Genomic DNA, 114,233 nt, shown 5'->3' on the forward strand with positions numbered 1-114,233 from the left:
CCAAAACAGGAAGCAGCCAGCCACCCAGGGCTCTAGACACAGTCAGGTTACTGCTTGAGGCTTCTTATCGACTCTAGATCCTCCCAGCACCAACCTGAGCCTACCCTTCCTGTCTCTAGCCTGTGAGCTCCTGGGGGTCAAGAGCAGGGACTCCCACTCCCTTAATCCCACCTCCACACAGCAGGCCAAGCAGAGGCTCATCAGACGAATGGGCAGAACCTTTATTTCCTAACCCACTCCTTGGACCTCTGTCAGAAGGTAGATCAGAGGCACTGTAGGTAGAAGGCAATCCAGAACCCAGCAGAGACACCACACCTGTCACTCTTCATAGCAGTCCCTTTCCACAAGCCAGAGGGAAGTGGAAGCAGGACAGGGAGGCCCACTTCTGCAGACTTAAGTCTTGTTGGGGGTGTTGAGCAGTTACAGAGGCTTCTCAAAGAAGGCCCAGCCATCCTAGACATTCAGGCCTGGAGAACAGCTTGCCAGCAGGTCTTCAAAACCGGGTGTCTCGAGCCCTTCTTCGGGGTCGGGGGCCAGAGCTGGAGATAGGTGTGGGGCCCAAGCCAGGGGGTGCCCCCGGGGGCTGGTAGCCACACTCATTGGGGTCCAGTGGATCTCGGCTGAGCAGTACCCATACCGCAGGCACGTGGCGGCGTACCGTGAGGGGATCTAGGCCTGCGTCGGGTGAGGTTGGCACCCAGCTGTCCTCGGTCTGCAGGAAGCGCAGCTTGGTAAGCTGGTGCAGGCCTGGTACCCGCCGTTTGACAATCTCAGCACAGCTGACAGCCTTGCCTGCAGCCCGGCCAGAACCTGAGAACACCACATGCCGAGCACTGCCACCCTCCAACCGCCCCAGCGCCAGGCCCAGCAGGTTGCGGATTTTGCTGCCATCTCGGACCCGCATCTCCAGGGTATCAGGCGGTAGCTGGGGCATCGGGGAAGGTGCTGGGAGTTCCACAGAGCCAGCCTTCCGGTAGTGCTCCATCCGGCTGCTGTCGTGTCTGAATCTTGCTGCCCACTGCAGGGAAGTGTCAGAGGAATGCTAGGCAGGGTGCCCTGGGCCACCCCCCACCCCCCACCCCGGCTCTCTAGGACGTGGGCCCACTCCTCATCCCAGATTTCCCAGCAACAGGACCATATGCCCTCATCCCCAGGACAGGGGGCCACGCCTGCCTCACCCTGGGAGGGGGCTGTACCCCATTCCTCTGGACAGGGCCATAACCCTCCCCCGACCCCGGAGTCCCTGCGACAGGACCAAATTCCCCAAACGCTGGCCAAGCCCCCTCATCCCAAGCTCCCTAGCACTGGGAATGCACTTCCCTCATCAGGGGCTCCTGGGGACAGGGCCCGGGCCCTCACCCGAGACTCCCTGAGAGCAAGGCTGAGTGCTCCTCACCCTGGGCTCTCCAAGCGGTGACAGGGACAAGGCCCCTCACTTCGTGCCCCCAGAGGACAGGACCAAGCCCCTACGCCACAAGCTCGCCGACACAGAGCCAAGAGCCCTCATCCAAAAGCTCCTCAAAAACAGAAGTGACCCCCTCCCCCACTCCGGGACCCTTAGGACAGGGCCGAGCACCCCTCACCCGGAGAGTCCCAGGGTCGATCCCCCCAACCCAGGTCACTCAGACACCCAGGGGCTTGACGCCGAGGGCTGCTCGAGCTAACCCTGGCGTCGAGTTCGTCGGCGGCCGGGCTCGGCGGTCCCCACCGCCACGGGCCGCCCTCAGTGCCCGGCAGTCCGCAGCGGCCCAGCAGCCGACCTCCCCTCTCCTCCCCGTACCTCCAGGAGCCCCCACCCCACTGGGCTCCTGCTCTCACCACCGCATCCGAACACTCCTCAAGCTCGATCCGAAGCCAAGATGGCGTCTCCCGGGAGCGCGCCGAGGCCGCGAGGCCGCGCTCGCCGGACGGGGCGGGGCCTGAGGGGCGGGGACCCCGGCGCCTCCGCCCGCAAACCGAGAGGTGGGGGGACGCGGAGACTCGGAGCGCTCGGGCTGTCTCAGCTGTTCAGCCCCGGGCAAGGAGCACTCCTATTGGGGCGGAGAGAGCCCTGCGGAGGAGAGGAGCGGCCGTCGGAGGAGTCCCGCGTCCGAAGGATGCGGAGGATTTGGCCCTTAGAAGATGACAGGGAGGGCGTTACCCGTTGAGCACACCGAAGCAGCAAAGGCGGAGCAGCGGCTTTCACTTTGGACAAGAGCAAGAGGTGCCGTTTGAAGTGGCCGCTGCTGCGGGGGCGAGAGCCTTGGCCAGCGAGTTCTGAGCTTGGACCTCACCCCGGGGCGCTGGCGAACCACGGAGGTTTTTCATCAGGCGCAAGTCAAACCAGTTCGTGTGCACAGCGCACTGTGGCTGCAGCACAGGCGGGGGCGGGCCGCAACCGCTGGAGACTCCTGCCCGCAAAACCCCGGGGGCATGTCCACGGAGATTCGTACGTTGCTCCGCGTATAATAAGCGCTCAAATATTTGTTATAAATCATTTGTTGAAAGAATGAACCAGAGAAACAGCAGTGGGAATGGGGAAAAGTAGATTAAGTTGGAAGATACCAGGAGGTAGATTTGACGACTGTTCGGACGAAGAAGGAGGGAAGAGTCTAGGATGACTCCCAGTTTCAGACGTGCTGAATTTGAGATGCCAGTGAGACCCTGCTGGTGGGCTGGTGGGCTGGTGGGCAGGCCAGATGGAAAGGGGCCTGGAGCCACAGCAGTCCCTGAGACCACAAGGGGGCAGCAAACACTTGGTGGAGTGAGGGACCATCAGTTTCTCTGTTCTTTAACATGCTCTCCTTTCCAACCGTACCACCGCCCCCCACGGCCCACCCCCCAAAAGACCCCTGCATCCAAACCTCTTTTAGTCTCCCCTTCTCGGCTAATAGCACCAAGTAGGCTTCCAAGAGAGAAACTTAAAGGCTCCCCTCTGCATTGCACATGCTGCTCCCTTGGCTCTCAAAACCCTGCATGTCACCCTCCAGGGCTGCTTCCCACATTCCTTTTTCTTCTGTGCCCCCAAAGAACCCTGGTGCCACCTGTCCCTCCCCTTTTCCTTGACTGTCTCCTCAGCTAGCCTGTACAGGGTAGGAATCAGGTGGACCCTACCTGTGTCCTCCCCACCTGGTATGGCATCTGACATTTAGAGTGTACTTGGTAAATGCGGGATAAACGGATACATAAAGGAATGTTCCACTCACATCAAGCAAATGAGAGCATTCATCCTGAGAGCTTTACCTCTCCCGGAAAGCCAGACTAGGACGAGTATAGCTCTCAGTCCAACTAGGAGGAAGGCCAACAACTCTGGCCTATCAACCTCATCCCCACCACCATACCCATACAACATCGGGAAGCTAACACACACCTCCAGTGATCTGTACAGTTTATTGTCTTTGGAACAGGACACTGATGAGGGGAGGGGGTGCAAATAGCAAATCTCAAGTAGCCAGACCTCTGACCCCAGAGCCCGACCTGAGTGCAGACTGGTAGGCTGTGAATCCAATAAATACAGAGCTGCCTCTGCTCTGTCCTGTTACAAGGGCAGGTTGGCATAGGGCCTGGAGCCTGGCTGCCCTGGCCCACCCTAGGATGGGAAGCAGCCATCACTCCTCTGCTGGCTTCACTTGCTTGGCAGCCTCTAACTGGCAAAGTAGCTCATCCCACTGCACGAACTGCTTGGAGAGAAGCATTGTCTGGTCGCAGGTCAAGGTGAGAACGGGCATCTGAGAGAGGGAGTGGAGAGGTTTGCAACTGCCTAAAGTGTCGGGGAGCAGGGGGATAGGCAGGCTGGTTGGGATGGGATGAGAAACAGAGCGAGAAATGGAATAAAAGGACAGGGCTCCGGACAACACTCCTCAGGGGCCTGGCTGAGCAGAAAGGATACAGTCTTGTTGTATTCCTCTAGGAGAGCCTTGGACTCCTCAGTGATCTCCACACACTGGTCCTGTGGAGCCAAGGTGTGGCAGAGAAAGGAGTTGGACAAAGCCCCCGCTTCCCACTGCCCACCTCATCAGGGACCCTAGCTCCCCATAGAGCCTAGAAAAGGTAATGTTTAACCCCAGTGCCAAAAGGAGCAAATTTCTAAAGAGGCACTTTCAGGCTCCAGTGTGGGTAGTCTAACTGCAGTCCTAAGGCTGATAGAAGGGGGGGGGCGGCGGTGAACCACACACATAAGCAAATACTCCTGCTAGAATATGCCTCCTTCTCCCTGTCCCCTATTTCTGAACCCTCCTTGACCTTTACACTAGGGCCTGGGAATAGTGAAAAAACAGCTCTTCTACCATAGTTAAGGACACATCATCCCCAGGAATTCATGGGTACCTCCCAACATCAATCTGATACCTCCGGGTAGCCCTACTCTGGGAGGCAGGAGACCTGGATGTGACCGTAGGCAAATCACTTCCCTTCTGGAAGGCAGATGGAAGACAAAGGATAAACCCTAAATTCCCCCTGAAGCTGACATCAGGGAGGCCTGAGGCTGCTTCCCCAGGAGGCAGGGGTGGGGACTAGGAGCCTCATCACCTCTACTTTCCCCTCCAGGCCTCTCCCCTCCCATACCTGCTGCTGGATGTGGATCTGGGCCAAGCGCTGCAGGTGGGCGGCATGCTCAGGAACGGCTGTAAAACACAACGCACACTGCCTAGTGATGCTTGTGCCTTCCCCCGGGACTGCTCAATAGTCTATTAGGTCTTCGGTAGGATTAGAGTATTGAGTGGAGAAGCTAAACAAACGCCAGCTTCATCGACCACTGCTTCTGGACGTGGTGGTGGGACTCCCTGCCCACCTCAGTCTTACTCTAGGACCCAAAGGGGAGGGGAAGATGCAGGCCCCTGGAAGAAGACAAAACCCTGGGGTTCCCAGAGTTGCCCCATACACCCACCCCAGGGCTGTGAGCAGGGCCAAGTAAAGGAAGCTTTGATTATCATGGGATCTGTTCCTTTGCTCTCAGCCCAGCGGGACCAGGTCTGCCGGGCCTAGGGAACAGGGAGCCTGCAGGTGGACTGAGGATGAATGCCAGGTCCCTAAGCTGGCCACCTGGAATCCAACACCCAGAGCCTCAGCCACCATGCTGGGCCCACAGCTTAAGGGTGTCAGATGCTCAGCAGAAAGCTGATCAGGGGTAGGGAGGGGGAGCTGGGAAAAATACCTCTAGAGACAGACAAGATGGCTATCTGGATTCAATTAAAGTCACTGTCTGCTTGTCAAAACCCAGGCCTAGGGACTGCACTAGGCAGTGCGGCAGGAAGAATTCACACACATTGACACACCTGGCAGGAACTCTTACAGTAAAATCTGGGCTCTGCAGCACCCTGAAGGACAGATGCTGAGGGGTGGGGTAGAAGACAGAAGGAATCCCAGAGTTGGAGGTCGCTGGCCTTACATGAGTGTCCTTGGTGCCAAACTGCCTGACATTCTGAAGCTGAGCTCTCTGCCCTGGAAATTTTAATCCCAGTGCAGGTGTCTGGTACCCCCAGGGTGAGATAAAGACAAGGAGCAGAGCTAGCCTGAGCCCAGGGAAGTCCTGCCCATCCACCCACCTCCCCAAGTAGAGTAGTGGAGCTGCAGCCCCAGAGAGGTACCTTTGATATGAGTGCTGTCCAGCATGGGCACCAAAGCCTCCACCTGCTCCAGAAGCGCAACCTGGGAGAGGATAAACTGCTCCTCTGAGGCATAAACAGAAAAGGCAGTGGCAGTGAGGCGAGCCTGGGCACAGCCACTCCCATGCAAGGGGCCGATGAGATAGCTGAGCCTGGAGCTTGGGGCAGCTAGTCTGCCCACTGCCCCCTTCGCTATGTGCACATTCCCCCAATCTGCCTCCACCTCTCTTGGATGCCTCTGGTCTGACCTATCTTGAGCCCAAGGAGCCTCTAAGTTCCTCCAAATCCTACCTTTCTCCAAGTTTTAACTCTGAGGCCCCTTCCTCTAGCTTCCTATCAACAAACTCAGAGCCCCTCCTAGGCCACAGGAAACAAAGTACTTCAGACTTGGGTACCCACATGCAAGGGCTCCTGGGAAGGTCTGAAAGAGGAGACGTGGAAAACTACCAGGCAGGTTCTGCTCAGTGGATCTGAGAGGCACAGACAATTACAAGTTCCTGGAGAGCTGGGACACTAACAGGACAGTCCAGTGAGGAAAGCAGGACTGGAATGACCCTGTGCACAGGGGGTTTCAGTGGCTGCAGAGTGGGAAGGGCATTCAAGAAGGGAGGACTGTTATGTCAAACATTTGGAGGCAAGAATGCTTGTCAATTAGTCGAGGAAAAAGAATTCATTTGGATGAACTGGAGCAAAGGAGAGCACAGGAAACAGCTAGATGGGAGGGTAGATCTGGAAGTCTATAGAAGGCTTGGAATGGCATGCTAAGGAATTAGGAATTTATCCTAATAGGGAGAGAGACACACACACACTGAGGTTCCAAACTAAACAAAATGGCATGTTGGAAATGTGTTTTGGGAAGATGATACTGAACCACATGCAAGAAGGGGAAGACTAGGGTCAAGAAGAGGACTTAGGAGACTGCAACTATTCATGTACAAGGGGATGAACATTGAGGCAGTGGCAACAGGGAGGCATGGAGAGGCTGGATTTAAGAATCAGTGCAGGAGGGACCTCCCTGGTAGCGCAGTGGCTAAGGATCCGCTTGCCAACTCAGGAGACATGGGTTCGAGCCCTGGTCTGGGAGACTATGCCACAGAGCAACTAAGCCCGTGCGCCACAACTACTGAGCCTGCATACCACAACTATTGAAGCCCGTGCGCCTAGAGCCAATGCTCCGCAACAAGAGAAGCCACCGTAACTAGAGAAAGTGCACGTGCAGCAATGAAAACCCAACGCAGCCAAAAATAAATAAATTAATTAATTAAAGAAAATAATAATCGGAGCAGGAGAAGACCTCCTGAACTTGGTGTCTAAGCCACAGCAGTGGCTCAGGTATGTTCTGGTTCGCCATTGTATACCTCACACCTAGGATAGTCTGGATCACAGTAGATGATCACTTTTGAATGCATGAACAAACACAGGTGCTTGGCAAGCCATACCTCGTGGAGTGGCTAACTAACTGATAAGTAGACATTGCTAAGACAATAGTTCCTGCCTAGAATTCTGAAATCCCAGCGCTTTCTCACATGAAAGAAAGATGTTGAAACTCATGCCTATAACCTCACCTCTCCCAAATGCAATGCTCTCTGCCCCTACCCTTTCTTAGAAGCTCCTATGTCTACTGAGCAGAAGTAAGGAAGGTTCCGAAGGAAAATCTTAGAGGCAGGCCATAGATAGAACACCGGAGTAGCTTCCACTGTGGCAGGCACCATGGTCTGCAGCTGGCTCTGAAGTATACTGTACCCAGTGCCTACTAGAGGACCACAGGACCACCTCCAGCCTCAGTCCAGAACCAGGCCAGATTCCAGAAAGCAGCTTCCAGGGCTGTATCCAGGAGAGGGCGGGCAGGGAAGCTATCTCTGTGCCCAACTTCCCCCACAATCCACATCCCCAGATGCATATGCACATACTGTCCAGCACTACCTGCTAAGATGAACTGCAGCTTAGAGGCATCAGGTATGGCAATGCGGTCAATGTACTCAGGATCCAGGTATTTGATCAGGTCTTCAACTAGAAAAGTAGCAAGATGGAAAATGAAATAAGGTTGGGGAGTGGGGATCTGTCTTGTGAGGGATATTAGGGGAGGTGTCAGCCTTGGGGAGACCCTTGAGTGAGGAGCTGACACCCTCAGCGTCCACCAGGCCTCCACCAGGTCCCCTATCCCCACTTCCCTGTCTCTACCCTCTGATCACCTGCTGGCCAGCCTCAAACTTTAAAACCCTGGGGCCCTCAGCATTCCCACTGATCTATCCTCAAGGCTGGAAGGCACCTTGCCCCTCAGTGCCACCAAGACATGCCAGAGCTTTATCTGATTTCTAGTTCCTGAACAGGTTGCTAGCTCTGACATAATCAAAAAGGGCTGGTTGAGCCAAGACTGGGGCTCTCAGTGCCTGATTTCTTTCCTGCCTCTGAACCTTGCCTGTGGAAATTGCATACCCCTCGTCCCTCCTTCCCCCAGGGGACCTTTCAGGCAGCGCTCTTATCCCATAACTTAGGACATTGCCATGGGCTTGGGGTTTCACCACAAAATAGAAAGCACACCCCAATTCACCATTTCATCAGGGCAATGTCTTCACCTGCTATCCCCAAAGGGCAACTCCAGTGACCTACTAGGCTGAAGAGCCTGGGCAGGGAACCAGGAAGCACAGGCTTGGGAAGGAGAACAGGCAGACACCTCATGGAAGCACTTACTCTTTTTGTACAGAATCTTCACCCTCTCCCTCTTGCTGGCGATGTTCCCCAAAGCCACCTGCACCTTGACCAGGCCATCGGCCACCTATTGGGGGAGTGGAAGTTAATTCCATGATTTACCACTTGGCTCAAGTCTTGGAAGAGATAAAGAACCCTCATTCCCTCAGACTCCCAAACCTCCTTGTCCCAGCTATCGTCCCCTTCTCTAGTATTAAAAGAGATTCAACCCTACCTTCCGGGAATCCTCAGTGTGAAGGGGGAGATAATCATGTACTCCTTGGGGAGTTTCAAGTGTGACTGGGGAGGTGAACTACTTTAGAGTTTATGGGGCACTAGCATATACTATCTATTCCCTGATTCCTCCTTTTGGCTGAACCTACCTAGGCTTTAAGGGTAGAGGATGAGGAATTCCAATATTAAAGGGTTGAATAGAGGGAGAGGCTATGGAAGTGTATGATATCACACAGGTTTTAGGTTAGAGGGTAAGGAATGACAATATTCAAGGGTCAAATATAGGGGGAGGCAAAGAAGACTGCGTAGAAGCAGCCAGAGACGTAGGAGGAAAATCAGGAGGATTTGCGTCATAGATGTGAAAGGGAGAGAATGTTCTGAGAAGTCAGTTCTCACATGGGACACAATCTGTTAGTGACAACTAATTCCACAAGAAGTGTACAAACAGACATCATTACCTCTGAGGCACTCAACTCCAGGGTGTGCCTGACACTCCACCTTCAGTGAAAAGTCTTTCCATAGTTAAAGAGGGGATGGAAGGGAAACTGAGCTGCACAGTTGTCAAAATTCAGTCACTGGTGGGAAGGAGTGCCAGTCCATATCTGAACACTCAGTACCCAATCCCTTCCCCTCCTAATCCCGGCCCTCCCAGACCACACCTCTAACCCCCTGAAGCCTTCTTTAGCCACCTCCGGTCTGCCTCTTTTGGGGTCCTATGGACCTCTCTTTACACAATTCACTTAGCAATTACGCAGGGCTCCACAACGGCCCTTCCGGGCTTCAGCTCTTACTGAAACTCTGATTAGTCAGTTTCTCGAGTGTGTCAGGTCTCCCCAACTACCCCGCGAGGGCAAAGGCGGAGTCTCCACAGTGAGCCCACCTCAGACTCACAGTGCCCTTCGTGGGAATGGACTCCGAGGGCCCGATATGCTCCAGGAGGTCTCGAACCTTTGTTATTTCAAAGGTCGGGCTGCGGGCAACGGGACTCTGGAGCGGTAGCATCCATCCCGAGGACCAGGCCAGTAGACGGCTGTTGCTTTGCCCCAGAGAGGGACCACTGGACCCCAGATAGCTCACCTTCCGCGAGCCGCGAGACCCGCCCGGCCCGTACACCCAGCGCTCCAGCTCCTCCACACGGGCCTGTAGCCGCTGCACATCTGTCACAGCCGCCATAGCTCCCGCCGCTCCGCCTCAGCCAGGAACAGCCAGAGGGCGGGACGTCCGTCCAAGTAGAGAAGGCGGGCCAATCCGAGTGGACGGGCTCCCCTGAATACAGGAAGTGATGCCACGATTCAGCCCTTCGATGCCGGAAGCAGCAGGCAGGGCCGACGAAAGTTGTCAAAAGCTGTCTTGTAACCTAGGCGACGGCTACCCGTCAGGCCCTACCTTAACTTCCAGCCCCTGCTCGTCAAAACAAACTTTGCCTTTATTCCAGGGTACCAAATTCCAGGGTACCAAAGAGGTTTCCCTACCCCATTCTCCGAGGTTGCACATATAAATATATATACCCATTATTCTAAGATTGGTCCATTCCCATAGAATAGTAGGAAGCCCCGTGAGTCTTCCTAAGGTTCAAGTTGGAGTCTTCTAAGGTTCAAGCGATTACGTGTCGTGCCAAGGACACTCAACATTGTAGTGGCAGAATCGGGATTTGAACTCAGGCAGTCTGATTCATGAGACTGAGCTCTCCTACTCATGGCCTTTGCTATTCTGTCTTCTCTGAGAACCCCTGGCCCAACACAGCCTGTGCATACCACATAATTCCTCCCCGACCCACAGGCCCAAACAAGAAGGAAAGGAGGCACTGGAGAGGGAGGGACCACAGCTTTATTATCCAGATGTGACCTGAGGGACATCTTCACAACACCCCAACTCAACCCTTCACCTGGCTCCTGAAGAGAAGCAGGTCTGACTCGAAGAGGTGGAGTCCTAGAGATGATATTGACACAAGGGAGCACATGAGGAGATGATGGGGGTTACCGGGGGAAGAACTCTTTGGTAGATGCTGCTGGAGTTGGCCAGGGAGGAGATGCCCTCCTTTTGCAATGAGGTAGATGTAACATCAGAAGAAATCTCTTTGGCTTCAAGTCCACATGGCATGGTTGAAGGGGGGAGTGGCCATTCCCAGGTCCTAGAATGGGCACCTTGGAAGAATGGGTTGGAGGGGTGTCTCCTCCCCCCTCAGCAATGGGGTTGGGACTCTCAATTTCAGGTGTGAGCTCTCAGGGTGAGGCGCTGGAAGGGGGCCCCATCAGGGGTGGGGGTGCAGGGTTGGCTGGGCCCTGGGAAGCTGGCACGGGCTGGCAACGGGCAAAGAGGACGCCTGGCAAAGGGGTGAGGAGATGGTAGAGGGAAAACACAAGCAGAAAAAGGTGAGGCAAAGAAACAGAAGAGGGAAATAAAAAAGTCAGTGTCCTGATTGCTAGAACACCACACACAGAGCCCTGCCGTAACCAATGACGAAAAGCCCCTTGAGTCAGTTAGAGACTCCTGTGCCAATACAGATACCCTCCAACAACTAAACAAGAAATATTTACACTGATACATAGGCCCATGACAAGACATCCCATGGTATTCATGCCAGAGAGGCCATGCCTTGGATCCCATGCCAGACACCCCCTTTAATCCATGCCAGTGTAGCAATCCCCTGAACCCCATGTTACCCATGCAAGTTTGGATATCTCTGAACCTCATGCTAGTAGAAAAAGTCTAAAATCCCCATGCCAGTGTAAATACCCCTGACCTCATGCCAGTATAGACAGCCTGCAGTACCCATACCAGTGTAGACCACCCCGTTGATCTCTAGGGCCATGTTGATACTGCTGATACCACTGCCTGCCAGATTGAGAGGCCCATCCAACTGCTCTTCTGTCCAGGAGGGGGCAGGGGAGTCACATTTTGGGGAATCAGACTTCAGACTTACAAGCTCCCCCCTCCATCCCTATAGAGAGCCCCCATTCCAATTCCGCCCCACACCTGTAATCACAGAGTTGTCTACTGAGGGATCTATCTGCCCCACCTCCAATGCTATGGGGTGATGGGTCTGTCCTCCCTCATTGCACAGGCCCTAAGCCCTCTCAGCAACAAGCCCCTCCTCACCCCTCAAGGGAACCTTGCCACGGGGCAGGAAACTGGGGGGTGCGCCGTGTCGAGGTGGGTCCATGGGCCCCATCAGCACAGCCCTCTTCTCTGGGGGCTCCTCTGGTGCCACCTTCTCACGTGCAGGTCCAAAGCCTAGGCCCACAGGCAGTGCCAGTCGAGGGGTTGGAATTCTGCTCTCCTCTGAAAAAACAGGTCATTTAGCTCGCCTGACCCAACCAACCCTGTCTCTGCATCTGGTTCTCCCCACAGGCCTGGGACCAAGGGAGGTCATCCAAGCTCAAGCACCAAGTTCAATCTCCCCTCCCATCCAGTCTCCGAATAGAGGCTCTGAAGCTGGAGAGCCCCAAAAGGCCAATATATCTGACTAGGTCTGTCCCAGACAATTTGGGGGATTTCCTTGCTTTCGGTTGTTAAATAAGCCAGGAAAAACAGGAGGCATAAACCACATGCAAATAGGAGCCCTGGTGTTGAATGAAGCTGCTCTGGAAAAAGTACCTTTTCCTGAGCTTCAGGCCCACACCGCAGTAACCCATACCCCAGAGCTCCCAAGGCTTCATTGACCCCAAACATCAGGACCCCTAAACCTGAGCATGCACCAAACCTCAGTGCCCCGTCAGTCCTTACTGTCCCCATACTTCGATGCTCCCAGACCTCAGAGTTTCCACGTTTTAATGTTCCCTATATCTCAGCCTCCCCCTAGGTCTCAGAGACCCTCAAAGTTCAGCCGCTCTCCCCTCACACCTTTCTTAATGGGGCTCGGGCTCAGCTGCGCGCAGGCGTGCGCCGGCAGGCCGGAGGCGGAGCCCCGAGCAGTGCGGGGGCCGGGCGTGGGCGCGGGAGGGGCGGGCCCGGAACCCGAGGCGGGGCCAAGAGTGCCCCAAGGGGACTGCCCCGCCAAGCCGAAGAGTGGGGCGTTGGTGTAAGCTTGACGACGGCCTTCCCGCCGGTTGCTGTCGATGGCGGCCTGGAGCTCCCCCGGGGAGCTGAGCGCCCGCGTCTCGCACTCGTACGGGTACAGATACTTCATGTACCTAAGGGCGGACGGGGTGGGGTGGGAGGCTGGGCCCAGCTGATCAAGCCCCACCCCCGGACACGAACCCCCGGGGCCCTCCGCGCCCCGCGCCCCACCCCCGCTCCCGCGCCTTGCTCCCACCGCTCGCGCGCGCGCGCGCTTGGCCTCACTGGGTGCGTAGAGTGAAGGCGGCCGACGTGATGGTGGTGGGCAAGCTGAGGCCGCGCGTTACCTCCCGCCACACCTTGCGGTTGATGACTTCCACCAGACCGCCCTTGGCCGTCACCAGGCGAAACAGCGCGTACAGGTCCAGCACCTGCTTGGCCATGATAGGCACACGGTTCACTGGCGTCCCTGGTCGGGGGGTTGGCAGAGAGTCAGGACACTAAGACTGAGACCCTGTCTGCGGGCATCCTCAGGGACTCGAGGAGTCGGCTGCCTGGACCTGCCTGGGTGAGCCCCAGGTACAGGGCGGGACCGTCAAGAAAGGCGGGGAACAGGGAGGGATGGGGAGGTGGGATTGCAGGCAGAGCCCACAGAGCCCCCAAGGCCTCCATTGTAGCAGGAAGGGTGGGAGGCTAGACCAGGGGTTGGCAAACTTCTTCTGTAAAGGGCCAGATAGATGGTAAATGTTTTAGGATTTGCAGGCCAAACAGTCTGTCAGAACTAATCCACTCTGCAACTGCAGCCTGAAAGCAGCTATAGAGGATATTTAAAGGAATGAACGCGGCTCTGTTCCAATAAAACTTTATTTACAGACTCTGAAATTCGCATTTCACACGTCCAGAAATGTTATTCGTCTTTTAATTTTTTTCACTATTTAAAAATGTGAAAAACATTCTTTTCTCATGGGCTGTTAGATTTGGCCCGCAGGCTTTAGTTTGCCGACCTCTGGGGTAGACCATAGGAAGGACTTCCTGACTGTGCTGAAGAGCCAGACTCCCCTAAGCAGCGGCCCGGGGTGGCTGCCAGAGGCGGGAGGATGGTGGATGGGAGAAGAAGCAACCCCCGCCTCGGCTCGCCGACTCCGCAGTCCCCGCCGCCCCCGCCGGCCAGTCCTGACAAAGGGGCCTGTCTGCGCTGAGCGATGGGCCCCAGTTAATTCCTTACCGATCCCGTCCCCTTCCGCTGCCGCCTTTGGACCCGAACAATTAGCTGCGGCCTGATTAATGGGGGGAAATTATCGGTCCCGCGGGATCCCCTCCCCCCGCACAGGGAGCAGAGGAAGGCAGGGACCTGAGGGAGGCAGAGCTGGGAGGAAGGGGGCGCTAGGATCTGCTGAGACCACCCTACCGCACCCCCCAGTGGAGGGGAGACCAGGAGGAAGGGGCAGGGAGGGGACGTTGGGACCAGAATGACCCGGCCTTTCTGGGGAGCCAAAGGATCTGGAGCCCCACGGAGGGTTCCTGGTTAGGAAGGGACCCGAAAGGGGTTCTGGGCCTGCGGTGGGGGCCTGAGGGACTTTGGCCAGCAGCTGCACTAAGGGAGGGGGGCAGTGAAGCCAGTTAATTAGCAGCTTATCAGGCCGCACTCGTGGAGTGAGTTAATTAGCTTTGTAGAGAGAGATAATGAGTCAGTCTTCCGACCCATGAATCTGGGGAGAAGCCTAAGTGATGGACTGCCGCCCAGCCTGATCCCCTCCTGGACCCTTCTTGCATTCACTTCTGGCTCTGAGATTCCCGGAAAGGAATTCCTTCTCCTCCACAGCCCCTGCCTACCCCTTGAGAAGTCCTCCCTTCAGTCTAATTCCAGTCCTTCCTGATGCAGAACACCTTGGGTGTTTCCTGCCTGAAGCAAGGGGAAACTGAGGAGAGACAAGGCTGGAAGAGGACCAAGGCATTCCGATCCCACTCCCCCAATTCTGGGAACCCCCCCACCCCAGGCCAGCCTCCTACCAGTTCCCCCTCCCACCCTCCCAATTGATCCCACACTCATTAACCTGCCAGTGGGCTGGCCACTAATTAATCCCTGGGTGGAGAAGGGGGGCAGGGTCAGAGGTTAAAGACGCTATTGAGGGCCCAAAGGATACATGCTGCCAAGCCCAGGCCTCTGCAAAGAGGACCCAAACTGAGGACTAAACCCTGGGGTTTCCCTTCCTCAAGCCTGGTAAGTGGGGGTCCTTCCCTTACATCAACCCACTCACCCCTCTTCTGCATGAAGCTAAACAGGTCATCCAGAAATTCTTTCCTCTTGGGGTCTGCATCGAGCTCGTACAGCTGGGGAAAAACTGAGGTCATTTTCCAGCTCTGCTACCCAGCCCCCACCCCACCCCGGGACCCTTTGGACTCCAACCCCCAGATTACGGATCCCCAGCTGAAGGGGTAAGTAAGTTCTGAAATGTAGACTCCCTGAGAGAGCATTGGGTTCTCTCCCCTGGGGGCAGGTGTGGGCACTTTTTTTCCTGATACACAGAGACCCCTCTACTGGCCAGTGGTGCCCTGGGCAGCTCAAACCAACCATCTGGGGAGTAGGGGAAGAGAGAAAGCTACGGAGGCTTAGCCTGCCTTCCAGAGCCCCTGGGAGGAAGTCAGGCTGGCGCTGTGTTCCACATTGAGGAAACCGACAGATAGATCTGAGCCACTCATTCACTCATTCATACCTGCAAGGGCTTCTTGCTGTTCACATGTTTGTGTGCCAGGGGTGGGGATGAGGGGCAGAGATGCCTCTAACCCATCCCTCAGGCAGGGTGGATGCTCAGAAAAGCTCCTGGATGGAAACCTTGGGCCCCTCAGCCCACATATCTTCCAGGAACAGCTTCCTGCATTACAGAAGCTGCCCCACAGAGGCAATGGCCCTGAACCACCCAGGATCTGTAGGGTCAGAACTTGAAAGGTCCAGGGGTTATCCCACCTATTCTCAGTCACCTGGAGCTCTACTTCCAGTATCAGCTCTCAAATACCCCCCAGGAGGGACAATCCCTAAAGTAACAGAGTCTTTTACCCAGAGTGACAGTCCCTACATAACACCCATAGGTAACACTCCACCTGCCAATAAGAACTCTCAGAGCAAAAAAACACCCATGAGTAACAAACCCCAAAGATGCACCTTTAGATCTACACTCCCACAAGAACTGAGCCCTACGTCTTAAATGGATACCCACAAAAAACACACACAGTCTCCAAGTAATAATCCCCAGAATTACACCCAGGAGAAACAGTCGCTAGAGTCATATCTCCAGAGTAACAGAGCCCCGAGTAACACTATCAGTTTTACACTAACACCACAGAGTCTAAGCATAGATGAACACTTCTGGAAAATACCCAAAACCAACACCCTACGAGTAACACCACCAGAATAGCACACCTAGAATCTCAGCCCTGCATAACATCTTCTTAATGACAGCCTAGAGTAGTGCCTTCGAATAACATCCAGATGGGTTCCGCAGGGATGAAGAACCTCAAATTAAGGCCCTGTGAGTAAGGTCTTATCATTCCCAACTGTACAGGAGCCCTTTAATCACACTGCGGCTGTAGTGGCCATCACAGGCTGGGAACTGTCACCCATAGAACTCAGGCCGGGGAGAGGACATGGGTGGGGAGAATGTGACAAGGAAGAGATGAGGTGGGTATCAGCTTGCCAAAGGAGCGGCAACCTCCATTCCACTTCCAAGACAGAAGTAGACAGCCCAGGACACCCCCACTGGTCACTGGAATATGACCTTGTGACTTGATGTGTGAGAAGGTATGGTAGTGCTGGCACTGGGATCCCCAGATCCCCCTCCCTCAGAATCCTTGAAGGCTCCTGCACCCCTCCCACTTTCCCTTCCAGCTTCACCAAAAGCCTCCAGTCTGTCAGCCTCCATGTTTCTGGGCGTCTCCTGCACCTCACGGTGTGTGCCTACGCACTTCTTTCCATGTCTCAGCATGTCTGTCTCTCCCTCCCAGTCCCTGTCTAGCCTTCGGTCTTCCCACTGTCTCTCTCCAGGTCTCTATGTCTCTGTCTTTCCATCCTGCAGAGCGCAGTGGGGTGGGGGTGGGGGGCTACTGATCACCTTGCTCTGCTTTTGCCCAGAGAGTAGGAAGGGGGAGGGCCTGACACTGAGAGGGTCCTACCTGCTTGAACTGCTCCTCATAGGTCCACTCATGGGGATGAGGTCCAGGGGGCTGGCTGGAAGGTGAGCTGGTGCCCCGGGTCCCTGGGTGGCTCTCCTCGGCTGCCTCCTCTTCTGTGCCAGCTTCCTCTCCTTCCTCATCCTCTTGGGCATCCTCCTCTTCCTCAGCTCCAACCTCCCCCAAGCCCCCGTCAGGGGCCTGCAGGGTCCGGGATCCAGGAAAGGAAGGCCGCGGCGGTGGTGGTGGTGGGCGTGGAGGGGCCAAAGGCCCCACCCCCTGGGCCAGTCGGGCTGCCTGCTGTCTCTGCAGGGCCTCCATTACAGCTTCCAGGCGCAGTCCCCCCACTGGTGGGCCGGCTGGCACCAGGCGCTGCCCTGAGGAAAGGGCTGCCTGTGGAGGAGAGAATTATGCGTGTTGCACCCGCTCCCCCAAAGCCCCCAACACAAGGGGAGGTGGTTATGGATTCAGGGAAGTGCAGGGGGGCCATAAGGAAAAAGACAGAAAGACAGCTTTCTCAGAGGTGGACAGAGAGGTAAAAAGAGCAGGAGAGACAGAGACCAGACCCAAAGAGACAGAAACAGACGTTGACCGAGGACAGGTAGAGACTGAGCAGATCAAAGAGGGTGACAGGGACCAAGAAACAGAGAGAGATGGAGGAGAGAGAGATCCAACAGAGAGGGAGAGAGACAATGACAGGGAGATATGGGGATAGAAATGAGAGATGGCGAGAGACAAGAGACTGAGAGGGACCAAGGTGGAGGGTGACAGAAATATCAGACAGAGACAAGAATGGAGAGACAGAGACGGGGAGAGATGAGATTGATAGAGATATCCGGTAGAGAGACCGGGAAGGTAAGAGAGATAGAGGAGCAAGAGATATCAAAGACCTGAGTGACAAGCAGTCCAGGGAGACTGACAGACAGAGGCAGAGGGAGACAAATACTGAGGCCGGGGTTGAGAGAGAACAGGCAAAGACCGACGCAGCAGGAGACAGAAGAAAGAGATTAGAAATAGAGACCGGGCAAGACAGTAAATAGAGAGGGACAGAGACAGGGAAAACAGACGGAGAGACGGGGCAGAGACGCAGAGGACTAGAACCGAGGAGGAGAGGGAACAGAGGATGCCGGGGGTAGAGCCCGGGATGGGGACGGGGACGGGGACAGCAGCGTCTCCACGCCCGCTCTCTGGCTCCCCGCGGCCACACTCACCAGCCTGGCGCGGCCCGCTGCCCCCGGCGTCTCCACGGCGCTCCCTCCGCTCAGCCCGCCTGTCGGGCGGCCCCTGTCTCAGCTCGGTTCCCTGTGCGGGGCCCCTGCCGTGCGCTCCTGCAGTCGCGCGCTCCTCCGGCCGCGGGGCGCTCACTCGCTGCTCTGCCAGCTGCGGCCGCGGGGGCGGGACCCGCGAGGGGCAGGGCGGGCGGGGGCGCAGGGGGAGAGGCCCCGGTGGGCTCTGACGCTTCCAGCCCCCCAACAGGTGTCTCCCACCCTCCATACAGCCAGATTCGGGGGTGGGGGGGAGAGGGCGCTGGAGTGCTGCTGGGAATCGTGCAAAGGAGAGTGAGGAGTCCACCACCACCGAACTCCGGAGCAGGGCCCCTCCCAGCCTCACACGTCGGGGGAGGGGGGGTCCCCACACCCTTACTCAGTGCCCGGCATCCACATACAAACATTCGTGTTCACACACCAACACACCCTGTCACAAGTTCAAGGTACACAGCTGCCCTATCTCACATACTTGGTTACATAAATACTACAGCGCCAAAGGACTGGACAGGCTGTGATCTGAGGGAACTCACTCTGTGGGGTGCTGGGGTGAGACTGGAGGGCCTGGGCAGAACAGAAGCTTCTCCCCTGCCCTGCCCAGGTGCTGTCCCCAACTGCACGCACGCTGCAGTTTGCACAATACGTGCACATGGTGGTGAACTCACTTCTGCACCTGCACACTCAGAGGTCTCTGAGCTCATTCCACACCAGCAGCAGGGCACACATACCACCTGCAGGTACAAAGCCACACGGCTTTTAGCTCTTTTGACGTTCTATTATGGAAATTTTCAAACATATACCCAAGAAGAGTGAATAATATAATGAACCTCTGGCAATCCTCAGAATTTCAATAGTGATCAGCATTTTGCCCATCTTCACATACATCCTCCACCCATGTTTGCATGACTCCCCAATCTCTAGCTCCAGACACCTTTAGCCAACTGCTCCAGGCCCACCCTACTCCCAGTTATCCTCCAGATGCTGAGATGCTGTTCCTCAGCAGCCCTGGACCCCACTCCTCTTAAGCACCCTCATCCACTCCCCAGTTTCTTCCTGTGCGGAAGGGAATCGACCTACTAAAAGCATTGAGAGTCACCGGGAGGTGATGCCAAGTGTGTGAGTGAACAACACGCCTCTGTAGGAGTGATACCTGGCATAGGTGTGAAACTCTGCTGTGTCAAACTCAGCACCAGGGAGCACCACCTGACCTCATTCATACCCAGTGAGGCACACTGGTCTCAGGGCCAAGATTCCTCTAGGGGGCAGAAATTCAGAGGTAACTTGCCTCCTCCCCAACCCTCTCCCAATGAGTCTGCTCCTCTCAGACCCAGCTTGCCCTGGTCTGGACCACCAGCTCTTCTCACCAGGATCTTGTGGTGGGTGACAGCCCCCTGCTCTGTCTCCAGCCTCCACCCTTGTCCCCAGCCCAGCTCCCACTGTGGCACTAAGTCCACATTCTCTGTGGCCCATCTCTGGCCAGCCACACTGAGGCTCAGTCCTGCTCACACTCCAGTGCCCACCTGCTCAGATTTCAGGTCTGACAGCCAGTCAGATCACACTTCCATCAAGAGGCATTGGTGATCCAACCAACCTCAGATCCAATGCCCCTGCCCCCATAGCTTGGCGTGGTATAAGTTCTCCTGGGGCAGAGTCCAGCCCTCTCTGCTGCCATCCCTCTCCAAGGCAACTCCTGTGCTCAGCTTGCCTCCCCACTGCGCCCCCCCACCCAGCTTCCCTAGCTGCTCAGAAGAGAGAAAGTGCCTGGAGAGAGATGAAGGTAAGATTCCTGTTGGAAAGGTAGGAACTGGCTTGGGGACATTCCAGTTGAGGGTTTGGAGATTGCTTTGGAGGGGGTGGAGAGGGGCAAGGGACTTGGATGCTACTCCCAAAAGAAAAGAATCAATCAAGCATAGTAAATTCACCTTTGGGGTCTGAGCCAGGAGGGTACAACTGGGGAGGGCAAAGGGGAAGGAATAACCTGACTGGAACCTGGTTTCTCTCTCTCTCCATCTGTGAAGAGGAAAGGCTGTCTCAAACCCACACATAGCCCCCTCAGATCCTATACCTCACAGAGACAGACAGACTGACCTAGACATCCATTAATCCAACACATACTTACTGAGCACTTACTTTATGCAAGGCACTGTTGGACACAGGAGTAAATAAAACAAAGTCCTTATTATAATGGCATAATTCCAGTGGGGGAAATGTATATTGTGTCACATGGTGATAAGTAAAATGTAGAAAAATAAATCTGGGTTGGGGGGAATAGAAAGGGAAGGGTGCCATTAGTTACCTATTGCTGTGCAACAAATTACACTCAAACTTAGAAGCTTGAAAAAACATCTATGTTTTCACAATTCTGTGGATAGGGAATTCGAGAGTGGCTTAGCTGAGTGGTGGTGTCTTTCATGAGGTTGTAGTAAACATGTTGGCTAGGGCTGCAGTCATCTGAAGATTTGACTGGGACTGGAAGATCCACTTTGCTCGCATGCTCTGTTGGTAGGAGGCTGTTCTCCCTAGGTGGGCCTCTCCATGGGAGAGGACCTCATACCAGAGTGTCCTCCCAACATGGCAGTTGGTTTTCCCCGGAGAGAGTGACTAAAGAGGGAAGAGTGCTTTTTATGGCCTAGTTTTAGAAGTCTCACACCGTCACTTCTGCCATATATTAGTTGTTAAAAGTACATAACTAAGTCCAGCCTGCATTCAAGGGGAACGGAATTAGGCTTCACTTCTTAAAGGGAAGAGTATCAAAAATTGTATGGAGGTATTTCATTTTATTTATTTGGTTGTGCTGGGTCTTAGTTGCAGCAGGTGGGCTCCTTAGTTGCGGCTCGCTGGCTCCTTAGTTGCAGCATGTGAACTCTTAGTTGAAGCATGCATGTGGGATCTAGTTCCCTGACCAGGCATCGAACCTGGGCCCCCTGCATTGGGAGCTTGGAGTCTTAACCACCGCGCCACCAGGGATGTCCCCTGGAGGTATTTTAAAACCAACACAGAAGGGCTGATATTACCCAAATGTTAAGGGAAGGACTCGCTGAGCAGAAACTGAAGGAGGGGAGGAAGAGCCATGCAGTCAGGAGAACAGCAGGTGCAAATATCCTGAGGTGGAAGTGTGATGTGTCAGAAGAAAAGCAAAGAGGCCACTGGGCTAGAACACAATGGCCAAGGTGAACGGTTGGATGTTTGGCCAGAGGTAACATAGACCTTGGAGCAGGTTCTTGGAGGCAGTGAAAGGACTGAATGAGATGGGAAGCATTGCAAATGTCTGAGCAAAGACTGAAAGTCTGACTCTGGCTGTTGTGTGGAGAACCCTCCACAAGGGATGCAAGCATGAGGCTCAGTTAGGAGGCCTTTGCAGTAATCCAGGCAAGAGATGATGCTGGCTTGGACCAGGGTGATAGCAGTGGGCGTGGCAAGAAGTGGTTAGATTCTGAATATGTTTGAAGATAAACCAGACACGGTCTGTTGATGTCTTGAATGTAGAATGTGACAGAATGGGAGGTATCCAAGATGACTCCAAGGTGTTTTGGCCTAGGCAGCTGGGTAAATGGAGGTACCCTTAACTGAGGCAGTAAAGACTACAGAAGGTGCAGGATTGGGAGAGAAATCAGTTCGCATTGAACACTTTAAGTTTGAGATGCCAATTAGATGACCAAGTGGAGATGTCAAGTGGAGACGAAAGTGGTCAGATATCTGAATCGAGCTCAGAGGAGGTTTAGACTGAGACAAAATATTAGGCATAAGACACATAGATGGTCCTCAAGATCGAACCATGTTGTTGCAAATAGCAGGGTTTCCTTCTTTTTCATGGCTGAATAATATTCAATTGTAGATATATACCACATTTTCTTTATTCATTCATGCTTGAGGGCATTATGCTAAGTGAAATAATCAGATAAAGACAACTGCTGTATGTTCTCACTTATATGTGGAATCTAAAAACAAACAAACAGGGCTTCCCTGGTGGTGCAGTGGTTGAGAGTCCGCCTGCCAATGCAGGGGACACAGGTTCGTGCCCTGGTCCGGGAGGATCCCATATGCCGTGGAGCGGCTGGGCCCGTGAGCCATGGCCGCTGAGCCTGCGCATCTGGAGCCTGTGCTCCTGGACGGGAGAGGCCACCACAGTGAGAGGCCCGTGTACCACACACACACACAAAATAATAATAATAAAAATAAAAACAAACAAACAAAAAGACTCAAGTCACAGAAACAGAGAACAGATTGGTGGTTGCCAGAGGCCAGGGGTGAGGCAGGGCCAGGGGGAAAATGGGTGAAGGTGGTCAAAAGGTAAACTTCCAGTTTTAAGATAAATAAGTCCTGGGGATGTAATGTACAGCATAATGACTATAGTCAACAATACTATATTGTATATCTGAAAGTTGTTAAGAGAGCAGGTCTTGAAAGTGCTCATCACAGGAAAAAGCTTTGTAACTATGTGAGGTGATGGATGTTAACTAAACTTATTGTGGTAATCATTTCACAATATAGACATATATGAAATCATTATGTTGTATACCTTAAACTAATAAAATTTTACATGTCAATTGTATCTCAGTAAGACTAGTATATAGACATATAGATGGTATTTATCTATTTATTTATGGCCACACCGTGGGGATCTTAGTTCCCTGGCCAGGGATTGAACCTGGGCCCCAGCAGTGGAAGCATCCAGTCCTAACCATTAGACCTCCAGGGAATTCCCTAGATGGTATTTAAAGTCATGAAATGGTTGAGATCACCTCAGAGCAGTGTAAACCTGGGAAGTGAGAGGTTGAGGAAATGAGCCAGATCTAGCAAAGGAGGCAATGAAGGAAGAGAGTAGTGTCCTGTAAGCCACAGGAGTCTTTTAAGAGTAACTGTGTCAAATGAAAGTGAGAAGAAATAAACACTAGACTTGGCAACAGAGATGGGGAGGGGCCTGGGAGCCTAGTCCTATGTGAAAGGTAGGGATGACAAAGGGAGCTGAGGCATCCGTAACAGGTGGGGGCTCTAAGCCTAGAGGCAAAGCTGGGTTACAGGGTGGGAGAAATCCTGAGGCTTGGCTGTGCAACCTGTGATCAAACGGAGAGGCCCCAGACAGGACCTGTCATGGCCAACACTGTGGTGGTGGTAAGGTGTCAGGGTGGCCACCTTGCCTGGGCCTCACATTCATTCTGAGCCACATATTTAGACTTTTGATGTTGCTTCCAGATGGTTATACATGTAGTCTTTTATATTTTTACTCATTAGAATATCAAATTTTTAGAATGTACATTTTTTTATAATCATGTTCCTTCCATTTTTAATATAACAGAATCCTAAGAAGTGAGAGGCCTGGGCCTTGCTCATCTTCAGAACAGGGCCAGGAAGAGGGTGAGGCAAGTGCAGGACCCTTGGGAGTGTGTACTTCAGGCACCTCTCTGGCCTCATCCTAGCCCCAGTCCCCCACTACCTTAGACACCACCAGATAGTGTGCCTGCTCCCCAGCCCCGGGAGCCTCCACAGAAGTGGGGGGTCCTGGAAAAGGCAGACTGGAGAGAAAGAACTCCTGCTCTGGGTGGACGTGGACACGATACCCTGGAAACCTAGAAAAAAGGAGTTGGAGAGTGACTACGCCTTTCAGCCCAAAAGTGGCTGCACACTGCCACCCCGTGGTCATCCAGGGCAGGAGTCCCGGGACTGTGCCCAGAACAGCACTGGCAGAGACGAGACCAAGAGCAAGACACACACCACCTCACCCAGCCATTAATTCCTGAAATTGTGGTATTCAAACCTGGTGGAGAGAATCTTATTAAACATGCAGATCTCAAGGCCTCAACCCAGAACTGATCTCTGGGGATTGGGCACAATAATCTGTAGAGTCAACGAGCCTGCCAGGTGATTTCCTGGGAACACTAAAGTATACAGTAAAAAGCTGCTGTCAAACTGAATCACACAAGGGAGAGGCCTTCCTGAGGCCCCCAGGAGTTAGAGGTCCTCCTGCTGCTCAGACACGAAAAGAAATGAAACTGTTCAACAGGTCTTTATTGACAGACACAGATAGATGGACAGAGAATGCAGCAAAGGCAGTGTCTGGAAGCTGTAGTAAGTGTCTGTGTGTGTGCGTGCAGAAAAGGCTTTCTCTAGGCCAGCGGCAACCCCTTGGACCTGGGCCCACCTGTCTAGGTCCTCACCCCAGTACTGGGCCCTCAGCTGAGGCCAGCCTCCCCATTATACCCTGGAGGGAGGTATAACCTCAGCATTTGCCACATTCTTCTGGTTCTCCAGCTAACTTGGTTGCGAGGGTGGGGACAGGCCATGAGGGTACTTGCATAGCAGGGGAACAGAATGGGGTAAGGCATATGGTGAGGACAAGGAGATGAAGGGGAAGGGCATCACAGCTGCAGGTGAAGGGAGCCTCCACAGGCAGCTCCTCTTCTCCCTCATCCCCCCCAATGGCTGCTGGGTTGAAGGGTCAGACCCAGGCAGTTTGTAATAGCCACCCCCATCCCTAACTCCAGAGCCTGACTAGGGGCAGAGAAGCTCTGGAAAGGCCTGAGTTAGTGAGTCGAGCTTGTGGGATATGTGCTCGAACATGACTGGCCCCTTTGGTATACGTGGGGGTCCCTCTCTGCATGGGTGTGAATGCGTAATGCTGCCGTACACACAGGATTCAGTATCTGAATGTGTGTCCCATGTGTTCCCATGACTATGTTTGGTTGTATGCATGTGTGTCCCTGCTCATACACCAGGAACTCAGTATCTGCATGTTGTGAGTATGTCCATGTCTTTTCACGTGGGCTCCAGCAAGTGGATGTGTGCAGGCCTGCCCGCTCCTGTCCATCCACAGGTCCTCCTTCAGGCCTGGCTGGTCAGGCGTCCTGGCCAAAGAGGTAGGTGGTGAGTTCAAGCCGGAGGCCCCGGGCATAGGCTTGAAGAGTATAGAAGAGGGTGAGGAAGTCCTGGGTGCTGAAGATTGTGTCAGCCAGCGCGAAGGCCAGGGTAGATGGGATGACACCCCGGCCGTACTCCACCATCCACGTGTTTGGCCCCCACTCCACAGCCGTTGCCTCACCAGGCCCGTGCACCACTGTCTCCCCTGGGGGGACAGGGAACACCCACATGAAGAGCCTGGCCCTGCCCTCCCATTGCCACCACCTCCCTAGCCTGTGGGCTCTCTAGGGGTAGGGAATGGAGAGGGAGCTTCAGGAAAGGAAAAGCCTTACCTCACTGGCCTGGCTGCCCATCTGCAAGGGTACGAGGCTAAGGTGGCCACTCTTAAACTTTCCTGTGTGGCATCACCTGGCTCATGTCCTCTCTTGGGGGAAGCTTCACCTGGCCCTGCACCATTGTTTGGGAGTCATGGAGGTCTGCATTCCCAAGCCTAACTCATGTCAAGCAGAAGTTTAGCTAAACTTGGGCCTGTTAGATAGGGAGAGGTGAATATAAGACCTGCCAGGCTTTCTGAGAAATGTACCTGTTCAGTTACAATGTCGTAACTTGTAATATGCTTGTATATTCGTAACTTGTAATATGCTTGTTGTAACTTGTAATATGCTTGTAATATTCAACCTCAAACTTACTTAGAAGTCCAAATGTTTCATTATACGCAAGAGGGAAGACAACTGTCTGCCTTGTCTTTGGGGGCATGAGAGCATTTCTGATCTCCCCAACAACTGCTGGAATACTGGATCATTAAAATCAGACGTGGTTAACAGGGAGCTGTTATGTTTTGTTTCCATTTGACAGAGGAAGGCAACAGAGACCCTGAACCCTGCCTCAACCAACCACCTGGGGCTTAACTAGAGGGCAAAGGAACTAGGACGAGGGCCCTTCAACGCACCCCTTTTCCATGCCATGGCTCTTTCCTCCAACTATAGGCACCCAAGAATGAAGAGACCCACCTCTCTAACAGAGCCACCTTACCCACCTGGGTAGAAGACCTCGCTTTTGGTAGTGCCCTCTCTCCACTGGTGGAAGGTGCCAGAGATGATGGTATCCGAGATCTCAGCCCAATAGCGCCCTGAGAGACAATCAAATGGACACTGAATATCAGGGTATCCGCTCCACTCGACGGCCTGGCCGAACATCAGCAAGGAGGGCATGGGCCCTTGTACAGCCCCAGCCTCCCAGTCCGGCCCGCCGCCAGCACTGACCCGAGTGGCCGCTAGAGCCCAGGGCGGTGCCGAAGAGCAGCACGTACTCGGACAGGGAGGCGTGCAGAAGGCACATGGCGCCCATCCAGCCTCCCGCGTTCACGAACACCCACTGCAGCTCCTCGTCGGGCAGCACGTGGCCTGGGTGCAGGCGCCGCAGCTCCACGATCAGCCGAGAGAAGGCCAGCTCGTGGTCCAGCCCTGGCGGGGGCAGAGGAACAACCAAGTCAGGGCCAGCATCGGTCACGAACTGGGGAACGGTGCCCCCGGAACCTCCAGCTACGCCCGGCCCTCCCCAGCCCCCTACCCTCCACCTGCCGCCTCACCGGCGTATTGCCGAGCCAGCTGCGCGATCTCTTCATGCTGGAAGACGAAGCTCTGAGTGCCCAGCCAGTGCCAGACCACCTGGGCCAGCACAGCCGCGGCCGCCAGGAGCAGCGCGGCCCACGCCCACCGCCGGCCCACGGCCCACTGCATCCCAAAGGGCGGCCTGGCCCAGCGCAGCGCAGAGAGAGGTGGGGGCCTAAGGCTGTGACCCTCACTGCCTCCGTGTCTCTTGGCGCGCCGTCTACGACCCGTTCCCCCGCCACCGCCGTGGTACGGCTCGCCCTGGCCAATCGGAACTGCCAGGGCACCGGGGCACCGCCTCTCGGGTCGAACCATTATCTCTCGGAGAGCCGGGTGCGCCGAAGGGCGGGGCGGTGCCGCGCGCGTCAGGAAAAGGGGCGGGGCCAAGCTCTCCTAGCTGCAGGCGTTGGGGTATCTAGGCACGCTCTCGCCTAGCGCCGTTCTACTTGGGGTTGCGGGGGTGGCGGTGAGACCCAGAATGGACTGGCCCGCCTGGGCTCACTGACTGGTGAAGCAGGCAACCCGGAAGCAGGGCCTTCCGGACTTGTGATGGTTAAGGCCCGCCTTTGCTAGCACAGGAGGTGGGAAGGAGGCTCTTCTACTTGGGAACGTTACGGACGGCTTTTGGAGGCGGTGACACCTGAGCAGTGTCTTTAAGAGCGATGGGAAGGGCATTCCAGTGAACCAGTGAGACCTACTCCAAGAGCAAAGGCACCAAGGAGAGACAGCGTGGGGTCTTCCGGGGGCCAACAATTCATTCTTTATTCTGAAGTACAAAATATGAGAGGAGGGCCTTGTAAGCCAACTGAAGGTTATCGGCGGCGGCGGGGATTGTGGGGGGAGGGAGTGAAAAAGGAAGAGAAGCAGAAAAGAAACAGAAGAGAAAAGAGGCAGCATAGTGCTGTGATAAGAAAGACACTCTGGACAGGACTGACTGTGTTAAAAGCCTGGCTCCCGCCACCTACTGGTTGTGTGATCTTGGGCAAGTTACTTAAACTCTTTGTGACTCAGTTTTCTCATCTGTAAAATGGGATGAATAAAAGTACATACCTTTATTGTGATGAAGACTAAATGAGTTAATATTTACAAAGCAATTAGTGTCTGGCATGTGGTGTCATATGTGTTAGTTATATCAATAAAACATAAAGCAGAAGAGAACTGGAAGAGTGTAGCCTCACACGTGAGAGTAATGGAATGGTCAACACAGTCAAATATAATTGAGTGGTCCTATGAAAAGACTGGAAATGGTCATTGGGTTTCTCAGTATGGGCATGTAGCAGAGATTATGCTATACATTCACAAATCCATTCCTTTTGCTCTTGGGCAGCCAGTCTACTTTGTAGTTAGGTGAGGCCATGTGATTGTGTTCTGTCCAATGAAGTATAGGCAGAAATGACATATGCCATTTCCAGGTCTGGCTCGTAAAATCTGTGAAATTCTTGACACTCACTTTCTTGTCTTATCTAATATAGTTACATACAATTAAGTAGTGGAGAATTCCAAATGCTGCATGGGACAGAGCTCTCCCTCTCTCCCACAATGGACCATGGTACTAAGCCACTGAGTTTGGAGGTTGTTTGTTACAGCAGCTAAGATTATTTACGCCGACTACTACAGGGCAAAAAACATGTTATAGTGTACTGTGCGGGTAAGAGTAGAGGCTGGGAAGATGAACTAATTTTTGAGAAATTTGACCAAGAAGGGAATGATAAAAAAGGGATTATTTAGGGCTTCCCTGGTGGCGCAGTGGTTGAGAGTCCGCCTGCCGATGCAGGGGACACGGGTTCGTGCCCCGGTCCGGGAAGATCCCACATGCTGCGGAGCAGCTGGGCCCATAAGCCATGGCCGCTGAGCCTGCGCGTCCGGAGCCTGTGCTCTGCAACGGGAGAGGCCACAACAGTGAGAGGCCTGCGTACCGCAAAAAAAAAAAAAAAAAAAAAAAAAAAGAATGCCATTTGCGGCAATATGGATGGACCTAGAGATTATCATACTAAGTGAAGTAAGCACATAATGCTGGGACTTCCCTGGCGGTCCAGTGGTTAAGACTCCACGCTCCCAATGCAGGGGGCGCAGGTTGGAAACCTGGTCGGGGGATTAGGATCCCACTCGCCGCATAAAGTGGCCAAAAAAGAAAAAAGAAAAGAAAAAAAAAAAGCATTTACAAAAGTAAATAAGCAAATAGTTAAAAAAAAAAAGCTGATAATGCTTCCTGTTTTTCTCCATCTTGAATTCCCCTCAGGGCGCACCACAGTTGTGGGGGCAGCTGCAGCGCTGATGCTGTAGCAAAATTTGTTGTTTACTGAAATAGCAAGGCAACATTCCCTTTCCACAAAAAGTGTATCTTTTATCCCCCTTACATCCCTATTACACGTGCAGCCAGTGGGACATGTAATACTCTGGTTTCTTAGCTCCCTGCTCCCTGCCCCCTACCTAGTGGCCTCTTTAGATTCCAGTCTGAGGCCCCTGGGCAGAGATAAGGTAAATGACCTATGACCCAGTTTTTACATCTGAGCTCAGCAAAACACCTGGCTTGTCCTGGCCTGGTTTGGGGGAAGGGCCCTCACTGCTACTTCCCAGCTCCTAGCTCACTAGGTTTCTATCTTAAGGCTCACTGAGGGAGTTTCCTGGTGGCCTAGTGGTTAGGATTCTGGGTTCTCACTGCTATGACACAGGTTCAATCCCTGGTTGGGGAACTGAGATCCTGCACACGGCATGGCCAAAAAACAAACAAACAAACAAAAACTCACTGAAGTCTCAGAGGCATTTCAAAGTATCAGGAAGAGCTTGGAAACTTGGGTTGAAATCTCAGCTTGGCCACTTATCCTCTGGGTGATCTTGAGGCCTCGGTTCTCCACTGTGAAATGGGGAGGAGGTTCAGACAATATTTAGATGGCTCTATAAAGTGTCAGGGGAGGAATTAATTTGAAGTTTATCCTAGTGTTAGCCAACTGGTTTGTTCCAAGGAAAAGTTGGAGAAGGGACAGGGGTGTGCAAAGGAAACACCTCTGACCCCACCCAGATGGTGGTTGGAGCTACTGATAGTCCTGTCCTCCCCACATTTTCAGACTTCTTATAGCCCTCTTACCCTGACCACTTCTTGTGCTTTGTGTGTGTGTGTATATGAGAGAGAGAGAGAATATGATTACTTAGCCCTTTTTTCCCAAACCCGTTTCTGCTGCCTGGTGGGGCTAGGGCATGGTTACGGTGAGGTACCCACTCCTCCAGATAGTACCTGAAGCCAAGGTTTAGCTGAAGCAAATCAAGCCCCACAGCCCCTCACTCCCACCTCCTTGCCTTTCCTCTGCCAGAGCCACCAAGCAGGTGAGTGAGGTGACTGTGGATCCAGAGTTATGCCCTGACTTACCCTAGAATGTAAGCTCTGGGAGGGCTGAGTCTATGCCTGACTCGTGCACACAGGGACATCCCTTTGCGCCATGTGGAGCCTAGGGGCCTGGCACGTGGTGGTAGATAGTAAATATTTGCTGAATGACCAAATGAATGACTTTAAGAAAGCAAATAACTCTTGTAAGCATCCTGGAGCCGAGGGATCTGTGGTAAGCAGCTTTCACAGAGGTTCTTCCAGGGTAGTTAGTGGCTTTGGCCCTAGAGTGGGATCATCAAAGTCGCCCCCTGTAGCTGTAGGCAGTCCTGAACTCCGCCCCCAGGTGGCCGGGCCGGCCCTCAGACAGTCACGTGCTTGCGGCTGTCCAATCAGCGAGGGCGGGGCGAGGGTGGGGCGGAGCCGGGCCGACTAGGCGGTGGGGGCGAGGTGAGCAGGTAGAAGTTACCGAAGGTATCTCCACCCGGTGGCCTCCTGGCGCGCAGGGGAGCGTGTCCTGAGCAGCGCCGGCAGGCGTCGGAGGCGGACACCATGGCCACAACCTTCCGGGCGAGCGGTAACCGCAGGGCGGCCGGGACTCGCTGGGAAGCAAAGCTGAGCCCTCCCCTTCCTTAGGAAGTTGTCGTCCCTGCCCGCAGGTCGGCGCGCCCACCCGTCCAGGCACGCGCGGCGAAGGGACACGCCGGTGTTGGGGCTGCAGGCTGATTGGCGCTGGGAACGCCCAAGCTCTGGCCTTTAGCTCCTGAGTAGGGTGGGGACAACAGGGTGCATCCGAGCTTGGGCCTGCTGGTGGGTAAGACCCAGGGGAGAAAGGGGCATAGGGCTTTGTGACTGATCTTGACGGTTTGCCTCCAGAGCATCAGCATATCCGCTACAACCCGCTGCAAGATGAGTGGGTGCTGGTGTCAGCGCACCGCATGAAGCGGCCCTGGCAGGGGCAGGTAGAACCCCCGCTTCTGACGACAGTACCCCGCCATGACCCCCACAACCCTCTGTGTCCGGGGGCCACACGGGCCAATGGAGAGGTAAGTCTTTAGATCCTACATCTGCAGGCTGGGCCCGGGGGGAGTAGTTCCCCATCCATTGCCCTTAGAGCTTCTCTTCACCCTACAGGGGAGTGGATCCTAGCCCTTCGCCCCACAGGGGAGTGGACCTCTGAGTCATATCCCACCAAGTCTTTTTGACCTCAGAGTGGCCTTCTTCCCACCTTGTAGCCTTGAAGCCCATCAGATGACTGGTGGTATGGGCCAGCAAATGCTTCTAGCCCATCCTTGTCTGTAGGTGAATCCCCACTATGAAGGCACCTTCCTGTTTGACAATGACTTCCCAGCTCTGCAGCCTGATGCCCCTAGTCCAGGTAAGTTGGATCTAGCTGCTGTTGGGGAGAAAAGAGGCTGGACCTTGTTGGAGGACTTCTGTTGCAAAGAGTGATACTCCTTTATCTTAGGACCCAGTGATCACCCCCTTTTCCAAGCAGAGGCTGCTCGAGGAGTTTGGTAACTATGAATTTCCACTCTTACACCCTTCAACCCGAGGCCTGGACTGAGCACTGGGGTTGGGCCCTGCCCCCAGCTCAACGAGCCCTGTATCTCTGTCATCTCTCCCTCCTTTACCACCTAGTAAGGTTATGTGCTTCCACCCCTGGTCGGATGTGACACTGCCACTCATGTCAGTCCCTGAGATCCGAGCTGTCGTTGATGCATGGGCCTCAGTCACAGAGGAGCTGGGTGCCCAGTACCCTTGGGTGCAGGTCTGTGAGGTCGCCCCCTCCCCTAGATGGGCAGGGTGGGGGTGGTACAGTTTGGTTTTGGGAAGTGGCATTTTTATTTCCACAGGTTGTGTTTCGGAGGGGTTGACTTGCTGTGCTTTTGGCTATAAAGCTCCCTACCCCTACTTCATAGATCTTTGAAAACAAAGGAGCCATGATGGGTTGTTCCAACCCCCATCCCCACTGCCAGGTATGTGTGTCAGGGGCTTCAGTGGATATCTGGACTGAGTCCAAGACAGTGTGGGGTGGGGAACTGGAGTAAGGGAAAACAGAGGAAGTATGCTAGTGATGTGGAGGCTTGGAGGTGAGGGATACTGTCTGCTCTTCTCCTTCCCCTTGACAGGTGTGGGCCAGCAGTTTCCTGCCAGATGTTGCCCAGCGTGAGGAGCGATCTCAGCGGGCCTATCAGAGTCAGCACGGAGAGCCCCTGCTAATGGAGTACGGCCGCCAAGAGCTGCTCAGGAAGGTGGGAGAAAGCTGGATCTTGTGTCCCCAGGAAGCCCGTAACCTCACCCCAAAAAGGAGAGGTGTGTGAAGGAGGAGGGTAGAAGGGAAGTAGCAGAGAGACTTGCTAGGAGGACATAGCAGTAAGCTAAAGGAAAGGTGATGATGGCTTAGACTAGGGTGGTAGTGGTGGAGTGGTGAGAAACCATCGGTTTCTGGGTACGTCTTCTCTTCTCCTTCCCTTGCCTATTTGCTGACCCCCCTCACACCCACCTTGATGACCTCATCTCCATTTGGTCGGCCTAGGACCGTCTGGTCCTAACCAGTGAGCACTGGTTAGTGCTGGTCCCCTTCTGGGCAGTGTGGCCCTTCCAGACACTACTACTGCCCCGTCGGCATGTGCGGCGGCTGCCTGAGCTGACCCCGGCTGAGCGTGACGGTGAGTGTCCCAGGTGGGACCCTGGGGCCAGGCTTTGGATGGGGATGGTTCTGGTGGGGCCAGCATCTGGGCCCCAGACTGAGAGTCAGGCTCTGATTCCAGATCTAGCCTCCATCATGAAGAAGCTCTTGACCAAGTATGACAACCTATTTGAGACATCCTTTCCCTACTCCATGGGCTGGCACGGTGAGGCTTTTTGAGTACCCATATCTAACCCCAACACCATTTCTGGGCTCCTGGGTCCCAGCTTAGTGGACTGCAACTCCCAGCATGCCTTGGAACACTTGCTGGGGAAGTGTTCAGGGCAGGGATGCTGGGACTGAGAGTGGAGAAGTGAACGTGGTAAAACTATGTCTCCCAGTGGGCTTTCCAATGCCTTGTCTCCTCTCTGGCAGGGAATGCTGGAAGATGTAGTTTTCAGGTACCTGCTGTGGTCTGGGGGTAAGAGCTAGGCTGAAGAACTAAGAAAGGACCCTTCCCAACTATCTCTGCCTTCTTCCCACCAGGGGCTCCTATCGGATCAGAGGCTGGAGCCAACTGGGACCACTGGCAGCTACATGCTCATTATTATCCTCCACTCCTGCGCTCTGCCACAGTCCGGAAATTCATGGTTGGCTATGAAATGCTTGCCCAGGCCCAGAGGGACCTCACCCCTGAGCAGGTGTGGACTTGGAGCACCCTGGGTCCTTGGGTCCCCTTTTCCCTCCTATTTCCTCAAGGGATCCCAACAATCATGACCCTGAGAATCCCCACGACCTGGGTATTTCTAGGGACTCAGGAGCTGACTCCTTCATCCTCTGGCTATTCCAGTGGTCGTTCTCACCAGCCTCCCCACCCTGCATGCTCTCCCCCAGTGTCTAGCGTCTCCTAGCACTCACCATTCTGGGCAGCCCTTACCCTCTCTGATTATCCCCTTTCCCTCTTCCAGGCTGCAGAGAGACTAAGGGCGCTTCCTGAGGTTCATTACCGCCTGGGGCAGAAGGACAGGGAGACAGCAGCCATCGCCTGACCACACTGACCACAGGGCCTTCTGCCTGAGGGAACTAGGGCCTAGGGTTTGGGCAGATGTGGGATCAATAAAACTGTGCTTCTCAAACTTTAATCACATATTCTAACACCAGAGGAGTGTGAACTCTGATCCTTGGGGGTCTGGGGTTAAAGGCCGAAGGCGTAGCTCCAGCCACAACTTTTCTTTGCCAGCAGATGTGCAAAAACTTAAGGGCACGACCTCCCCACCTCTTTGCCCCAAATCTCTGAACAAAATTAATACTCAGTGTCATGTCTGGCTTTTACTCCTAGAGTAACAAAGGCATCCCAGTTTAAAATGGTTTTAGAAACCTTTGTTCTTGTCTTTGGCTGAGGCTTTGGGAAGGCCAGAGTCCCCTTTACTACCATCCCTAGGGTGTCAGCTCACCAAGCTTGGGACTGAAGGTTTGGTCGGAGTGGGTGAGCAGGATCCTTGTCCCATTGGTCAGTGGCTAGACCCTAGGCTCCTGGCCAGAACCCTGGCTTTGTGAGTGGCTGCAGCTTGGCTCTGCTCCAGCCCATAGAGGCTGAAGGGGCGGGTAGGGAACGTGTACGTGGCTTTGTGTCCTTGGCCTTTCCAGACTCCCACGTGCAGCGTGTATGCACGGGCTCTGTACACCTCTGTTGCCCCTGTGCCCCAATCATTGCACAGGACAGAAAACAGCTCTGGCAGGGAAGGGGTGCCAGAGTTAGGAGCCTCAGGGCCATGGTAGGAGGGGATGGTTTTTGGAGTGACCCTGGGTCTACCCCCTCCCCTCTGGAGCTGTTTCCCTGGCAAGACTGTAACTGTGGGAATAACAAGTCATACAACCCAGGAGACATGATGCCACCTAGGGTCCTCCAAACTTTTAGGTGAGGACCAGAGCTTGTGAGTAATGCGGGAATGGCCAGAACACTTTTTGTCTCCATTCTTCTCAAGGGAATTGAGTCTCTGGGAGGGGAAATCACACAAGGCTGGACAGTGATGATCTGACCCAGGAGAACCTTGGCTGCCTGCATTCCGGTCCAGGATTCTTTCTTCCTAGAGACCCTGGAGGGGAAGGGTCAACTTGGAGTGTTACCCTGGTTTGGAAGAAGCTCAGACAAATGTACACATTTCCCTTGAGCCCCCATTGGCTGGGGAGTGGAACCCTGGATGGGAGACATACACACACACACAAACACACATACCTGATCCTACACCTTTTATTTGCCTGCATTTTGGAATCACCTGGGGAGTTTTAAACAGTACTGATTTAATTGGAGTGTGCCTTGAGAGTTTTAAAACCACAGTGTCCAGCGACGTTTGAGACCCACTGCCTTACCACCAGTCCACCTCCTTATCTGGAGTCAGGGGCACCTTCAGCTTCTCTGGTCACCTGCCCAGTAGCTCCTAAGCCACTGAACTTGAGGCTTTGTTTGAGGACAGCTGGGGGGTGGACAGGGCGGGGCCTGAGAGCTCTGGTCCTGCTGTCCCAGGAGGAGAGGCTTTCAGGCCAGAACCCAGGAACCCGGCTCTAGACTCGGTCCCCGGCAGCCTCCTCAGTCCCGGACAGGACAGGAAGTGTCCGGCAGAGGTGGGTGTGGGGATGATTGGCAGTTGGAGGCTCCAATGGGTCGAGCCCCCCCTATTTCACCCCTCTCCTTCCATTGGTGCCTGGGCGGAGCCGCCCCACGGCGTGCCCCAGGGCGGCAGGGAGTAGAGGCCGGGGCGGAGGGTGAGGACGGAGGGCGCTGGCGGCGGAGGCCGCAGAAGGTGAGGCCTGATGGGGCCGCGGGTGAGCTCGAGGGAGCCTTGCCAGGAGAGGGCGGGGCCTGGGGGTGTGGGATTTGAAGGGCCCGGAGTGATTGACGGAATGTCAGTGCGTGCGTGCGTGTGTGTGTGTGTGTGTGTGTGTGTGTGTGTGTGTGTGTGAGAGAGAGAGAGAGAGAGAGAGAGAGAGACTGCAAGGCTGTGTGTGACGCTGTCAGTGTGCGAAACTTCGCAAGTGTCGCTTGGTGAAACTCAGCTAGTGTGACTGCGGGTGTCGCTGTGCTGAGGCTAAGTCTGCATGTGGCTGTGCCTGTATGGGATTATGTGTGTGTGTCAGTGTGCAGTTTGCGGGCAGAGACCGGGTCGTGCGTTTGTGTGTGTGTGAGAGGGCCTGTGACCACATCAGGGAATGTGTTTTGGGAAGGTCTCTGCGGAGTTTGAGACTGTGTCTGACAGCGTGAGAGTGGATGGCTGGGTTTGCGTGTGCCAGTGTGTGACTTCAGCATGGCAGAGGAGGAATGAGACTTGCACTCGGCGTGTGTCCTGTATCCTGTTAGACTGAGGAGAAGTGGAGCTGGGTTTGCATTTTGGGGACCCACTTCAGTAGCCAATGGGACTGACCTTTCTACTTAGTGGCCAGGGTAAGCAGACCATCCCCAGCACACTTGGCTCTCCCTCCTTCTTTTAGTGCTTGAGAATCCTTGTCACTGGTCCAGTGCTCCTTATTTTCTGTCTCCCTGTCTGACTCAGTTTCCTTATATTTCTTTTTCTCTCTCTACTAGTGTCTTCCTAGAGCTAGTGCTCTGTGTGTCTTCACACTTTCGTCTCCCCAGGTATCTCTGTGTGTCTGCTTTTTAGTCCTGCCTCTCATGTTCTCTGCATCTCTGTCTCTCTCTCTGTGCCCCTGTGCCTGACTCCCCTGTTCACCTTTGTCTCTTTGGCTACCTGGGGGCCTGAAATGGTGATGAGATGGGGGATCTGCCGTGCTAAGAGCTCCCTGGAAGAGGGGGCTTACACTATGATGAGGAGTTGCTTTTAGAGAGTGTTGTGACCTCCCCCATCCCAGGGCGGAGTGCTAAGTGTGTGTGTTTGGCTGTGCAAGGAAGAGGGAGATGTGTGTCTGTGTGTGTGTCTGGGTATGTGTAAATGTTTAAGTGTCTGAGCCTGGGTGAGGATGTCTGAGTGTATCGGTGTAACTGTGAGTGGCTGTGTCTGAGAGTGTGTGTCTGAGGGTAAGTGTGGGTCTTGTGTATCTGGCACCAAGGGACCAAAGGCATTTCCTGGTGCTGGGGCCTGAAGAGTAGCGGGGGAGGTGAGAAATGGCTGGAACGTCCAGGGGAGGGGGAAACTGGACTCTTTGGCTTTTCTTTATATCCCCCAACATGGGGCCCTCTTCCCCTTAAAATACAGACAGCTGTGCCCTAAGGAAATATTTGCTGGGGAGTGAAAAGAGTGGGAGCATGAGTATGTGTCTGCTTTTTGATTTGACTGTGTCCGCGCGTGTTCAAGGGCGTATCTTTGTTGACTGTGCCTGGGGGTCCACGCGTGAATGTGCCTGTGTTCTGCTGTGTGAAAACACAGGAACCTCTTGCTGACAGGGACACAGCAGCTCTCCTTTCCCTCTTGCTGTGCCTGGCTGTGCCTGGCTCTGCCTGTGGCTTCCTTTTCAGACTCGGGGGAGGCCTCCTCCCTTCCCAGGGCCTTGGGTGGGAGGGGGTGGGAGAGTAGGAGGGAGGAGAAAGGAGAGAGGAGGGGGCCTGGCTAGGGGCTGCCGAGCTCCATGGCCCAGAGGGGCGGGGGCAGGGAAGGGGAAGGAGGGGACGATTCTGGGGTCCCAGAACTGAGTAGAGCTGAGACGGGTGCTGTAGCTGGTGGGAGGAAGTCCTGGAGGCCATGGACAGTCAACCACTGGAATCATCGAGGTAGGGCAGGGCTGAGCAGGGTAAATGCGGCCGGGGGGCCGGGGTGAGCCACTAGACACACTCAGACAGACACACAGACACGTGGAGGTCGCTGCTCAGCTCCACCTGGGAGGGATTTGGGCTCTCCCTCTTCTGGAGCGCTCGCCCAGGGCCCTTTGCCCATCTGTGCCTTCTCCCACCCCCCTTCCCTCTTCCCCACTGCGTTCCTCATCCTGCTTTCTCCCATCCAGGATTCCCTCTCTCCTAGCACGTCCATCCCCCGTACACACATGGTTGGTTACCTTTTTGGCCTCTCTGAGATCCTGCTGCCCCAGCCCAGCCCTCACCTCGTTGAGCTCTCACTGCCTCCCACTCCTGATCTCTGAGCATCTCTTTGTCCTGTGGCCTCCACCCCAGCCTCCTGTTCCTGCAGCCTCCCAGCTTCTCTCAGCCTCCTCTCCTGTCCCGCCACCCTGTCTCCATCTTCTGGCTCCTCGCCCACCCCCAGCCTCTGGCAGCAGTCAGGGCATCTGGATCTGCTTAACTCCGCAGCCTCAGCCTGCACCCTAGCCCCATCCGGCCTCACAGGCTCAAGACCAGCAAGATTCCAGAGTCAGGCCCAGATGAGCGGCGCAGAGCAAGGAGCCAGGCCCAGGCGAGAAGAGGCTTGGCAGCCAGAGCAGGGCTAGGCCTCATGGCAGGGGTACAGGGTGGGCTCAGACCCACCATGACAGTCCCACCCCAGGGTGATGAGGGCTGCCTCAGGTCAGTCAGAGGCAACGACTATCCCTGGGCCAGGTGGGATGGACACGGAATTCCCAACAGCTGGATTGGAGGAGTTAATGGGAGTGACTGAGCCGGTGGCAACACTTGGTGCCAGGGGTGGGTGCCAAGGGTGGTGCAGGGGGCGGTGCTGGCACAGTCTGTCGCCTCCAGCTTTTGTTCTGGGCCTTAAGCCCACGACTGAGAAGGGGGGGTGTGAGGGTGTGTGTGCGTGCGTGTGTGTGTACTCACACACAGCGCTGGGCGTATGGTGGAAAGGGGACCTTACATCAGAGCCCCCAGTGATGTCTGATGTCCTTACCCCACTGGGCACCTGGTTTCCTCCTAGAAAGCCTCAGTCTGGAAGAGGGGGAGGCAGACTTTAGCCTCCCATCTTGGGAATGGGGCATCGCTGACCTTGCCTCTCTCCCCACAGATGAGCAGCAGCTGCTCAGGGCTGAGCAGGGTCCTGGTGGCCGTGGCTACAGCCCTGGTGTCTGCCTCCTGTCCCTGCCCCCAGGCCTGGGGCCCCCCAGGTGAGAAGAACTCTGCTCTATGACCCAACTCTGACCTGTGACTTGCCACCATCACCGTGGCCCCTCTCATGCCTAACCTGTCATCCTCCCAACCCCTGAAATCCAGTCTGGCAACATCTCTCTACCCTGCTCTCTGACCTCTGTCTCCAGATTATAACATGATGTTTTGACCCCATGACCCCACTCAGGTCTTAAAAGTCCACCCCTTATCCTGTCACTGTCACAAAGTGTGGGGTGGGGTGGGAGAGAGGGAAAGGAAGAGCCTCTGCTCAGAAGTGCCTTCAACAGGGGTCCAGTATGGGCAGCCTGGCAGGGCCATGACGCTGTGTTGCCCTGGAGTGACTGCTGGGTAAGTAAGTGCTCCACCAGCCTGCTGGGCTGACAGGACCCTTTCACGACTCATTTCTTGACCTTGCCCAGTCCTCACACCCCTCCCATCCTTGTCCCTGTATCTGTAATCCTCACCTCTTTGTCTGTCTTAACCCTCAAACCATCCTTATTCAACAGAACATTCAACCAACATGTATTGAGCACCAGCTAAGTGCCTGGTCTATTCTAGGCCCTGGGATGCAGCAGTGCACAAGCCAGGCAAGATGCCAGGTAGTAATACCTGCAGGGCAGAAAATCAAAAGAGAGTGAGGTGGAAGAGGGTAACCGAGTGACCACTTTCTATTGGTAATAAGGGAAGGCCTCTCGGAGGAGGTGACATTGAAGCTGATTTCTGAAGGTTGGGGTATAAGCAAGCATTCCTGACAGAGAGAACAGCTAGTGCAAAGCCCTGAGGTGGGAGTGAGCTCCACACTCTTGAACCAAAAGAGGCACAACCTGACTGGAGTGCAGTGGGGGAGGGGGAGACAGGAAGGTGACGAAGAAGGAAAGGAAGGCAAGGGCTAGATCACCAGGGGCTTTGTAAGCCAGCAAAAGGAGTTTGAGCTTTACTGCAAGCACTGAGAAGCCAATGGAGAGCTGTGACATGGTCGGACTCATAGTTTAAATCTTCCCTCTATCTGTCATCATCTCATCTCACCCCCAGGGCCCCGGTGTCCTGGTTTCGGGACGGGGAGACAAGGCTGCTCCAGGGACCTGACTCTGATCTAGGGCACGAACTGGTCCTGGCCCGGGCAGAAAGCACTGACGAGGGCACCTATATCTGCCGGACCCTGGATGGTGCACTTGGGGGCATGGTGACCCTGCAGCTGGGCTGTGAGTTGGGGAGGGAGTGTTGGTGGTAGCAGTGATGAGACATGGGGCTCCTGGGGGAATCCAGGCCCTGAGTAAGCCCTCTGGGATGGGTAGGGGCTGGGAACTTCTCGGTCTCCAGCTGCACCCTCTGCCTCTAGACCCCCCAGTCCGCCCTGTTGTCTCCTGCCAAGCAGCTGACTATGAGAACTTCTCCTGCACTTGGAGTCCCAGCCAGGTTAGCGGTTTACCCACCCGCTACCTCACCTCCTACAGGTGTGTGCATGATCGGTGTGTATACCTATATGTTTGGGTGTTTAGCAAAACGTGGGTATGGGAGGTAGGTAAGGAGGTCCTAAGGAAGGCCTGAGAGAGAAGGAGGACCCTCCTTTCCTTCCTGACCTCGGATGGCCTCCTCCCTGCCAGGAAGAAGACGGTACCAGGAGCCGATGGCCAAAGGTAGGACATGAGGGGGAAGCTGAGGGCTCTAGCTGGGTACCACAGTGAGCATTTCCAAAGCTCAAGACCACATCCTCTCTCCTAGGATGAGTCCATCCACAGGGCCCTGGCCATGCCCACAGGACCCCCCAGGGGCTGCCCGCTGTGTGGTCCATGGGGCAGAGTTCTGGAGCCAGTACCGGATCAATGTGACTGAAGTGAACCCCCTGGGGGCCAGCACACGCCTGCTGGATGTGAGCTTGCAGAGCATCTGTGAGTACCCACTCCTAGAGCTCTCCCTAAATCCCTACCACAGAGACCCCAAACGGACCCCAGAGTACAGGTACCCCCCAAATTCAGAACTCACCTCCCCTGAGCTCCCACATAGCTCCCTCCCAACATAGACCCATTTCGGCACACAGATGGCCCCCATGGAGACTAAGAACCCAGGGAGATCAGAGCCCAGGAGGCAGGCTTACATCAGCTTCTAGAGACTGCTGCCACTACCCCCTTCCCTACTAGTCCTTCCTGGCTGCCTAGCCCCAGTGCTGCCTCTCTGCTTCTAGGCCTTGTGCTGAAGGCACTTCTATCTCATGTCCTCCCTGCCCAGTGGAAGCCCTTGCTGGCCTCTCCTTCCTCTTGATCTGTGTGTGGAAGGGGGTCACCAAAGCGCTGGCTGGAATTTGGGCCAACTCATCTTCCTTGGATGGAAAGCAGAATCACTCTTTTTTTAAAAAATTTATTTATTTTATTTATTGATTTTTGGCTGCATTGGGTCTTCGTTGCTGCACGCGGGCTTTCTCTAGTTGTGGTGAGCGGGGGCTACTCTTCCATTGCGGTGCGTGGGCTTCTCATTGCGGTGGCTTCTCTTGTAGCGGAGCATGGGCTCTAGGCGCACGGGCTTCAGTAGTTGTGGCACATGGGCTCAGTAGTTATGGCTCGTGGGCTCTAGAGCGCAGGCTCAGTAGTTGTGCCACACGGGCTTAGTTGCTCCGTGGCATGTGGGATCTTCCCAGACCAGGGCTCGAACCCATGTCCCATGCACTGGCAGGCGGATTCTTAACCACTGAGCCACCAGGGAAGTCCCAGAATCACTCTTTAACTCACTCAACAAACATTTCAAAAATCCGTCCTCAGATCTTAGCTTACTTTATAATAGGGATGACAGATAGGTCCTGTGCCTAATGGATGATCAAGCTTAAGATTTCCCCAACCTCCTTGAAAGTACCTCCCCTCAGGGACCTTTAGGCACACACCCATCTTCCCTTGGGAGGTGGTGGGGAAGGGATGAGTACCTGTCTTGTGCCCTGAATTTGTGTCTCCACTGCCCCCAGTGCGCCCTGACCCACCCCAGGGGCTGCGGGTAGAGTCGGTACCTGGCTATCCTCGTCGCCTGCGTGCCAGCTGGACGTACCCTGCCTCCTGGCCCCGCCAGCCCCACTTCCTGCTCAAGTTCCGGCTGCAGTACCGTCCAGCACAGCATCCAGCCTGGTCCACGGTGAGGCCCTTGGAGTGCGTCCCAATCTGGGGCTGTGGGTCCTGTTTCTAGTTTCATGTTCCTGGGTGTTCTGCGTGACCAGATCTGGCAGGTAACTGACGCCCCGTGGCCTTCCCCTACAGCGTACTCTCCATGGGCCAGGCCTTGTGCTGGGTGCTGGGGTTGTAGCAGAGACTGAGGGACCGGGCCTCTGCCCTGCAGGGCTGTAACTGATCTCAGCCCATCTGTGGGAAGACAGCAGTGATTTTTTAAAAATAACTTTTCTAGGAAAAGGAGTGCCTTTCAGCCAGAGGCACAGCCACATACAAACACTCATATACTCAGATGTGGATAGAGGTGAAGTCCCACATCTGGAGATGGCAAAGATTGGCCAGCATCAGGCCTGGGGAGCCGCTGCCTCAGACGATAACCAATATTTATTGAACACCATCTGTCTGCCAGGCACTGTGCTACACATTTTACATGTATTATCTCATTTAGGTGTATTCACCTCTATTTTACAAATGAAGAAACTGAGGCACAGAGAGAGGTCCAAGGTCACTCACTAAGTGGTACAGCAAAGATTTGAACCCAGGCAGTCTGAAGTCACAGCCTGTCTACAAAACCACTGTGCACTTTTGTCTTCTGAACACTAGGTGTAGACCTGACACCACCAGCCACCCTATGTGAGGCCCAGACGGCTGCATCAGGCTGACAGGGACAGGACTGGGAGGAAGGGGTGCTCTTTGCAGACTGGCTCTGGGGGGCAGATAGGCTGAGTGCTTATAACCTGGATAACGTGCCGACGAACCATCTGCACTGACAGGTGGAACCGGCTGGATTGGAGGAGGTGATCACGGACGCTGTGGCTGGGCTGCCCCATGCCGTGCGGGTCAGTGCCCGGGACTTTCTGGACGCAGGCACCTGGAGCGCCTGGAGCCCCGAGGCCTGGGGTACTCCGAGCACCGGTGAGAGACAGAGCCTAGGGAAAGGGCAGAGGCCCCGCTGCCCAGCATCTATCGGCGGAACTGCAGGCGCTATGGGGCGGCGTGGCAATTGCGGCCCCAGGCTTCACCTGTAGCTGCCTGCAGCTCCGCCCTAGCTTAAACCTGCCCCAGATTAAACCCTGCCCCTCAGCCTCCGCCCTTCAGCCTCCACCCCTGCTTACATCCCCAGAAGCTGGCTCTGCCCTTTCAAGCTCCGCCTCCGAGGCGCCCCTGTGTCCAACCCTGGCCCTGGCCTCGCCTGGCGGGCCCTGGCCTCCGCCCCGACCCCGCATGGATAGTTCTCCTCAGGTCTCGTCTCCCCCCAGGACCCCTACCGAAGGAGATACCAGCTGGGGGCCAGCAACACGCGCAGCCAGAGGAAGAACCTCAGGCGGTTAGCCCTGCTCCCCCAAGACCGTCCCTCCTACCAGACCTGCGGCCACTTGGTGAGCTTGGGCAGATGGGCAAAGGTGGTAGAGGATGGGAAAGCCCCAGAGAGAAGTGGGCACCGAGTTTGGTCAGGCAGGCTTGCTCTCACAGCTGGCACGTGACCCTCCCCCTCAGACCACAGAGACGCCCTGGAGCAGGTGGCTATGCTGGCATCTTTGGGAATATTCTCTTTCTTGGGACTGGTGGCTGGGGCCCTGGCACTGGGGCTCTGGTAAGTGACTGCCATTGGCCTCTCATCCTCTGATCCCACACAGGGGCTCTGATACCCATAGACCACACCCGTTCCCACCCCTCATGACTTTGCACTGAACGTGTCTGATTCTGGAACCATTCCTCCTCCTTCTCCCACCCCCAGCTTCATGATTCTCACCCTTTCCTCTCTTGACCCTTTACTAACAAACCTTTTTGGAAGAGACTGAGATGCCCCACATTGTCAGGGAGACAGCTTCCTTTTTGTGCTCCAGGCTGAGGTTGAGACCATGTGAGAAGGATGGACCCCAAAAGTCTGGGTTCTTGGCCCCGATGATTCCGGTGGACAAGCTTCCAGGTGAGTATGACCTCTGGGAGGTTTGGACTTGGAGATGTGTGCCCTCATTTTGAGTGTCTGGATTAAGAGCCAGGTGCCTTAGTCATAAGGGTTTTGGGAATCAGAGTTGGGTCTCCTCATTCTTGTAACTTCTGGACTCAGGGATGGGCCTTTCATTCTTGAGTCCCGGGCTCAGAGTTGGGTCTCTTCTGTCTCTTGCAGGATACTGGGGCTCCTAGATGGATTCCCTCCTCATTTTCAGGGTATTAGGCTCAGAGCTGGATCCCCTGCCTTATTCTTGACGTGCCTGGGCCCAGAGCTAGGTCCACTCCCTCATCTTCAGGGTATTGGGGCTTACACAGAGGTGGGCTCCCCTATTCATTTTTGGAGTGTTGGGCTCAGAGCTGGGTCTCCTCCCTCATTCTCAGGGAATCTGGGACAAGATCCAGTCCTACTATCTCCCTTGATTTTCCTCCTTCTTCTAGGAGTCCCAAACCTGTAGAGGATCTTGGAAGGCTTCAGCTGATTCCACCTATAACTCTGTCTTGCTGGTGTGGATGGACAGACAGGTGGAACCCAGGCAGGACAGTAGATCCCCACGGAGTGGGGTTCTCAGCTGGAAATTCTGTTTGGAGCTCATTTCTATGAGACTCTGTGTTCCCAACTTGCCAGCTGAAAGGTGCCTGGACCTCTGGCTTCATCTCAGAGTTGGCAGCCCACCTGAGGAATGTGTGTAGATGTGTATGTCTGTGTCCATGTGTGTCCATGTGTATGTGAGGCAGGGAACATGTGTTCTCTGCATGTATGTATATAGGTACCTGGGGAGTGTGTGTGGGTCCTTGGCTCTCGGCCTTGCCCCTGGCGGGGGTTGTGAAGGTGTGAATAAAGAGAATGAGGAGGTTCTTCTGTTTATTGACATGTCTCACAGCTCCGGATTCGGGACTCACAGGAGAATACACAGAACTTGGAGACCACAGTCAGAGACTACTGGGCGATGCTGCTTTATTATTTTGGCTACTGGGGGCCCCGGCCCATTTTCCCTATCATCTCCAAACTCAGTTGGGCAGAGTCCCCTGGAGCCTCTTCCCTTGGTAGTCAAATCACAGAGTCAGGCTGCGGTTCTGGGGGTGGATGCAGAAGCTGCGTCGAGACAGGTGAAACCTGGGAAAGGAAAGGTCCAAAGCCATGGTCGTAGCTTGGAGATGAGGGTAAGGCCCAGGGGTTAGAGGCAAAGGCCAGATGAAAACCTGAGTTGGCATCAGAATTAGCAATTGGGGCGGGGTTGAGATCAACATCAGGGGTTGGGACTGAGGTCAGAGTCAGGGGTCAAATCAGGGGCAGAGTCAAAGCTCACACGAAGGCCTGGAGGTGACAGTCCCCATCAGCTTCCTGAAATTCCACTCGGATGACCTTCCTCAGTAGTTTGCTTGAGAGTGGCTGTCGGTAGAACTGAGTACAGCATGATGTAGTGTTGGGTGCCAGTGGCAATGCTAGGGGACAACAGGACCATGTGTTCAGAGGGCTTCTGACCCTAAGCTCCATCAGATAGCTGGAGGCTGGGCTTCCTGGGCCCCTTTCCCTCCATCCCATTCACCCAGACCCCTGGCCTTCTAGACCCCCAAACACTCACCTCCTCCAGGGTCTGGGCTTAGGAGCAACAATAGCAGCAGGAGGCTGCTGGTGGGTGAGGGCCCCTTCATGATGCTCAGCCTGGATACTTCCTTCTTTCTCTGCCTCCTTCCCTACCTTTTATCTGGGTGCCTTTTACCTGGGGCACCAGGTGAGTCAGCGGCAGGTGAAGATGTATTGCTCATCCTGTGACACTCCTGGGCCCTAATTACCAGAGACCCCTGTGCCACAGACCCCCTCCTCTTTTAGGACAGTAATTTCCCATGGGCTCCTAAATCCTGGGCAGAGAAGCTGGGGAGGGGGATTGTGCACGTGGGGACTGATGGTACAGTAACTGAGTAAGGGCGGCCAAGGATCCACAGTGGCATCCAATGATGGACATTAACACTCACATACTCATAGTTACACATTCACAGTCACACCTCAGTCACTCGATCAACCTCACATGGTCAGACAACCCCGGATGGAATCATACAGTCCCAGTTATACTCAAAGTTCCACTCCCACACGGTTGTGTTTTCACAATCGTCCAACCACACGGTCACACTAGCACACCCAAATTCTGATGGGGGAGTTGTGGGTGGGCTGGGAGCAGATGGCAGGCCAGCACCAACTTGCCTTCATTTCCCCCTGCCCGCTTCCTGCCCTAGCCTGCTTGTCTTATTAGGAAAAATTGATGGGAATGGCTCCCTAAAGCAGGCCCTTCTGACTGAGGAGGAGTCTTGCCTGGGCCGGTCACATTCAGACTGCGAAGCTGGGAGAAGGCCCTTTTTGGTGGTAATGGGTTGCCTTGGGGATACTGAGGTGTGGGTTGCTTTCCCCAGGAAGATGAGATAGGGAGGAAGGATGGGGTGGATATGGAGGGCAGGTGAGGGAAGATAAAAGTTCTTTGGTGCCAGGTTGCTGCTGTCCAACAGGTAAGAGACCCAAGAAATCTTACGTTCCTGTTTTTGCCTAGTCCTGTCCCAGACATGCCAGCCTCTTACCAGCAGGGACCTGGGGTTTCCAGTCCCTGGCTTATTGAGACATAAGATTCAAGAGCTCAGTTACCTCTCCTTTGTTCTATTCAAATGCCAGTTTCTCTCTATTGTGGGCCTGGAAGAAACCCCCCCCCCTCCCCAACCCCTACACCCTCTGCATCCCATCCTCTTGCTAAAGCCCCGACCTCCCTTTACCTTCCTGTCCCTTCTTTTTAAATCCCATATCCAGCCCTCACCGCCTCTTCCCCTAGCCACCCCCCTCCCCACCCAATGTAAAACTATTCCTTATCTTCCTCCTCCTGTCCTTTCCAGGAAGCTGGGGACAGCCTAGGGTGGGGGCAAGCTGCTAAGTTTAGTGCCCCTGGCACCCTGAAGAATTTCCCACTCCTGGTCTGGAGATTTGAACCCTCCTGTCCTGCTCTATATTTTAAACATAAACTGATCATCACCCAGTAATCCACCCCTTATCTGGTTGTTGCAGGGGTACCTTCTACAACCTTCTGCTCTGTCACCAGCTACCCTCTATGGGGCAGGCCTACTCTTGGGATGGGGACTCACACCTCCCTGGGCATCTTTCTGCTGCAGGGCGGCTGCAACAATCAGGAGCGACCCTAAGCTCGGAGAGTAGGGACTAATCCCCCTCCCAGGCTGAACGACTCGAGCTTCTCCCGCTCCTGTCCAGGGTAAGGCTTGGGGGCTCCTTCCCTGGAGCTTGTCTTGTGGATACTCAGGAAATCTGAGTATCCTGAGGGATTCTGAGGTGTAGGCCCAGGGCTGGACAGGGTACTCTTTTGTCAGGGTTCTCAATGTAGACATTGTGAGGAAATGCCTCAAGAGCCTGGGTCCATTCTTGAAGGTGGCCACAACCCAGAGGTCACTCATCTTGAATTTCTAGTACCAGAGGCCTTAGGGTCTCTCACCCACCATCCAGTCTGGACTTGTACCCCAGAGCTCGGGTGCACCCACTGAGGCACCATCATCTTGTCACAAATCTTCAGCTGGCTGGCTGTCACACACTTTGGAGTCTTTTCTGGACCAGTCAATCCAGAGGCCTGGGAAGGAAGAAACAAATTCTTCCAGGTATGCACCCATTTCTCCCCTTTGGCTTCTCCAAAGATAGGGCCAAGTCTCTCTTTTTTTTTGAGGTATGCGGGCCTCTCACTGTTGTGGCCTCTCCCGTGGCGGAGCACAGGCTCCGGACGTGCAGGCTCAGCGGCCATGGATCACGGGCCCAGCCGCTCTGTGGCATGTGGGATCTTCCTGGACCGGGGTATGAACCCGTGTCCCCTGCATCGGCAGGCAGACTCTCAACCACTGCGCCACCAGGGAAGCCCGGGCCAAGTCTTTTTCCCAGCTACAACCTGCTATGGCAGGGTCAGCACCAGGCTGGAAGTTAGCTCTGACCCCACCCACAAACTGGGCAGTCCCTTTAACTTAATTCTGTGGTGCCCTCCCTGGTGCTGGGGCCAGTCCCTAACTGAAAGCAGACCCACTAGGAGTCCCTGACCCTTCATCACTTCAGGAACTAGTGGGTTTCAGCCCAACTCGGTGACAAGACAGAAAGGAAAGGTAGGGAGCAGTGGCCCTTGGGTTCTCCTAGGGAGGTTACACTTCGGGGGGCTGATGCCAAGTATCTATGTACCTTTGTTTTTTTTTTTTGGCTGCGCTGTGCGGCATGCGGGATCTTAATTCCCCAACCAGGGATCGAACCCATGCCCCCTGAAGTGGGAGCATGGAGTCTTATCCACTGGACCATCAGGGAAGTCCCTGATGCCAAGTATCTTTAAACTTGGGATCCAACTGGAGGAGCCAGAAGCTGGGGTGTTAACTGTAGGAAAGACCTCCAACAGTTCTAAGTCATTCCCCTATGGCAGGCCGAGGGTAGCAGCTTCTAGGAATCTTTCCCTCCTCTCTACTTCCTACAACTATGGGCTTAAAATATTTTAGATCCACTCCCAGGAGAAGATTCTTCAGGCACCTGACAAAGTCCTGTCTAGGAGGAAGGTGGAAGCAGAGAGCTGGGATTGTGAGGATTTATGGATGTGGGGACAAGGCTGGGAGGAAGATAAAGCCAGGATTATTTAGCTCCCTCCATACAGACCACTCATAGAGATGAGTGTGTGTGTGGTGGGGTGGGGGGCTTAGGTGGTGGAAGGCAATCACTGGTAGTAAGGGGAGGCCTGACCCTGATGAGAGACCCTTAGGAATAATGGGAGCCTGGACACGGACGGACACCCTATCAGGGACAGAGGCCCTGTCAATACGGAAACAGCCGGCGTGGAGAGGGGCTCCCAGCCCGAATGGCGGCAGCGGCGGCAGAATCAGGAGGGCAGGACGGTGGCTTTGGTTTAAATCTTTAATGCACCAGCTGGCTGGGCAGTGGCAGCGGGGGTGCGGCGGGGGAGGCTGCGACCGGAGCGCTGGGGAGCAGTGCCCAGTCCACTTGACAGACAGCTCATTAGGCCCCGCAGAGGCTCCAGCTTCTGCTCCCGAGGGTGCGCTGAGCTGTGGGGCGACCCGACACAGGCATGAGGCGGGGCGGGGGCTCCCGGCTTCCCCGCGATCGGTTCTCCCGGACTGAGCCTCGTCCATGCCCCGGGCGGGTCCGCGGTATCGCAGGCCCCTCACCTCCGCTCCCTTCGCCACATGCGCAGCCAGGGGAAAAAGTAGAAACAGCCCCAGTAGATCCTGCAAAGAGAAGGCAGAGCCGGGCGGGGCGGGGCGGGGCTGACCCCACCGACTCCGCCCCTTGGACGCCTCGCCCCTCTCGTGGAAGGCTCCGCCCCGTCTTTTAGAGGCGGTTCCTCCAGCCCACGCCCCCTAAGAGGCCCCACCCCTCCCGCTTCTCCCGCCCCAGAAACCTCGCGCCCTCCCCGCCCCTCCCCCACCACCCCGGAGCGGCTAGGTTCCTCCTCCGCAGAACCCCGCCTCCACTCACTCCTCCTCAGCCTCCAGCGCCACCTCGTATCTCCTCAATCCCGACATGTCCTGGGTTCCGAACGTCTCCTGGGGAGCGGCATGATTGGATCAAGGATTCCCCAATCCCGGATCCCCTTCTCTGTCATTCTCTGGACCAGTCTGACTTGTTCTCGGGTAATATGAGACAGGTGCCCCCGGGAAGACTCAGTTGCCACATCGGGACAGGGTAGGATTGAAGATTTGGGAGGCACTAGACGTTAAGGGATTGGGAGGTCGGGCACCTCGGGGGCATGGGGCATTTAGGGGGTTAGAGCCAAAGGCCTTCGAGGTCATGGGGCTGGGATATTTGGGGCCCCGGGTGAGGATTTTCGGGGATTGGGGTCACCTGGAGGGGGGCTGAGGGGTCGACGCAGCCTAAACGCCCACCCTCCCTGGCTCCACCCCGGAAACAGGCCGGTACGTTACGTCACAAGGACACCGTCACGCACTAGGGGTGGGGCTTGCCTATTACCCGGAAGGGGCGGAGCCAGGGCATTTCTTCAGAGGAGGCATAGTCCAGAAGGTGGAGCCAGAGCCTATCAATAAAGGGGTGGAGTCAGGGCTTATTACTAAGAGGCAGGGCACGGACCCTCTTTTATAAGGGCGGAGTCAGATTTCGGAGCTCCACCTTGGGAAGACGGAGACCTCAGTACCAGGCAGCAAGAAAAGAGCTTTGGGACGCTTCCAGTACTCTTTTGCCATCCCCTCTCCTCTCTGTCTTCTTGGCTTCTGCTCTGACAATTGCCTTTCTTGTTTGCCCCATTCTATTTTTATGATTCTGGGCAGAGGAGGAATAGGGCTCCAGAGAGGGCCCAGTCTAGACAGGCCAGGCTATGGGAATACTTGTTGGCTGAGTGGCCTTGGCCAAGTCACTGCATAGTTAGAGGGTCACAACCCTTCCTCTCTGAGCTGAGACCTCCTTTCTTGCAATTTTTGTTCCTGCAGTCACTAATCAACAAATATTTATCGAGTGACTACTATGTGCTGGGTGATGTGCTTGGGCATGAGGATACAGCAGAGAAGACAGGCACAGATTCTGCCCTCAGAGAGCTTGTCATCTAGGTTGGAGGGGTGAGGGCAATCAAAAGAGACAATAAGATCACTACAATAGACGAAGCTGACTGGCTGGGGGCAGTAGAGGGTGCTTTGGTAAAGCCAAGAAAGAGCAATTAACCCGGTGTGGGAGGTTGGAAATAGCTGCCCTATTTGGTCTGGGGAGGGGGGAAGGGAGCCTTGTGGCTGGACGGTATGGGAGAGAATGACCAGAAATGAGTGAAGTAAAAGTTCCCTCAGGCTGAAGTGTGGAGAATAGATTCACCTATCCTCTTCCCACCATCCCACACGCTTTTCCCCTCATACCTATCTTCCCCTGCCTGGGCTACATACAGACAGGTGACAGACAGATCCATGGATGCCAGTGGGAAGCATTGCAGTCTGGGCATGGAGAAGCTGTGCTTCCACCGCACTCACCCTCACACTCACTCTCACAGTGACACTCCTGCCCTGCTGCAGCTGGGTCAAGTCTGGTGCACGGGAACAGGAGGCCTGGTCCCCAGGGCTTCAGTAATTCACATCCCTTCACTCAGATGCAGGGCTCTGTCTGTTGTATACTAAAGAATTTGGCTTTTGTCCCTGTTCCTGAGAGGGAGACTCTAAATCTTTGGAATATCTCAAGTAATACGCATGTCTTTGTTATCTATGAGCCCTTTGGGTCACACCTGAGTTGATGCTAAGAGATGAGGTGACTTGGGATGAGGCCTGGTCAGCAGAAAGACCAACCATATCATTGCAGAATTGGGGCTTTGAGCCAGTCCATCAGAGGAGATAGAGTCATGTTGCCAACAATTCATTCATGCCTATGTATGAAATCTCAGTAAAAACTCTGGACACCAAAGCTCATGGAACTTCCTGGTTGGTGAACACATTGATGTACTGGGAGGGTGACATGCCCTCTGTGTCTCCATGGGGAGAGAGCATGGGAGCTCTGCGCTGAGACTCTCCTTGTGTGTCTTTTTATTTGGATGTTCCTGATATATATACTTTATAAAAAACTAGTTGTCAGGGTTTCCCTGGTGGCCCAGTGGTTGAGAGTCCGCCTGCCGATGCAGGGGACACAGGTTCGTGCCCCGGTCCGGGAAAGTACCACATGCCGCGGAGCGGCTGGGCCCGTGAGCCATGGCTGCTGAGCCTGTGTGTCCGGAGCCTGCGCGTCCGGAGTCTGCGTGTCCGGAGCCTGTGCTCCACAACGGGAGAGGCCACGACAGTGAGAGGCCCACGTACAGCAAAAAAAAAAAAACAAACAAAAAAGTAGTTGTCAGTATAGCACTTCTGAGTTCTGTGAGTCATTCTAGTGAACTATTGGACCTGAGGGGGGTTTGAAGACCTCTGGACTTGTAGCTAGTTAGGCAGAAATGCAGGTGGCCTGGGGACCCCACTTGTGACTGGCATCTCAAGTGGGGGCAGGCTTGTTGGGACTGTGCCCTTAAACCTGTGAAGTCTAACACTAGCTCTGGGTTGTTAGTGTCTGAATTGAATTGCAGTACATGAGTTGGTAGCAGAATACCTTTCCACTGAGTGCACTCCCCACTGTCTCCATCTATCTAGAACATTTTTTCCCTTTCATAACTCCTCAGTAGTCTCCCTGTCCCCACTTCCCGCTCTTTGTCTTTAGCTCTGAGAACCTCAGCGCTCAACATTTTGGACAAGGGAAGGGGGTTGCATTGTCCCTGTTAGGGGAAGGTTTGCAGTGTCGTCCTCTTGAAGGCATTTGAACATCAGTTTTAAGGCTAGGGGTCAGAGCTTGGTTCAGGATTAGAGGTCAGAGCAAGGTGGAGGGGACCTCCCTCTTTCCCAGGTTTCTCCTTACTCCCACCTCTTCTCTGTGGTCCTAAGACTACTGGAGTGGGAAAGATGGGACCCAGCTGGTCCCCCAGATTCCCTGAGGACAATCACAGGTAGCAGGGTAAGGCTGGAGAAGATCTCCTCCCAGGTCTCCCTAGGCCTATCACAGTGACTACACATCCATCATCTGAGACCTACTCCTCTCTTCGACAAGCAGGGCTAAAGGGAAAGTTCTTTGGAAGCAGGTCCAGCTCCCATATCTCACATCTCAGGACTCTAGGACTTCACCCTCCTGGCCCAGCCAGTACTGTCCCTCTCCCCCATTATTTTCCTGTGCCCAAAACTGAGTCAGAGAATTATCGATAGCATGAGGGGAACCTGGCTTAAAACACCCCCTTCTGCCATGCCTTCCCTATCCTGGGAATTGAGAGGGGATTTCTGAGGAGAGGGGCTGGTTAGCTCACAGGGACACAAGGAAACTAGAGACGAGGGAGGGGAGCAAGTGTTTCCCCCACCTGATGAGAGGGACCCAAGAGACAGAGACCAGAGGAGGAGACCTCTCAGGAGACACCAATTGTGGAGCGCTATTCTGTTTCCCATTCCCAGCCCTAGAGCATATGATATGACAAACTTAACTGTGAGCCCTTTTTTGTCTGCCTTTTCTTTCCATCATCCATCCATTTATCAATTGATCGATCCGTCCATCCATGTGTCCATATGTCTCCCCATCTTTGTCTCTTCATCGGTCCATTCTCCCATCTTTCCTTTCATCTATCTTTTCACATCTTCTTCTTCATTTATTCATCTGTATGTTTAACCATTAGCTGTCTATTTAATGCATCCATTCATCTATTTATCAGTTATGGTAATAATGAACATTTGTTGATACTTAAGTGCCATGCACCATGCTAACTGCTCTAAAATCATTTTCTCATGACAAATCTATGAAGTAGAATGCTGTGAGTGATGCTTTTGTTCGTGCAGACACTTTTTTATACTCCTTTTCCTGGTTCCTTTAGGGAATTTCTCTCACTTCACGTGGTCTTGGTGGCTGCGTTCACCATAGTGATCTGATCAGAGTACTCCATTCCCTGGCCACTGTAATATATTGAAGAACTGAGTATGTGTCACAAGCACAGTTCAAAGCTTTTCATGAGCTTTGATGTTAGGAGAAAGAGGCCCTCTGTTTTGGATCACTCACTATACAAATGTGGACTTGAGGCTTCCAGTGGCCATATTTTCTGCTGCTAGAAGATCACCTGTCTATAACAGGAATGAGGCCTCCACATAAAAAGAATTAGAGAGAAGTCAAGTTAAAAGATGGAGATAACATCATTTGAATCCCTGGGTCCAACCAGTGCTGAAGTGGACCAAATCTTAATCTAGTTATGTGATATGACAAATTTAACTTTTTGCTTAAGCTACTTTAAGTTGGGTTTTTGTCATTTGCAATAGAAAGAGCCCTAGATAATGATCATTGTATTATTATCCCCATTTTACAGATGAGGAAACTAAGATCCAGAAAGATTAATTTACCCAATGTTTCATCGCTTATAAATGGCAGAACATTGGTACATATTTGGAGCAAAACTCTGATATACTACCCATATATGTCTGTCCATCTGTTGGCTTAATCCATCCATCTATCCATCCATCCCAGTTATTTATTTATCTGACCATCCTTCAATGCTAAGACACCAAAGGCAAGCAGACTTGCCAACTCCAATTTGAGGCTGGGTTTGGATCAGAGGTTAGCAAAATTTTTGTTAAAGGTTCAGCTAATAAATAAGGTTTTGTAGGCCATATTGTCTCTGTGGTCACTTCTTAGCTTTGCTGTTATAGCCCCAAAGCAGCCATAAACAATATGTAAATGAACAGGCATGGCTATATTCCAATAAAGTTTTATTTACAAAAACAGGCAGCAGGCTGGCTGGGCCATAGTTTGCCAATCACTGATCTGGATCAGTGGGGAAGACACATACGTTCTGTCATTGTTGGGAACATGAGTAGGGAATGGAAACTTATATTCCTTGCATTTGCCATTACTAATGTAGTGGAAACAACAGGGTTTTTATACTCAAAACTCTTGTATTTGAATCCGGTTTTAGAACCCTGGACAGTCGAGGGAACGGGATCTGTAAAATGGGAATAATATGTATCTTGTGAGGTAGTCCATGTGCCTGACTCACAGTGGGTGCATTCAGTGGTAGTTAGGTCCATCCCCTTTTCTCATTCATCACCTCCCATATATTACCAGCATCAGGAGGGCGTCCTGGGATGCAGTGAGGGTAGTTCAACCTGGCTTTCTGAGTTCAGGAGCCCAACTTCTAAGAATGCGCTTTCATACGAGTTATATAGATTAAGCTCTTGCAAACTCCAAATTTCTCTTTTTAGTAGCTCTACCCCAACTCTTCTCCATACTGTTCCACAACTGTAACCACTCCAGTGCCCAGCAAAACAAAAGGCTCTCTAGTCAACAGACCCCATTAGACTGAGAGGCAGTTTAGGTACCTTCTTTTATTAAGTCCACCATTCATGATATTACCCTGTTCCCCAGGTGGCTTTTTAACATATTTCTTCCAAACAAATACTCTTCTCTAGGAGGAAAGATTGTGTCCATGTGTGTCTTTGTGTCTGTGTGCCCATGACGGTTTGTGTGTAATTGTGTATGTGTGTCTATATGTCCCCTTGTGTCCGTACTGTGATTATATGCTTAAATGTCTGTGATGTGTCCTTGGTAGATGTGAGTGATTGGCACTGTGTTTGATTATATGCCTGTGTATGTGTGTGTGGGTATGGACGTATGTATGTGGGTAAGGGTGTCTCCACTTTTGTGTTTGTGTGTATATGTGCGTTCTGTTTAATCCATCCCATTGTGGCTCTCAACCTCACAAGGCCTGCAGGGGGCATCCAGTGCATAGGGAAAGGGGATGCGAGGCTCCTGGCCTGTGCTCCAACCTCATGGGGCCTGCAGAGGGCATCTAGTGTCTAGAAAAAAATGGGTTGTGTGGCCTGTGGAAGTGGAGCTCTGGTCTGAGGAGCCTGGGCTCTCTTATTCCAGAAAGGAGCTGGAAATGGGCAAGAAGCCTGATGACTCAGCTTCTGAAAGTCCCTGATCCTAGGAGGGGGTCTGCTTCACCCCGCAAATCCTTCTCCAAACCCTCTGTCCATATCCAGAGGGTCCCGGCCCAGCCTGCAGGGCAGAGCTTGTCCCTTTAGTCCAAGTGTGGGTAGGATATTGCACAGCACTTCCGGAGGTGACTGGACATCAGGATTGGGGAAAGTCTTGAGCAACAGTACACCCTCCTTCTCTGCCTCCTGCCCTCAGCAGCTTGAAGGACTGCCTCAGCCACTGCCAGGATTTCCTGAACATCCCCTCTCCTTCATTTTCTGCAGTTTGGGCCACTCTGGGCCCCAGGGTTTCTGGGCCTGGACTGAGCTTTCTCAGGAGACGTGCAGGAAACAAGGGCCTCTGAAACCAAGCAGAAGGTGACCTGTGTCGCTGGTGATGAGCCTGGGGGGTAGGGGGGCCAGAGGGAAGGCAAGGGAAGCTACATGTAACAGGGAGCTCTGCAGAGCCTTGAGGATGGGTGAGGCAGGAGGTAGGACATTCCAGGTGGAATGAACAGCAAGCACAGAGGTTCAGGAGGGACAGGGCTTTGTGATTAATCCTGATGTGTGTGAGGCAGCAGAAGGCAAGTGGTGTGAGAAGCTATGTATGTGGGGGTAATCCCTGGGGTACTTGGGATACCTCCTGGTGATGCCATGCTCAGTGGTCAAAGTTCATGGAAGACCCCTGTAACCTTAATCAGGCAGGACCACCAGGGACAAGTATTCCCTGGGCATGAAGGTTTGGGTCCCTTAGCAGGCATAGAATGTCAACCAGCTGAAGTGCCAGTTGGAGGTAAAGGGAATGAATCATAGAGGAAGTGTGGCAAACAGAATTTAAGATTCCTCCCTCATGGTGTGCATGTCCTGTATAATCTCCTTGCTTTGAGGGGATCACCTTGGCCTCTTGGCCTGTGAATATGATGGGATATCAATGATGTGGTTAGGTTATGCTCTATGGCAAAAATGAAGGGGCTTTGCAGATGTAATTAAGGACTCAAAATCAGTTGACTTTGAGTTAGTCAAAAGGGAGATTACCCTGGGTGGGCCTGACCTAATCAGGTGAGCCCTTTAAAAAAGTGTCTAGGGCTAAGAAATAAACAGCAGCAGCAGATGCTCTCATGTTGCCCTTGGAGAAGCAAACTGCCATGTTGTGAAGAGGGCCATGGAGCAGGGAGATGCAGGCAGCTCTAGGAACTCAGGGCTTCAGTCCTAAAACCACAACTGTCAACACCCAGTGAATTTGGAAGAGGACTCAGAGCCTGAGATGAGATGGCAGCCTGGCTGACACCTGAGATTAGCCTGGTGAGGCCCTGAGCAGAGGACCCAGTTAACCTGTACCCAGATTGTTGACCCACGGAAACTGTGAGATAATAAATTTGGGTTGTTCGAAGCTGCTGAATTTGTGGTGATTTGTTACACAGCAATAGAAAACTAATATAAGAAAGAAGTAATAAATTCTAGTTAAGCCCCAGGACTAGTTTCAGAACTACTGACTACAACTTTTATTCATATTTCCTTCCTGGCTCTGAAATGTCCCCATTTCTTTAACTGACTCCTCTTTTCTTTCATCCTCCTTTATTCCATTCTTGAATATAGGTTGTTGTGGTAATATTACTACTACTCACCAAGATTCTGGTTTGCTTCTCTTCCTGGCAGTTGCTCCCTTGAAGTTAGGCATGGAGGTATGACCCACTTTGGCCAATGAAATGCATGTGCCATTTGTGGATAGAAGCATTTAAGGAAGGGTTCCCCTTGCTGTCTTGCCAGGCTGGAGTCAGCACGGAAACATGTGTTGAGATGAAAGAACATGCCAAGAGATCAAAGCAGCCTGGAATGTTGAGCCACCACATGGAGTACAGCTGTGCTAGAGATTGCCTAGACTCACAGCAGGCTTGGTATGTGTGCAGCACAGAATTTTGTTGTGTTCAGCCACTCAGATTTAGGTGTCATTTGTTCTTGCAGCCTCACCCAACCTATCCTGACCAATCAGGTGTGCTGCTGGTGGTCACCAGGTGTTGTAGAATAGAGGGATGAGATTACCGCAAAACTAGAGGAGGAATGGATGTCATTCTGAGTTCTTGGATTTAGATTTGGCTTTTGCTATGGGCTGAACTGTGTCCCCTAGAATTCATATGTTGAAGCCCTAACCCTCAATGTGACTATATCTAGAGATAGGGTATTTAGGAAGTAATTTAGGTTAAATGAGATCATAAGGGTAGGGCTCTAGTCTTATAGGACTGTGGCCTTCAATGAAGAGGAAGGGAGAGAGAGATCTCTGCCATGTGAGGACCTAGTAAGAAGGTGGTCATCTACATGCCAGGAAGAGAGCTCTCAGTAGAAACCTACCATGCCGGCACCTTGATGTTGAACATCTAACCTCCAGAACTGTGAGAAAATAAATTTCTGTTGTTTAAGCCACTCAGTCCATGGTATTTTATTATGGCAGCCCAAGCAAAGACAGGTGTGGTGATTGCTAAGGCTCTGAAGAGTCTCTTTTTGGGGAGCAGTGAATCTTTTTGGTTGTATAAACAAAAGTGATCTTATGTTAGGTGACACCCTTAAAATGTTAAGTCTAGGGTTTGGTAAGAAGGACGCATGTTGATGTTGGACAGCCGTAGGGTGGATTATCAAGGTATTTATCTTTTTTTTCACTGCCCACAATCTTAACCCCTTTCTGTGTTTGAGGAATTTCTTATTATATTAGTCTTACTTACCAGTAGATGTTGCCTTCCATCGTAGAATCCCCAAAGGATTACATTCAGCTCCCTGAATCCCAAGAAAATATCTGTCTTGCTTACTATTGTACTGTCAGCACCCAGAACAGTGCCTGGCGTGAATAACTATTTCTGGGTTCCAGACAGTGATGTAGCGTCACTTTAAACACAAGGGTTTGCCAGGGCTGGGACTCTATGTCATGGCAGCCCTAAGACCATTGGGGACCCTGTGTTAACAGATGGTCTGACACTTAGGGCTGCCATGCCAAGAGGTGCCATTTACATAGACTACATGGAAAATGGTGTTCCTGGAGTGGTGCATCGCTGCTGTCCTGCCTGACGGGCTTGGGTATTCCTGACAGTGATAGGATTTCCCAAGAGGAATGGTGGCCTGATAGTGATGGGGGGACCTTGACATGAATGGGGCTCCTGTCAGCAGTGGGGACGCCAACAGGTGATGGGATGTCCTGCCAGGATTCCTGAATTGATGGAGAGCTTTACAGTGTTGGGTCCCTGGTAGGAAGGGGTGTCTTCCTCTTGGGGGAGGATCCTTGAAGTGATGGTCTGACAGGTATGAGGTCGGCAAGGTGATTGTGGTTTAGATGGTAATGGGTCCAGATTTCCAGTGAGTGCGATTCTGAGATCCAGAACTCTGGGGGGTGGTGGGTGGGGGGTGGGTCCTGTTGTCTGATAGGGCAGTGTCGAAGCTGCTGGGGTTACAGCCATCCTACTTCGGCCGGGTTGGAGCCCAGGGCAGCTCAGGTCTTATGCTTCCCCTCCGGAGCCATGGAAGACTCAAAGGTCCTAGGAATAGAAGTGGGCTAGGAGGTCTGACTCCCCCATCTACTCTGATCCTCAGAGGTTCCACCCCATGCTTGGCCCCTCAGGAGATGGAAGCAGCCCTCAGAAGTAGGTCCTTCAGGATCTGATCTGACGCTTGCAGTCCCCAGAAGCTCTGCCCTGCAGGGGCCCCAGCCAGGCTGGCTCAGAGGCCCCCTGAGAGGCCCACTCCTTCCAGAAGTCTCGCCCACAGACCCCTAGTCCTTCCCCTATCCCTGCCCTCCAGATCCCAACCCTGCCCTCCATTCCTCCTTTCCTTTCAACATTACCAGGTCCTGGCCTTTGCTCTTCCCCTGGGAATGGAGGTAAGAAGGTAGGCATAGTTGTAGGTTGAGCCCTTTCTCCACTGCTCCACTCCTGGAAAAACTGAGGGCTGAGCAGACCTTGAGAACCTGTGCCCACTTCCTCCCGGAGGCTCTGGGGAAGCAGGCTCCCCTTCTGCTGGAGAGGCCGGCCCAGGAGGCCTCCAAGGGGCATATCTGTGTCTGAGCTCAAGCACTGGGGTCCTGCCTGAGACCTTCAGCTTCTTCTCTTGTTTTTTTCCCAGCTCTTCCTAGGAAGCCAAGCCTTTCTACCTCATCTGGACATCCCAGCCCCCAGCCCTCAGCTTAAGTGCTACCCGTCAGGCAGACGGGCTGCAGTCTCAGCTTTGCCACTCACCAGCTGAGTGGACTTGGGAGATCACTCTACCTCTCTGTGCCTCCATTTCCTCATACATAGAATGGGACTAGTGATCCCCACCTCGCAGGGTTGTTTGAGGATGCAATGATAATGCACATAAAGGACTCAGCTTGGAGCCTGGCACATGGTCAGCACCTCAAAGGAACGGTTTTCCCTGTTCTCTGAGGGCCACTTCCTCAGACCTGCACCTGCTGTACTATTTCCCATTTTTATTTAGGAGGTGGATCAACTCAGAGAGGTGGTATGTGTGGTAGCTAAGAGTCAGATTCTGGAGCCCGTCTGCCCAGCCAGGACCCCCAGCTCTGCCACTTTACCGGCCATCCAGCCTGGGTAAGTTATTTAACCTCTGCACCTCAGTTTCCTCAGCTGCAACATAGGAATGATAATAGTGCTTAAAGCAGTGCCCAGCACCTAGTAAGCACTAGTGGTGATATAGCTAGTACTACAGAGCCAAGCCCTCCCACGTGGACAAAGCCTCAGGAGCCATCACGAAAGTTCTCTGACCAGAAAAGTGCCTGTTTCTTCTGACAGAGGGCCTCTTGGAGGAAACTCCCCACTTGGGAGTCCTGCTCCCTGGTGAAGCTCTTATTCCCAAGGTTTTCTGGCTGTTTCTGAGTTTCCCGGAGGCCGGAGAAGGGGGTATGTCGTGGAGGCTTGCCGAGAAATTGAACATGAGATGATGAAAATCTGATCAAAACCGTATGGAGCTGGCTCTGACCAAACACTTAGCCATGTAACTGAGACAGCCCCCATCCCGAGAACTGGATGTGCTCCAGGTGTGAGCGGTGGTGGGGTAATCGTGGGAAAGGGTCATGTTCAATTCCATTTTCTGTTACTCAGATGTGTACTAGGCCTTGTTCTGTGCCAGGCCCTGGGCAGAGCAATGTTGGCAGTTCCCTGGGAACTCTATCAGGGAGCCTTTTTTTTTTTTGGGCTGAGAGGCTTGTGTGATCTCAGTTCCCCAGCCAGGGATTGAGTTGGGGTCCCGGCAGTGAAAGCACCAAGTCCTAACCACTGGACCATCAGGGAATTCCCCCGTGGATAGGAAGCTTTTTGTCTGCCATAGGGGTGGACAAAAAGGCTGGAAGCTCTCTAAGTAGGGATGTCAGGTCCCTTTAGGGAGATGTTGGCTAATGGGACCACAGGACTTCAGGTAGGGAAGCGTCACTCAGCTGCCTGCCTTAGACCTGTAGCAAGTGCCGTGTGCCCGAGAGAGGAAGGTGTCTACTTAGAGGCAGGCAGCAAGGCCCCCATATCCTGGTTAGGGAGCTAGGAGTCCACCCCACCCCTCAGAGAGCGGGCAGCTTCATCATTGTCAGGTAGGCAGGCCCGTCAGAACTTGAAATAAAGACTCAACACTTGTCAGTGAATCATAGTGAAACAGGGCAGGTGTTGATTAGATGAAATCAGAGTGCTGAGAATGTTTAAGTGGATCAGGACAAGTCACAGGTTGCTGGGCTAAGCCCTCCTGTGTCTGGCAGGGAGGTAAGGGAAAAAGACCTAGTGTCTGGGAGGGTTGGTGGCTGGGGGTGGGAAAAACAGGGAAGGAGAAAGCTGGGAGGAAAGGCACTGGCTGGAGAAGAGGTGGGGAGGGCTCAGGCTTCTTCGAAATTCTTCACCCTCCAGGCCTTCAGGGTCCAGCAGGGGGCTGTTCCAGCCACTTCACCAGCACCTAGATTATTTTCTTTCTTCCTGAACCTCAGCTTCCCCTTTATTCCCAGAGGGTGGTCCCTGGGGCCCCGGGAAGTGAAGACTTTCCTTTCTTTCTATTTTTTAAATAAATTTATTTTTGGCTGCGTTGGGTCTTCTTTGCTGCGTGCGGGCTTTCTCTAGTTGCGGCGAGCGGGGGCTACTCTTCGTTGCGGTGCGAGGGCTTCTCATTGCGGTGGCTTTTCTTTGTTGAGGAGCAAGGGCTCTAGGTGTGCGGGCTTCAGTAGTGTGGCATGTGGACTCAGTAGTTGTGGCTCACGGGCTCTAGAGCGCAGGCTCAGTAGTTGTGGCACACAGGCTTAGTTGCTCCGTGGCATGTGGGATCTTCCCAGACCAGGGTTCAAACCCGTGTCCCCTGCATTGGCAGGCGGATTCTTAACCACTGCGCCACCAGGGAAGTCCGAGTGGGGACCTTTCTGAATGTGCATGACTTTGGGGAGACTGTGTGAATGCTGGGGAGGGTTAGCCTAAGATCCAAAGATTTAAGAATTAAGTCTTTGTTTGGAGGGGCTCTTAAAAGTGAAGCCCCCTATCCCCCACCTGACAGATGGGGGAAGTAAGGTCTTGGAGGGGGCAGTGAGGAAGGGACTTCCCCAGAGTTGCACAGTCAGGGGCAGAAACAGGATTGGGGGATTGGGGACCGGGCATTGAGCTCATGACCTGTTCCTGCATCCCTGCCCCCCCCCCCCCACCTGTGGCAGTGTCAGGGAGGTGGTGTCCAGGTGCCTCTCTCCTGGTAGCACCTCCTCAGTGCTCCCACCCTCACCTTCTCTACTCCATCTGTGTGTTTCTGCAAGTGTCCAGAGGGTGAGTTTGTCTCTGCCTCTGTGGCAGGCTGAACTTTGCTTGGTTTCACTGGGGACCTAGAAGGATTTGAGGGGATGTACCCCCTCCTCACACCTGTGTTTGTCCTCTGCCTGCTGCGGTGCAGGGCATAGGTCCAAAGAGTGTCCACAGCTGTGACCTCTGGAACTCCATGGTTCCATGACTTAATGGATGGATGAGTTGGTGGGGGGTGGGTGGATGGATGGGTGGAGGTCTAATGGATCAGAGACAGCTAGATGGATGGCTGCATGCATGCATGAATAGATGGGTAATTTCCCCCAGGTAGCGGAGCCAAATTTCCTGGCTATACCAGTTGTTCTTGCAAACTTTCCCCATTCCACCCACTCCTGTGACTCCAAGACCTGATTTATCTGAGGTTCTGGACACCTCGTCCTAGGAGCAGAGGTGAGGAAGAAGCTGCTATGCTCTCAGCTCAGTGAGGAGGGGCTGGCACAACCCCTCACTGCTGCTTCCCTTCCAAGTTTGCCCAAGCCTGCCCAGGCCTGCTTTTGTTACCAGATAAGGTATATGGTGTAGTGGTGGCCCCTGTTCCCAGGTGAGGATGCTCAGTCTGGGGTACTAGCTGTCATCCCAAGCCCAGGGGCACAGACTTGCTGCTCCCAGCTGGACAGGCCCTTAGGGGCCATAGTTGGGCAACCAGCCAGCTTGCCCAGAGGACTTCCCGGGCACGAGGAGTTCATTCCTCCCAGAGCAGTCTTGTGAGATGTTCCAAGAGTCGAGGGCTTTTGTCTCCCAGAGCTGAGACTCCTTCCCTGTGACTCCTCTGGTCTCAGTGTTGCCTTGGCCCTGGAGCCCATGTGGCTATGAGGTGGTGGGGGTCCCCCCATGCTGAATCTCCCCAGCTCTCTGGCTGTTCCTTTTTCCTTCCTCTCCCACTCTGACCTCTGGCTCCCAGGTCTGTCTGTCAGTATCCCTGAGAAGCATGGCTCCAGGATTGCCACGTGGACCCAGATGGGGCTGGACCTGGCCCAGAGTGACTGGGTGAGAGAAGAGGGCTGGACTGGAGGTCAGATTCTATATGGACAGATGGGCCCTCATCTCTGGCTGCTGACCCTTTTCTTACATATTTATCTGCTCTCAAGACAAATATTTATTGAGTGACTACCTTGTGCCAAGCCGTGTACTTCATACCAGGGAGACAGTGGAAACCAAAATAGACAAGATCCCTGTTCAGGAAGGCTGACAAACTAACAATTATAACTCAGCATCTTGAGTGCTGCAAGAGGAGAGGAGCAGAGGGCTCTGGGAGCTTGGGAGGGAGGGAGGCTGCCTAACCCAGTGTGCAGTCAGGGAAGGCTTCCTGGAGGAGGAGTCATCCAGACCCAGATGGGAAGCCAGGCAGGCAGAAGAGAGAGAAGAGTGTTCCAGACAGAGGGAATGGCTTGGGTGGATGGGTTCTTTCTCCCCAGGCAACAGAGTTGGGCCTCCTGGCCCTCCTCCAGCCATGAGAGCTGGTTCCCAACAACTCCCTTCCCCGCCCCCAGTGACACCAGATCCCTGAGACACCTGGATGCTTGAGCACCTGTCCTGGAGGGCAAAAACTCAGAGGCCTGAGAGAGTTTGGGTCATTCAGGGGACGGGCACAGGTTTAGTGTTGCTGAGCCGTGGAGTGTGATAGGGCTGTGAGGAGACGTGAGGTGGGGCCCTGATCATGGGAGCTGATCCTGAGAACACAGCATATTAGGTGGAGGTCGATGAGGACGTTGCTTGGGCTGCAGGGTGGAAACTAACCCGGCCATCCCACCTCCCCCTTCCTATCACAGTCCTCCTGGACAGACAGCAAACAGACAGCAGACAGACGGATTCGTGGGTACCAGCTGGGCTTTATTGGAAACACTGCAGTCTGGGCATGGAGAAGTTGTGCTTCCACCACACTCATCCACACTCACACTCACACTCCTGCCCCGCCCCAGCTGGGTCAGGTCTGGGGCAGGGGAGCAGGAGGCCTGGTCCTCCCTTCTGGTCCTTGGTTCCCCAGGGCTTCAGTGATTCACATTCTTTCCCTCAGACACAGGGCTCCCTCTGGGGCTATCATGGGCTACCTGCTGTAGCGCTTTCCCTGGGGGAGGAAGGAGAGGCAAAGTCATGGGCTGGGGTCTTGGACAGGGGCTTGCAGGGAGGAGGCAGGGCTGGGGAGGGCCAGGCTTGCCTTGGCTGAGTTCTTCCGCAGTCTCTGGATGATGCGGCCCACCCAGGGCTGGTCTGGGGGTGCACAGAGCTGGTGACCTCTCAGGGTGGTGAACCTGGAGACAGAGGTCAGAGGTCAGAGAAAATAGAGCCCTGGAACCCAGCTTCCTGGCAGACCCTTGTGTGAGGGGCAGCGGCTGGGGACCACACCTAGGAACCTGTTTCAGGGGCTTCCTTGCAGAGGTTGGGCTTGGCAAGGAGAAGAGCGATAAGAAGGTGGGGGTGGGTTTCCCCAGGGGCTGTTGGAGGAGGTGAGGTTAGTCAGGCTTGTCCCGCAACTCACACAACAGCAGACACACTGCAGCCGTTGTTGATGAGCAGGTAGCGATAGGCTCGCACCAGGAATCCAGGGATGGGGCGCCGGGCCACAGACAGGCAGCAGTCTTCAGCGTCGTTGGCATCTCCCAGAGCTGGGGTAGGATTAGTGTCAGGACACAGGGACACTGAGGAATGGAGGCCACAGCCCTCACTGGCATTAAGGATGCCTGTCTGTGTGTGGCGGCAGCTAGACCTGATTGATATTTGCTAAATATATTGAAGCACTTCTAAGCAGTTCGGCAAACGACCGCTGTCCTGAGCCCCACAAATGCCCTCCTGCTGATCACCCCAACTTCTTTCCCAAGTCCTTTCACCTTCCCCACAAATGAAGAGTTCACGCTGGTTACAGTGTCAGTTGGGGGAGGGATGTGGGGTAGGGAAGGGGGTGGGGTGGGTAACAGGAGGGTGGCATTAGCAGAACTTAGGAGTTGTTAAATTTTTTGACCCTTCTTAGACCAGTGTCTCCCATTCTCTCCACCTTAAGAAAGTATATACTGTTCTCTCCCGCCTGTGAAACTGAGGCAGCAGGAAATAGAGCCTGAAGAGAGGGGGGTAGTCATAGGCCCTGGATACACCAAGAGACAGATACACATGGGAATTCAGGGACCCAGGTACACCGCCACTCACAGGCACACACACGGGGCACAACCCAGGTTCACTGAAACATGCAATCCTAACTCACAGAGTCCCTCACGTCCAGCGTCAAGCAGTCTGAGCCCTAGACACCCCTGTTACTTGCCCCCCACCCGAAGCCTCCCCTTAGCCTTACCAGGGGAGGTCCAGAGAATCAGCAGGCTGAGGGCTAGTAGTGCAGCTGCATGGGATGCCATGGAGGATGAGCGGAGACTGACTGCCAGCAAGCTGTGAGCGTGAGTGAATCTGGGCAGAGTCTGTGTGAAGCCGAGGCCTGGCTGGGAGTGGGTGAGAGTGCCGAGAAGTGCGGTGTGTGAAGGGGTCTGGGAATGCGAGAGTGGATGAAGCTGGAGGAAGCTGTCCGTTCCACCCATTTATGGCCCGGAACTTTCACTTTCTCTGCTCAGAAATTCCCCTCCAAGTCCGTTCTGTGGATTCCCCTCTGCCCCCCTCTTTCTGACGGAAACTGACCCTGCCCTCCGTCTTTTCTTCTCTTCTGCTTTCCTTGGTTTCAGCTCTAAGAACCTAAGCAGCCTGCAGTCTGGCCAAGAGAAGGGGACCTTGTGCTGTCAGCTCCAGAGAGAGAGTCTTCACTATCACCTCCCTGGTGGCATTTGTGTCATCAGCCACAGGGCTGGCCTCTAGATGATGGTTGGGATGGAGGGGCCTAAGTGAGGAGCTGCGTGCCCTTCCCTAGGTTTATCCCTTATCCTCACTCTCTTCTCTGTGGTTCTTCTCTCTGGTGCTGGTGGTGATGAAGAAGACTCCCTGGTGCCCTCAGAACAACCATGGAGCCTGGGGTAGCCTCCCCAGGTCATTACAGTGCCTGCCCATCCATGGTCTGGGAACCAGTCTCTCCCTTGAGACAAGCAGAGTTGAGAAGGAATGTTCCTTGGAAGGAGGCCCACCACCTCTTCCCACATCTCAGACCTCTGGGATTCAACCTCCTGGCTCAGCAGCACTGTCCCTTTCTTGAGTTACCATTTTCATATGCCCAACACCTGGGTCAACAGAACAGCTGGAGGGAGCCTGGCCTGGCATAACTCCCTTCATCTTTCCCTTCCTCTGGATCCTGGAAACCAAGAGGGGATTTCTAAGGAGAGGGGGCTGGCCAGCTCATATTCACACAAATCCCCAAATTCCAAGGAATAGACAGATGGGGGTGGGGACAAGTGATTTCCCATCCTTATGAGAAAAACTGGAGATAGATCAGAAGTCCTCAGAAGAGAAATTAATATGTGGGACACCCATTCACCCATCCCTACCCAAGCTCTGAACCCTCTTTTGGATGGGAGAGTGTTTCACTCATAAGTTTCTGACTTATTTTTCTTTCCATCCATTAATAATAATAGTAGTAATAGTATTTCTGATTGTTAACTAGGTGCTAGACTTCATACCAAGGACTTGACCACTGTTACCTTGCTTAACTTTCCCCAAAAAACTAGGAAGTAGTTTTTTTTTTTTAATAGATTTGTTTATTTTTGGCTGCGTTGGGTCTTTGTTGCTGCGCGCGGGCTTCTCATTACGGAGGCTTCTCTTGTTGCGGAGCATAGGTGCGCGGGCTTCCGTACTTGTGGCTCGCGGGCTCTAGAGCACAGGTTCAGTAGTTGTGGCGCACGGGCTTAGTTGCTCCGCGGCATGTGGGATCTTCCCGGTCCAGGACTCAAACCCTTGTCCCCTGCATTGGCAGGCAGATTCTTAACCACCGCTCTACCAGGGAAGCCCTAGGAAGTAGTTTTTATTATTATCATATTATTATCTCTTTTAACACATAAGGAATGAGGCTCAGAGCACAAGGTCACAAAGGAAATAAGTGTCTTGAACTGAGGCATCTTTAAGATTTACACTCTTTCCTACCATCCCACACTGCCTGCCTGCCACTGATCACACAACAGCACAGGGGAGTGAGGCTCTACACATAGCATGCCTAGCTTGGGATTTAGATTACATTACTTGCTAGCTGTGTGACCATGTGCAAAGTATCTAGTTTCTGTGTCTTAGTGTCCTTATCTGTAAAAGAGGAATGGTAATAGCTTTTAATTCTTAGGATTAAATGAGGTAGTCTGAGCAAAACCCTTAGTTTAGAGGCTGGTACACAATGAACACTCAATATTAACCATTATTATTATTCTATCCTTTTATTCAGATGTCTGTCAGTGCATCTATCCCTCCATCTTTCCATGGATCCTTGTCTTTATGGTGGTTCTGATTATTCTCTGTTGCCCCACCCCCATCCATTCTCCACTCTTCTCTGCCCTGCTCTGTTCTCTAGAAGGGTGACCCTACAGACAGTATTACTCAGGATCCCTTATCCTTTAGCTTCTGTTTGGGCTTGGCCATGGGAGGCAGCAGCAGGAGATAAGTGGTAGGAGAGAGAGGTTGGGGTATTAATTCTCCAAATCCTTCGTCTTGCTATAGTTCTGACAGTGAATAATTTACTCTGTGGCAGTTGTTCTTAAAGAGTGGACTTTGGGGGCTTCCCTCGTGGTGCAGTGGTTAAGAATCCGCCTGCCAATGCAGGGAACATGGGTTTGAGCCCTGGTCCGGCAAGATCCCACATGCTGTGGAGCAACTAAGGCCGTACGCCACAACTACTGAGCCCGTGCTCTAGAGCCCACGAGCCACAACTACTGAGCCCACATGCCACAACTACTGAAGCCCGCGCACCTAGAGCCCGTGCTCTGCAACGAGAGAAGCCACCGCAATGAGAAGCCCATGTGCTGCAACGAAGAGTAGCCCCTGCACACTGCAACTAGAGAAAAACCTACGCGCAGCAACGAAGACCCAACGCAGCCAAAAAAAAAAAAAATTAATTAAAAAAAAAGAGTGGTCTTCGGACAGCAGCATCAGCATCACCTGGGAGCTTGTTAGAAATGTAAATTCTCAGGTCCTACTCCAGACCTACTGGAGCAATCCGTATTTAACACACCCTTGATGACTCTGATACATGCTGAAGTTTGAGAACCACTGATCTACAGTTAGCTTCTTTTGGGCTGCCTCCTCTCCGTGGGTTTATCTCTGAGGCTTCCAAAACACTGTTCCTTCCTCTGGCCCCTTCAGGCCTTGGTATGGTAATGGTTTCCCACTATTGCTGAACCCTGAGTGTCTCACTCTTCCTTGTTGGTTCCTTAATCTTGACCCCCACCTCTTAAATAGCCCCTTTATTAAAATCTTTCTGGTTAGACTTTTTTTGAGTGTGCCATCTGTTTCCTGCCAGGATCCTAACTGATACAGTAAATGGTACCAGAAGACATCCCAGGAAATAGATTTCCAAAATGGGATCCTGGGATTGCGTTGCTCATATATTTGCTGAGTGCACAAACCTCCTTGCGTGGGGAAAGAGGACACGAGTAAATCCAGAACATGAAGAAGCATCACCATCACTTAAGACTATCACTAAGTGAGGTGCAGTGTGGGATGCTGATGGAGGGAAAGACGTTAGGAGATAAAATGCCTCAGGTACTTAATTGCTATGGCCGCAAATGGTGATTTCAAAGGGTCATTACATATATGGTTGGGTGGGTTGCCTGTTTCTGATTGTGCTGGCACAATTCCATAAGAAAAAGAAAAGTTTAAGAACATGAAATTCTATAACTGATTCACTTTGTTATAAAGCAGAAACTAACACACCATTGTAAAGCAATTATACTCCAACAAAGATGTAAAAAAAAATAAAAATAAAAAACCAGTAAAGGTTAAAAAAAAAAAGAACGTGAAATTCTAATTCAAGTTATGGGTAGAGATTCAGACAACTTCTATGGAATTTTTTTAAATTGAAGTACAGTTGATTTACAATGTTGTGTTAGTTTCTGGTGTACGGCAAAGTGATTCAGTTACATGTATATCTATATATCTATTCTTTTTCAGATTCTTTTCCATTATAGGTTATTACAAGGTATTGAATATAGTTCCCTGTGCTCTACAGTAGGTCCTTATTGTTTATTTATTCTATACGTAGTAGTGTGTATCTGTTAATCCCAAGCTCCTGATTTATCCCTCTCCTCCTAATTTATCCCCCTTCACTATGGAATTCTTAAGTCATCTTTAATCTATGTGATCCATAGCCACGTGGCAGATATGGCTCAAGCCCCAAAAGTGGTTGTATGTGTGGTAGAGTTGCAACACCGGATAAATGCACAACCCCACCATATTCCTAATATTAGAATAAGCGCATTCTTGGGAAGGAGAAGGACTCTGAGACTTGGGATGGGGACATTTAGGCAGAGATGAACAAAGCTGAGAATTTTGGACCTTTTAATTCCCTTAAACCTTCCTTGCTGGCAGAAGAACACTCCTCCCCCTGCAAACCATGAATGATCCAGCCTTCCCATCCATTAAAAAATATTTGTAATAACTCCCTGGCAAAAGGCATGCAGGGGTCCTCTTCAGGATCCACCCTCACCACCCTTCATAGCCTCCAGGCCCATAGTGCGAGTTTGATTCTAACATAGCCTGGATGGGAATGTACAAGGTATGCTCCAAGAACAATAGCGTGTACACTGAAGGAGTTGTAAGAACTTGTCAACCGTATTGGGAGAATCTCGGGGACCAGTGTGGACAAATTTGTTGATATGTATGCCCTTATCCAGGATTTGGGTATTACTGTATTAGCTGAGCACCTGAGAATGGTGTTAATAATCTGTTGAGTTGGTTACTGGAAGCCTGGACTCAACAGTGGCCTATGATCAGTGAGGCTGGGGTGCTAGAACCTCACTGGCATATTGTAGAACAGTCTTCCTCAGAATTTGAGGTGCATATGATTCACTGGGAGGTCTTATTAAACTGCAGATTCTGATTAAGTAAGTCTGGGTGAAGTCCAAGATGTTGTGTTTCTAACAAACTTCTAAGTGATGCTGATGCTGCTGGTCCTCAGAATATACCTTGAGTAGCAAAACAGAGGAAAGAATGCAAAGGTTACAGAGATGGGAATGTTGGAGGCCCCTCTTATGTGCAACCACTAACTCTGAAGGGTCCAGGAAGATAATTCCTTCTCCAAGGCCATAAGAAAAGCACTGGTGATGAGAACACTAACTATGAAAAGCACTGTAGTGGTTTCTTTTTTTAAAAAATAAATTTATTATTTTTTTAAAATTTATTTTTGGCTGTGTTGGGTCTTCGTTGCTGCGTGTGGGCTTTCTCTAGTTGCGGCGAGTGGGGGCTGCTCTTCGTTGAGGTGCGGGAGCTTCTCGTTGCGGTGGCTTCTCTTGCTGTGGAGCACGAGCTCTAGGCACATGGGCTTCAGTAGTTGTGGCTCGCGAGCTCTAGAGCACAGGCTCAGTAGTTGTGGCGCATGGACTTAGTTGCTCCGGGGCATGTGGGATCTTCCCAGACCAGGGCTCGAACCCGTGTCCCCTGCATTGGCAGGTGGATTCTTAACCACTGCATCACCAGGGAAGCCCTGTAGTGGTTTCTTTAGTAGGCAGGAGATGAGGATGGGAGATGTTCTCTTGGGACTGGGCAATCTCATTTCAAGGAGAATAATGGAATCTTTGAGTGGTAGAGTCTAGATGCTCACCTTCTGAGCAATAAGATGAATGAAATTATTAAATAAGCTGCAGGGACAAGTGGTAATCATTGTGCTTTGCCCATAAGGATCTGTGGTGGTAGCTAATTGATCATAGTTTTCCTAGGAATGAAATAGATGGACAACTTACTGACCCATATAAGTGTAAAATGTCTAGGCCTGGTAGGGAGAAACTTGATTCAAATTGTATTGGGGATTTACAGTGTTTTACCCATTTCCTTGACTTAGATCAGTTCCCCAGACCTGAAGCCCCTTGATTGGATGGTGGGGGTGGGTGGGAAGGCTTGAGTCTTTTCACAGGTGGACTCTATAGATCTTTCTTCTAGTCAGTTGTCCTCAAAGTGTGGTCCCTGGACCAGCAGCATCAGCATCAGCTGAGAACTTGGCAGAAATGCAAATTCTTGGGCTCTGCCTCAACTCCATTGAATCAGAAACTCTGGGAGTGGCCTAGCAATCTGTATTTTAACAAGCCTTTCTGGTGATTTTGATGTATGCTAAAATTCGAGAATCGCTTCTCTAAGCCTTCCCTAGAGAGATCTGTAGCCGTTTGCCAGGGTGAATATGAATGGTGAACAGAAAATATTCAGATCTTTGGGGGATTATTAGATACTGTCTCATGTTAATACTAGTCTTGGGGACCCAAAACCCCATTGTGGTCCACTAGTCAGAGTAAGGTTTTATGGAGTTCAAGTGATAGAAGGATCTTGGTTCAGGTCCATCTCACAGTGAATCTGTAAGACCTATCCAGTGGTTATTTCTCTAGTTTCAGAATGTATAGTGGGAATAATTATACTTAGTAATTAGCAAGGTCTCCACACTGGTTCCTTGACCACGGAGTGAGGAAAATTATGGTAGGAAGGGCCAAGTGGAAGTCCTTTGAACTGTGCCTGCCCCACCATGTTCCCCCCTACAATAGTAAACTTAAAGCAATGCTTTGTTGCTAGAGGATGTGCATAGAATAGAGCACCTTCAAAGACTTAAAGATGCTTCAGCCCTTGGTACAGCATATTACAGCTAATAATCTAGCACGTGCCTTCTTTCTGTAGCTGTCACTTAAAGACCATTGAAATCCATTCGTTTTCAACTATAATGACAGAAATACACCTTCACTGTTTTACCTCAGGGATATTATCAGCTTTCCTGCTCTGATTATTGTAAGATAATCTGGATATCTCACAGAATATCGAAGCAGTCCTTTAAACTGATGACATTATGTTTACTGGCGCACAAGAAATAGCAGTCGCCCTAAATGCCTCAGTAAGACCTATGTATGTCAGAGGGAGAGAAAGAAATCTTCCAAAAATTCAGAATCCTGCAACATAGGTAAAATTTCTAGGCAATTAGAGGTAGGGAGAAGCTGAAAACCAGTGATCTGGGTAATGTTGTACATTTACCGTGAAGAGGCACAATGCTTAAAGAGCTGTTTGGATTTTGGAGGCAACATACATCATAGTTAGGTGTAGTACAGCAAAATATTTATTGGATATGGCATAAAGCTGACAGTTTTTTTTTTTTTTTTTTTTTGCAGTACACGGGCCTCTCACTGTTGTGGCTTCTCCCGTTGCGGAGCACAGGCTCTGGACGCGCAGGCTCAGCGGCCATGGCTCGCGGGACTAGCCGCTCCGCGGCATGTGGGATCTTCCCGGACCGGGGCACGAACCCGTGTCCCCTGCATCGGCAGGCGGACTCTCAACCACTGCGCCACCAGGGAAGCCCCAAGCTGACAGTTTTGAATGAGGCCCAGAGCAAGGAAGGGGTCTGCAGCAGGTCTAGGCTCTGGGGAAAAGTTGCCTGTCTACTTGGGCCTTATGACTCACAAATCCAGGGAATTTCAGATTGTCTGTGGCAGAGAAGGGTGCGACAGGAACCCCAGAAGGAGCATTACAGGAAAGACCCTTAGGGTGTTGGAGTAAGGACATACCTCTTCTGCTAACGATTATTTACTCTTTGAAAATCAGTCCTGATTTGCCACTGGGCCCTGGTTTAAAACTCAGACTATAGATCACCCAGTGACCACACAACCTAGGGTGTTATCTATAGCAAGTCATATAGTTGGATGTGCATGGCCAGCGTTCCACTTCAAAGGAACATTGTACATTTGAGACCAGGCCTTAGAAATTTCAGAAGGCATGAGTAAAAGCATGGGGAGGTGACTCAGATTCCTACTTTTATTGTTTTCTGCTTCTTCTTCTGATTATACTTACGCCTTCATGGAGAAGTTTTCTATAAACAGTTAACAGAGAGAGGAAGTGTATGGTCTTGATTTTCAGATGGGTCTCTAAGGTATGCTGGCATCAGTCAAAAGTAGACAGTTGCTTACATTCAGGTGTGGCCCTGAAAGACAGTGGTGAAGGGAAGTCCTCTCAGTGGGCAGAATTTCAGGCAGTACATTTAATGTCCACTTTGTCAGAAGGAGAGATGGCCTGAAGTTTGGAGCTATACAAAATCATGTGCAGTGGCTTCCCACAACAACCTTGCCCTCACCTCTGTAAATTGACCCTTCACTAAATTCTTTTCTATTAAGACTTTTGGGTCATGCCATTTGTTTCCCTCCAAGGTCTTATATGATACAAGAGTATAGTGCAGAGCTGGCATAAAGGTTTCACATAAATTTCAGTACTGTCTTCCTGGAATGCCTGTTGGGAAAGATCCTGAGAATCAGCAGCAAAGGGTGAAATAATGAACTAATAATAAACAAGGGATTTACACCACATTCATTCAATAAATATTTATTGAGGGCGTCCTATGTTCCAGACACTGTTCTTGGCACTGGGACACAACAACACGGGCCAGATAGTGTAGGGCTTTGTAGGCCATTGCAGAGTTTATGTTCTACTCTGAATGAGTTGGGGAAACTTTGGAGGGTTTTGAACAGTGACATGATCTGGCATGTGTTAAAGGCTCCCTGTGGCTGTTGGATGGAAGAGAGACAAAAGTGGTGCAAAAATGGAAGCCTGGAGACCAGCTTGGAGGCAATTGCAATAATCCAGGGAGGACATGAGGTTGCTGAGAGTTGGTGAGAAGTGGTCAGATTCTGGAGACATTTTCAATGTAGAGCCAGTGGGCTCTGCGGAGGGGTTCAGCATAGGATATGAGAGAAAGAAGAGAAAGAGAGACAGAGAAAATACTTCAATGTTTTTGGCTTGAGCAATGTGATTGTTGGAGTTATATTTACCAAGATGTGGACGACTGTAGAGGAGTGGGTTTGTGAGAAGGTCAGGAGCCTTGTTTTTTTTTAAAATTTTTATTGAAATATAGTTGATTTAGAATGCTGTGTTAGTCTCAGGTATACAGCAAAGTGATTCAGTTGTATATATACAGGGAACCGCTCGTCCGCTGGTCTTTTTTAGATTCTGTTCCGTTACAGGTTATTACAAGATATTGAGTATAGTTCCCTGTGCTATACAGGTTCTTGTTAGTTATCTATTTTATATATAGTAGCATGTATATTTTAATCCCAAACTCCTAATTTATCTCACCCTCCAGGAGCCTTGTTTTGACTTTTTAAGATGAAGCTGCATTTTGGACATATAAGTGGAGATGTTAAGTACGTAGTTGGTAGTATGAGTCTAGAGTTCAGGGGAGAGATTCTAGCTGAAGATAAAAATTTGGGAGCATATGGATGGTATTTAAAACCATAAGACAATGAGGTCATCAAGGGAGTGAGTGTAGATAGAAGGGGTCAAGTTCCAAGGCCTGGAGCTCCCTAACACTGACAGATCAGGGAGAAGAAGAGGAATCGGGGAAGGTGACAGCTGTCAGGTGTTCTGATGGTACCTTCTATCATGGCAAAAAGGGGGAGGGCATAGGCCCTATGGGTGGAAGGTTTAAGGCACCAACTCCCCAGCCATTGGTTTACATGATCCAGTGGTGGGGTGTTGGAGACCAGGGAGGTGGGTTTGAAACAGTTTCTGACCACACCCATAGAGCCCTCAGTGTGCTACCTGCTTTACCTAGTTCACCCTCTTCTCAGCCACGTGGCCTTCTTGGGGTTCCTGGTTCAGTGTGAGTTTTGGACAAATCTCCCAGCTCAGGGCAGTTCAGCTCTTCTTGGCACCACACTCTCCCAAGGAGCCCGCTCAGCCTTCATGCTCCCTGATCTGATCAAATCCATGCCGCAGGGGTGGGAGATCTTGGGTGGAGGGCATTTTAGCCTTCGAGGCAGGTAAGGCAGCAGCGAGGCCGGGAAAGTCAACCAAGGCCATGGTAGGAGTGGGAGTACCAGGGAGTAAACGGTTGTGGAGAGCATCTCGATTAGATGCTTAATAAATGTTTGTTGAATGGATGAATGTGAATATCAGGAGCTGTGTCCCTGGGGCTGAGCGTGACTGGTGTGCCCGTCGTCCGCGCGTGTGTGTGTGTGTGTGTGTGTGAGAGAGAGCGAGAGCTGTGGCTCTGTGTCCACGTCTGTGCCTGATGTGTCTCTTCTCCCAGGCCTGCAGAGGGCGCACCAGCCTGGGAAGGGAGGCTCTGGAGTGGGCGCCGCTCTGGCTGAGGGGGTGGGTGGGCGCTGGCGGGTGGGGGGTGCTCTAGCAAGGGCGGGATGCGGCCCTGACCCGGCGGGCTGCTCAGAGAGACTGAGAAGGGCGTTGGGCCCAAAGTCCGTGGGCCTGGCACGGCCTCTGGTGCTGTCCCCGCTCCAGGCCCCAGCTGGTCCCGAGGCCGAGGGTCCGGCCCCGGGTCCCAGCGCGCGGGTCCCGGCACACGGGCGGACCGTGCAGAAGGGGGACTCGGGTTGCGGGTGGGACCCGCAGCTCCAGGACCTGGGGTCGGCGTGGGCTCGGGAAGCCCCTGGGCGGCGATTACCCCGGGCCGAGCACAGCGGCTGTCCCGCCAAATCTCTGCCACTCGGGCCCCTGAATCCGCGGGTACTCGGCTGGGCAGGCTGGGACGCATGGGCGGCCGGAGGCCGGTGTTTTTCCGTGAGTATTTGTCTTCCCCACCCCAAGTATTCCCAATTTATCCTGAGGCCAGGGCGCCCAACGTGGAAGACAGGAAGCAATGTTTGTCTTATAGGCTGAAGGAAGTTCACATTACCTCCGGGACTTCCTTCGCAACATAAATAACCCGCACCCGATTGATTCCTTAAACCACGTAATTACGGTGCCAGCTCTAAGAAAGGTTTCTTTCAACCTTTAGGTTGAAACCATAGGCTTTCAAGGTTTATTGAAAGCCTAACTGTGTGCCCGGCGCGACGCTCGCTCGGTGCCGGAGGATGAAGTGCTTTCACCTGGACAGGGACGGAAAACGAGTTTGTCCTGCTCATCAGTGGACATGGGAAAATTCTAGACCCCTGGTCTAGCATGAGACACATTTGAGGACAAATAATAAAGGGGGAAAAAAATCCCAGAAAGATGAAGGAAATGAGAACAGTAGTGTTCAACCCACAAGCCTGTTTGCCTTTGGAGGACGGAGGACCGCGACGACGATGCTGCCTCCTAGTGGCGGAGTCGGGCAATGAGGCCAAGTGGAGTTTAACATCCCGTCCGCTGTGGGTATTCTGAACCGAAATTGGCGCTGGCTGCTCAGGTAATCACAGGTGGAGTTCGGTTATTCATTTAATATTAGATTGAAATTTATTATTAGCACAATCCAGGACTCTAAAACAAAAGTCTTCAAGAACATGGCATCAGAGTTTCCCTGGGGTGTTTTTGTTTGCCACCAACTGGGAAATGGATTTCTTGAAGAAAATGAAGTTTTCAGCTTCCTGACATAGCTAGCTAACACAATCTCTGTAGGGGAACTGCAGAAGAGCCACCGCTAGAAGAATACCAAATATAGGCATTAGAAAAAGGCTTGGCAATTTCAACACCCATAAAAGTGGTAATTCATTGATGGCAAAGGAAAGATACATTGATGATTTTTAACAAAATAGCATCACTTTGTCCCCAAATACAAGGATAAATAACACCTGGACATGCAAAGAAAAAGAACTTCACAAAAGAGGTCAGTTGAAGCTGAAGACATTTTCACAGGTAAATGATTAAAGCTAGGAAACAAATTAATTTTGAGCTTTCATAAATAGCAAGTATAGACCCAGTCCCCCTGACCTTCCTGTGCCATAAAGCTGGGCAGAAGATGCCAGATATGTCAGTGGTGCTGTGCTGGTAGCCCCATAGTACCCCATTTTTGAAGATGTCAAAAGAAAGATCCTGTCATTGGTGATCATGTCCCTCTAATGACTGATGAGTAAAGAATGAAATAGTGGCTAGCGAACATGTGGCCCAGGTACCATGGAGGGAGAGGAGTGTTAAGAAATCTGGTTGCTCAGTTTGGAATTAGTTTCCAGTTCATATGACTGAGGTTGTTAAGACATTTCTATTAGCTGTAATTCTGGGAGCTCTTACTAGCCCCATCCATCCTTTACATTTGTGTCAAAGAGGCCCTTAAAGGATTTACAAAGAAGGAGTGAGCCAGGGGAAGCAGAAAGCTTCAGACTTTGAGGCAACACTGACAAGAGGGAGCTGGCCCACCATTTCGTAATTGTGTGTGGGTGTGTTATCATTTCATGGAAGAGATAGTGCTGAAATCATTTGAAAACATGGTATTAGTAATTTTCTGAATGGCACTGAGGGTGACATTGTTAGAAGATAGTAATTACTGTTAAAGGAAATTCCAGGGGTTACAGTGAGTTTTCATGTTTGTTTGTTGATGGTTTTGTAAATTTGGGGGATGACTGATCTTTGGAATTTTTTTCTTTTCACATTTCTAGTAAAAGCCATTAATTGTCTTTCTGTTGAACACTGGCAGACTAGTATTCAGTAAAATATTTCTTTTTACTGTATGCATGAGCATCAATTTGGAAGTCCTCCAACTTTATAATTTCATTTTATGCTTTATACTTATTTTTACTGAAATATTTACTTATCTAAACAACAATCTTCTGGAAAGTTACTTTTATCTCCCCTCCCATTCGGGTCTTTGTGATTTGATGCCTTTACAAATGTATACACACACCAGAAACATTTACTTTATTTATTTTATTATTATTATTATTTTTTGGCTGCGCTGGGTCTTTGTTGTGGAGCGTGGCCTCTCTAGTTGTGGAGCGCGGGCTTAGTTGCCTTGTGGCATTTGGGATCTTAGTTCCCTGATCGATCCCACGTCCCCTGCATTGGAAAGCGGATTCTTAACCACTGGACCACCAGGGAAGTCCTTAGAAACACTTACTTTAGTTTTAGTTGGGGCTCAAGAAGGAGTGAAAATAAATTCCTGTGTTTAATTTGCCATCTTTACCCTGAACTCCTACTTGTCTTTGAATTCGGTGGTGTTGATCTTTCCCCCTGTGGTTTGTGTTTTATGGTTTTATGTTTAACAAGTTCTTTTTCTACCTCAAGGTTATAACCACCCTCACCTATATTGTCTTCTATAACATATATTTAAAACATTAGGTCTTTAATCCTATGATGAAGTGTTTGAAAAATACTGAGGCTATGATAATGGGAAGGTAGAGGTATTTTAAATAAAGGAAGAACAATTTGAATCTTTATGAAAAACAAAAAGCTCAGTGACAAAAGGAAAGTAAGCACAGTACGCTACTTTGCTCTGCAGTGAACAACATTTACATGGTCATCATAATGTAAATTCTGATCATCGTCTAAATATAGTGGTATAGCTATATTTAGAGGATAGGGTGACAGGAGAAGAGGGTTCGTAAGAGAGCTAAATCTCCACTTTTTATAATAGGAAGTCAATAGGTAACTTAAAAAAAATTTTAATTATTTGGTTGTGCCGGGTCTTAGTTGCAGCAGGTAGGCTCCTTAGTTGTGGCTCACCAGCTCCTTAGTTGTGGCATATGAACTCTTAGTTGCAGCATGCATGTGGGATCTAGTTCCCTAACCAGGGATCGAACCTGGGCCCTCTGCATTGGGAGCGTGGAGTCTTAACCATTGTACCACCAGGGAAGTCCCTCAGTTGATAACTTTAAAAATAGGTAAATGAAGAAACAGAGGTATGAACAAAGTATTTAGACATATGGCACTAAGTCCTAGAGGAAGTGGCTTAAAAGTTGCAGGAAATGGTTGTTCAGAATAAGCCTTTTGGTACTTTCTGATTTTTTTTAACCGTGAGTATGTATTATTTGATTTTTTTGAATTATGGATCATACAGAAAGAAGAAAGAACAGGACAGTATTGTCAAAGATGAAGGCAGAAAAGGAGAGTAGGGACTCATTCTCTGATAAGATAGATATTATATTGCATGCTAATCAGGGCAGGACTTGAGGCAAATACCAGTTATGCAGTGTGGCAGGATAATTTAGTGAAATATGAAGTTTTGTTTTGTTTTGCCTATGTTTTCCTTTTTTTCTCTTTTTGCTGATGATTTTCTTTTCTCTTTAGAGCAAGCGAGGGTTTTGGTAGGGCTGAGAGTAGTAGCACCCTGATATTAGAGTCCCTTCTGCCTTTGTAAAAGTCTAAAGCAAACCTGGGAAGAGGTTATACCTTGGAGGGACTGGGAAGAGGGAGGGTTTTGGAGAGAGTTCTTGAAGACTGTGGAGGGGATTGGTGTGTATGTCCAGCCAGTATGGGCAGTGGGCTTTAATCCTTGACTGGGATGAAGCAAGCAAGCCACCTGAGTAGATGGCTCTGGGGAGATGTCTGGGGAAGCTAGGTCCAAGCCTGGAGGCTCTCATAGCTGAGCTCCCATGGCTCAAATGTGGCACAGAGCTAAGAGTTTGAGAGTCCAGGACCTGGGGAGTCATACCTGCTGGGAACACAGGGGCCAAAGCATTCACTGGTGAGACTGATGTCCAATGATGGGATGATGTAGAGGGCATGTAGGAAGCCTCTCCTGTGCCTTGCTGTTTCTTTGACCTTTGCACAGCCCTTGGCAGATGGGACCCCAAGAATGCCAGCGCTCCGGTGCAGGGGCTTGGAGTAGGTTCATTGAAAGAACATTTTATTTTATTTTTTGGCCATGCCACGCGGCTTGCAGGATTTTAGTTCCCTGACCAGGGATTGAACCCCGGCCCTGGCAGTGGAAGTGCCGAGTCTTAACCCCTGGACTGCCAGGGAACTCCTGAAAGAACATTTTAAAGTACAGTAAATCTTGAACATCTGAGTTTGTAGACTAAGATCACACCTGCCGCATGATGATAGGTAGGGAGCATCCCCTGTCTTCACTGTACTCAGAAGGAGCAGAGAGCAAATATTTTAATGACTATAATAAGCGGTAAGTGCTGTGGCATGCTCAGGCCCCGGTGGAAGGAGAAGGTGGTGGCAACCACCTCTAGTTCCTTGCCCCTCTCCCAGGATCTGTTCCCTTCTTTCCCACGTGGCCTGGCCCCATCTAATGGTCCTCTCTCTCCTAGCCTAAGGGCGAAGCGGGGAATTGGAGGATCTCTGCTCTGGGGAGGGAGAGGTAGAGGAGAGTTAGACTGGAGCCTTCTTGGAGAGGAGACTAATTTACATCTGAGTTCTGGGGTTCCAAATTCCTGCCATTGGAGACTTATTCCTTGGCCTCAAGAGGTTAAAGGGGCTAAAGTGCCCCAGGCCCCACCTAGGGGAGAAAGGAGAAAAGGGAAGGGGAGGATGCTTTCCCAACTGGAAGGAAGCTGAGGGAGGAATAGAGAACTCAGGAATAAAGAGCGCATAGCCCCATCAAACAATAAGGAGAGGCCATAGACCCTGCTTCACCGGTCAGGGCGGAAGGGAGTCCTCTGGGGTCTTTGGGAGGAGATAGGGGCTCTCGAGGGCTCCCAGGGCTGGAACTCTGCGTAGGGCAGGTTTCAGTAGAACTTGTGTTCACCTGTGTTACAGGCAGGCCCAGGCTCCCGCCTCCCTCCAGTAGACCCCAAGGAAAGGGGAGGCAGTCCCCGGTGAAGCTGGGAGTGAAAGAATGCTGGGCGGAGTCAGGGAAGGGATCTCTTCAGGGTCTCAGAGGCCTATGCAGCTGTTGGGGACATGTGCCTGGGATCCACTGTCTCTTCATTGGCAGGGATTTCTCAGAGACCAGGGGCAGCCCAGGTCCCACCCTGCCTGTCAGCCTCCCTTTTATTGCCCACAGGTCTGGGCACCTGGGAAGCAAGGAAACTCTTGGGGTGGGTGAGGATATAGAATTTGCCAGCCTGAGCTCTTGGCCAGGACCCCAGAGTGTGTGACTCCACCCTGTGGTGACAGTGGCTTCTCTGTGGACAAAAACACACAGGAACAGATACTTGGGAGGAAGGCCAGAATGGCTGTTTATTCAGTTAGGTATAAATCATATTTACAAAGACGAGGTGGGTGCAGTGTGGAGCACGGTCAGGTCCAGGGCCCTGGGTGACCTTTCCTCAGAGGGGACAGTCCTGCTGCCACCTCTCACATTTCCTATGGGACTTTCCCTTCTCTGCCTCTCTAGGCCTGGCCTGATGTGGGCAGCTCAGCCGTGCAGGGTAGGGTGGGTATACAGAAGGGGTGGTTGAAGCTGGAGAAGGGGTGAGGGGAGGCCAGCATGGGGTGGCTGCTCTGGGCCCCCTGAGTCCTCCTTCTCTCCTAGCCCACCTCTTGTCCCTTGGGCTGGGGCTCCAAGCCCTGATGAGACTGGTGGGGACCTCCTGGGCTCCGGGCTCGTCACTGGGCTATGGCCCTTTTGGGGTCTCAGTCCTGGGAGGGCAGAAGAGGGCTTTGAGGGGATGATCAAGGCTCCCCTTCATCCCACCCCCCGTCCCTTTAGCTTCCTTACCTCTTACAGCCTTTGGAGCCCTTTCCCTTCTTGCCAGACTTGGTGGCCCTCTTGTCCTTCTTACAGTCCTGGGCTGGTTTCCATGGGGCTGCTGGCTTGTCCAGACGCTGCATCAGCTGCTGCACCCAGGCCTTTTTAGGGTCTGCACATAGCTCTGGCTGAGAGCGTTTCCGAGGTGAGAACCTAGGGTTCAGGGGTTAGCAAGCCTGTCTTAGTCTTGCCCATCATGCCTTCCCACTCAGCTGCCAGCCTGCACCCACCCCCTTGTACCCACTTACAGGATAGCTGGGAAGGGGCAACCCAGGCTTGGTTCCTGCTTCCGGTAGCTGCGGACAACGTGGGTGGGAATCTTCCTTAGGCTGTACCTGAGGCAACAGTCCTGTGCTCCTCCATCACTGCCTGCAGGTGGGGTTCACAGGGAGTGAGGGGCTGCTTGGAGGCTCCTACCCCGGCCTCTCCACCCCCTTGCCCCCATCCTAGGCAACTCCCTCCTTGATACCTTGGGTCTGGGGGATGCAGAAGGCCAGAACTAGGACAAGGATGCTCAGAATCAGCGACTGAGCCATGGCCACGGTAGAGCTCGGGCGAGGTGGAGAGCTCCAAACTGGGGGTCCGTGTGTGGACTGGGACTGGTGTGCTGCCTATTTATGCAGGCAGACACTTTCACTTCCCCCATCCCCAGCTACTCTGTCCAGGCAAGTATAGGGATCTCCCTCCTTTTCCTTCCTGAAAGACAGATCCTGTCCTGGCAACCAGCCTCACTAGTATGCGGAAATGAAAACTTCACACAGCCATTCAGTCCCCCAAGCTGCCTGAGTCTACCTCCTCAATATTAGTTGAATCTGAGAGGCTCTCCTTTTTTTTAAAAATTAAAATTTTTTTTAAATTTTAATTTTTTTGGGCTGTGCCTGGTGGCATGCGGGAATCTTAGTTTCCTGACCAGCGATCGAACCTTCGCCCCCTGCAGTGGAAGCGTGGATTCTTATTAACCACTGGACCACCAGGGAAGTCCCTGAAAGGTCCTCCTTCTATCCCCAGCCACTGTCTTGGTGCAGGCCTTACCACCTCTCCTCTGGAACACTGTGATTGCCTCCTTGTTTCACTCAGGCTCCACACTCTCCTGTTCCTTCAAGCGGGCTGAGGACTGTTCCTAAAATACAAATCTGACTAATGAATTGTAAGAGTTCTTTGTACATTCTGGATAATAGACCCTTATCAAATATATGATTTGCAAATATTTCCTCCCATTCTGTGGGTTGTCTTTTCACTCTCTTTTAAAATTTTCATTGGAGTACAGCTGCTTTACAATGTTGTGTTATTTGCTACTGTACAGCAAAATGAATCAGCTATACATATACATATATCCCCTCTTTTTTGGATTTCCTTCCCATTTAGGTCACCACAGTGCATTAAGTAGAGTTCCCTGTGCTATACAGTACATTCTCATTAGTTGTCTATTTTGTACATAGTATCAATAGTGTATATGTGTCAATCCCAGTCTCCCAATTCCTCCCACCCACCTCCCTTTGCACCTTGGTATCCATACATTTGTTCTCTACGTTTCTATCTCTATTTCTGCTTTGCAAATAAGATCATCTATACCATTTTTCTAGGTTCCACATATATGTGTTAATATATGATATTTGTTTTTCTCTTTCTGACTTACTTCACTCTGTATGACACTCTCTGGGTACATCCACGTCTCTACAAATGACCCAATTTTGTTCCTTTTTAGGGCTGAGTAATATTCCATTGTATATATGTACCACCTCTTCTTTATTCATTCCTCCGTTGATGGACATTTAGGTTGCTTCCATATCCTGGCTATTGTAAATAGTGCAATGAACATTTGGGTGCATGTGTCTTTTTGAATTACGGTTTTCTCAGGGTATATGCCCAGTAGTGGGATTGCTGGGTCATATGGTAGTTCTATTTTTAGTTTTTTAAGGAACCTCCATACTGTTTTCCATAGTGGTTGTATCAGTTTACATTCCCACCAACAGTACATGAGGATTCCCTTTCCTCCACACCCTCTCCAGCATTTATCGTTTGTAGATTTTTTGATGATGGCCATTCTGACTCGTGTGAGGTGATACCTCATTGCAGTTTTGATTTGCATTTCCCTAATAATTAGCGATGTTGAGCATCTTTTCATGTGTTTGTTGGCCATCTATGGCCATCTATGGTTTGTATGCCTTCTTTGGAGAAATGTCTATTTAGGTCTTCTGCCCATTTTTGGATTGGGCTGTTTGTTTTTTTGATATTGAGCTGCATGAGCTGCTTGTATATTTTGGAGATTAATCCTTTGTCGGTTGCTTCATTTGCAAATATTTTCTCCTATTCTGAGGGTTGTCTTTTCGTCTTGTTTATGGTTCCCTTTGCTGTGCAAAAGCTTTTAAGTTTCATTAGATCCCATTTGTTTATTTTTGTTTTTATTTTCATTACTCTGGGAGGTGGGTCAAAAAAAATCTTGCTGTGATTTATGTCAGAGTGTTCTGCCTATGTTTTCCTCTAAGAGTTTTTTAGTGTCTGGCCTTACATTTAGGTCTTGAATGCATTTTGAGTTTATTTTTGTGTGTGGTGTTAGGGAGTGTTCTAATTTCATTCTTTTACATGTAGCTGTCCAATTTCCCCAGCACCACTTAATTGAAGAGTCTGTCTTTTCTACATTGTATATTTTTGCCTCCCTTGTCATAGACTAGGTGACTATAGGTGTGTGGGTTTATCTCTGGGCTTTCTATCCTGTTCCATTGATCTGTATTTCTGATTTTGTGCCAGTACCATACTATCTTGATTACTATAGCTTTGTAGTATTGTCTGAAGTCAGGGAGCCTGATTCCTCCAGCTCCACCTTTTTACTCTCTTGATAGTGTCCTGTGATGCACAAAATTTTAAAATTCAGTTTATCTATTTTTCTTCGGTTGTCTGTGTTTTTAGTGTCATATTTAAGAAACCATTGCCAAATCCAAGGCCATGAAGATTTCCCCTTATGTTTTTTCCCCCAGCTTTACTGAGGTATAATTGACAAAATTGTATATATTTAAAATATACAATGTGATGATTTGATATATGTATACATTGTGAAATAATTACCACAATAAAGTTAATTAACACCTCCATCACTTTACATAGCTATATCTTTTCCTTTTTTTTTGTAGTGAGAATGCTTGATATCTACTTTCTTAGCAAATTTCAAGTACACAATACAGTATTATTAACTACAATCACCATGCTGTACGTTCGATCCTCAGAACTTAATCATTTTATAACTGAAAGTTTGTACCCTTTGATAGACATCTCCCCATTTTCCCCACCCCCAGCCCCTGGCAACCACCATTCTACTCTCTATTTCTATGTGTTTGGACCTTTTTTTTTATTCCACATGTAAGTGATACCATACAGTATTTGTGTTTCTCTGACTTATTTCACTTAGCATAATGCCCTCCAGGTTCATCCATGTTGTCACAAATGGCAGGGTTTCCTTCTTTTTCTTATGGCTGCATAATATTCTATAGTGTGTATATATATATATATCTCACATCTTCTTTATCCATTCATCTATTATATTAACAGACACTTAGGTTATTTCCATATCTTGGCTCTTGTGAATAATGATGCAAGGAACAAGGGAGTATATCACTTTGAGGTAGTGATTTCATTTCCTTTGGATATATGCCCAGAAGTGGGATTGCTGGATCATATGGTATTTCTTTTTTAATTTTTTGAGGAACTTCCATACTGTTTTCCATTATGGCTGTACAAATATACATTCTCACCAACAATGCAAAAGTGTTCCCAGTTTCTCCACACCTTTTCCAGCGTTTCTTATCCCTTATCTTTTTGATAATAGCTATCCTAACAGGTGTGATGTGATATCTCTGTGGTATTGATTTGCATTTCCCTGATGATTATTGATGTTGAGCATCTTTTCATGTACCCATTTGCTGTTTGAATGTCTTCTTTGGAAAACTATCTATTCAGGTCATTTTCCCAGTTTTTAGTCAGATTTTTTTGTTTGTTTTGCTATTGAGTTGTAGGAGTTCCTTATATATTTTAGGTATTAACCCCTTATCAGATATATGGTTTGTAAATATTTTCTCCTATTTCCTCTGTCCCTAGGTTGCCTTTTCTTTTTGTTGATTGTTTCTTTTGCTGTGTAGAAACTTGCTTATTTATTTATTTATTTTAAAGAGCCAAGTCTTTAATTTGTTCATTTCTTGCATTTGAAGTACTTCTTGATGACATCCTTGACCTGAGAATCTTTGCCATAGTCCTTAACCACCACACAACTGCAACCAGCCGCTTGACAGGGTTTTCCCTCTCTGTCAGTTTTACAGAGTCCTACCCACTCCCCTAGTTCCTTGCTGTCATCAACCTTAATTAGGTTGATTTGATGTTTAGCATGGGGGACCTCCACCAACTTGACTTATACAGGCTCATCACAGTTGGATGCAGGCACCCAAAGATGGGCTTGGCACTGGTCTAACACTTTGCAGCTTTGCAAATTCCATGTGCTAGGCCATTGCGGATGAGGGTGATCTTCAGCACCTCTTGCAAAACAGTATTAACGTCCATTGCACCTCCAGCACCAGTGCCTTCCTCGGCCATGGTGGTGGGTAATGGGTGGAACTGAATCTTGAATGTACCCCAACCTCCACCTCTGAGTTACTCAGCGGAGGCAGGGAAAGAGTATACAGAAGCTTTTTAGTTTGATGTACTCCTACTTGTTTATTTCTGCCTTTGTTATCATATCCAAAAATATCATTGCCAAGACTGATGCCAAGGAGATTTTCTTCTGTGTTTTCTTCTAGGAGTTTTATGGTTTCAGGTCTTACATTTAAGTTTTTAATTTGAATTTTTGTGAGTGGTGTACAGTAGGGGTCCAGTATCAATCTTGTACATGTAACTATCCATTTTTTTCCAACACCATTTTTTTTCTTAATTTATTTAATTTATTTAATTTTTGGCTGAGTTGGGTCTTCATTGCTGTGCATGGGCTTTGTCTAGTTGCAGTGAACAGGGGCTGCTCTTTGTTGCAGTGCACAGGCTTCTCATTGCAGTGGCTTCTCTTGTTGCAGAGCATGGGCTCTAGGCATGTGGGCTTTAGTAGGTGTGGCATGCAGGCTCAGTAGTTGTGGCTCACGGGCTTAGTTGCTCCACAGCATGTAGAATCTTCCTGGACCAGGGATTGAACCCGTGTCCCCTGCATTGGCAGGCGGATTCCTAACCACTGCGCCACCAGGGAAGCCCCAACACCACTTTTTGAAAAGACTATCCTTTCCCCATTTTGTGCTCTTGATCCCCTTTCAAAGATTGGTTGACCGTATATGCATGGGTTTATTTCTGGGCTCTGTAATCTATTCCACTGGTCTATGTGTCTGTTTTCATGCCAGTACCATACTGTTTTGATTACTGTAGCTTAGTAATATAGTTTGAAATCAGGAAGCATGATGCCTCCAGCTTGGTTTTTCTTTTTTTTTTAAACTAATTAATTAATTAATGTTTATTTTTGGCTGCATTGGGTCTTTGTTGCTGTGTTTGGGCTTTCTCTGGTTGTGGTGAGTGGGGGCTACTCTTTGTTGCAGTGTGTGGGCTTCTCATTGCAGTGGCTTCTCTTGTTGCAGAGCATGGGCTCTAGGCGTGTGGGCTTCGGTAGTGTGGCATGTGGGCTCTGTAGTTGTGGCACGCGAGCTTTAGAGCACAGGCTCAGTAGTTGTGGCGCATGGGCTTGGTTGCTCCGTGGCATGTGGGATCTTCCTGGGCCAGGGCTTGAACCCATGTCCCCTGCATTGGCCGGCTGATTCTTAACCACTGCGCCACCAGGGAAGCCCCTTGACTTTTCTTTCTCAAAATTACTCTGGCTATTTGTGGTTTTACATGAATTTTAGAATTTTTTCTGTTTCTATGAAAAAATGCAATTGGAATTTTGATAGTGATTGCATTGAATTTGTAGATCACTTTGGGTAGTTATGGACATTTTAGCAATATTAATATGCCAATCCAAGAGCACAGGATATCCTTCCAGTTATTTGTGTCTTCAATTTCTTTCATCAGTGTCTTATAGTTTTCAGTGTATAGGTCTTTCACCTCCTTGGTTAAATTTATTCCTAAGTATTTTATTGTTATTGATGCTGTTGTAAATCGGATTGTTTCTTAATTTGTTTCCAGATAGTTTGCTGTTAGTGTATAGAAATGCAACTGATTTTTGTATGTTGATTTTGTATTCTGCAAATTTACTGAATTTGTTTCTTAGTTCTAACAGTTTTTTGGTGAAGTGTTTGGGATTTTATGTACATATATAAGTTTTCTTGCCTAATTGCTCTGGCTAAGACTTCTAGTCCTAAGTCAAATAGAAGTGGTGATAATAAACACTCGTCTTTTGTTCTTAATCATATGAGAAAAGCTTTCAGCTTTTCACATTTGAGTATGATGTTAGCTGAAGGCTTGTCATACATGGCTTTTACTATGTTGAAGTGCGTTCCTTCTATACCCACTTTATTGAGAGTTTTTATCATAAATGGGTGTTAAAACTTGTCAAATGCTTTTTCTTCATCTATTGAGATGATCATATGATTTTTATTCTTCAATTTGTTAATGTGGTGTATCACATTGATTGATTTGTGGATGTTGAACCATCCTCATATCACTGGAATAAATCTCACTTGATCGCCATGTATGACTCTTTTAATCTGCTGTTGACTTTGGTTTGCTAGTATTTTGTTGAGACTTTTTACATCCATGTTCATCAGGGATATTGACCTGTACTTTTATTTTCTTGTAGTGTCCTTGTCTGGCTTTGGTATCAGGGTAATGCTGCCCTCATAAAATGAGTTAGGGAATGTTTCCTCCTCTTCAATTTTTTGGAAGAGTTTGAGAAGGATTGATGCTAATTCTTCTTTAAATGTTTGGAAGAAAAAAAATATTTGGTAGAATTCACTAGTGAAGTCATCTGGTCCTGGGTTTTTCTTTGTTGGGATGTTTTCATTACTGATTGAATCTCCTTACTTGTTATAGATCTATTTAGATTTTCTATTTATTCTTGAGTAAGTTTGGATAATTTTTGTGTTTCTGGACTTTATCCATTTCATCTAGATTACCCAATTTGTTGATGTACAGTTGTTCATAGTATCCTCTCATAACACTTTTCATGTCTATGAAATTGTAGTAATGCTCCCAGTTTCATTTCTGATTTTACTAATTTGAATCTTCTTTCTTTTTCCTTAGTCAGTCTAACCTCAATTGTGTCAGTTTTGTCGACCTTGTCAAAGAACCATCTTTTTGTTTTGTTTATTTTTCTCTATTTTTTGTAGTCTCCATTTCATTTGTCTCTGCTTTAATCTGTATTAGTTCCTTCTTTCTGCTATTTTTGGGTTTGGTTTTATTGACTTTTTCTAATCTCTTAAAGTGTACAGTTAGGTTATTGATTTGAAATCTTTTTATTTATTTATTTATTTATTTATTTGGCTGCATTGGGTCTTAGTTGTGGCACACAGGGTCTTTGCTGAGGCGTGCGGGATCTTTTTGTTGCGGCTTGGGCTCTTCATTGCAGTGCGCAGGCTTCTCTCTAGTTGTGGTGTGTGGGTTTTCTCTCTCTGGTTGTGGTGTGCAGGGCACGTGGGCTCTGTAGTTATGGCACTTGGGGTCCAGAGCATGTGGGCTCTGTGGTTTGTGGCACATGGACTCTCTCATTGAGGTGCACAAGCTCAGTAGTTGTGGCACATGGGCTTAGTTGCCCTGTGGCATGTGGGATCTTAGTTTCCTGACCAGGGATTGAACCCGTGTCCCCTGCATTGTAAGGTGGATTCTTTACCACTGGACCACCAGGGAAGTCCCTGAAATCTTTTTAAAATGTAAACATTTACAGCTATAAATTTTCCTGTTAGCACTGCTTTCACTGGATCTCAAAAGTTTTGGTATATTATGTTTTTGTTTTCATTTGTCTCAGAGTATTTTCTAATTTGCCTTGTGATTTCTTCTTTGATGCATTGTTTGAGTGTGTTGTTCAATTTCCATATATTTCTGAATTTTTCACTTTTCCTTTTGTTACTGATATCTAGTTTTATTCTATTGTGATCAGAAAAGATACTCTGTATGATTTCAGTCTTAAAATTTTATTTAGACTTGTTTTGTGGCCTATCATATCGTCTGTCCTAGAGAACGTTCCATGGGAACTTCAGAAGAATACGTATTCTCCTGTTGTTGGGCAGAGTGTTTTTGGTGTGTATATCTATTAGGTCTAATTCATTTATAGTGTTGCTCAAGTTCTCTTATTTCCTTCTTGATCTTCTGTCTGGTTAGTCTATCCATTATTGAAAGTGAGATATTAAATTCTAAAACTATTATTGTAGAACTGTCAACTCTCCTCTTTGATTCTGTCAATTTTTGCTTTATATATTATGAGGCTTGGCTGTCAGTTGTTTATAATTATTGTATCTTGCTGTATCAAACAGTTTATCAATATACAATGTCCTTTTGATCCCTTATAACCTTTTTTGACAAAAAGTGTATTTTGTCTGACAGTAATATAGCTACCACAGCTCTCTTTTTGTCACTAGTTGCATGGGATATTGTTTTCCATCCTTTTACTTTAAAGCTCTGTATTTGTATCTCAAGTTAGTCTCTTGTAGACAGCATATAGATGGATCATGCTTTTTTTTTATCCATTCTGATAATCTCTGCCTTTTAATTAGAGAGTTGAACTCATTTACTTTATTTTTTCATGTTGTTTATTTTTTCTTCCAGTTTCATTGAGATATAATTGACATACAGCACTGTATAAGTTTAAGGTGTACAGCATAATGATTTGACTTACATACATCATGAAACAATTACCACAAATAGTTTACTGGATACCCATCATCTCATATAGATACAAAATTAAAGAAATAGAAAAAAATTTTTTTCTTTGTGATGAGGACTCTTAGGATTTACTCTTAACAACTTTCATATACAACATATAGTAGTGTTATGCAGTTATGTGATGTACAACATAATTAATATAACTGAAATTTTGTACCTTTTGAATACCCTCATCCAATCCCCCCTTCCCACACCCCCACCTCTGGTAACCACAAATCCAGTCTCTTTTTCTATGAGTTTGTTTTTGAATTACAACTGACCTACAACACTATGTTAGTTCCTGGTGCAGGAACTATTTCTATACATTTCAAAATGATCACCACAATAAGTCTAGATACCATCTGTCACCATACAAAATATTACATAATTATTGATTATATTGACACTGTACATTTCATACTCGTGACTCATTTATTTAAATCACTTATAAGGAAGGATTTATTTCTGTCAATTAGCTATTTGTTTTCTGTATGTCTTATATGATTTTGTTCCTCATTTCCTCCATTACTGCCTTTCTTTGTATTCAGTTGATTTTTTTAGTGTACCATTTTGATTCCCTTCTTTTTCCTTTTCTGTATATTTTTAAGTTATTTTCTTAGTAGTTAGCTTGGAGATTGAAATTAACATCTTAAACTTATAATCTAGTTTGAATAATACCAACTTTGTTCCAATAGTACAAACAAATAGTACTCTGCTCCTATACATCTTAGTTCTACCTCCTTTATATAGTTATTGTCACAGATTACATCTTTATATATTGTGTACCCATTAACATCAATTTATAGTTATTATTTATGCCTTTTAATTCTCAAAGGAAAAAAAGAGGAGTTATAAACCAAAAATATAATATACTATCTTTTATATTTACCTATGTGGTTACCTTTGCCAGAGGTCTTTATTTTTTTGTATTGCTTCAAGTTACCATTTATTGTCCTGTCCTTTCATCCTGAAGGATTCCCTTTAGCATTTCTCATAGGCAATTCTACTGGTAATGAACTTCCTGTACTTTTGTTTATCTGGAAATGTCTTAATTTTTCCTTAATTTTTGAAGGATGGTTTTTCCAGATACAGAATTCTTGTTTGATAGTTTTTTCTTTCAAGATTTTAAATATATCATCCCACTGCTATCTGGCCTCCATAGTTTCAGAGAAGAAATCAACTGTTAATATTACTGAGAATACCTTGTATGTAGTGAGTCACTTCTCTCTTCTGCTTTCAAAATTTCAAGATTATCTTTGGGTTTCAACAAATTGACTATAATGTGTTTTGGTATGGATCTCTTTGAGTTTATTCTGCTTAGAATTTTTTGAACTTTGTGAGTATGTATATTCATGCCTTCATCAGATTTGGGATGTTTTCAGCCATTATTTCTTCAAAAAATTTTTTTATGCTCTGTTCTCTCTCTCATGGGACTCCTGTGGTGAGTATGTTAGATGATATCCCATAGGTCTCTCAGACTTTGTTCGTTTTTCTTTATCTTTTTATCCTGCTCCTCAGACTCAATAACTTTAATTGCCTTATCTTCAAGTATGCTGATTCTTTCTTCTGCCTTCTCAAATTTGTTGTTGAACTCCCTCAGTGAATTTTTTCACTTTGGTTATTGTATTTTTGGCTCTAGAATTTAGTTGTTTGCCCATGGTTTCCTTCAGCTCTTTGAGCATATTTAAGACAGTTAATTTAAAGTCTTCATCTAATATGTCCAATGTGTGGGCTTCCTTAGGAATGATTTTTGTCAAATTCTTTTTTTTCCTGTGAATGGGTCATACTTCCCTGTTTCTTTGTATGCTTTGTTAATTTTTTGTTGAGAACTATACATTCTGAGTATTAAAATGTGGTGTCTTTGGAAATCTGATTCTTCCACTCCTTAGGGGTTTCAGATATTTACTTGTTGAGGGCTGTAGCTGTCCATTTTGACTTTTCCAAATAAGTTTTGCCAAATGTATTCTTTGTTGTGTGTGGTCCCTGAGGTTTCTGTTCTCTTACTTCTGTGGTCAGCCAATGACCTGATAAAGATTTCTCTCCCCCTCTCCCACAAAAGAGTTATGTCCCCTTAAATATTCTGATATATGCCACTGTGGAAGCTACTGCAGCCCAAGAGGGCTAAAACCAAGGCAAGCTTCTGCACCTATCTCTCCGGGAACCCCCAGACCAACCGAAATGTAAAACCCCCAATATTTGGAGGACAAGGTTCTCTGCCACCAGCCAGCCACTCCGGGAATGTGGGCTGCCGTCCCTACAGCATTGACTAGTAGCTAGTTCATGCATGACGTTCTCTTATGAAAGATCAACATCCTCTGCCTTCATCAAGCACTCCCCTGATTGTTATGTGCTCAGTTAGGTTCCAGAATTCTGAAATAGGTGATTCCAATTGCTCTTTTCAGCTCAGTGGTTGCTTCGGTGGAGGGACTGACCCTAGAGCTTTCTAGTCTGACATTTTTCATGCTGTCATTTCTGTATTTAATTTCTAACATTTTAAATCTTTTATCCATTTGGAATTTTTAAACACTTATTTATTTATTTATTTTTGGCTTCATTGGGTCTTTGTTGCTGTGCAGGCTTTCTTTAGTTGCAGCAAGCAGGGGCTACTCTTTGTTGTGGTGCATGGGCTTCTCATTGTGGTGGCTTCTTTTGTTGCAGAGCATGGGCTCTAGGTACACAGGCTTCAATAGTTGTGGCACGCGGGCTAAGTAGTTGTGGCTCGTGGGCTTTAGAGTGCAGGCTCAGTTGTTGTGGCGCACAGGCTTAGTTGCTCTGCAGCATGTGGGATCTTCCTGGACCAGGGCTTGAACCTGTGTCCCCTGCATTGGCAGGTGGATTCTTAACCACTGTGCCACCAGGGAAGCCCTCCATTTGGAATTTATGCTGGAGTGTAGTGTGTGAGGATTATCAGGTCCTGACTTAGAATCTATGTTTAAAACCAGTGTAGAACCTCAGAGTTGTGATCACCAGGTTAGGACTGGAAAATCCATCTGGTTCCCAGAGTGCTAAACCCAGTGTGCCCCTCGCCACCAGGCTTACCCCAGCTTTATGGAAATACGAGACCATAGGGAGATACAGAGAGGAGAGATTGGGAGGGATGCAGTCAGGACAGCATGGGCCAGGTACAAGATAGTGATAGAAAGATTGTGCCCATAATAGGGGTGTTGCTGTTGGGGAAGGTTGGGATGCAGAGGGGATGGGGATTGGAGATGGGGATATTGTTGGGATGGGGATGAGGATGTGGTATGGGCCTTCCCAAGGCCCACAGAACAGAGGGGCTGGAACCTGAGTGAATTTGAAGAGAGATCATTGAGATCTTGAGTCTGCGGTTTTACAACAGGCTGAGACCTTAAGCAGGGCAGGGAGTGCCCCAGTTGGCAAGTTGGCTGGCATTCCTGGAACAGGACCGGGAAAAAACAAGGAGATAAGATTTCTTGCGTCTTTTACCTGGTCTTCTGGCAAATCCTGGCATGAGAAAGCTTTTAATTCCCATCTCTAAAATCTCCCCTTCCACACCTGCCCTACCTTTTGTGGAAGTGGCTAAGTAAGTAGTGAGCAGCCTATCTCTGAAGAGTTCCCAGAGAGGTGGGATAGCATGGACTTGGGGGGACATGTCTATGATTCCAGAGTCATATCATATTAGATTGTTTACACTGTTTCCAAACTTGGCTGCACTTCAGAATCACTCAGGGAGCTTATTAAAAATACAGAATTAGAGGCACCACCCCAGACCATCTTAAACAGAATCTCAGAATAGGGCCAAAGGATCTGTATTTTTTACCAAGCTGTATATATTTATCTGTATTTTTACCAAGCTGTCCAGGTACTTCCAAGAATTTGGTAGGGTGGGGCTGGGAGAGCCACCTGGGCCTATTTGGCTCCCCATCCCAAATTCCAGATGGGCTCAGAGCCAGTGGAAGGGAACAAAGGTGGTCTGGGGGAAGAGGAAGCTGGGATGATGTACCCCCAATCTTCCTGAGGGGAGGACTTTCTGCCCTGGCACAGCTTGTGGAATGAGGGAGAACATGACAGGGAAGAGTTGGGGACTAAGATGTTTCCTCTTCTAAAATCTTAGGTTCCCTTTCTCTCCCAGGACATACTGCCCCATTCCCCTTGTTTATGCCATCATGAGGGCCTCTTGTTTGTTAGATGGTGTCCACAGCCGCTTTAGGTCCCATCCTCAACTGCCTTTCCTCAATTTGGGAAGCTCTTCCTAGGATCTACCCTAAGTCCCTACCTCTGAACTTGACCCTGTAGTGGTAGACCGGCCTCAGGGAGATGTTCCATACTGGAGGCATTGGGACCTCCTTACTTGCTCCTGGGGCTTAGAACCTAAGTTAGGGGCCCTAAAGGAAGGGAAGGAAAGAGTGGGGACTTTGCCGGAGGTAGAAACCTGGCTGGACATAAAGTCAGGGCTGGAAATAGCTACTCTCAGAGCAGGAGGATGACAGGAAATCCCTGCCATACACTAGGGTGCAGGTGTCTGAGCCTATGGGGTGGAGGTGGGGGCATGAGAGGGAGGCACCAAGAGAACCTGGAAGGAAGTGGAGCTTAGATGTAGATGCAGCCCCCAGGAAAGGACCTGTGATGGTGAGAGGAGTTGTTATCCTTCTCCTTATCTGGGGCCCCAGGTCTGTCATCCAGCCATTCCTCTGCCCTCGGTTGCTGGCTTGGGCTCATCTCACCTCACAGTCCCACCCGAACCTTAAGTTTGCTGTAGGGGTCTGGAGCTTGCAGCCCTGAACCAAGCCCCTCTCTTGTCCTCAGGCCAGCCTGGATGTAGACGGTAAGGAAGGGGACGCAGAGACTCGGATGGCTACACATCTGACCTGTGAGTATCCACCTAAGTGTTCCAGTCTGTTGGGTGAAGGCTTTGGCTTGGTGTGAACGCTCGAGAGAGCCTAGGTAGTGTTTGACAAGCTCTGCGGTGGCCGAGGTACAGAGGACTGCTACACCAGAGGTCCTGGTGCCGAGGGTGAGAGGTGAGGGAGGTGCACGTGGCTCACTTCAGCTTTACGTCTGCTGATGAGTGCAGAGTGAACACACCCTAACGCCAGATTGAGACCCTGGAGCCTGGGAGAGGAGGTGTGCTAATCCACCCCTACTCACCCCCAGTGTCGGCAGACCCACTACCTCTTTAGGACGGGCACCTGGGCCTGGCTCCGGGGTGGAGGTCCTAGGTGCGGGTGTTGCAGGAGTCTGGAATTGCCCACATTGGGAAGAGGCCACATTGCCTTCAGCTCCAGGCCCCAGGCCCATTTGTGCCTGCCTGGTGGGGCTTTCAGGGCAATAGATGCTCCCAGCTTGGCAGGCAGGAGCCGGGGAGGGGTATGGCAGGAATTTCAGCTCAGAAGCTGGGCTAGAACAGGGCTTGGGGTGAGCTGGGCCCCTGTACGCTTGTATGTGTAACAAGGGTCAAAGGGCCTGGGTGCCTTGGTGCTCCTGGGTTCCCAGCTGAGCACTGAGCCCACCAGGGACCGGCTGCCCTGATGACTGTGCAGCTGTTACTGAGGAAGCTACTGCTTCCTGGACTGCAGATGACCCATTACCTTCAGAAGTGTGTGATATTTGTGTGCCCAGCATAGTTGTAGACATTACTCAATGTGTGGCTACCTAGGGACAGGGTTAGAGTTAGGACTATGCTTGGAACAGCACTGACATAGTGGTTACGGATTGGAGGTAGGTAGTGGTAAGCATAGGGCTGGAATCACGGTGATGTTAAAGTAGGATTTGGAATTGCGTTTATGGTTCCTGTTGATAAGAGCTAGTGCATCTTGTAGATCTCACCTATAGTAGCTGGAGAATCTGCTTATCTACATGGTGAGAATTGAAAGGGTCTATAAAAGTCTGCTTTCTTCTCCAGCACTCTGAAGTGTGGGTGGAGTAGGGGTGTCCTATCTGAGTTGATCTGGCACCATTTCCCTGTTAAAAAAGAAATGACAGGCCCAAAATGGAGTCACTTATGCTAAAAGGAAGACTTAATACCTGACCTTATTGAAGTTACAGCCTTCTCCAAGAATGTAATCCAAACTGATCGGTGTGGGAATTTCTGGTCCGCACCAGTGAGGTAATCCTTTCCATCCCCCAAAGGAAGATGAGGTAACCTGGCACATAGATCTCCTTCATCCCCTATAGATAGATTACCTAACCCTGAAATAATCTGTTTTTGTTTTTGACTTCCTTGTCATACTCTTAAAAACCTCTCTTTTTCTATAGCCTTTTAGAGCTCCCCTCTACTTGCTAAACGGGATGCTGCCCAATTCATGAACTGTTCAGTAAAGCTAACTCGATGTTTAGGAAAAAAAAGGGCTAGTGCATCTTCGATTAGGATTGTGTTAGGGTTGGAGTAGGGTACTGTTTGAGTTTAAAATTGGGATCAAAATGGGTCAAGGAGATAAATGTTGTGTTGGGGGTCAGTTTTAAGCTTCTGAGATGGTCTGGAGAGGGACTTAACCTTATGCGTATTGTGTGATATTGATCTGGTTTAGATGAGAGGTTTTGGTCATTTTCTGGCCTTCTGCACTTGAGAGTTATAAATGGCCCTATGATCCCTGAAGCTGCGATCGACTAGAGGGAAGTAGGCATCTAGCTCCTGGGGAGAGGGAACATCGCAGTTTTCTATCCTGAACTTACCTGGCCATGTAAACATCTTTTGGGTAATACCCAGCAGCATTACCTTTATGAGGTACAGTTATTCTGAGGGTCTCACTTGAAGGATTGGTTTTAGAGTTGTTTGTGAATGGGGCTGGAGCTGAGGTTAGGGTTAGGGTTGAAAGGCATGGACTGCAGTTGAAGTTTGGGGTAGAGCGACACATGTGGTCATGCCCTGTATCAAGGGCTCCTTCCTGACGAGTCAGGAGCTGGTTCTTCACAGTTTCCTGAGGGGGATTTTGACAGAGTAGGTCTGTCTGGTTTACTCTTCCTTTAGGTTCTGTTTCTGCTGCATCGGAGAGACTGAGGGTCAGGAGCCTGCGGTAAACTGGGGACACTCCTGGGGGTAGGGATGGGAGTGTAGGTGAAGGACGGGGCTGCTGAAGAGGGCAGGGGACTGACTTGCTGACCGTGGCGTTCCTTTAAAAGCACACAGCCAAGTTGTTGAGACCAGGGGTGTGTGCGTGGATCCAAGACTGTCCTTATTAAAGGACAGGCAATGGGACAGAAATTACAAACCAGAGTTTCGAGGTGAATAAACAGACCTAGCCTGAGGTGGCCTATTGGTTGTATTGGGGAGAAAGGCTGGGAAGGATGGATTGGGAATGCATTTGTGTTTTGGGCCTGCAAGATGGGCTGTGTCTGTCTGCATGTGTGTGGTGCCAGAGTCTGCTGGGGCCTGTCTGACTCAGGGTATTCATGAGTCTATGTAGGTGTGTTTCCTGAACATGTCTCTGGGTACTCTGAGTTAGCTTCTGAGTGGCATTGTTGACTTTATGTCCTCCTGTGTATGTGTCTGTGTGGCTAGGTGTCTGTGCGCATGTGTCTTTGACTGTGTGTGAGACTCTGCTCTGGCCTCTCACTTTCCCCTAACTCTCTCCCCTGATGCGCCCCAGCTGCCAGCACTATTTACTGCAAGAGATTGGCTTCCTTTCCCTTCCCACTCTCTGGATTCCCATGTGTCCGGCTGCCTGCCCAGGGCCCTGCCCCTGAGGCCTCTGTGTGGGGCTTGACCTTGGGAATGCTACACTCTGGAAAGCCCCCGATATGCTCTTTGCCCGGCTGTGGACCCAGAGAAGTTACAGTGGAGGAGGGGGACAAGGCGGGAAAGGGGGGCAATTGGCAGCATGCACCCCTCCTTCTGGAAACAGAGCTCTCCTTCAGGCCCCCTCTTTCCTCCCCACGCTCTCATCCAGATCAAGTATTCAGGGTCCTGGCCTCACTGTCTGTGCGCATGGGAATGGACAGTCCTCCACAAGCCCCGTTAGGCATCTGGTCCTCTGCGTCCCCCAGCACCTTACAGGCCTGCCAGTGCTCATTCCTCACATCCCCACACACCCTCACGGCTGTCCTCCCTTATTTCCTGTCCCTGCCGTAGACACAGGAACCACTCTTGTCCTTCATTCTGTGACAGCCCAGGCCTGTGCCGTGGAGCAGGTGGGGCAGCAGGTTTGGGTGAATGGTGAGGAGCAGAGGCTCAGCCCCTCTCACAGGTGCAGGAAGCAGCAGCGCCTTGGGGTTTACTCCTGTGCGCATCCTGTGGTTGTTGCCCTCCCTGCGTGGGCTGCAGTGAGGAGGTACAGTAACAAAGCAGCCACGGTCCCTATTTGCTGGGACTTGGTGTTTAACAAGAGAAGTGATTTTGTGGAGAAGCCATTCTCCCGCACTGCAGGCACTCGGTTGCCTGAAATGCTCTCTGTAGAATTCTGAAATGCTCTCTGTAGAATTCTGAAATGCTCTCTGCAGAGCCCAGGAGAAGGGCTCCAGAAGGTCAGAGCCATTCGCCACGACAGTATGGTATCTCAGAGGGCAGAGGCGAGCTCCAAAGTTCCCAAGCAAGCATTGCTATATCCCTAGCATCTACCAGCAATTCTGGAGCAGTGAATACCTGATTTTGTGCCCTGCTGTGAGAGTTTTCATTCTGATTTTACTTCTTGAGCCAAGGGGGAGCTGGAAGGTGGGGCTTGTGCTAGGGTTATAGGATGGGATGAGCAAGGCTTCATCCTTCTACAACATCCTGCATGAATCATAGGCTCTGACTCTGTCTTCTCTCAGCTCTTGATTTTGCTGAGAACTGAGAATCCTGAAGGTCTTGGTTCCAGCTCATCTCTGTGCCCCTAGCCCTTTGTTGCAAAACTTGGTCAGCAGCATAAGCCAATGCCGGCACGTGGTAGGTGGGATACATGGGAAGGACCCGCTCCACCTAAGCCAGGATGTGTGCACATTAACCTCAGCTTCCCACGTGATGCTGCTGTGACCCTTCTGAGTCAATTCCCTTCATTCCGGGCCTCCCTCTCCTCTCCTTGCTCTGTGGCTCTCTGCCCAGCTCTCAGCAGGCATGGAGGATGTGCCTGCCACAGGACCCCCTATGATCTTTGGGGATGCTTTAGGAAAACACTGGAGGGTGTGGCTCAGCAGGCCTGGGCCTTATGCCTCCTCACCTTGGGGGGCCACAGCAGGGCCTGAGCTCCCATCTGTTAGGCACAGAATCACCCTTCAGAGGAGGGACACAGTCATGCTTCTTCGCATCCTGGCTTTTCTGCATCCTGCTAGCAGGACACATTGTGCTAAGTGCTGGGTCCTATCAGGGGAAGAGTCGTGCCCCACGTCCTGGTTTGACGGTATGTTGAGCCATCCTGGATTTCCTTAGGAATCAGTGAGGCAGGGGCATCCCACAGTCCCCCATACCACAGCACGAGGAAGCTACAGCACTTCCTGCCCTTCCTGCAGCTTTTGGCTCCTCTGTGGTAGGTCAGAAGGTGGAAATGCAGACGTGCCACCTTCTGAGAGAAATGAGGTGTCCAAAACAGAGGTCCCTGCCATCACTCAGGGCAGCCTCTTTGTCTTTCTGCTTCCCAGTTCTCTCCTCCTACCCTCAGACATCCCCAGTCTCTGGATGAACACTAGGATGCCACACCTGCCCTTTTTCTCAGTCTCAAGCCCCATCCTCTTCATGCTCTGTGCATCTAGAGCTTTTTCTGACATCTCTCCCCCTATATTCCAAGACCACCCTCTTCACACATGTGATCACCAACTTCAACTATTTTTTTTTTTGCCCACCTGCGCTCACATGCTGCTACTGACTTCTTAGGCCCTAAAAAACCTCTTGCCATGGTAACTTCCAGCATTCCTCTTCATCTCTGGCTTTGGCTCTCTGTATCAGCCCTCCCCCCAGCCACGATCCTTCCCAGTTCCTCATTCACCCCTTTAGGTATTTGCCCTGTTCTCTTTTTTTTTTTTTTTTTTTTTTTTGCACTACTCGGGCCTCTCGCTGCTGTGGCCTCTCCTGTTGTGGAGCACAGGCTCTGGACGCGCAGGCTCAGTGGCCATAGCTCACGGGCCCAGCCGCTCCACGGCATGTGGGATCCTCCTGGACCAGGGCACGAACCCGTGTCCCCTGCATTGGCAGGCGGACTCTCAACCACTGCGCCACCAGGGAAGCCCCTGCCCTGTTCTCTTAATTGTAGGGAAACCGTTCTTTTCATGATACACAAAGTCCCTCCTCATTACTGATTACTGATTTTAGCCAAGGCCAACCCCTGAACCTGGGGACTCACTCCTATTCTGTTACTTCTGCACCATGACATTGCTCTAGCAGTTCCCCCTTTCTCTCCTGCATCATCAGTTTATTCCTCTTGACTGGTTCTTTTCCATCAACATCCAACAAGCTATATCTCCTACCTTTAAAAAGCCCTCTTGGGGCTTCCCTGGTGGCACAGTGGTTGAGAGTCTGCCTGCCGATGCGGGGGACGTGGGTTCGTGCCCCGGTCCGGGAGGATCCCGCATGCCGCGGAGCGGCTGGGCCCTTGAGCCATGGCCGCTGGGTCTGTGCGTCCAGAGCCTGGGCTCCGCGACGGGGGAGGCCACAGCTGTGAGAGGCCCGCGTACCGCAAAAAAAAAAAAAAAAAGCCCTCTTGATTCTATCTCCTCATTTTTCTGCACCTCTGTGGAACAAAACTCCCTAAAGCAGTTGATTACACTTGCTATCACCAGTTGCTCTTCCTCTCTGTCTTGGATCCACTCCAGTTATGCCTTTGCCCCCGTCTCTGACCTTAGTCTAGTCTTCTCAAGGCTATGAATGATCTCTATGTTGTTAAATCTAATAATCAACTCTGAGTCCTCATCTTACTTGGCAGATTGGCAACTTTTCATGCAGCTGACCACTTTCTTCTTGAAACACGTTCCTCTCTTGGCTTCCAGTATGCCACACTCTCCTGGTTCTCCTCCTACCTCACTGGCTACTACTTCTCAGTCTCTGCTTATTGGTTCCCACTTTTTTCTCCAATTTCTTAATGTTGGGGTGTCCCAAAGCCTGGTCCTAGATCTGTTTTTCATTTGCAGTCATTGCCTTGGCGATCTTATCCAGTCTCATGGTTTTACATCTCCATTTATCTATCTATCTATCTTATTCTTATTCTCCTAATTCTTCTCCTCCCACTCCCCTCCCCCTCATTTTTCCCCTCCCCTCCCTCACCCCTTCCTCCATTTCTTCATCATCATCATCATCATCATGATGTAATCTATCTTTCTATCTAATCATCTATAGCCAGGACCTTCCCTGAGGACCATCAAGCTTCTTTGTTGAGAAAAGACTGTTGGAAGTACGGTCTCAGGCAGAAGCTGGGAGATTAGTCATGATAATACTGCAGTAATCATAGCAGCAGAGAGAGTGAGAAGTGGTCATGTTCTGAATTCATTTCATAAGGTAGAGACAACAGGATGGATTGGATGTGGATGGTTAGAAAAAAAATGTGAAGGATGACACCAGTGTTTTTGTTCAGAACTGGAAAGATGGAGTTGCTATTAACTGATGTTGTGAATACTGTGACTGGAGCATGTATGTGTAATTAGATGATGGTTGGAATAGGGAATCAGGAGTTCACTGTTCTATAGAGGTGAATTTTGGACATTCAAGTATTTATGTTGATTAGACAATTTGGGCAGGTGAGACTGTCTATCACATCAAATCATGAGCTCTGTGGTGTAAGTCCTGTGTCTTTGTTGTGTTTACTGTAGTACCTTGCATATAGTAAGTAAGCAAATATTTTAATTGAATATAAGACACATCTCAAGTTTTTTTTTTTTTTTTTTGCGGTACGCGGGCCTCTCACTGTTGTGGCCTCTCCCGTTGCGGAGCACAGGCTCTGGACGCGCAGGCTCAGTGGCCATGGCTCACGGGCCCAGCCGCTCTGCGGCATGTGGAATCCTCCCGGAACAGGGCACGAACTCGTGTCCCCTGCATCGGCAGGCGGACTCTCAACCACTGTGCCACCAGGGAAGCCCTCAAGGTTTTTTTTTTTTTTAAGTTTTTTTCTTCCAGTTTTTTTTCGGCCACGCCGAGCGGCTTGTGGGATCTTAGTTCCCTGACCAAGGATTGAACCTGTGCCCTGTGCAGTGCAAGTGCGGAGTCCTAACCACTGGACCACCAGGGAATTCCCCTTTCTTCCAGTTTTGAGATATAATTGACATTCGGCACTGTATAAGTTTAAGGTGTACAGCGTAATCAAGGTTCTTTTTATTGTGACCCTTCTGGGGTCCTTATCAGCTGAGTACCCCAGTAATCCTGTGGCAGTATTCCCTATTCCATAGCACTCATCATACGAATGTAATGATTTGTCTGCCTCCCCAGCCCTGACTTTGGATTCAAGTACTATTAAGGTATTATTATGCACCAGCCGCTATCCTAAGTCCTGGGGTTATAACACACTATTGTATTACTCAGGCAAGAGTGAGATACCTATGGATGAGAAACCTAACAAGCAGAGGCAGTAAACACAGGAGAAAGGGGGCAAAATTGAGATATATCGAGATTAGAACACAGTGACTGACTTCATGTTTGGGCTGAGCAAAAACATGGATTTATAGTTACACCAATCCCTGACATTGGGAAACAGATTTGTTGGGTGGGGGGCGAGTGTTCAGAAATTTTGAATTAATTTGCATTTCCTTTGGACAATAAGGCTCAACTCACTTCTTTTCATCACACGATGGACAACAGACTAAAACTCAGTTTATTCCTCTCCATGCTCTAAAAGCACTTGGGTATTGGGTTGGCTTCCTGGCTCAACTTCTTTTGAGTACATAGCAAACCAGCCTTTTCTCTTATCATACCTTCTTCAGGAACATGTCAGCTTCTTTTTAAAAAAAATATTTATTTATTTTGGCTATTCTGGATCTTAGTCGCAGCACACGGGATCTTCGTGGCAGTATGCGGGTTTCTTAGTTGTGGCATGCGGACTTCTTAGTTGCGGCATGCAGACTCTTACTTGCAGCATGCGGGATCTACTTCCCCAACCAGGGATTGAACCTGGGCCCCCTGCATTGGAAGCCTGGAGTCTTACCCACTGGACCACCAGGGAAGTCCCAGGAACATGTCAGCTTCTATCTCAGGGACACAGACCCCCATCTACATGGTCTTCCTCTCTGCTTCTGTCCCTGCCTACCCTTGGGGGTGGGGGAGAAGCCCCTCTCCATGTCCTACTGTGATCTTCATTCCAGGTGTCATTCATTCCATGCAGCTGTTAGGCAGTGGAAGTGGGATATAGGCAAGAGAGCTACAGCAGCCTCCTAGGTGAGTTCTCCAGAAAGATCTAATGAATAACCAACAGAGAGCAGAGAGGGGAGATTCTACCATTTGCTTTTGACGTTAGTCATATTAGCTACATGCTGTTGGTAAACAAAGCGCCTCCTCAAGGTTGGAAGACTGGCACTCCCCTCCAGATTGTGGGCATATATAGAAGTCATCAGTGAATTTTGCCTGTGGGATTCCTGGCCACTCCTTCTTGACAGTACTATCCTCATGTCCACATGGCTCCTCTGGGCCCAAGGTCGCCATAATAGAAGTCAAGCCTGACCTTTACCTTCAGTGTACCTTAGACAAGGGCCTTCCTTCTCTGCTCCAGTTCCTTTATCCACAGTCCGGGGAGGGGGTGTTGTTGTGTGGAGTGCGACCCAGCTTAAGTGTGAGTTAAAACTCCTTCCCTAGATAAAAAGGACATTTACCTCCCTTATGCCTTCCTTGAACACACCACAGTAGAGAGGAGGAGCAGACAGACATCTCTCTGCTTAGAGATATAGAGTATATTTTGGGTGGCACTCTGCCCACCTGTACATTAATGAAAATGACAGTAGCAGTCCTCTTCAAGGGATGCAGACGTTGAGGAGACTACAGAGTCTTTCGAATGCACTGGGTCTTCTTGAGCAGACCAATGTTTCCATCTGAGGTGAGAGGTGAGAGTGAGGGCGGGTCCCCTGGTTGGATGGCACAAGCCACTCGTGGACAGTGCCGAGGGCAGCGGCGGGGGATGCCCAGGACTGAGGCAGAGTGGAGTTGATGGGAGTGGGAGCGGTGCCGGAGCTTACTGTCTGGGGAATGGGGACCATCCAAGAAGGCCAGGCCCACCTGCTTCTCAGTAGGCAGAAATTGGGCCTTTGGGTCCCCTCTTGTCTCCTCTGTCTTAGTTCGCCCCTTGGGACTTTTGGCTGGAGCCAGTCTCTTTGCTACATTTTCTTTTCTTGTGTTAGCCACTTTCTCACATGGGGAGGACATGGATTCCTCATGCCCTTTGCCTTTGGTTTTGGGGTTAATACAGTGTAGAAAAGATTTCATCTTATTTCTCAAGCCAGATTCTGGAAGGCTGGGCCTCTTGTGAGTATAGCCTGGCATCATCTGCCCCTGCAAAACATGACCTTGTAAAGTTTGGCCCTGCAATGGCTTACCTGGAATGAGTTGGCCCAGGAAAGGCTGGCCCTATGATGCCTGGGGCACCACAGGCTGGACATTCTCAGGAACGCTTTCTGGTTTGAGGATGACATTGAGCTTGGCTTGACTGTCTTGCAGGTCATTCTTCTCAGAGTCTTTCCCCCCAGGGACTCCAGGAGTTATCTCTGGGAATTTAAGCTGAGGGTGATGCTGGGGACTGTGCTGGCAGGGAGAACCAAGGTGATAGCGATGTCTCTGTTGCCAGGGGCTGCAGGGTGTCCCGTTCAGAAGCATCCCTTCTGGCCTCTGGGCTTCAGCAGAGTGGCTTTTTTCTCTTGTGGAAGAGACTGCAAACCCGGCATCCCCTTCTCCGTGGTCCCCTGTCATTTTGGGTTTGCCTGGCTTCTCTCTCTTTTCTGCCAGTGTGGGGTCTTGGGCTGAGTCCTTGCTCTTGTCAGGGCTTTGGGGCTCCTCTAGGCTGGGGTTGTTCACACTGGCCTCCAGCTGAACACAAAGTGCCTGGGTCTCTGTCATGTCCCCACTGGGTTGTGAGATCTTGGAGGCCCAGTGGACAGAATCATGGGGTACTGCCCTGGACCTGGGTTGTTTCTGTTTCTGATGCACTGCCTTTAACTCAGTGGCCAGTTGTTGTTTGAGGTGGAGCCATTCTGGATCCAGGGCACGTGGCATATCTGGTGGGATGGGGAGCTCCTGGAGCAGTGTTTTTCCGTGGTTGTTTAGACTCCCAAGAGACTCCTGTGTCCATATGTTCTCTGGCATTGCTACAGTTTGTTCCCAGGGCTCCCTTGCCTTTAGGGGAATTCCCAGTTGTATCTCTAGGATCTTCTTTCTCAGATGGAAATTTAGTTTGGCCAAGGTGGGTTCCCCGAGTGAGTATGGCTTCGCAGGCTCTGACTGGCTTTCTAGAGGCACCATCTTGATTATTCCTTCCCTCTGCACTTCAGCCTGGAATTCACCTGCAATGTCTGCACAAGTCTCGTTGGCATCTTGAAAGCCTGGCCCAGGACTTAGACCCTGCTCTTCAGGTAAGGTCACCTGAGTCAGAGGTTCTCCTGGAAATTCGACAGGCCAGGCACATCTCTGTTTTCACAGCTTGGGAAGTGATTGCTGGGGCCATGGCCGTGAGAGAGCCACATGGTAAAGAGCAGGCATCCCTGACAAGAAGGCCAGATCCTGTGCCGTAAAGCTGTCTCCAGTGTCTCAGTGGCTCCCTCAGACAGGGCTTGGGGCAGCTTAGGGTGTTCAGTGTTAGCACCTGGTGAGGTTTGCTGCGGCTGCTCAAGGGCCGTCGGCATCCAGGGTGTAATTTTCTGTTGTTTGTCTGGATCATTTGCTGCCTGTAGTTCTAGGGGCTTGCTTTCTGGGGTGCAGGTAAAGGGAGCCACTTCCAGGACCCCAGGAATTCTGCACTCCCAGGAGCCACATACGCAGACAGGAACCTTGCCCTGGTGAATCTGCCCACGTTTGGAGTCGATGTAGCTCTGCAATATTGCCTTGGCCTGGTCAGACAAGTGCGGCATAGGGACTGACCCTGGGTCCTTGACGGCGGGGAATGGGTTGCCAACACCAGTGCCCTCTAGAGCTGTAGGGTGGGGGACGTCCACATTGTCTAGGGCTGTGCTGCTCCAGGAGAGAGTCTGCTCGTCAGCAGGGGACAGGAGCAAATGGATGGACTGCTGGATCTTCTGGGGCAGGCCCCGGCGATGGTGAATCAACTGTCACTGGAGGTGGAATTCCAGCAGCCTCCTGGCATGCTCTGGGAACAAGAGTAGTTCCCTTGTGAGGACTGAGATGGGCTGCCCTGGCCAGGAAGTTGTCACAGTCTCAGAAGACTGGGCTTTGTCACAGGGCTTATACTGCATGGGGCTCTGGGTGTGCTGATTTCTCTGGAAAACATCTGGCAAGCCCCACTGAAGCTGGAGCTGCCTCTGCAGCAGGTGCCACTCCAAGGCTTCACACTCATCCAGGGTCAGAAACGGGATATTGATCTGAGCTTGTTGGTGCTCAGTTGGAGCAATCCAATTTGGGGAAGATGGAGAAGAGGGTGGAGCTGACTGGAGTGGAGTTTTAGGCATCAGAAGGAGGAAGGAGAGCTCCTTGAAGAGAAAAGGATGCTTCAAGGGGGGCTTGGACATGCTCCCGTTCGTGGAGAGGCCTTGAGAACCCAAGAAAGTGTCAACCCGGGACTCACTGTGCAGAGAAGGGAGGCCACAGAATAGCTGGCTATATTTCGGCTGCACATGGCCCACTGAGTCGTTAGCCTGTTGCCCAGGCATTAGATAAAGGCCACTTAATTCTTTAAGGGCTGGAGAGGGCAAGGCTAGAGCCATATTGTCTGGGATTTGCTGGTAGTAGTGTCTTTGTTCTGGGTCCATAATGGACCACTTAGAAACCCAGAAGGCCTGGCTGGGCTGGCCGGCCATACGTGAACCCCAGTTCTGGTATGAAACGGTCCCAAATTTCTCAGTAGAGAACTGAGAAGTATCATTCTGGATGAAAGAGTCTGGTTGGTTACGTACAGGGTGGTAAAATAATGGCGGATCTGGTATAAGCTGCCTCAGGGACTCTTCCACACGTCTGGGGAGCCCCACCTCTGGAAGTGCATCAGTCCTTTTACATGTACCTCAAGAAGCCTCCGGACTTCAGTACTGAGGAATAACAGGTGGGCAGGGAGGACAGTGACCACATGTAAGGCCATAGCATGTGTCAGGGCTGTGACTTCTCGGTTCAGGGTCCGCAGAGAGACCTGAGAATTCAAGGGCTGCTGGCCTTGGTTCCCATAGACAAGGTTGGGGTTGCTCTGCATCATCTCCTGCAGGTTCACTGAAACCTTAGTTTCCTCAAACCTTGAAGAAAAACATAGTCTCTGGGCCCCTGGGCACCTCTGGTACTTGAAATCCCTGCCTTAGCTTGAGGTGTTCAGCACAGTAATCATGGATGCTAGCTGCACCTGTTGACTGGGCAGATGACTGGGTTAAGGATTTCTCCGACACTGTGAAGTTTGCAGATGGAAGTGAAAGGTCTTTGGAGAGTGGGGAACGATGCTCCAGTCTCTGCTCAGAAGACACTTTAGACGTGGACAAAATCTCTAGGTAAGAGCAGCCCTGTGACAGCCTCCTTGAAGTGGGGGAGATCAGGGTGTTCTCACCCACCACCACCTGCTGAATCTCCAGAGCCATGGCATCGCAGGTTTGGCAGCAGGAATCTGCACACAGGAGCTGCTGCACACTCCCTCCTGAGGAAGCCAGCCCCGGCTGGGAGGGAAACATGGCAACTGTTTGTTACTGATGGAGTGACATCTGCCTCTTCGCAAGTGTGTGGCCTGGAGATTGTGCCTGCCCTCCCCTAGTCCTGTAAACCCTGAGGCCTGCATCCGCTGGGTGTTTACTCATGTGCTTTTTTTTTTTTTTTTTTCCTCGGGAAATGCCATTTGGCAAGTTATGGTGGGCTGGGCTGAGGGCCTGGGGCTTACTGGGCGAGGTCTCAGACAACAGCTGGGAGCACAGGGCCTTGAGAGACTGGGAGGTGGGTGAGTTCCCTGCTGACCTGTGTTGAGAAGCTGAACTAGGAGAAGGAACCAGGTAGATGGGGGAGCCAATGGTTAGCTGATGGGGCAGCACCAGGAACATCACCAGGTAGAACCTGGAGTCATTCTCTTTTTGGGCTTAGGCCGCAGCCTGGTATTCAGTATTTCTAAACTGTAGAAAAGGAGATCCTTTTGGGAATTCTGTGTCCTGGGGATTAAAGGGTGTACACAACATCTCTTGAGAGTCCATCCCCATTCTCTAGAGATCTAGAGAAGAAGGGTATAATATATGACAAGCTCCTGTCTGAAGGCTGTCCCAGGAACTGGCCCCGCTGAAGACAGAACCAGAGGAGGTAATGTCAGCAGGGTCCAGGGGGCTGCCCTTGAAAGGGTGTAGCTGTAAAGAGAATATGAAAATTATTCACTCAATTATCCATCCTCCTGACTGTAAAACTTGTCTTGTGGCTGAGTGCAAACCCATGTAGAGTCTTTTATGAACTATGCACTAGTGAAATTCTGAATTCCAGGGCCACTGTGAGCCTAGCACAGAGCAGAACTAGGAAACTCCTCTCCTGAAATATCTGATCCCCCTCTGCCCTGGCAACGCTCTCAACCAGTGCTCCAGGCTCCACTGTCTGGCTCCCTCTCAGCCACTGTCCTTCTCCCCAACCCTGGCCCAGGCCAAGCACAGAAATGATCACAGACCAGGCTGGGAGTTGGGAGACTGCAAAGAGCAGGAGATCACCTTTTCATGACAGAGAGCAGCTCCCATGGCTTTTCAGCTTCTACCTGGGAAAGTCTCCTAGCTGAGAAACCAGGTGACAGTGTTACATGGAGCCTGAGTGGACCCAGGGACATCCTATAGGAAGCTGAAGGCCTCTGAATGAGAGGAGACTGCAAACCCCAACAGTTAGTGCTGTGAGGCACGTCTGTGTACCACTCAACCAGGTATGTGCTCTCCTGGACCTGCTCTCATTTGATCTTCACAACTACACTGTGAGTGAGGCAGGATCGGCAGATGCCCATTTCATGGTAACAAGACTGAAAGATGAAGTGACTTCCACAGGGAAGTGGAAACTAGTAAACATAGAACTAGTAAATGACACAATTAAGGACTTCTTCCCTGCTTCCTCACTCTTCATTCCCAGGGGTAAGGTAGAGAATTTTGGAACATTCCCAGACTCTGATTTCCCACCCAAAACAGTTTTCTGGCAGATTTTGTCAACTTGGAGAACTGAAGCCTTCAGTGGTTAGAGCACCTGGCTCCTGGCACCAGGGGTCATCGAGGGACAGGGTTCATGGGAATCTCACCCACAGTGGAGGGGAGTCAGAGCAGAGACTGGGACTTTACCTCTTGATGCTGCATCTCTAGCCCTTTGTCTGACTTTCCGGTGACGCTTAAAAGTCAAAGAGAGTGTGAAGCTGAGACACGATTTTCTTTTTCATGTCTAAAGTGAAACAAAGGAAATATACATTTCCCAGTCTGTTTCTATATATTTGTCTGTATGTTATACACTGTCCTATATTGCCTTCCTGTACTCCACCCTTTCACCTGAATATTTCATTTTTCTATTTATTGTGTGCTTACTTCAGGGCTCTCCACATTCCATACCTCCTGTCCCCTTTCCCAGGACAATATTTTCAGGGGACTTTGTGTGACACAGGAGGAATAATGGAACTGATTAAATGGTTAGTGGTTCTCAGCCAAGGGCTGTTGCTTACTAAGTCCACCAATCAGAAAAATCCCCCATTTTGGGAGGTCAGAAGAGATCCAGTGAGGTGGATTCCATTTTACCTAGGACTCAACCCAAGCCCGATAGAGAGATTCTTGATTTTTCAATTAGAGTACACTGCAGGGATGGCCTGGCAAAGAATTATTTCTAGGCTCTGAGAAAGAGAATTACTATAAAGAGTAATTGAATGTATCTTATCTGAGGCTTGCTTGGTTCAGCCATGGTCATCGTGTTTCCCTACCAGGCAGCAGCTCCTTTTAGGTGCCAGTGTTAATCCATGGTAACTCTTTTTCACCTGCCAGATAATTAGGATAATAATGAAGATGGAGCCATAGGTATATAAGGGATACCCCAAATCCCACAGAAGAGAAGTCAGGCTCAGCATGGTCTAAACCTCATTAGCATAAGGAGACCAACCATCCCTATATGTAGGCATTCAGGGTCCTGGTGCCTGATGACTCCCAGTGCTATGCCTTGTGGCCTCCGCCTCACAGATGACAGAACCAGGCCACCAGACTGTATCACAAAGCCCTCCTGTTTCACAAGGCAGGTGTGGTGTCAAAGACCTTTACCTGTCTAGGGAAGCTCACTGGTGATTCAGTCTGTAGATGAGGGTGTCTGGTTGTCTGTAAGGACTGAAGGTGCCGCTCACAGGCAGTGTCTGTGCTCCCACTTTGTCTTCATTCTCCACACCCTCCACCAGCCTGACAGCTTGGCTCTTCCTTCGCAACAGTTGTCTGGTCACCCATCCCCCAAAAACTGAGGAAGAGTGGCTGGGACAGAGGAACCTCTATAAGCTCCTCCACCTGTACTGGAAATATATGTGCGAAGCACACATGAGTTTAGGGACAGCAGAGTCTGGTATGGCTTGGGAATGGAGAACTTTGATGTTACAGGCAGTGGGTGATGGGAAACCAGAGGTGCATGAAGGGGACCATAGTTGATGTGGCAGGGAAAGGCCAAGGTGGCAGCATCTTTAAATTTAAATATGTGGCGGAAGGGAAGCCTCTATTCTGTGTGGTGGGAAAAGAATGTAAACACTGCCTTCAATGGAGGCACATGAATCTGGTTCACTTCTGGAGGACTATCCAAAGTTTTGTGTTCCAAAGCACCTCTACCCATGTGACAGCATTCCACTTGCTCAGGAAGATGACTTCCTACAGAGATAAGTGGCCACTTCCAACTAAGAATTATTGGAATATATGGCCACTTCCATATATCTACTCTGGATATATGCTGTTTACCTGAGGAGTTTGTTTTTTTTTTTAACCTGGATTTTGCTAACTTTTAGGAATGACAGGTGTTTTCCAACCAGCCCCAGGATCCATCACTCCTACACCTTGACTATTGATTTAGACATTATGTTACCTGCTTGGCTGTCTGTGGATATCGTGATATGACTCCAATATCTCAAAATTTCTGAATTTCCTTGAGAGTCTTTCCCTGGTAAAAGTGGTCTCCCAGCCAAAAAATTCTTGGCCTCAGTATCTCTGAAGTTACTACTTGGTCCTTCCTCCAGCATCCAGTCCTTCACCCATCTGGCATGGTGAGCCATCAATCTGTGCTTAGTCCTAAGCTGGGCAGTGTCAAGGGTACAAAGATATTTTAGTCATGTTGCCTTCCTACTTTCAAGACACTTCACTATCTGGTTTCCAAAAAAGAGTAATCCACACAAAGTAAGAGCCAGCAATGGAATTATTTATTTATTTATTTATTATTATTATTTTTTTTTGGTACGCGGGCCTCTCACTGTTGTGGCCTCTTCCGTTGCGGAGCACAGGCTCCGGACGCGCAGGCTCAGCGGCCATGGCTCACGGGCCCAGCCGCTCCGCGGCATGTGGGATCTTCCGGGACCGGGACACGAACCCGTGTCCCCTGCATCGGCAGGCGGACTCTCAACCACTGCGCCACCAGGGAAGCCCAACATCCCATTCTTGAGGGGAAAAAGCATCGATGGATAGTCAGAGAAGGCTCCTGGGTGGAGAGACATTGGAGTTGAATGTCTAAGGGCAGGCTGTGGGTGAAAGGAGTGTGTGTAGGAGAGAAACTTACCAGTAGATGCATGGGCCATGGAGTTCATTTGGCAGTAAGAAATGCAATCTACCTCGAGCAGAGGTGCAGGTGGGTGGACTGGATTGGATTGAGGGGAAAGGTTGGAGGAGCAGGGATGAGGTCTTTTGATGGAGGCATTTATTTTATTTCAATAACTAAAAGTAATTGCTTTTTTTAAAAGTAGGCACACATATACATGGTACAAAATTCCAAAGGCAGAAGAACGTATGTAGTATGTCTCTTTCTTACCCTTGTCTGCCGTTTTCCTTCCCTGTGTATCTTTCAGAATTGATTTGGTATAGGAGGCATAAATAAAGTGATATATTTTTCTTCACAAATGGAAACATATTACAGACACTTCTTATCCTGTTTTATTTAATAATATGAATATATCTTGTGTATCTTTTCTTTGATGGCTGTACAGTCTTCTTTGATAGAGCTACAACACAATTTATCTTCAATGTCACATTCGGTTATTTAGTTATATGTAAATTTAGTTAATTACAGTTTTTTGGCTCTGAATAATAATGCTGACACGAACCTCATATATATGTCATTGTACACAAGTATGAATATATATGTAGGAGAAATTCCTAAGAGTTGAATTGATGGATAAAGAGGTTTGAGTATTTTAAATGTTGATATTGCCTAATTGCCCCACCAGTTGTATGGATTTGTACCCTCACCAAAACTGCCTAAGGGTGCCTCTATTCCCATACATGTCACATTTTTTATCCTTGTCAACCTGAGAAGTGATAAATGTATCTTGTATATTTACAAATTTATTTTAAGGTAGGTTAGGCACCTTTTTGTATGTTTATTTCCTTTTTTGTTAATTATCTGTTACTATTTTTTGCCAATAGATTATTTATCTTTACTTATTGATTTACAACTACTTTTTAATATTATGAAAATTAGCTCTTTGCATATGCATTGCAAATATTTTTTTTATTTTTGAATTTTTAAAATTTATTTTTTATACAGCAGGTTCTTATTAGTTATCTATTTTATACATATTAGTGTATATAGGTCAATCCCAATCTCCCAATTCATCTCACCACCACTGACCCTTGCCCTGCCCTGCTTTCCCCGCTTGGTGTCCATACATTTGTTCTCTACATCTGTGTCTCTATTTCTGCCTTGCAATGGTTCATCTGTACCATTTTTCTAGTGCACATATATGCATTAATATACAATATTTGTTTTTCTCTTTCTGACTTACTTCACTCTGTATGACAGTCTCTAGGTCCATCCACGTCTCTACAAATGACCCAATTTTCGTTCTTTTTTTATCTCTGAGTAATATTCCATTGTATATACGTACCACAACTTCTTTGTCCTTTCATCTGTCGATGGGCATTTAGGTTACTTCCATGACATAGCTACTGTGAATAGTGCTGCATTGAACATTGGGGTGCATATGTCTTTTTGAATTATGGTTTTCTCTGGGTATATGCCCAGTAGTGGGATTGCTGGGTCATATGGTAATTCTATTTTTATTTTTTAAGGAACCTCCATACTGTTCTCCATAGTGGCTGTATCAGTTTACATTCCCACCATCAGTGCAAGAGGGTTTCCTTTCCTCACACCCTCTCCAGCATTCGTTGTTTGTAGATTTTCTGATGATGCCCATTCTAACCGGTGTGAGGTGATACCTAATTGTAGTTTTGTTTTGCATTTCTTTAATAATTAGTGATGTTGAGCAGCTTTTCATGTGCCTCTTGGCCATCTGTATGTCTTCTTTGGAGAAATGTCTATTTAGGTCTTCTGCCCATTTTTGGATTGGGTTGTTTGTTTTCTTAATATTGAGCTGCATGAGCTGTTAATATATTTTGGAGATTAATCCTTTGTCTGTTGATTCGTTTGCAAATATTTTTTCCCGTTCTGAGGGTTGCCTTTTCGTCTTGTTTATGGTTTCCTTTGCTGTGCAAAAACTTTGAAGTTTCATTAGGTCCCATGTGTTTATTTTTGTTTTTATTTCCATTACTCTAGGAGGTGGATCAAAAAAGATCTTGCTGTGATTTATGTCAAAGAGTGTTCTTCCTATGTTTTCCTCTAAGAGTTTTATAGTGTCCAGTCTTACATTTAGGTCTCAAATCCATTTTGAGTTTATTTTTGTGTATGGTGTTAGAGAGTGTTCTAATTTCATTCTTTTACATGTAGCTGTCCAGTTTTCCCAGCACCACTTATTGAAGAGGCTGTCTTTTCTCTATTGTATATCCTTGCCTCCTTTGGCATAGATTAGTTGACCATAGGTGCGTGGGTTTATCTCTGGGCTTTCTATCTTGTTCCATTGATCTATATTTCTGTTTTTGTGCCAGTACCATATTGTCTTGATTACTGTAGCTTTATAGTATAGTCTGAAGTCAGGTAGTCTGATTCCTCCAGCTCTGTTTTTTTCCGTCAAGACTGCTTTAGCTATTTGGAGTCTTTTGTGTCTCCATACAAATTTTAAGATTTTTTTGTTCTAGTTCCATAAAAACTGCCATTGGTAATTTGATAGGGATTGCATTGAATCTGTAGATTGCTTTGGGTAGTATAGTCATTTTCACAATATTGATTCTTCCAGTCCAGGAACATGGTATATCTCTCCGTTGGTATCATCTTTAATTTCTTTCATCAGTGTCTTATAGTTTTCTGCATACAGGTCTTTTGTCTCCCTAGGTAGCTTTATT

General features: G+C 50.3%; 11 protein-coding genes, 1 long non-coding RNA gene and 1 pseudogene across 24 annotated transcripts; 3 read left to right on the forward strand and 10 right to left on the reverse strand.

Moving 5' to 3' along the window:
- Nucleotides 1-216: 216 nt before the first annotated feature.
- On the reverse strand, nucleotides 217-1,867 carry RPP25L (ribonuclease P/MRP subunit p25 like). The gene is made up of 2 exons (XM_082842482.1): nucleotides 1,819-1,867; nucleotides 217-1,018 (listed from the first exon to the last, which is right to left on the reverse strand). The coding sequence occupies exon 2, from the start codon at nucleotides 983-985 to the stop codon at nucleotides 494-496; it is 492 nt and encodes a 163-aa protein (XP_082698608.1). The 5' UTR covers nucleotides 986-1,018; nucleotides 1,819-1,867; the 3' UTR covers nucleotides 217-493.
- A 1,497-nt stretch (nucleotides 1,868-3,364) lies between these two features.
- Nucleotides 3,365-9,686, reverse strand: DCTN3 (dynactin subunit 3). The gene is made up of 7 exons (XM_082843401.1): nucleotides 9,582-9,686; nucleotides 8,274-8,358; nucleotides 7,506-7,592; nucleotides 5,565-5,648; nucleotides 4,543-4,601; nucleotides 3,869-3,928; nucleotides 3,365-3,677 (listed from the first exon to the last, which is right to left on the reverse strand). The coding sequence occupies exons 1-7, from the start codon at nucleotides 9,675-9,677 to the stop codon at nucleotides 3,588-3,590; spliced, it is 561 nt and encodes a 186-aa protein (XP_082699527.1). The 5' UTR covers nucleotides 9,678-9,686; the 3' UTR covers nucleotides 3,365-3,587.
- A 963-nt stretch (nucleotides 9,687-10,649) lies between these two features.
- ARID3C (AT-rich interaction domain 3C) lies at nucleotides 10,650-17,003 on the reverse strand (the record flags this gene model as incomplete). Of its 3 annotated transcripts, XM_082843686.1 has the most annotated exons (7): nucleotides 10,650-10,827; nucleotides 11,283-11,372; nucleotides 11,604-11,786; nucleotides 12,348-12,637; nucleotides 12,789-12,972; nucleotides 14,762-14,834; nucleotides 16,671-17,003. In XM_082843686.1, 7 exons carry the CDS (start codon nucleotides 16,986-16,988, stop codon nucleotides 10,727-10,729), a joined length of 1,239 nt encoding a protein of 412 aa, XP_082699812.1. In that variant the 3' UTR covers nucleotides 10,650-10,726. The 3 variants fall into 3 exon arrangements, with proteins under 3 accessions (XP_082699812.1, XP_082699811.1, XP_082699810.1); XM_082843685.1 differs by lacking the exon at nucleotides 11,604-11,786 and having other exon boundaries at nucleotides 16,671-16,988; XM_082843684.1 differs by lacking the exon at nucleotides 11,283-11,372 and having other exon boundaries at nucleotides 16,671-16,988.
- A 6,925-nt stretch (nucleotides 17,004-23,928) lies between these two features.
- On the reverse strand, nucleotides 23,929-26,628 carry SIGMAR1 (sigma non-opioid intracellular receptor 1). 3 transcript variants are annotated; one of them, XM_082842094.1, is made up of 4 exons: nucleotides 26,376-26,628; nucleotides 26,050-26,250; nucleotides 25,824-25,916; nucleotides 23,929-24,862 (listed from the first exon to the last, which is right to left on the reverse strand). In XM_082842094.1, exons 1-4 carry the CDS (start codon nucleotides 26,524-26,526, stop codon nucleotides 24,603-24,605), a joined length of 705 nt encoding a protein of 234 aa, XP_082698220.1. In that variant the 5' UTR covers nucleotides 26,527-26,628; the 3' UTR covers nucleotides 23,929-24,602. The 3 variants fall into 3 exon arrangements, with proteins under 3 accessions (XP_082698220.1, XP_082698219.1, XP_082698218.1); XM_082842093.1 differs by having other exon boundaries at nucleotides 24,648-24,774; XM_082842092.1 differs by having other exon boundaries at nucleotides 24,657-24,992.
- Nucleotides 26,629-30,166: 3,538 nt separating this feature from the next.
- Nucleotides 30,167-33,486, forward strand: GALT (galactose-1-phosphate uridylyltransferase). 2 transcript variants are annotated; one of them, XM_082842246.1, is made up of 11 exons: nucleotides 30,167-30,323; nucleotides 30,593-30,762; nucleotides 31,019-31,094; nucleotides 31,185-31,233; nucleotides 31,358-31,487; nucleotides 31,639-31,695; nucleotides 31,849-31,971; nucleotides 32,256-32,388; nucleotides 32,491-32,574; nucleotides 32,895-33,049; nucleotides 33,317-33,486. In XM_082842246.1, exons 1-11 carry the CDS (start codon nucleotides 30,269-30,271, stop codon nucleotides 33,395-33,397), a joined length of 1,113 nt encoding a protein of 370 aa, XP_082698372.1. In that variant the 5' UTR covers nucleotides 30,167-30,268; the 3' UTR covers nucleotides 33,398-33,486. The 2 variants fall into 2 exon arrangements, with proteins under 2 accessions (XP_082698372.1, XP_082698371.1); XM_082842245.1 differs by having other exon boundaries at nucleotides 30,167-30,293.
- Nucleotides 33,487-34,887: 1,401 nt separating this feature from the next.
- Nucleotides 34,888-44,295, forward strand: IL11RA (interleukin 11 receptor subunit alpha; the record flags this gene model as incomplete). Of its 6 annotated transcripts, XM_082842673.1 has the most annotated exons (14): nucleotides 35,160-35,171; nucleotides 38,246-38,345; nucleotides 38,634-38,694; nucleotides 39,379-39,548; nucleotides 39,686-39,800; nucleotides 39,951-39,983; nucleotides 40,069-40,235; nucleotides 41,297-41,460; nucleotides 42,266-42,407; nucleotides 42,752-42,871; nucleotides 42,990-43,086; nucleotides 43,340-43,422; nucleotides 43,624-43,664; nucleotides 43,887-44,295. In XM_082842673.1, 13 exons carry the CDS (start codon nucleotides 35,160-35,162, stop codon nucleotides 43,638-43,640), a joined length of 1,281 nt encoding a protein of 426 aa, XP_082698799.1. In that variant the 3' UTR covers nucleotides 43,641-43,664; nucleotides 43,887-44,295. The 6 variants fall into 6 exon arrangements, with proteins under 6 accessions (XP_082698801.1, XP_082698803.1, XP_082698799.1 ...); XM_082842675.1 differs by lacking the exons at nucleotides 35,160-35,171; nucleotides 43,624-43,664 and adding an exon at nucleotides 34,888-34,970; XM_082842677.1 differs by lacking the exons at nucleotides 35,160-35,171; nucleotides 43,624-43,664 and adding an exon at nucleotides 35,084-35,149.
- Nucleotides 44,296-44,501: 206 nt separating this feature from the next.
- Nucleotides 44,502-45,101, reverse strand: CCL27 (C-C motif chemokine ligand 27; the record flags this gene model as incomplete). Its single annotated transcript, XM_082843011.1, has 3 exons — nucleotides 44,502-44,562; nucleotides 44,756-44,891; nucleotides 45,032-45,101. The coding sequence occupies 3 exons, from the start codon at nucleotides 45,099-45,101 to the stop codon at nucleotides 44,502-44,504; spliced, it is 267 nt and encodes an 88-aa protein (XP_082699137.1).
- Nucleotides 45,102-48,358: 3,257 nt separating this feature from the next.
- Nucleotides 48,359-49,640, reverse strand: LOC309964222 (uncharacterized protein; the record flags this gene model as incomplete). Its single annotated transcript, XM_082843010.1, has 4 exons — nucleotides 49,315-49,640; nucleotides 48,949-49,016; nucleotides 48,639-48,698; nucleotides 48,359-48,515 (listed from the first exon to the last, which is right to left on the reverse strand). Exons 2-4 carry the CDS (start codon nucleotides 48,993-48,995, stop codon nucleotides 48,359-48,361), a joined length of 264 nt encoding a protein of 87 aa, XP_082699136.1. The 5' UTR covers nucleotides 48,996-49,016; nucleotides 49,315-49,640.
- On the forward strand, nucleotides 48,981-72,989 carry LOC309964224. 2 transcript variants are annotated; one of them, XR_014326337.1, is made up of 3 exons: nucleotides 48,981-49,103; nucleotides 59,373-59,485; nucleotides 71,902-72,989. It is a non-coding gene; the product is annotated as an uncharacterized lncRNA (long non-coding RNA). The 2 variants fall into 2 exon arrangements; XR_014326338.1 differs by having other exon boundaries at nucleotides 48,996-49,103; nucleotides 59,022-59,485.
- Nucleotides 63,750-65,281, reverse strand: CCL19 (C-C motif chemokine ligand 19; the record flags this gene model as incomplete). The annotated part of the gene is made up of 4 exons (XM_082843706.1): nucleotides 64,986-65,281; nucleotides 64,182-64,308; nucleotides 63,861-63,954; nucleotides 63,750-63,770 (listed from the first exon to the last, which is right to left on the reverse strand). Exons 1-4 carry the CDS (start codon nucleotides 65,221-65,223, stop codon nucleotides 63,750-63,752), a joined length of 480 nt encoding a protein of 159 aa, XP_082699832.1. The 5' UTR covers nucleotides 65,224-65,281.
- A 7,551-nt stretch (nucleotides 72,990-80,540) lies between the features above and the next one.
- CCL21 (C-C motif chemokine ligand 21) lies at nucleotides 80,541-81,640 on the reverse strand. Its single transcript, XM_082842201.1, has 4 exons — nucleotides 81,535-81,640; nucleotides 81,314-81,434; nucleotides 81,036-81,218; nucleotides 80,541-80,956 (listed from the first exon to the last, which is right to left on the reverse strand). The coding sequence occupies exons 1-4, from the start codon at nucleotides 81,599-81,601 to the stop codon at nucleotides 80,932-80,934; spliced, it is 396 nt and encodes a 131-aa protein (XP_082698327.1). The 5' UTR covers nucleotides 81,602-81,640; the 3' UTR covers nucleotides 80,541-80,931.
- A 3,083-nt stretch (nucleotides 81,641-84,723) lies between these two features.
- Nucleotides 84,724-85,643, reverse strand: LOC309963759 (small ribosomal subunit protein eS12-like; annotated as a pseudogene). Its single transcript has one exon. The product of its transcript is annotated as a small ribosomal subunit protein eS12-like (transcript).
- A 19,625-nt stretch (nucleotides 85,644-105,268) lies between these two features.
- LOC309963820 (putative protein SPATA31F2P) lies at nucleotides 105,269-107,119 on the reverse strand (the record flags this gene model as incomplete). Its single annotated transcript, XM_082842352.1, is given in 5 exon segments — nucleotides 105,269-105,369; nucleotides 105,372-105,419; nucleotides 105,422-105,965; nucleotides 105,969-106,831; nucleotides 106,834-107,119. Coding segments are annotated over 5 exon segments (1,779 nt in total). The 5' UTR covers nucleotides 107,057-107,119.
- Between the last annotated feature and the right edge of the window lie 7,114 nt (nucleotides 107,120-114,233).

The sequence above is a fragment of the Leucopleurus acutus genome (genome assembly GCF_964270905.1).
Source record: "Leucopleurus acutus genome assembly, chromosome: 7".
NCBI lineage: Eukaryota > Metazoa > Chordata > Mammalia > Artiodactyla > Delphinidae > Leucopleurus > Leucopleurus acutus.

Bases quoted from the DNA above. Each gene is read 5' to 3' on its own strand.
- RPP25L (XM_082842482.1), bottom strand. From the start codon at position 985: ATGGAGCACTACCGGAAGGCTGGCTCTGTGGAACTCCCAGCACCTTCC.
- DCTN3 (XM_082843401.1), bottom strand. From the start codon at position 9,677: ATGGCGGCTGTGACAGATGTGCAGCGGCTACAGGCCCGTGTGGAGGAG. The intron at 7,593-8,273 runs GTAAGTGCTTCC...CTACTTTTCTAG, and splicing joins GAAGATTCTGTACAAAAAGA to TTGAAGACCTGATCAAATAC. The intron at 3,929-4,542 runs GTATGGGAGGGG...TTGGCTCCACAG, and splicing joins AGATCCACATCCAGCAGCAG to GACCAGTGTGTGGAGATCAC.
- SIGMAR1 (XM_082842094.1), bottom strand. From the start codon at position 26,526: ATGCAGTGGGCCGTGGGCCGGCGGTGGGCGTGGGCCGCGCTGCTCCTG. The intron at 26,251-26,375 runs GTGAGGCGGCAG...TGCCCCCGCCAG, and splicing joins GCTGGCTCGGCAATACGCCG to GGCTGGACCACGAGCTGGCC. The intron at 24,863-25,823 runs GTGGGTAAGGTG...CACAATCTTCAG, and splicing joins AAGCGAGGTCTTCTACCCAG to CACCCAGGACTTCCTCACCC.
- GALT (XM_082842246.1), top strand. From the start codon at position 30,269: ATGGCCACAACCTTCCGGGCGAGCGGTAACCGCAGGGCGGCCGGGACT. The intron at 31,488-31,638 runs GTCTGTGAGGTC...CCTACTTCATAG, and splicing joins CCCAGTACCCTTGGGTGCAG to ATCTTTGAAAACAAAGGAGC. The intron at 32,575-32,894 runs GTGAGGCTTTTT...TCTTCCCACCAG, and splicing joins CTACTCCATGGGCTGGCACG to GGGCTCCTATCGGATCAGAG.
- CCL21 (XM_082842201.1), bottom strand. From the start codon at position 81,601: ATGGCTCAGTCGCTGATTCTGAGCATCCTTGTCCTAGTTCTGGCCTTC. The intron at 81,219-81,313 runs GTAAGTGGGTAC...CCTGAACCCTAG, and splicing joins TGCCCCTTCCCAGCTATCCT to GTTCTCACCTCGGAAACGCT. The intron at 80,957-81,035 runs GTAAGGAAGCTA...CTGCCCTCCCAG, and splicing joins GGCTCCAAAGGCTGTAAGAG to GACTGAGACCCCAAAAGGGC.